The 144,179-nt window shown below is 42.3% G+C and overlaps 1 protein-coding gene across 1 annotated transcript; it reads left to right on the top strand.

Annotated features, from left to right (window-relative positions):
- The first annotated feature begins 64,383 nt into the window (after positions 1-64,383).
- LOC124709044 (glucose dehydrogenase [FAD, quinone]-like) lies at positions 64,384-132,134 on the top strand. The gene is made up of 4 exons (XM_047240690.1): positions 64,384-64,464; positions 92,009-92,368; positions 130,610-131,306; positions 131,452-132,134. Exons 1-4 carry the CDS (start codon positions 64,384-64,386, stop codon positions 132,132-132,134), a joined length of 1,821 nt encoding a protein of 606 aa, XP_047096646.1.
- Positions 132,135-144,179: the final 12,045 nt, after the last annotated feature.

The raw sequence follows: 144,179 nt of genomic DNA, 5'->3' as shown, positions 1-144,179 counted from the left end.
AGCAATAGTAATATTAACAATAACAGTAACCATGACATGAATGAACTAAAAGCTAATGAACAACAACTTCATCAATTGACTCATCTTATGTTTAAAACTTTAAATTTTCACCAATGATATTAATTGTATTTAACAAATGAAACATATGGAGATATAGTTTTTGATTGTATTAAAAAGGAAAATCTATGTACTGAATTTGATGAGATGTATTGATCAAAGAAACAAAAAATTATCTCAAGATGTTATGACAGAATTTAAAGGTAAAATAGAATCGAATAATCTCATAAATTATCAGAAGTTTTTGTGACAGAAGTTAAGGATAGACTAATTGTTTATTAACATTAGTGTATCAGAGATTATCTCAAGAATTTATCAGAGAATTTCAAGATAAAGTGAGATGGGCTGGAATGACATATATCAATAATAATTATCTGAAGAGTCCATAAGAGAATTGCAAGATGAATTGAATTGGCCATATGTATTATGACAGCAAAAATTAACTGAAGACTATCTGAGAGAATTTCAACGCAAATTAAATTGGGATGATACATCAGTGGAACAAAAAATATCTGAGGATTTTATAATGGAATTTAGAGATAAGGTTAGCTGGGGAAAAATTTTAGGCTGTCAAAATTTATCAGAATCACTCATGTAAAAAATGATAATGCATTATGAATTAATGGATCAGTCTGAAGGTAATAATTTTTCTACGTATTTCATTGGTCAAAATCGTCAACTTGTAAAAACAAAATGTAATCATATTTTTCATAAAGAATGTACTGATAAATGGTTAGTAGATGATCTTTCTTGTCCAGTTTGCAGAAGTATTGTTGTAAGATAAGAAATATTATACTTGCTGAAGACTAATATATCATTAATCAATTGCTCTTGTATGTAATCATTTAAAGTGCCGAAATAATTGTGGCACCAAACTACTCTTAAAGTTTCTTTCATTCTTCTGTACAAATTTATTGAATTAGTATTATAATTAATACTTAATATTTCTTGACAATTTTCATGTCTACCTTCGATTCTATACAACTGCCTATCTAAGTTTTGTTCCTTGTACTCTAAGGATATAACAATTATATTCAAAGTTTTCAACAAATAATTTAAAAAGAACAAAAGTTGGTTTTAAGTCCTGATTAAGTGTTGGAGGAAAAACATGGGGGAATAATATACCTATTTTTCTTTGTCTTCCTTGTTTTATTTCTACAGCATTATTAATTATCCCATTTACATTTTGAATATGATCTTCTGGAATTTCACTCAAATTTTCTGAATGAGTTATCTAATCTTGATATATTTTTTAATTTTATATTCTTCACATTTGTGAACTGAAGGTAAAACTTCTTCACACACCAAATATTGATACTTTTCTGCTGACCTCATTTTTTTATTTCATAATAATAAATATAGACTGGGTTCATTAATTAAATTTGTGTCCAAATGCAAGAGTAATTAATTGTTATCTGTCAAATCCTTATACTTTCTCCATATTTTTTCTCTAACATGGTCTAATATTGCCTATCTCATGTTTGTAAATTCTAAAAGTTTGGTCAAATCTTAGCTTTAAACCACAGTTTATTCTTTTCATCAATAATCATAAACATTAGTATTACATGTGAACTTCTTGTTGCTGAGGTCAATGACTGACTCCATTTAATAAAACTAATTTTTATGAGAATTTTCCATAATCAAAATAGTAAATAATGGGTACTCTGATAGATTTTATTAATTTTTGCAATGTTTAGGTAGTGCTGTTTTGTTCTCTTCAACTATTATAATAAGATTTTATAATATTTTAAACATATATAAATGACTTTTCTTCTACTACTATTGTTTGTGAAAATGGTATTGCAGATGAAATTAGTAAAGCCATGATATATTTGGATGATTGTTGTTAATCAGATATTCAGGATGATGTAAAATTTAATCAAGTGAGTTATGACATATTCAGAGAATCATTAATGTTATTTCAGTAAACATACAATCTTGAGATATCTAATGAACTGAATGAAGAAACGTTACATTTTATTAATAAACCTAGATTTGGTAAAAAATACTATGCTGACTACAGAACTAGTTTGCATAAATGGAATGACAAAAATATAAAATGGTGTTATGGAGGTGCAACTGAAAAGGTATTACTAGCAGCAAAAGCATTATTTCATTTATGGTAAAAGTATATTGACATTTCATTTGGTCAAGATAAAAATAATCCAGATAATTTAATTATAAATAAAAGACAAGTACATAGTTATGAAATATGTGGTCACCATCGTCCAATGGATCTAGATGCAAAAGATAATGTGTTAGATTATACATTTTTCAAATATGGATAATGATCCAGTGAAAATACATATGAATGATGAAGAGTTCTGGTACTTGGAAATTGATAGGAATACACCAAAAGATAAAACAAATCTATTTGAAATACTAGTTCATAAAACTGGTCATGTACTGGGTCTATAGTACACTGATGTTTATGAGTAATAATGTATCCTTAATATAAAGGTTCAAATTTAGAATTATCTCAAGTTAATTTCGATGTTCATCAAAGCTTTCAGGGTAAAAGAAAACACTGTCCATAACACAGCTATCTATACCAAAAAGAATTCATCTGCACCTATGGAATCATTATGTCAGATTAAGAAGTTCATTCACTTATTATTTGTGAACGGAATTTCATATATTGTTTATCAGAAGTGGGTATGGATACATATTGATATAAGATCATAGGTCATAACTAATTGGTTAACCTTATTACTACAAGATTTACAATAAAAAGTATGTGAAGTTTTAAGCAGAGACTTTTCAGGATTGCCTGCAGAAATAAATTCAGCGTTCAGGTATCTTAACGGATTGTTGGATTTTTTCAGGGATGATACTTTCTATGAACATAATGAATTCACAAAAAAGATAGAAGAGCAGGTACATCTGATTTCTGATTATTTGGTATTGAAATTTAACTTTTTCCTAATAAAAAAATTTCTGTATAAATGGAAGCCATCCAGTCTAAACTGTGTAAATACTGTAAATCTGAGAAGTCAACTGACAATTCTTCTTGATACTGTGATCCCTTCGATCTTCACTTGCCAACCAACAGTGATACTAGTCACTAATTGCTGGACCCTATTTTGTCTGGAGCAGAGGTGGAATTATTTCTATACGTCGATCAGGGAGCCTCAAAATGGCGTATGTAGCGCTGAAACTGTTTGCTGAAATAAAATAACCAGTGGAAATTTGAGTGGGTGAAGTTGTTTCCATTCGACACTTTATACTAAACAGCCGAGGTCCCGCTACCACCTGTATAAAAATTGACTTACAAAGACATTTCCTTTTCTGTTCCACTGGCAAACAGAGCGAGGGAGAAACGACATGCTACACTGGAAAGCCACAGCAGCCAAATGCATATTCAAAGAGAGAGATATGTAAATAGGCAAAATACAGCGCTGCGGTTGGCAACGCCCTTATAAGACAACAAGTATCTGGTGCAGTTGTTACATCGGTTACTGTTGCTACAATGGCAGGTTATCAGGGTTTAAGTGAGTTTGAACATGGTGTTATAATCGGCCCTCGCACGAGCGATGGGACACAACATCTCGGAGGTAGTGATGAAGAGGGGATTTTCCCGTACGATTGTTTCACGAATGTACAGTGAATATCATGAATCCGGCAAAACATTATATTTCCGACATCGGTGCGGCCGGAAAAAGATCCTGCAAGAACAGAGCCAACGATGACTGAAGAGAATCGTTCAACGTGACAGAAATACAACCCTTAGCCAAATTGCTGCAAATTTCAATGCTGGGCCATCTACAAGAGTCGGTGTGTGAACCATTCAACGAAACATCATCGATATGGGATTTGGGAGCCGACACAAAGCTTTACGCCTCGCCTGGGCCCATCAACACCGACATCGGACTGTTGATGACTGGAAACATGTTGCCTGGTCGGACGAGTCCCGTTTCAAATTGTATCAAGAGGATGCATGTGTACGGGTATGGAGGCAACCTCATGAACCCATGAATCCTGCTCGTCAGCAGGGGACTGTTCAAGATGGTGGAGGCTCTGTAAAGGTCTGGGGTGTGTGCAGTTAGAGTGATATGGGACCCCTGATGGTTCTATATACGATTCTGATCACTTGCATCCATTCATGTCCATTGTGCATCCCGACAGAGTTCGGTAATTCCAGCAGGACAGTGCGATACCCCACACATCCAGAATTGCTACAGAGTGGGTCCAGGAACACTCTTCTGCGTTTAAACACTTCGGCTGGCCACCACACTCCCCTGACAAGAACATTATTGAGCTTGTCTGGGATGCTTTGCAACGTGCTGTTCAGAAGAGATCATCACCCCCTCGTACTGTTATAGACTTATGGACATCCCTGTAGGATTTATGGTTTCCGTTCCCTCCAGCTCTACTTCATAAATCAGTCGAGTCCATGCCACGTCGTACTGCAGACTTCTTAGTGCTCGCAGCGGCCCCACACGATATTAGGCAAGTGTACCAGTTTCTTTGGCTCTTCAGTGTATGTGCCTCCGTACGAACAGTAATCTAATCTTATCTTCGTGGTCTTTACTTGAAATGTACGTTGGCGGCAGCAGAATCGTTTTGTAGTCAGGCTCAAATGCAGGTTCTCGAAAGTTTCTCAATAGTGCTCCTCGAAAAAAACGTCGCTTTCCCTCTGGTGATTCCCATTTGAGTTCCCAAAACATCCCGTATTACTTGCATGTTGTTCGAAGCTAACGTTAACAAATCTACCAGCCCGCCTTTGAATTGCTGTGAACTGCTTCGAAGTCTTCTGTTAGCCCACCTGGTGCGGACGCAACCAGTCGAACAGTACAGAACAATGGATAGCACTAGCGTCCTGTATGCGGTCTAATTTTCAGATAAACCACACTTACCTAAAGTTCCTGCAATATACCGAACGTGGCTATTCATCCTCCATCTCATACTGCTTTGCAACCTTACGCTTAGGTATTTAATCGACGTGACAGTCAGGCATCACGCACTACTAACGCTGTATTCGAACATTATAGGTTTACTTCTCCTACCAATCTGCATTCAGTTACTTTTTTTTACATTGAGAGCTCGTTGCCATTTATTACGAAAACTATAAATATTGTATAAGTCATGTTGTATCCTCCTACAGTCACTCGACTTTGACACCTTACCATGTACACCACAACATCATCAGTAAACAAGTGCAGATTGCTGCCTACTGTGTCCACCAAATCATTTATGTACATAAAAATAACAGCGGTATATAAAGAATAATAGCGGTCCTATAACACTTTCCTTGTGCACTCCTGACGGTACCGTTGTTTCCTTATGAACCGTCGACGAGAAGATACTGGGTTCCGACGCTTATGAACCCTTCGAGTCATTCACGTATGTGGGAAAATATTCCACATGCTAGTACCAACGTCAACAGTCGGCAGTGTGGCACCGTGTCAAATACTTTACGGAAATCTAGAAATATGGAATCCATCTGTTGCCCTTCATCTGTGGTTCGCAGGATATCATGTCAGAAAAGGGAGGGAGAGGTGGACGGTACAGGTCGCGCTCTCGTCGTATTGCTGCTGATGCGAGATACCATGAGCCACACAGTTGGTATCCTTCATCCCTGTCGACCAGATTATCATGAACTGAATTGTTTTCTGATGCTGTCCCAATAGCCGGTTGTTCGGCCTACCACCTCGGTTTCGTTGTAGTTAAAGGTTGGTCTTCCTTGTTGCTATGCTTTGCTATCGGTGACCGATCTTTCTGTCCCAGATGCACATGCCTGATATGCTCCTCGCAGGGTTTCGAAATACAAAAATACCTTTTCCCAGTATACTGGTGGCCACATTTTCAGGCGACGCTGTAAACCCCAGGGTCCTTCAGTTTAAGCATGTCTTTCGCAGAAGCAAGCCACTCTTCATCTTCGACAATGATCAGGAGACGGTTTTCAGATTAGAATTTCAATGCTGGGCCGTCAACAAGAACCATTCAACGAAACATCATCGATATGGGCTTTGGGAGCCGACACAAAGCTTTACGCCTCGCCTGGGCCCGTCAAATCCGACATCAAGTTTGCTGCATCTTTTCTGTTCTTGAATGGCCTACTAATATGTGCTCCATTGTACACCTTTTTTTACAGAACTCTTCCTTCAGGGGTTGTACTTCGGCTAGGAGGGTCTTCTTTGTAGCAGATGACACGCACCCTATGTGCCAGGGGGTAGCTCTTTACATGCAGGTAGAAGACTGTGCGGGGATTCTCCCTATGCACAGAACTGTTTTGTCCACCATTTGCCTTCTTCTTTATCAGTAACTCCAAGAAAGGGAGACATCCATTCTCTTTTATTTCCACAGTGAAAGCAATGTTTTGATGCATGCTATTAAGGTGGTATAGGAACTCATCCAGTGTCTGCCTTGTTCCCACGTTTTTGTTCTTGTTTTTTAATCAAATTATCTTTGCTACAGTTTCAAATTACAGTGTAACCTAATTTTCAACATTAATCACTTCATCAGAACCGGGTTCCGGGGGCCCTCGCTTATTGCCTATTCTCACACAAATGAAGTTCACAAAAAATTGGTTGAACCGGGTTGACATGAGATCTGAAAAGCTGAAACGTTCCAAAACGAAAATCACTACAAATATTCAAAATAAAATCAAACGGAATGTGGTTGACGTTCACTACAAAACACAGTATTTAGTTGTGTGTTAAAATAATCTGTAGTATTTAAATCGTATGTAGGCAGCAAGAGTTGCTGATGACTGAATATTACGTAATGTGTCCCTCAAAGATAATAAAATAATTAAAATGAAATTTTCGAGTAGTAATTGTCCGATAGGTGAGAGACAGCAGCAGTATGACAAGGATAACTTGGAACTGAAGTCTCTCTAGATTAATGGTTAAAAGGAACATCCCGCTATGTTGAATGAAAACTATTACCTTTAATTTCATATCGATGTGAAAGTCAGCAACAGAAATCGTCTTGGGAGAGCGGAGAAGCCTGGTGATGCAGGACCATGAAAATATTAATTTGCAGTGCAAAAAGTGATTTGCATGACGATAGCAATGACAATCGAACTTCGTAAAAAGAAAATTAGACTTCCGAAAGATGTAAATATATCTTTGGCAGCGCGATGATGACGAGCGATTATCACGTCACCAAATCGAACACCTCCAATGACTTTATTAGCTGGAATGGACTTCATTTATAGTAGAACAAAATCTTAGTGATGATACACAAGAATGAAATAAAATACATTTGTAACAATCAAATATACCATTAAATTAAATAAGTGCCGTGTTTATCGGCCGTCCATTCGAAAAAGGGAACAACGAGCAAAAGAGAAGTAATGATCCCAGATTAAATCATACACCAATTTTTTGAGAACAATTTTCACTTGGATTTTTTGCAAATGTTATAACATACGGGAGTGATCAACTCCCAGAAAAATGATTATATCTTTGTGTTTAAGTAACTGTCCGTTACAAATAGACAAAGTGCACAGCAAGTAGATGAAGTTATACATAAACATATAAATTTTTTTATTTAACAGTTGTCTTTAATTAAATGGTAAGGACAATCATGCGATCTTACCATCAACGCAATCTAGCAATGGTAGCTACTTTCTTTCAGAACTATGGGCCCGCTATCTGTCACAGCACTTGCGAATGGAATGTACATCTGACAGGCAACAACATATCCAGAAAACCGCACATAAGGTCGGTATGTTGTAGTGGACATATCCAACATTATTATGCACTTTATTTGTTATGTTTCGTTTTCATTTTGTGTTGGAACAAACTCTGATGGCAACAGGCGCGAAAATAGTTATGAACAAAATTAGAATTACGATCTTAACGAAACAATTTAAAAAAAAAGAGCAAAAAATGGTCGTCAGCCCTTAATCGAACTTTACGTCTTCAATTCAGCAATAATATTTCAGGGCAGAAACTATGAATTGTCTTCAGCCTACAGGGAATCCGCAGATAAAAATTTAGCAAATAACAGATCGCTCAGAGGTGTACAAGTAGTCATTCGCCCAACACATCAACCGTGAAAGGAATGAGGAGCATAAACCCAACATTAATTTTTAAAGTGTAGATGTAGATTTAGATAGTATGTATCACAAAAGCGTGGACCTTCAAATGCATATTTTTAATACACTACTGGCCATTAAAATTGCTACACCAAGAAGAAATGCAGATAATAAACGGGTATTCATTGGACAAATATATTATACTAGAACGGACGTGTGATTACATTTTCACTCAATTTGGACGCATAGATCCTGAGAAATCGGTACCCAGAACAACCACCTCTGGCCGTAATAACGCTCTTGATACGACTGGGCATTGAGTCAAACAGAGCTTGGATGGCGTGTACAGGTACAGCTGCCCATGCAGCTTCAACACATTACTACAGTTTCATCAAGAGTAGTGACTGGCCAGTTGCTCGGCCACCATTGACTAGACGTTTTCAGTTGGTGAAAGATCTGGAGAATGTGCTGGCCAGGGCAGCAGTCGAACGTTTTCTGTATCCAGAAAGGTCGGTACAGGACCTGCAACATTCGGTCATGCATTATCATGCTTAAATGTAGGGTTTCGCAGGCATCGAATGAAGGGTAGAGCCACGGGTCGTAACACATCTGAAATGTAACGTCCACTGTTCAAAGTGCCGTCAATGGGAAGAAGGGGTGACCGGGACGTGAAACCAATGGCAAACCATACCATCACGCCGGGTGATACGCCAGTAAGGCGATGACGAATACACGCTTCCAATGTGCGTTCACCGCACACGGATGCAACTATGCTGCAAACAGAACCTGTATTCATCCGAAAAAATGACGTTTTCCCATTCACGCACCCAAGTTCGTCGCTGAGTACACCATCGCAGGCGCTCATGTCTGTGATGCAGCGTCAAGGGTAACCGCAGCCACGGTCTCCGAGCTGATAGTCCACACTGCTGCAAACGTCGTCGAACTGTTCGTGCATATAGTTGTTGTCTTGCAAACGTCGCTATCCCTTGACTCAGAGATCAAGACGTGGCTGCACGATCCGTTACAGCCATACGGATAAGATGCCTGTCATCTCGACTGCTAGTGATACGAGGCCGTTGGGATCCAGCACAGCATTTCGTATTACCCTCCTGAACCCACCGATTCCATGTTCTGCTAATAGTCATTGGATCTCGACCAACGCGATCAGCAATGTCGCGATACGATAAACCGCAATCGCGATAGGCTACAATACGACATTTATCAAAGTCGGAAACAAGACGGTACGCATTTCTCCTCGTTACACGAGATATCACAACAACGTTTCACCAGGTAACGCCGGTCAACTGCTGTTTGTGTATGAGAAATCGGTTGGCAACTTTCCTCACGTCAGCACGTTGTAGGTGTCGCCACCGGCGCCAACCTTGTGTGAATGCTCTGAGAAGCTAATCATTTGCGTATCACAGCATCTTCTTCCTGTCGGTTAAATTTCGCGTCAGTAGCACGTCATCTTCGTGGTGTAGCAATTTTAATGGCCAGTAGTGTATAATAATGTTTGTCTGCATACTTGGTTTTCTGATTTTGATTTTTATTTTATACAAAGGTGTTGGTACCATAATAAGATTTGTGGTTCATTCTTGTTCCGAACATGTTTTCAATAGTTCACAAATTTTGCAATCGCCTTAATCGTGACTGCCGACAAGAGGTGCGTACGTCTTTGCAAAACAAATGGTAGTGGCAAACTTACAGCATCTCAGAGGATTGTCTCTGACAGAAAAAGTTACTGCTTCACAGTACTGCGTATTCCGTGCTACGCGAATCGAGAGGAGCCTTTGTAGAGGAAGCAAATCGTTTGTTTCAGGTCTGCAACCGAATGTGCAAAGGGTTAGCAAGACCGTATTTTTCGTGAACGCTGAGAAATGGAAACAATGCACTTGCTTAAATGGAAACGTATGCACGCTGAATCCACCAATAAGAATTCAGAACGCGATAAAGGAGCCTTGCGCCTGCATTAACTTGGCACGTTCTGTAAGCTTTGCTGCTAAAATACACACATCCGAGCGTGCAAGGCGAGTACGCTTGCATCCGCCGTTTCCAACAACTACATCGCTCTCTGAGATCAGATACGGACCTTGAGCTACGCCGTGTCGCCTTCGACAACCTGTATTGGCCGCTGGATATTTCAAAGTAAATAAACGACTCAGTGCGGCAAGAATTTACGTCTGTCGCCTGCAAAGAGTCGGGTGATGTACGGCCCCGCAACTTGCTGCTGCGTACGGCGGGCAGCAGGCTATGCCGGAGATACCGCCCGCGACAAACTGCAGCTCTTGTACGTATTTGCGAGAAACGCAGGGGACTTCTGGGTACACAGCCGTTGATTATTCTTGGCGGCCACGCGTCGAGATGTTAACATCACAGCTGAAACCTTCAACGATGTAACGGAAATGTATATAATTGTCCGAGCAAGTCAACATCCTGTATCACTTGAATTCTACAAACACTACTGCAATATATCAACAGAAGTTGCTGAAACTATATATAAGCACATAATTATAATTTAGTAATGCTAACATTAGTATTAAAAGCATTTGGAATTTTGTGTAACAAGGGAAAAACACAACAGCAAAACCAGGAGGGTCAAATGATTCAGTCGAAGAAGCAAGAAAGAGATGTTAAAAAACAATCCTACTAACGTAGAAGCAACTAGAAGCAATATCAATAAATTTCATTAAAATTAACACATTCACCAAAGATCTAAAACTCATATCGTATTCTCATAATGTATAACTGACGTGAATCCATCATACAACTGTTATTTGGGCAACATTGAAGATATTCAGCCCAGTCGTCAGTCGTGTGATTATTGCCACAACATGTTTCCGGACAACATTATCCCATTTTCAAGTGTTACAACAAGGAAACAAGATAAAAGTACGGACATCCTGGTCATAACCTAACTTAAAAAATGTTTTTATGCCATTAGGTCTCTTTACAACTTAAAAACTAGCTGTATACTTGCATTGTCAACTAAAACCATAAAACATCAAATATCACTAGCCAGTGCATCTATCGTTCCTGAAAGCCACTGCCATCACCTAGCATCGATGATATTTACGTAAGCCTAAAGCTCAGCGGCGACCATACTACTGTCTGTCATAAAATCATTGAGAAATACCTCTACTGTCTATCATAAAATCATTGAGAAATACCTCTCTGGTCCTAGTCCATTCTAACATGAAACTACCCCTATATGAAGGGAAACACCTTGCATAAATCCTGTGTCACCAGATAAAACATGTTGGTAGCTGCTTCTTAAGGAGGATATCGCTAAAGTGTGCCCATAAATACCGTTTAGACACTTCCGTCCTCTCATTTAAAATGCCAACGCACTGATCTTTAGAGGCGCAATAAATCTCTACCTCCTTTAAATTTGAAAACAACCACTCCTTTCCTTCAACGTGCAATACCCTCATGCTTTACGTTATATCCCCCAACAAATGCTGATCATTCTTAAGATGCTTTGCTATAGTTGACGAGCCTTTCTCTCTATTATTATGCTCTTTGAATCTAACTTAATAATTCTGTCCCGTCTGCCCCTTGTATCTCGCTTCATAATCCTGGTATTTTACTTCATAAACTCAAGATTTGCTTAGCCAGTTCTCGTCTGTGTCGGTCTTACGCCTCAGCCTCTGTCCCAATTTGTTGATCGTCTTGAAAGCAATTCTAACCCCTTGCTCGTAACCCAACCTTTCTAATTTTTGTGTGAGATGGTCCCACAATACGACATGACTCTATATTGGTCAGGACTTTTATCATTTTGCTGTTAGCATGCCTAACTGCTACATCCAACCACTCTGTCAAACCCACGTCAGAACTATTTTCTACAGCTATTTGCCTAAGAGTTTTCATTTGCTCAGTCTTGGTTTCTGGACTTGGGGTATGGAATTAGCCATGTGCGAAGCAATTTTTTTTTAAACCTCAGTTTATTTTTGTGGGGGTGGCATGAGAATACAATTGACAACTGGGATGAATAGCCTCAACATAATATTACTGATAACGTAATTCCACACCTATGTCTCACATGGATCTCAAACTTAGCAAATGATCTCCATTGTGATACATGTAATGACTACACCAGAAACACAAAAGGTGCAATTAGTAAATCTCTTCATAATAAAATTCTCAGGAAAAACCTGAATAATTACCATCCAATTACTTTACTACCATATTTACCCAAAATTCTGAATAATTACCATCCAATTACTTTACTACCATATTTACCCAAAATTCTTGAGAAATTAATGTACTCATTGACAGGTCAAACTTACATAGAAACCATCTAATTAGTTCACTCCAGATTGAGTTGCAGAAGGGTTGCTTGACTGAGACCTCCATTTACACTGTGCTGGCATACACTGGTACCAGTACACTGTGCAGCATGGGGGTTACGAGAGTATCGACAGAGGCCAATGACAAAACACGCTGGAAACATGCCGCCAACACCCTCTCAGCTGCCAGTATTTAGGATCGCCGCTGTGGACCGGAGGGCCGCCATGCACTCCACCTCGTTTTCCATATATGCCTCCCATCACCCATGTGGATCCTCTATGACCTGATTCCTTTCCCCCATCTGCTCCTTTTCCTTGAACATATCCGCATCCTTTACACCTTCCACAGACTTAATCCCCCCCCATCCCCTGGTTGCTCCACTCCTCTCCAACCCCCACCCATTGCCGCGCCTTCACTGTTGTGCCCCCCCCCCCCTAGCTTCCACCTCTACACTCTTTGTCTCCTTTCCCAAGGTGGCTTCTGACAACTCCCCATCCCAAATGACGCCCTCTCTCCCCCCATTTATCCTTCCTATCAACTCTGACCCCCCATGACCCATGGACCTTGCCGTTGGTGGGGAGGCTTGCGTGCCTCAGTGATACAGATAGCCGCACCGTAGGTACAACCACAACGGAGGGGTATCTGTTGAGAGGCCAGACAAACGTGTGGTTCCTGAAGAGGGGCAGCAGCCTTTTCAGTAGTTGCAAGGGCAACAGTCTGGATGATTGACTGATCTGGCCTTGTAACAATAACCAAAACGGCTTTGCTGTGCTGGTACTGCGAACGGCTGAAAGCAAGGGGAAACTACGGCCGTAATTTTTCCCGAGGGCATGCAGCTTTACTGTATGATTAAATGATGATGGCGTCCTCTTGGGTAAAATATTCCGGAGGTAAAATAGTCTCCCATTCGGATCTCCGGGCGGGGACTACTCAAGAGGATGTCGTTATCAGGAGAAAGAAAACTGGCGTTCTACGGATCGGAGCGTGGAATGTCAGATCCCTTAATCGGGCAGGTAGGTTAGAAAATTTAAAAAGGGAAATGGATAGGTTAAAGTTAGATATAGTGGGAATTAGTGAAGTTCGGTGGCAGGAGGAACAAGACTTCTGGTCAGGTGACTACAGGGTTATAAACACAAAATCCAATAGGGGTAATGCAGGAGTAGGTTTAATAATGAATAGGAAAATAGGAATGCGGGTAAGCTACTACAAACAGCATAGTGAACGCATTATTGTGGCCAAGATAGATACGAAGCCCACACCTATTACAGTAGTACAAGTTTATATGCCAACTAGCTCTGCAGATGACGAAGAAATTGAAGAAATGTATGATGAAATGAAAGAAATTATTCAGATAGTGAAGGGAGTCGAAAATTTAATAGTCATGGGTGACTGGAATTCGAGTGTAGGAAAAGGGAGAGAAGGAAACGTAGTAGGGGAATATGGATTGGGGCTAAGAAATGAAAGAGGAAGCCGCCTGATAGAATTTTGCACAGAGCACAACTTAATCATAGCTAACACTTGGTTTAAGAATCATGATAGAAGGTTGTATACATGGAAGAACCCTGGAGATACTAAAAGGTATCAGATAGATTATATCATGGTAAGACAGAGATTTAGGAACCAGGTTTTAAATTGTAAGACATTTCCAGGGGCAGATGTGGACTCTGACCACAATCTATTGGTTATGACCTGTAGATTAAAACTGAAGAAACTGCAAAAAGGTGGGAATTTAAGGAGATGGGACCTGGATAAACTGAAAGAACCAGACGTTGTACAGAGTTTCAGGGAGAGCATAAGGGAACAATTGATAGGAATGGGGGAAAGAAATACAGTAGAAGAAGAACGGGTAGCTCTGAGGGATGAAGTAGTGAAGGCAGCAGACGATCAAGTAGGTAAAAAGAAGAGGGTTAGTAGAAATCCTTGGGTAACAGAATAAATATTGAATTTAATTGATGAAAGGAGAAAATATAAAAATGCAATAAATGAAGCAGGCAAAAAGGAATACAAACGTCTCAAAAATGAGATCGACAGGAAGTGCAAAATGGCTAAGCAGGATTGGCTAGAGGACAAATGTAAGGATGTAGAGGCTTATCTCACTAGGAGTAAGATAGATACTGCCTACAGGAAAATTAAAGAGACCTTTGGAGATAAGAGAACCACATGTATGAACATCAAGAGCTCAGATGGAAACCCAGTTCTAAGCAAAGAAGGGAAAGCAGATAGGTGGAAGGAGTATATAGAGGGTCTATACAAGGGCGATGCACTTGAGGACAATATAATGGAAATGGAAGAGGATGTAGATGAAGATGAAATGGGAGATACGGTACTGCGTAAAGAGTTTGACAGAGCACTGAAGGACCTGAGTCGAAACAAGGCCCCCGGAGTAGACAACATTCCATTGGAACTACTGACGGCCTTGGGAGAGCCAGTCTTGACAAAACTCTACTATCTGGTGAGCAAGATGTATGAAACAGGCGAAATACCCTCAGACTTCAAGAAGAATATAATAATTCCAATCCCAAAGAAAGCAGGTGTTGACAGATGTGAAAATTACCGAACAATCAGTTTAATAAGCCACAGCTGCAAAGTACTAACGCGAATTCTTTACAGACGAATGGAAAAACTAGTAGAAGCCGACCTCGGGGAAGGTCAGTTTGGATTCCGTAGAAATACTGGAACACGTGAGGCAATACTGACCTTACGACTTATCTTAGAAGAAAGATTAAGGAAAGGCAAACCTACGTTTCTAGCATTTGTAGACTTAGAGAAAGCTTTTGACAATGTTGACTGGAATACTCTCTTTCAAATTCTAAAGGTGGCAGGGGTAAAATACAGGGAGCGAAAGGCTATTTACAACTTGTACAGAAACCAGATGGCAGTTATAAGAGTTGAGGGACATGAAAGGGAAGCAGTGGTTGGGAAGGGAGTAAGACAGGTTTGTAGCCTCTCCCCGATGTTATTCAATCTCTATATTGAGCAAGCAATAAAGGAAACAAAAGAAAAATTCGGAGTAGGTATTAAAATCCATGGAGAAGAAATAAAAACTTTGAGGTTCGCCGATGACATTGTAATTCTGGCAGAGACAGTAAAGGACTTGGAAGAGCAGTTGAACGGAATGGATGGTGTCTTGAAGGGAGGATATAAGATGAACATCAACAAAAGCAAAACGAGGATATTGGAATGTAGTCGAATTAAATCGGGTGAAGCTGCGGGAATTAGAGTAGGAAATGAGAGTCTTAAAGTAGTAAATGAGTTTTGCTATTTGGGGAGCAAAATGACTGATGATGGTCGAAGTAGATGGGATATAAAATGCATATTGGCAATGGAAAGGAAAGCATTTCTGAAGAAGAGAAATTTGTTAACATCGAGTACAGATTTAAGTGTCAGGAAGTTATTTCTGAAAGTATTTGTATGGAGTGTAGCCATGTATGGAAGTGAAACATGGACGGTAAATAGTTTGGACAAGAAGAGAATAGAAGCTTTTGAAATGTGGTGCTACAGAAGAATGCTGAAGATTAGATGGGTAGATCACATAACTAATGAGGAAGTATTGAATAGGATTGGGGAGAAGAGAAGTTTGTGGCACAACTTGACCAGAAGAAGGGATCGGTTGGTAGGACATATTCTGAGGCATCAAGGGATCACCAATTTAGTATTGGAGGGCAGCGTGGAGGGTAAAAATCATAGGGGGAGACCAAGAGATGAATACACTAAGCAGATTCAGAAGGATGTAGGTTGCAGTAGGTACTGGGAGATGAAGAAGCTTGCACAGGATAGAGTAGCATGGAGAGCTGCATCAAACCAGTCTCAGGACTGAAGACCACAAAAACAACAACAACATCAACTCTGATCCTCACATGCCCCTCTCTGCCTCTATCCTTTTCCCAGGCTCCCTATCTCCCCGCATCCATCCTGTTTTTCCCCAACTACCCTCTCTTTGACTCCGTTCTCTACCCTGAGTCCTTTTGCTTTCCCCTCCTCTGCCTTCCCCTCTCATTCCCACGTCCACCCTGCCTCCCCTTTTATGCGTACTCTCCCTCGATTGGTTCCTACCTTTTCCTTTTCCACTCCCACCCTTTTTCCCCACTCATCGGCCTGGGTCCTCCCCCCCCCCCCCCCCCACACACACACCCATATGCCGTCGGGTCTCCTCTATGGTGCAGTTTTAAGTGAGTGTTCAGTATTCTTTGTCCCCAGACACAATATTGTCGCTATGTGTTTTTTAACTCTTGCGAACAGAAACCAGAAATTCTGAAAATTTCTGCTAAGATCTTATGGGACCAAACTGCTGAATCGGTCCCTTAGCTTAAACACTACTTAATTTAACTTAAATTAGCTTACACTAAGGACAACACACACATCCATGTCCAAGGGAGGACTCGAACCTTTGATGGAGGGAGCCATGCGGACTGTGACAAGACGCCCTAGACCACGTGGCTACCCCATGTGGCAGAAACCAGACTGTCTCCGTGTTTTTTAATTGTGTTTGTCTAATTCCTATGTGTTTTAATTAGCATCACCAGCCTTTTTTTTCTTCATTTTCCATTCGAAACTTTTCGCCATGTTCCAGTTTTAACCTGTCACCTGTTTTTATTGTTTTACTATATTCTCATTATGTTTTTAACATCTGTAGGCTGCAGAGCGGCATATTACGCTGCTGCCAGCCCGCACACCCTCTGGGGTGGGGATAGAACTTTAATAAGGGAAAAAAGAGGCCGGAAGGTCAGTTTAGCAAGTTAGTTCGATAGCTGCTGGTACACGTTTCTAGAAGTGAGGTCGTGGTCCAAGAAACTCTTCCGTTTCTGACGTTTCGTCCAGCGGAGTACTGGACGAAACGTCAGGAACAGAAGAGTTTCTTGGACCACGACCTCACTTCCCGAAAGATGTACCAGCAGCTACGTCATCCGGTCATGAAAGCCTTCACTCTAAGGTAGTTCGAGTACAGAAGACAGCTTGTAACTCAGTTTATGGAACTTTAAGCAAAGTAGCTCTTTCTTTGTCAATAAAGAATCCAGTTATTAATTCCTTGCAGGTTATTTTATAGTACGTGGATACCGCCATCAACCAACCTCCTCTCCTTGCTTCCCATGGTACAGCTCTACAGAGACAACGAGGCGACATAAAAGCGGCTAAAGAGAATGCGACATAGACATTTAACGACGAACTGTTACAAAAGTTAAATGACACTAGTTAGTATTAGTTGCGTTCATAGTAGCGTACCCACATTCCTACTTTCTTATTCATAATTAAACCTACTCCTGGGATATCCTTACTTAATTTTGCATTTATAGCCCTGAGTTCACCCGACCACACGTCCTGTTCCTCCTGTCACCGAACTACACTAACTCCCAGCATGACTGACTTCAACCTATCCACTGCACTTTTTAAGTTTTCTAACATATCTGACCGATTAAGGGATCTCACATTCCACTCTCCGATCCATAGATCGCTAGTTTTGTGCCTCCTGATGAGGACGTCCTCCTCAGCAGTCCCCACCCGGAAGTACGAATGGGGAACTACTTCATTTCTGGAACATTTTACCCAGGAGGATGCTATCATTGTTTAACCATACAGTACAGCTGCATGCTCTCGCATTTCTTTTAGTACCCATGTGGTTGACCTCGCACTTTCCTTTGTTTAGTGCCAAATGCCACATTTCTCACCATACAGAAATTCTCCCTAGATCCTTTTGTACTTGGGACTGATCTTCTGGTGATTTAACTAGACGGTAAATTTCAGCGTCATCTGCAAAAAATCTAAGGGGACTGCTCAGATTATCACCTAGATCATTTATGTATAGTTTGTGTGCTGCATGTCTTCTTGAAAATCTGCGTGGGAAGTGGAGTAGGAGGTTTAGGCACTGAACTGTGCCGAGTGTTCGTTAGAGTAGTAAAAATTGATGTTTTATAAAAGATAGGCTATTACCTGCCGCTTCGCTCGTATATCTGTAGTTTTGTAATGATGAGTGATGCTGAGTAAGTAAACTAGTAATTTTACGAGATACTGAAGTATATGGTGGTGTGCAGACATATGTACAAAAAATATATTCAGTGTCGGCACGTATGTACCTTATGAACGTGTTTCTGTTATATTGCTGAATGTCGAATCTGAAGCATGCATTATATCTTCTATCTAAAAAATGTCTCGACGACTTTAGCAGGCCGGCCGAAGTGGCCGACCGGTTAAAGGCGCTACAGTCTGGAACCGCACGACCGCTACGGTCGCAGGTTCGAATCCTGCCTCGGGCATGGATGTGTGTGATGTCCTTAGGTTAGTTAGGTTTAAGTAGTTCGAAGTTCTAGGGGACTTATGACCACAGCAGTTGAGTCCCATAGTGCTCAGAGCCATTTTTTTGACTTTAGCAGAATTTGAGTTTATAGGGGTTTCTCTGGCTCAACCAGTACTCGATGTGAGAGTTTGTCGCCAGTGAAATACATAGCAACTGTTTCTCCCTTCTATTTTAATGCTTTATGCTGCATCCATCCCACTGCGACTAATTTACGTTTAACATAGTCAGTTAGGTCATAACTGATGCAGTCTCACCAAAAGCGCCCACGTTTCACATCTAAAGGCACGACTCCCTGTTTTTCGTACAGCCTTTAAATGACACTGTCGTTTTGTGTGTTCAGTCGTCTTGGAAGGTGTTAAGAGACGAGAGGGGATCAGCGTATAAAATGCGATGGCTTGTGACTCTTCCAATGCTTCTGCAGCTCTTCAAGCCACCTGCCGTTCTGCATCCGAGTTATGGCGAACATGAAATTTCTCTAAGGTTTGCTGCATTTGAGTAACTTTCGCAGCTTGAGCTCTCTAAGAACTAAGCGCTGAATCAGATTTTCGTTTGGGAGGTTCATAGTAACAATTTTAAATACGATTTTCGGGCCTACCGTCCGATATTATTGTTGGATCCCTACCAAACCTCTCCAGGTATTCCAGGTAGTGTAGGAAAGCAACATCAGAAACCACGCGCGCAATAAATTGGGTTTGCGCTGTCACGGAATGATATATAGACACTAAGAGTCGCCGACCATTGCGCTAGCCAAGTCTGAATGTCACTCAAGTATACCATAATTAAAAATGTTAATAATTTAACATTCTGCGTGGTGTCTGTTGTTCTATCTCGTGTCTCCCTACCACTTTCGCGCAACAACGCTCTGAGCGTGTTTTTTAGGGAATGGACTAGTATGAACCTGGGACCTGTTGCTGGTAAGTAGACGCCAGACCACACATGAGATGTAGAGTTCAGAAGAGTTCAGTGAGACTAGCGATGATACAACCAAATACTTAATGATTTCAGCGTCAGCTCCACTGCACTCCCTGTAAAAGAATCTTAATACCAACTAAATTTAGTGGAAGGGGTTCAAGGCTTTCCTATTTTGAGTTAGCTGGTAAAATAACGTCGAAAAAGCAGTTAAGTTTACCATAGGGAATTTTATTCTACTCACAAAACATTGTTTATCAGTTGCACTATTGATAAAAGGAAATGTCTTAATACAGGATGATAAAAACCAACTGCGTTCAACAAAAATGTGAACGAATATTCCCTAAGTGGGTTTCCAAGCTCTGCAATGGATCGAAGGATGACTTATGCCATATCACATCTATAATCTAGGTTTAAATTAAGTTTCACAACAGAGAAAAATATCAAAATGGTCTACAGTGACCCTCAATTATCTTTAATTACTTATCTAACTTGTCATAAACTACAGTGGATGATGTGGCTTCTCAGTAACTATGTAACAGAAAATCATTCCGTTTCAGATTTTTACTTCAAGTGGCAAATGTGAACACCATGAGATTTAATTGACGATCGACACTAGTATTACGCAAAAAGGGGGTGTAACAGATGAGACTTCTGCAGTTCTGAGTGAACTTTATGCACTGTTATGCGGCATCGCGTGCGTTCATTACCTTGTCGGTGTTCGTCAGGGGGCGGCGGGCAGCACAGCTCCATTCACCTCGCCATCTCGGAAGCAACTCTCTCCTAACTTCTCCTTACTACAATTTACCGAAGTTGGTTTAAAAAAACTATCCGGCTGTGTTTTCATCTGACCAACCTGGGTCTCGATGTTAAGCTTAAGCTCCGCCTAAAAAATTCTATCCATCCAATGAGAAACGTTATACTTTTCGTGGTGGAGCAATGTTTTTAAAGTTTGCAACGTAATAGAGATGCGCAAAAGTCTCACGCTAAAACTTGCAGCTGGTGTGGTCCTTTTAGTGTTATCGTAAGATCTATACTGTTCTTCTGAGAGGGCTCTATCTTTTAACATGGGCTGGAGGGGGAGGGGGTGGTCCTGACGTAACAGAGACGTGAAAAAGTCTCACGCTAAAACTTGCGGCTGGGGGGTGGCCCTTTTTGTGTTATCGTAAGATCTATACTGTTCTTCTGGAGGGTTCTAGCTTTTAACATGGGCTGGGGGTGGTCCTAGCGGTTAGCTGGCGACGTGGGTGTCCATCCCTTATCGTAGGGCCTTCCAGCTTAACACAATTCTGCTCTCGGCTTCTGTTCTCGTTTCTCCCCTCGGAACTGCGTCTGTCTCATGGTGGGAAGGTATGACATGCATTTAGGCATTCTTGTGTTAGTCTGTGGTATTCCATTTGCTCACTCGTTACTCGTATTACTTTGGTTAATTAATGTCACGATTTATTCGGAGCTATGTGACATACTACTGGATTTGCTTATCATGTCAGGGTTTTCATGGAAGGTGTTGGATTTGCCTGACACCTTACATATCACCACCCTTCGAACTTAATTTTAGTACTGAAGTTAGGCAATGATTGAATCATTGTCTGAGCCAGTCAAAATTTATTCCGTTATCTAAACTTTGTTGCCTACCGTTCAGCCACGTTATTCTGTTCTATGCAAGTTTGTATTACTAATTTATATTTTTATATTCTTCCACATTATTATCAAAAATATGTTTATATTGACAAGGGAAGAATATTTTTATTCTATTATAATCATTATTTTTTTATTATTTTCTTTCTTTATTTAATTGTGAAGTTTGTTTTTTAAGAAGTTTTTTATCGAAAGTGAGGATTCTTTCACATCTATTTTCTTAGAAATATTGTTTTTATAAATGTAGTAATTAAGTAAAATCTATTCCTAACACATTTTCTAAATATCATGTACAAGTAAAATGTTTTTGTTTGTAGACACTCATTTCAACATTGGTACACTAACAAATAAGTATTATTTCCAAGAATTGCTTTGACAAAGAAATAGACATACACAAGTATTGAGATATTGTCCTAACAAATGGTACAAATGTAAAAAGAAAAGGAAAATGTCCAACAAGATAATTTTTTATTCTTTGTTTTTATACGGAGAAATTAAGTAAAATATAGCTATTCTTTTATTTTTATGAGGAGAAAATAAGTGGCATATAGTTTTAGTGTTTATTATGCCTTACTTTTGTTCTTTATATACTGTCCATTTCAGAACTAATGACTTATTTTTATCGATAGTCTATTTTTTACTTAAGTCTACAGTCAATGACTGTTCTTTTGTAGTTTATTAGCTGTCTGGTGTGCTTAACTTATTTAGTTTTTCACACATTTCTTGTGCACAATTCCTACATCACATAATTTGATTTCACACATTCACACAATCCTATGAATGTTTAAGCACGAAGGTGATGCACTTGAGCGAGATGGATGTGGGTAAGTATTTGATGTACAGCTTCGTTCGTCATTCCATGTTGGCTTTGCAAGTTTGTGTTGCTGTGTGGAGATCCCATAATGGAATGGAGCTGTGAGTGCAGAATCTCGTGGTTTACTGGCTTTGTATGCGTGAAAGTCATCATTATGTGTCGCTGAAAGCGGTCGTTTTTCGTTGTAATACTTTGCAGACGACTAGTTTACAATAAGATAGCGATTTGCGAAGGTATGTCGTCAATTCTTCACCCATCTTCATTCTTGGTCTCATTCTTGCGAATCTTCAACTTCTGTTCTTCCTGCTTTTCCTCTGCTTCTTACTTGCTTCTTGGTTCTTCTCTGGGCAGGATATGGAAATATTTATTGATAACTAGTCGCTTTGAAGTTCTCCTCTTAGTAACAGTTTGATAAATTGATTGGGCGTGTCATTTTTACTTTGTGGAAGTTTTCTTCAGTTTCGTGCATCAGCGTGTTGTTTAATAGCAGTAGTGTGGCTTTTACACATATTTTTTTGCCAGTGGTGGCTTGCCCAAGCAGTCTTCTTGTCGGGACGATTTCTGCTCGCTCCGAAGAGTCGGGGCATTCGGAGACCCTTCTGGCGTTCAGTGTCCTGTCGTGTCTCTGCTGGGTTCCGCCACTGTGTGGTTCCGTGTTCTGTCCCAGCAGGGTTCCGCCATCCTGTGGTTCAGCTTGGCAACAGATTTATTTTCTGCCCACTTCAGCTACAAGGGCTTTCTGTTGGTCTCACTATCCTTTCCCTTCCCTTGACGCTTCTGCCATGTAGGAATCGTGTCTTGCTAATTATGTCCTTTCCTTTCTTGATACTTCTCACGCTGCAACTTGTGGGTCGTTGTATCTCGTCCTTGCTGGAGTTTTTACAATGGTCCTTTAAAAAAGTTTTACTTATAATCATCTAACATATGTCTAGTACCTACATTGTTTTACGCCTTCGTAAAAGCTTTACAAATTTCGGCGCCCTTTCCATGCTACAACTGTAAGATGTTTTGAGTCTTAACGTCTACAAGAATCCTCAAATTCGTTTTTTATTTTTGTGTAGTGTTGTGGTGTATAGCATTTTAGTATTTCATGCTGTTAGACTATCTACGCTTTATCCCTTCACCTTAATCTATGGTACTATTGGTGTTATTTTTGTTTTTGTTTTTATTGAAACTACTTTCTTTTTCCCACCTTCCTCTCTCTTCATTCTTCTTTCTCCTGACGATCTTACCTGCAACATAATCTTGAAATATTGTGCTGATTATTTACCAGTAATAACATTAATCTTCAAACTTGTACTGAAAGTGTTTAATACTGCCAGTCTTAGGTAAAAATACCTCTGCTTTATCTTGTAAAGTACCCTCTAATTCTCTTTTTACTGTGTTCCGAAATGCCTAGAACTTCTCGCAGTTTTTCCTCGATTTCTTTATGGACTTCTAACATGAGTTGAGGTGATTCCCCCTTTTGTGCCTACCATTCTAATTCTTCATCCTCTTTATCTCACATCATTCTTAATTGTTTGTTTATAACTGGTATTTCTTCTAATTTTAGCTTTTGCTCAAAGGGAAGTGTGACATTCCTGAATGTTACTGCTACCTTTCCCCATATCTATTATCGCTCGTCTCTCATTCAAAAAATCTGATCCTATAATCAAATCTACAGTTAGTTTAGGTATAATCACGAAGTTGGCTTCGATCTTTTGACCTTGACACGAAAGAGTTAACCTTGTTTGTCTCGTAACTTCCGCAGCTTTGTTTCTAATAGGACCTCTTACTTTAATCTCACGTGTTTTCAGAACTGGCAATTCCTCATTGGCATTACACTACATGAATACATTTTCTGAGATCACAGTCAGTTCACTTCCGCTATCAATGCCAATATTGACTGGGATATGCTTTACCATGGCCTTCACAATTGGTTGAATTTGAAAGGGTTGGTTCTGTTATTCTTTGCATCAACGAATCCTCCACTGAATCATACATGAGTCTTTTTAGGAATTTCCCTTGTGAATTCGAACTTTCTGTAGGATAAGCTTCGACTGCTACTTCTCTCTCTTTTATTACCTCTCCTCTATTTGTTCCTTCATTTACGCTTTCTTCAACATCCTCTACTTTTTCCTCATCCTCGTCTATCTTCTCCTTCTTCGTCGCTACTTCCACATAATCGCATCTAAATGCTCTAATTATCGCTTCATAATTTCCTTCATTATATACGTTGTGTTGTGTGCCCACTAGTAACTTATTTTCAACATCTGTCGACTGCGCATTATCCTCATTGAATTCGCTTTCCCTGGTTTCCATCTCAAATAGCTCTACAATACTCATTACTTCATCTTTTCCTCTTACATTCGTTGTGCATGCCTCTGGTAATTCATCTTCCTCGTCAGTATTCTCCCAATTAATTTCGTCCCAACACGATATTGTTACTTTCTTGTCTTCGTTTTCATCTGGTCCCTGCGGATTTGTTTCTTCCTTCTTCTCTTCTCGTGATAAAATTTTTACTTCTCTGTTCAAGGTGCTGCAATTGTCCTGGGTCGGTGCGTCATTCTCTTTGGCATGGGCGCTTAGCTGTCGATTCGAACGTTTATCGGGGTTTGGTGGTCTTACCTCGACCTCTTCTATCTGTATTCTCTTTTCTTGTTCAGCTCGTTGATAGTGGTTTCTTTGTTGATAATTTGTCTGTCTATTGGTTCACCAGTACCCGTTCCGGCTGTCGTTATTCCTTCTGTAATAGTTGTTGCCGTTCCTGGATGAATTATAGTTATTGCCATATTCTCTTCTAAATCCATAACCGGTTCTTTGTTGAAATCTCTTGTCGTTTCTTGGTGCAAAGTTATCACATGGTTTGTAATTATTGTTTCTTCGTACTGTGTTTTGTGGATTCCACTGCTTTTTGTTTTCGTTTTCACGTGCGCTTCGTCTTTTTCTTGCGTCTTCTTCCGAAAATATGAACTCTAGTTCCCTTAGAATACCTTTAAATGCTTCGACGCCATTGCCTCCGCGACCTACCAATGATTGCTGGTATTTCAACGGTAGCTTCATCGCGCATAATTTAATCAACTCTCCGTCACTTATGGTACATCTAAGCATTGATTTTTCTTTGCCATTAATTCGAAAAATTTCACGGGACTCTTCTCTCCTGAATTTTCAAAATATGGGTTCTGTAATAATTCGTACTTCACTCTGTTCTGTGCTTCGCTGGACCAATATCGTGAGAGAAACTTCTCTCTGAAATCTTCGTGCGATCGGCATGTCGCTGCAACATTCTGCATGGTTTCTGCGACTGTTCCTGACATGTGTGCACATATAATGTCTAATTTGTGTGCTAGCGTCCAGTGTTCTGGTAATCCTACTCGGAATTGATCAATAAAAGTTCGTGGATGTAATGAGTTTCCTTCTCGAAAGTGTTGAAATTTTCTGACTGTGAGGAAATGATCGTTGTCGTACATCGTCATAGTTCCATATGAAATTCGCGATTCTTGGCCACTTTTGTGTCTGATCATTTCTCCCGTCGTTCTTTCCGGTTGTGGTAGATCCATTGGATATTGTCCACTGTAACTTTCGCCTAACCTTGCGTAGTATCGTTGGAGTGGTACGCAATAATTTTCTTCCATCGGTTGTGAACGTGTAGCTGAATGCATTGCACTGTACTCTTCGCGACCTGGCTTTCTCCATTGTCAGGTATTGGTTCGGTATCTTGTCTGGCTAACCTTGCTGCTTCATTGCACGATCCAAACGGTCTTGAAACATACATTTGTGGTTCTGCATGTGTTTGTGATGACGTTTGTTCATCAAGAATTTCGAAACATCTTTGTTGCTGTACAGGCTGTCTGATTTCACGTATGTCACTTTCCGCCTGTGATTGGAATCGCAAATGCGTAATATCTTCGTTAATTGCTTGTTTTCCGGTGCTGTTACAGATACGGATGTGGTTGCAGACTCTGTGCTTGTTCGATCCTGTTCGCTACGCTCTTCAATGGTTTGCAACAACTCTGTTCGCAATTTCTGAAATTGTCGCTTCGTTTGCGCTTCTATTTTGACTATGCGGTTATCATATCTTTTCAGCGCTGCTTTTGTGATACGTTTGTGTAACACACCGTTTCAAACAACTTCACGCGCTGTACCAGCTGCTTGTCTAGTAATTTCGTTTATCTGTTTCTCTAGTTTCTTGGCTTCTCCCTGGGTGTTGTTACGTAATGTTTTGATCTCGTCCTGAATGTCATTATTCAATGTTTGTACGTCCGCTTGTACCTTGCCAATGTCTGTTCTCAATTGATTGTGACCTGTTATTAAGTTTCCTATCACTTCTCGAGATTCTTTTGCCTCGTCTTTAAATATGACTTAGGTGTAACTGAATTTTTTTGTATTGTTCTTTAATCGCACGCATTTGTCTCGTAGTTTCTGCATTCTGAATTTGAATTTGGTTCGCTATGTCTTTATTTTGCCTTGTCATGGTTTCCGTAATTTGTTGTAATAATTCTGCCAGATTGGTGATGGCCGGCCGCGGTGGTCTAGCGGTTCTAGGCGCTCAGTCCGGAGCCGCGCGACTGCTACGGTCGCAGGTTCGAATCCTGCCTCGGGCATGGATGTGTGTGATGTCCTTAGGTTAGTTAGGTTTAAGTAGTTCTAAGTTCTAGGGGACTGATGACCATAGATGTTAAGTCGCATAGTGCTCAGAGCCATTTTTGAACCAGATTGGTGGGTCCTATTGCGTTTTCTTCCGACGTCCTACGCTCTGTGTTTTCGCCCAAGTGTTGGTTCGCAACCGATTGCACTGAACTGTGCTGTGACACGTTTCTGCTCGCATTCCTTGTACTCTGAGGTGAGGGAGCTCTGATTACTTCTACTATGGGTTCTATGTATTCAAGACGCAAGTTAGAATCCTCATCGACTGTCTCTCTACTTTCCTGCTCCTCTGTCATATGCTGACTTACGCTTTCCATTCCTTGACGTACATTATCCTCGTTATGGTGCGTTATATTTCCTATTTCTCGCGATACTGCATCGTCTGTTGTACTGTCCTCTATTCTCTGTCCATTTTCATGCTGAGTCTCTACCTCAATTCGGTCAAGGTCTCGATTTGCCATTGCTAATCTTTCCGAATCCCTTATTTTCTGTTTTAAAAGCAATTCACGCGCCCTACTTCGCGTCAACATACGCTCATACGCTCTCAAGCGTTTCCTAAACTTTTTGCACACACGACTTGACAGTCCATTCACTTACTTGTTGGGTCAGAACCAACTTGTCAACGAAGTATCCACCACCCGTGCGCTTGCATTGAGGAGAAAACTTAATTCTAACAATTTTTAAAATTCATAACTTAATTAGGATATTGTCTCTGCTAGAATGTCTCACTATCTATCGCTGCAGCTACTGTTTTCAACTATATGTGCCTTTCAAAAAAAAATTTTTTTCATTACGAAAATTTTTTAACAGGATATTTTTCTGACCTAGTTAGGCATGTGGTCGACCTTCAATCATGGTTATTTTACCATCCTGGCAGGGTCGCCATTTTCTAACATTCTGCATGGTGTCTGTTGATCTATATCGTGTCTCCCTACCACTTCTGCACAACGACACTCTGAGCGTGTTTTTTAGGGAATTGACTAGTTTGAACCTGGGACCTGTTGCTGGTAAGGAGACGCCAGACCACACATGACATGTAGAGTTCTGAAGAGTTCAGTGAGACTAGCGATGATATAACCAAATACTTAACGATTTCAGCGTCAGCTCCACTGCACTCCCTGTAAAAGAATCTTAATACCAACTAAATTTAGTGGAAGGGGTTCAAGGCTTTCCTATTTTGAGTTAGCTGGTAAAATAACGTCGAAAAAGCAGTTAAGTTTACCATAGGGAATTTTATTCTACTCACAAAACATTGTTTATCAGTTGCACTATTGATAAAAGGAAATGTTTTAATACAGGATGATAAAAACCAACTGCGTTCAACAAAAATGTGAACGAATATTCCCTAAGTGGGTTTCCAAGCTCTACAATGGATCGAAGGATGACCTATGCCATATCACATCTATAATCTAGGTTTAAATTAAGTTTCACAACAGAGAAAACTATCAAAATGGTCTACAGTGACCCTCAATTATCTTTAATTACTTATCTAACTTGTCGTAAATTACAGTGGATGATGTGGCTTCTCAGTAACGATATAACAGAAAAATCATCACGTTTCAGATTTTTACTTCAAGTGGCAAATGTGAACACCATGAGATTTAATTGACGATCGACACTAGTATTACGCAAAAAGGGGGTGTAACAGATGAGACTTCTGCAGTTCTGAGTGAAGCTTTATACGCTGTTATGCGGCATCACGTGCGTTCATTACCTTGTCGGTGTTCGTCAGGGGGCGGCGGGCAGCACAGCTCCACTCACCTCACCGTCTCGGAAGCAACTCTCTCCTAACTTCTCCTTACTACAATTTACCGAAGTTGGTTTAAAAAAACTATCCGGCTGTGTTTTCACCTGACCAATCAGGGTCTCAATGTTAACCTTAAGCTCTGCCTACAAAAATTCTATCCATCCAATGAGAAACGTTATACTTTTCGTGGTGGGGCAATGTTTTTAAAGTTTCCAACGTAATAGAGACGCGAAAAGTCTCACGCTAAAACCTGCAGCTGGTGTGGTCCTTTTAGTGTTATCGTAAGATCTACACTGTTCTTCTGGAGGGCTCTATCTTTTAACATGGACTGGGGGGGGGGGTGGTCCTGACGTAACAGAGACGTGAAAAAGTCTCACGCTAGAACTTGCGGCTGGGGGGGTGGCCCTTTTTGTGTTATCGTAAGATCTATACTGTTCTTCTGGAGGGCTCTAGCTTTTAACATGGGCTGGGGGTGGTCCTAGCGGTTAGCTGGCGACGTGGGTGTCCGTCCCTTATCGTAGGGCCTTCCAGCTTAACACGGTTCTGCTCTCGGCTTCTGTTCTTGTTTCTCCCCTCGGAACTGCGTCTGTCTCATGGTGGGAAGGTATGACATGCATTTAGGCATTCTTGTGTTAGTCTGTGGTATTCCATTTGCTCACTCGTTACTCGTATTACTTTGGTTAATTAATGTCACGATTTATTCGGAGCTATGTGACATACTACTGGATTTGCTTATCATGTCAGGGTTTTCATGGAAGGTGTTGGATTTGCCTGACACAATAATACTCACAAAGATACAACTTTCTAAAGTAGTCTATGGTCTCCTTTAGGGTTCACGCTGCCCCCATACCAAATACCGTAGGATTCGATTTAGAGGTAGAGTCCTGAAAGTTATCAGAGTGCGTTACTTTCGCAATTAATAATACTAGCATTAGCATGGAAGTATGGATTAAACACGCTGAGAATTCAATAAACATTGTGTTAATTATGGTGAATCATATTACGTAGAATATATCGACCAATAAAAGCATTTTCAAAATATGATAAAATTCAAAAGCGAAAGAGCAAATAGTTTTTTCTAAAAATAAACAGTTTTTCTTAATTTGCGTAACATTCATGAAATCATTAAATATCTTGTACTACACACTTTATAAAGTATCCTTTCTTCTTCTTCAGTGTTCAAGCTGTGTCATTCCAAATTTCATGATTATCAGTCAACGGTTTAGTCGTAACAGACATATTTACTTTCGTATTTATAATATTGGTATGGAAGTGTGGATTAGCATGGATTAAGCGCGCAAGTCTTTTTATTTGACGCCACTTCAGTGACTTGCTCGTCGACGATGATAAAATGATGCTGAGGACAACGTGCACATCCAGACGCGAGCGGAAAAAAACTAACCGGTGGGGGAACTGAACCAGGGAACCCAAGATCGTGAAACAGAAAAGCTAGCTGCGCTACCGCGAACTGTTCACGGAAATGTAAACACAACAAAGAAGATATACGAGGCGCATGACGCTGAGCAGCTAAAATGTGACGGTTTTGTGACTGATATTAATATGGAGGCACGGATTAAATACGTTGGTGATCGTATAAACATTGTATTCATTACGTTGAATCATATTACGTAGAACATATCAAGCACTAACTGCATTTGCACACTTCTGATTAAGTTCAAAAGTCAAAGAGTAAATAGCTTTTTCGAAGAGTAATTATTATTCCCTAAGTCGCGTTATATTATTCAAATCAATAAATACGTTGTACTACACACTTTCTAAGGCAGCGTATGTTCTTTCTAAGCCTTCAAACTGTCTCCATATATAAAATTTTGTCAAAATCTGTTCAGCAGTTTAGTCGTGAAAGCGTAACAGCAGAGTTACTTTCGCTTTTGTAACACCAGTATGTACTACTTCCTGCCACGTGTGAAACAACTGATCTTTGACTACACGTTTTTTTTAAAAACAATGAACGTTAAAGTTATCCCCATCATTTCCTTACTACTTTTTCAAAGTACAGAGTATGACTTTGTTTTTCAGTCTAGTCGAGCTGAAATGTGGACAAGGGAAAGTAAGTAACGAGTGTCAAGCTTCAGCCTATTTATGGATGCCCATCAAAGTACTTTACAACTTCCTGTGCCGTAATCACGTATCGAATTAATATTGCAGCTGTTTAAGTGAGCAACTAAAAATTAACCTGCCGCCTCCCACCCTCTTCGACTGTACCAAAGAAACTGGTACATCTTCCCAATATCGTGTAGGGTCCCCAAGAGCACGCAAAAGTGCCGCAACACAACGTGGTATGGACTCGACTGTTGTCTGAAGTAGTGCTGAAGGGAATTGACACCAGGAATCTTGCAGGGCACTGGTGGCCAGCGGAAGTGTTTAAACTCAGAAAAGTGTTCCTGGAGCCACTGTGTAGCAATTCTGGACGTGTGGGGTGTCGCGTTATCCTGTTGGAATTGCCCAAGTCCCTCGGAACGCAAAATGGGCAGGAATGGATGTAGGTGATCAGACAGGATGCTTACGTACGTGTCACCTGTCAAGAGTCGAATGTAGGCGTATCAGGCGTCCCGTTATCACTCCAGCTGCACACGCCCCAAACCATTATAGAGCGTCCACCAGCTTGAAAGTCCCCTGCTGACATGTAGGGTCCCTAGGTTCATGAGGTCGTCTCCATACCTGTACACGTCCATCCGCTCGATACAGTTTGTAACGAGACTCATCCGACCAGGCAACATGTTTCCAGTCAATCAGTCCAATTTCGGTGTTGAGCCCAGGCGAGGCGTAAAGCTTTGTGTCGTGCACTCATCAAAGATACAGGAGGGGGGCCTTCGGCTTCGAAATCCCATACCGATGACGTTTCGATGAATGGTTCGCACTCTGACACTTCTGGATGGCCCAGCATTGAATTCAGCAGCAATTTGCGTAAGGGTTGCACTTCTGTCACGTTGAACGATTCTCTTCAGTCGTCGTTGGTTCCGTTCTTGCAAGATTTTCATGGAAGCAGCGATGTCGGAGATTTCATGTTTTACCGGATTCCTGATACGGTACACTCGTGACATGGATGTGCGGGAAAATCCCCACTTCATCGCTACCTCGGAGATCCTGTGTCCCACCGCTCGTGCATCGACTACAACACCTCGTTCAACTCACCTGAATCTTGATAACCTGCCATTGTAGCCGAGGTAACCCATCGAACAACCGCGCCAGACACTTCTTGTCTTATACAGGCTTTGCCGACCTCAGCACCGTATTCTGTCTGTTTACATATGTCTGTATTTGACTCTCTGTACTTGGAATCGCATGCCTATACCAGTTTCCTTCGCGCTTTAGTGTATGTTATTGGAGTTAGAGTAGGTTCACGAGAAAGTTGTCCGATCTCTACAACAGAAGGCCACAGACTAGTGGACTACAAGCATGCACTTAAGCGTACGGGAAATCATCCACTGAAGCAAAAATGATAGCTGGGTTTTCCCAAGGGGGTGCTATAGACCCTTTGCAATATGCATAAACGGTTTGGAAAACTATATGAGCATTCCTTTTAGATTTTTTGCAGACGATGCTGTCGTTAACCGTCTACTACATTCGTTAGAAAATCAGTACCAGTACGAGTCACAAAATTATTTATACAATATATCTGCATCGTGCTAGGTTTGCACTTTACCAAGAACAATAAAAAGTATCAGATTCTCCATATGAATACTAAAATAGATCGTTAAATTTCGTTACACGAAAATTGAAATGAATTTAACCATATGGTGCAATTCTTCAATGCAGAGTGGGCAGCTGTTAAAGTCGCTTCTTTGGCGTTTAGAATCACTGCTGAGGATACAAATACACGCAGTCCACCCCAACGGATACTCCCGACTTTAGCTGTGACCTGAGTGCATTTGCAGTCCCACGACTGACTAAAAACGGGAAAGAAGCGACTTCAACAGCTGTCCACTGCAGTGGACAACAACTGCACCACAAGGTTAAAGGTTATCAATTCATCTAAATACCTAGGGATTACAATTACGAACAACTTAAATTGGAAACCTCATACAGAATAGGTTTTGTTGAAGGTTGACCAAAGACTGCGTTTTATTGGCAGAAGACTCATAAGATACAACAGATCTACCAAAGAGATTGCCTACACTACACTTGTCTATACTCTGCTAGAGTGTTGCTGCGCTTATGGGATCCTTACAAGATATGATTCATGAAGGACATTGAATAAGTTCAAGGAGAGCAGCTCGTTTTATTATAGAGAAATAGGGGTTGTGTGGGGGGGTGGGGGTGGGGGGGAAGGGGGAGTGTGTGCCACGGATATGACACTCGATTCGGAGTGACTCTAATTAAAACAAAGGCATTTTTCGGTACGGCGAGGTCTTTACACGAAATTTCAATCATAAACTTTCTCCTCAGAGTGCGAAAATATTTTGTTGCCTCCCACTTACATGGGAAGAAATGATTACCGCAATAAAAGAAGAGATTACACGGAAGGATTTAATTTGTTAGATTCTCTCGCTCGTTGTTCGAGAGTGGAATGATAATGAAATAGCGTGGCTGTGGTTCGATAAAACTTCAGTCAGGCATTGCAGAGTAGTAATGTAGATGTAGAACTGTACTTAAGTTTGGTGCAGTTGGGCAGACGTTTTGCACCTCTTCTTCTGATGGCGGAACAGTGGTTTGCGTTCCTGCTGCGTTGTTATTATTTGATCAAGTACCAAATACTGTGTCGTTCACGTCCTGTTTCTAAAATCTCGTCATAATTCGGCAGCTATTAAGCTAAACATTTAATGCCTAAGGTAAGTCGGAAAATTCGCCAGATTGTACAGTATGGCTTAGTGACATCTTGATATATTTACTCCTTATGAATAACTTTGTGGTTACTTTCTTAGCTGCAACATTTAACTTCCTATTTACTAATGCCATCGTCTTTTATTTTGCTATATAATTTTAGCGTCTTATTTCCTAATTTAATTCCACCAGCACGACCTAACTCAGTTTGTGTCCACGCCATAACACTGTTTTATTTTTCTTGATAGCCTAACTTATATTTTGTTTTGAAGACACTATAAATTTCGCAATGACAAGAAATCAAGCACATTGTTTCCTGAGACAAAGGCTGATATTAAGTAATAACGCTGCTTCGCAGTATTTCATCTAGCTGCACCAAATCGTCTGCAAGTTTTTCGTCACTCTTTTTGCATAAGCTTTTCTTATTTAATTCCCTGTTGATGTCGTATACAGGAATGAATCTGGATGGTTCGTCAGCAGATACGAAGGGAACGTAGATTCAGCAGGTAGTGGTTGTTAAAAAAATCTGTTCTCGTAGCTGGTTGCGTGCCTGTCGATAGACTTCACGATATCAACCACTCCTTTGCCCCTTGCGACTGGTGGAGTGGGAAGTGTTCCGTCAAAACTGTCATACTACGCACTCGAGTGGTCTGTATATCGTATTCATATTTTGGTGTCGAGCCAATGAAATGCGTCTATCGCACGTCTATACGGTAATCGTTTATGACTCAAAAAACTAATCAAGAGTCACCACACCAAAGCCACAGTGCCCCAATGAGGTCAATGAGGAACGTCTTTATATCAGTCGTAAAGATTCGTTTACACGCGCCATTTTTTACGGCAGGTGGGCACATTAGAATCAGTGTCAACATTATTAATTATGAACTTCCAGTATGCTGGAGTAGCTTGAATCAGCAACTTCCGTTAATCAATCGTAAGAAAAACCAGTCCGGGTTGCAAATATTTTATTTTTCATTCGATGAGCAGTTTCGGTTCAAGACACATTTTCAAATCACCTTGCAGGGCAGGAGACCAAATTTACACTCATGCATAATAAAGTCATTAAGAAATTCTTAAGAATATGTCAGAGATACAGTACATATCGTTTTAAACTAACATAACAAAGTCGAAAATGGTATTTCCGAAGATGTCGAAAATTTGTAATGTACATTTACAGTGCACACAGGTAATTGGGAGTTTACTCCTGCCTGTGTCCTAAGGAAACCTCGAGAAGGGGGCTCCCTATCAGGATATAGGAAACCTTTTCTATTTCATAAAATCTTCTCTAGCCATCACGAATACAACAGTTCATACAGTAACCGTACAAGTCCACGATAAAATTAAAACCTTTCAAAATATTTACCTAAAAGAGTCGAATACTTAAAAATCACACATCAGTAGTACACAACAAATCCACATACGGGGTGTATTACAAAATTGAATGCCGTGTTGGCATGTAAAAATCTTTAAATATGAAACCGTACAGAAAACTATAGGAGCACTTTTTAAAATCTTTACCAAAAAGTGTCAAATACTTAAAACCACTGACCAGTAATACACAGCTGCCCCACATAATAAGGGCAATAATGAATCTGGCATGTCTGGAACGATATATATGTTACAATTATAAAATACAGAAGAGCAAGAAAAATAAAGTATCCCTCACTCCAAGCAGAACATACGATACAGTTTTCTCCAACACCTCTGAACAGTTTCTGCTTTCTCATTACACCAGGTTTGCATAAATCAACAAGTTACGTGTTTCATATTTACTGCCTTTAGCACTCATTCATAACTTTTGTTTTGCTTGTCTCTATTTTCCACAGTGGTTCTCAAAAACAGCCCTCGATGACGACGATTAAATGTCGCTATTATGCCCTAACCTTTGGCAGAAGGAAACGCACAACAACACCACCAATACTTAACCAACAAGAAGCATATGAGCATTGTCACTTAATAAGATTACTTTTTAGGCAGGCCTTTTTGAGTGAAAAGCTTCACAGATTTCGGTACAAACTAATTACTAAACTATTCGGCAAGAAGTTTCAGATGACATCGAAGAACTTCTTCCAGCTATTTAAAATACTAGTAGTATGTTTCGGGCGACATCTTTCAAGGGCAGAGTTCTTCCTACCGACACGCGTTAGGCAGTTAATGTGTGCCAAAAGTGATTAATGCAGAAAGAGCAGACAATCGTTCTTTTTTTCATTTTCTGTCCTAGGACAGGCATGTGTTTTGGAGAATTGAAAGATTTTTGTAGGCAACATCTTGAAATCCCTCCTTACTGCACCCTTGTGTGCAATCTTCAAGCTCTGTTTTGGGCACATTAGCCGCGTCTCGTTCTGCAAGCAGCTTCTTTCCACACACATTCAGCTGCCAAATGTCATATCTATATTTAAATCTGTTTAACCACCCAGAACTTGAAAACAATGTCTTTTCCCTCCTCACGTAACAACTAAGGTAACATTTTGGCTTTTTCTTGAAGTATCGAGTCTGTTAAAAGCATGACTTTTCTCGGTGTTAAATAGCTTCACCTATTTTTTCAAAGTCAAATGTTTTCAGTGGTATAGTGTGAGAATATTTCACAGTTTGCTGTAGAAGTTTTGGTATAGATTTCACCCTTTCTGAAACGGTAGAAATACCAACTCCATATTCAGTCATAACAGTTTTTAATAAAATTCATTTTCTAACATCTTTATTAGTAACTAATTTACTAGTGAAAGTATTCACAAGACGTTTCTGCTTAGTCACCGCAACACAAAGATACACTTGCAACTGAATGGAGTATTGCTGGCTGTAGGTTGCTGGCGGAGCAACTCAAGGTCAGGCGCTCACTTCTTCCCACTAGCTGTAGCCGACCACATTCTCGCCATCGAATTATTTTGTGCAGTATACATTTATTATATTTTTATTTTTGCGATCTTGGTTACCTTCGAATAACCCGAGTTTCGGTTGACCCTTGTTCGGTTAACCGGAATGTTACTGTATCCTGAGCGAGGCTCCTACAGACAGATAACCCGGCAAACTCGTTTGCGCTGCTGGCGGCTGTTCCTAGTGTCTCTCTAAAAGGGGAAGCCCCCAGACGCGGCCAATCGATTCTCCTCTTATTTGGCAAGTCGTTTAAGTACAACCTCAAATTAAAGGTTGTAAGATTTTTTTGTTCAACATCAACCTGTTTTTGAAAAAATTACCCCTAAAGTTCATGACACGGAGTCGACTGAGAACTGGCGGGACTGATAGATGTTGAAAAACCGAGCACTATTCATTAAAATGTATGGTGTACAGAACGCGTATTTTTCTAGCAGTCGAGGAAACAAACTTTTCCGACTGCCGCTTATATACCCGTAAGGTAAACGCTATTCAACGGAAACGCCGCTGATGTGGTGACCAAGGCATCTGGCTGTGGAACGGACAACATATATGCAATTCCCAATACGTCCTCTAGAGGTAGCAAGTGTCAGTTATGGGCAAAACAGTGTCCTGTGTAGATGTGAGAGCGTTACGTCGCAGCTAAGTGAATTCGAACGTTCGCAAATTGTTGGTGCTCGTGTGGTGTTTCCGTAATCAAAGTATCCGACGTGTTTGGTGTTTGAAGAGGTGCCGTATCGAATGTCGATACCGCATACAGGGAAAGCGAGAAATCCTCATCCGCTAAGTTACAGCGCGGTTGAAAGTGTGTGCTGAGTCATCGTGACAGATGGCCATTGAGGAGGATTGTGACGAAAAATAAGAGAACGACAGCTCCAGAAGTTATTGCTGAAATAATTGTTGCGTTCGCAGTCCCTGTCACCACCGAAGCATCTCCAAGGGAAATGCAGGGCGAGTAGGAAATTCCAAACTACTCATCAGCGATGGAAAAAGTGGCGCCCAAAGCCATAGAACCTGGACTGTGGAGCGATGGAAGAAAGTAATTTGGTCACATGAGTCTTGTTGCACTCTGTTTCGAACATTTAGCCGAGTTTACGTCCAAAGAGTGAAACGTAGAAGGAGTCTGGTGATGATCTGCGCAGCCACATCGTGATACTACGTGGTTGGTTGGTTGGTTGGTTGGTTGGTTGTTTGGGCAAGGAGACCAGACTGCGTTGTCATCGGTCTCATCGGTTTAGGGAAGGATGTGGAAGGAAGTCGGCCGTGCCCTTTCAGAGGAACCATCCCGGCATTTGCCTGGAGTGATTTAGGGAAATCACGGAAAACCTAATGCAGGATGGCCGGACGCGGGATTGAACCGTCGTCCTCCCGATAGCGAGTCCAGTGTCTAACCACTGCGCCACCTCGCTCGGTGATACTACATGGGCCACATGGTTATTCTGCAAGGTCATCATCGACCACTTTGGCTGGTCAGGTCTATTCCATGGCACAAGTTTCGTTTCCCAGCGATGATTCTGTATTCCAAGTCGAAAGGGTCGCTGTTCACACAGCTCGCATTGTTCAGAACAGGTTTCGTGAGCACGATGATCAATTGTCGCATTTCTCCTGGCCATCAGTCACCAGAGCTCATTGTTACTGAGCTTTTTTCGTCTACTTTGGGGAGAATTTCACGCGATCGCTATTCACCTTCATCATCGTTACCTGGATTTGTCACTATTTTGCGGAAAGAATGGTATAAGATTCTCTTGAAAACCATGCAGCAACTATATTTATTCCGGAACGATTGGAAGCTTTTGTACGCCGTATTAGGCAAGATAATGTGTTGCACTTTTGGTGTCCCTATACTTTGTCCATCCCTGTAGCTGACACCAGATTCTAACGACATAGTATCTGGGATTTTTTTCGGATTCTTCCTGAATATTTTGGTATCATGGGCCAGTGGTCTCCTGTGGCTCGTTCCAGAGTAACAATGTATTCTAGATTTTCACTCTGCAGAGGAGTGTGCGCTGATATGAAACTACCTGGCAGATTAAAACTGTGTGCCCGACCGAGACTCGAACTCGGGACCTTTGCCTTTCGCGGGCAAGTGCTCTACCAACTGAGCTACCGAAGCACGACTCACGCCCGGTACCCACAGCTTTACTTCTGCCAGTATCTCGTCTCCTACCTTCCAAACTTTACAGAAGTTCTCCTGCGAACCTTGCAGAACTAGCACTCCTGAAAGAAAGGATATAGCGGAGACATGGCTTAGCCACAGCCTGGGGGATGTTTCCAGAATGAGATTTTCACTCTGCAGCGGAGTGTGCGCTGATATGAAACTACCTGGCAGATTAAAACTGTGTGCTAGTTCTGCAAGGTTCACAGGAGAACTTCTGTAAAGTTTGGAAGGTAGGAGACGAGATACTGGCAGAAGTAAAGCTGTGGGTACCGGGCGTGAGTCGTGCTTCGGTAGCTCAGTTGGTAGAGCACTTGCCCGCGAAAGGCAAAGGTCCCGAGTTCGAGTCTCGGTCGGGCACACAGTTTTAATCTGCCAGGTAGTTTCATATCAGCGCACACTCCGCTGCAGAGTGAAAATCTCATTCTGGAAACATCCCCCAGGCTGTGGCTAAGCCATGTCTCCGCTATATCCTTTCTTTCAGGAGTGCTAGTTCTGCAAGGTTCGCAGGAGAACTTCTGTACAGTTTGGAAGGTAGGAGACGAGATACTGGCAGAAGTAAAGCTGTGGGTACCGGGCGTGAGTCGTGCTTCGGTAGCTCAGTTGGTAGAGCACTTGCCCGCGAAAGGCAAAGGTCCCGAGTTCGAGTCTCGGTCGGGCACACAGTTTTAATCTGCCAGGTAGTTTCTTATTCTAGATTTATTTAGTCGTTTCCACAGTTACCTCTTTCTGTGAAAGTACCTTCACAAAAATCAAAAATTGTGCAACATTCAGTCACATAATAAAACAAAAACCCTCATGAAACGCTTACATCTCAGCGGAAACAGTTCAGCAAGGCATCCTTTTGCCGCTCTTTCACTGCATTTAGTGAATCCATATGCGAGGTGCGTAGATAAGCCTATCGATATTGATGGGTATTACCTTAAACGTGCAACTAACATTGCCGGAAAAACGAATCCAAGACAGAAACGAGATGTGTTGAATCCACGCTTGATGGCGGAGAGTGAAGTGGACATTACTGTTGTCAACAGTCTGCAGGGTGCGAGCTAACATCCTGAAGATGTTCGGGATCACATGCGGTTACAATAGAATTTCCTTCTTAAATTTGAATGTCACACCCAGTAGCCTTGCACCAGTGTGCTTTCTGATAAATATATAAAGAACAAAATAACTATTGTGCCCTAAACTTTACAACAAATATTATATTACCTAATGATTCAATAAGGTGTCATGTTGTCATCGCTCGATATGTTTTGTGTCTAGTAAATGAGGATATGATGCTTAAATGTAAATACCGATAATTTAAATTTACTACATCTTTTAAACAGATAAAGTTACAGAGTTGATATTTACAATGTTTGTCATTTTAATGATGCGATTCTACATGAAATGTCGATCGTTAAGATCGACCAAAGCGTTTACATTTTAGCATTCAGATCTTCGTCACAAAACTTGCTAATTTCACTTTAACAGTAAATACTAGACTATTATAAATATGATCAACATTCAAGTTTTATTGGGATCACCACGAAAATTTATGGAGGATGGCAGCTTAAAATTACTGTGTCTTGATTACTTGTACTACTACAGAATTAAATAGTTTTCATAAATGTTTCCCTTTGTGGCCGTTCTTAGGTCCGCCATATTTAACACTGCTACGTCTCCTTGCCCACAAAAGGCTTCTGCAGGGTTTCTCTATGACGTAGATTCACGTCTGTCTCACTCGCACACTGCAGCGCTTAGGCCTCAATAGACAATAGACGCCTGTGAGTTTCCCCATCTCGTGGTGAATCTGCGCCCTTTGTGGCATCCGGTCCTGGACGACAGGGTTCGTTTCACAATTCCTGAAGGCTGACTCTTTCGGCCATACACTTAAATGAGAGCGAAATGCTCGTTAACTAACAACGGCTAGTGAATGGAATTAATTTGTTTTCAGACAAAACACACTGCGCTTGCCGTACTGTTGTGCAGATGTTTCTAGTGTATTATAGATACGTAGAGACTTCAGAAGTAAGTTACACATGTCGTCCCATGCTAAGACAATTGCTTCGCAAGAGTAGCGCATTGTCATATGAGTAGCAGATTTGTTCGAAGGTACACCCACCCGACCATACAAATCTGTGCAACAGAAAGTCCCCGTCTGTCCCATGTTCTATACTAACAGAATCTAGAACAGTGGGGGTGGAGCTGGTTGGCTCGCATTACCACACTTGAAAGCTCGGATAATGAGAGGCTTCTTCAGATTATATCTTGCAAACGATAGACAGGTTGACAAGGTGGATGTGCGTTTAGGTGAGCACAACTCTTTTGTATGAAAGTGTGCCAGCAATGTGATCGTTCGTGTTCCAACATCGACGACAATTTTGATATAGAAGATGATGACCATATGAACGAGCTCCTTGCAGTACCACTGTCTGAAGCACCTGAGGCGACAGCAGGTATTATTTCATATAATATTTTAATCATCATCCATCTTTATTAAATGAATTTCCTCTATCATAACATTAATCATACATTTACATTTTTTTCAGTTGAAGGTCGGCAACCTCTCACAGTTCGGCCAGGACATACCACGGCGCCTGACGCTTTACCTGGACCGTCTAGTGCCCAAGAAACATCGCCTGGGCTACCACAGCCAAACGGAGACGAGTAAAGTTACTGCGCACACGATGCCAGTACAAATATTTCTTTATACATCGATAATTCATTTTACAATCCACCTGTCTTTCGTATCCATATTCCATCGGTAAATGCCTTCGTTTTTCGCAGACAGGCTACCTACTCGATGTGAGAACCCAATCCTGCGGTCGGCATTCACTCATTTCATGACATATGTACGTTACTACACACAAATCGCATACTGATTTTGCTATTCAGTGTCATGTACCTAATATGTTTAAAATATAATTTACTGATGTTTTCGACATACATGCTTTCTCATCAGTTAATTTAAAGCGACTTCTTTTAAGCGTATATCGCCGATGAAAGACAGACAGGTGGGAAATGTCGTTTGGCTGCTGTAAGAAGCACAAGGCATTTTTACTAATATTCGCCCTGCTCCATCCACGTTTGAGTCGTCTCTTGCAGGAAATTTAATGAAATGTTGCGTGATTTAAGGGTCTTTCTTGATGACATGATTACTTCTAAAGCTGCAGGGGGTGTTAGTGGACATTTTTGACGTTTTCTCGAAAGGGCCAAGAAATACCACTCTTCATCGCGCTCTTGCGCCTATTGCGCTCATCAGAAAGCCAAACTTTAGTGGCCCATTTTGCAGGAAATTTGGCATCTTTGAAAAACGTACGAGGGTCGTCCACAAACTAAGTTCCGTTTCTATTTCTATCCGCGGCAGCGCTACGATCGCAGTTCCGAGCATGCGCGGCAGTTACTCTGACTCAAGGAGAAGACATATACGCCATTTTCAGATCGCTGCTGCCTACGTGTGCTTTGTAGTGCTTCTTTATAATGTCAGCCGTAATTGAAAACTCCGCCGCGTGTGAAATCAGATCTGTGATTCGTTTTCTAAACGCTAAGTTAAACCAAAGGAAATTCATCGGTAAATCTGCGAGGTTTACGGACAAAATGCTATGAGTGATTCAATGGTTAGAAGATGGGTCAGACTGTTCGATGAAGGACGTGATCAAGTGTACGATGAAGAACGAATGGACGCCCGTCTGTGGTTACTGATGAACTGGTTCACACTATTGAAGAGAAGATTAAGCACAACCGTAAGTTTACACTTAGTGCCCTTGCTATGGAAGTTCCGTATATCTCACGATCACTAATTCATGAAATTGTTACTGAAAAACTGAAATTTCGAAAACTTTTCTCACGTTGGGTACCCAAAATTCTTACTGAACAACGCTAAAAACAATGGATGGGCAGTGCACTTCCATTTTTGAGTCGCTATAATGAAGAAGGCGATGGTTTTCTTTCTCGGGTAGTCACGGGGGATGAAACTTGGGTATCGTACGACACCCCTCAAACAAAACGGCAATCAGCAGAATGGAGCCACACTTCATTCCCAACGAAGGTTAAGCCTAAGCAAATCTTGACACCTCGATAAGTCATGTGCACCGTTTTTTGGGACAGAAAAGGCATTTTGCTGATTGATTTCTTACCACGAGGCCAAACAATCAATGCACATGGTTACTGCGAGACCATTAAGAAATTGCGCCACGCAATACAGAACAAGCGCCGAGTATTACTGTTAAAAAGTGTTTTTTTTTTCACGATAATGCCCGACCTCATACGGCGAATGTGACCAAACAACTCTTACGGGAATTTCACTGGGAGGCGTTTGATCATCCTCCGTACAGCCCGCTCCTAGCGACTTTCATCTCTTGTTACGCCCAAAATCTGTCCTTGGTGGTCACCACTTCAAAGAAGATGACGAGCTGAAAGAACATGTTACCACATGGTTGAATACATAGGCGGCAACCTTCTATGAAGAAGGCATACAAAAACTTGTGCCACGCTATGACAAGTGCCTACAAGATTTCGGAAGCTATGTAGAAAAGTTTTTTTAACAGTTGTAGATTTTTGTACAATATTTTTTTTTGTAACTGTACACGTTTGTTTTATATAACCAAACTAAACTTACTTTGTGGACATACCTCGTATTAATTTCGAGATATATGCGAAAAAGTGAACAAAGTACGAAAGTTTTGAGGTTTCTTGCGTTTTCCTTCTTGGATCTGACCTGCTACAAGACAGCAAAAATGACACTCGGGTTCAGCACCCGAAAAAAAAAAACACATACAACCGCTGAGAAAAAAAATTCCACAATTTTGCTACAGGAGAAGTGCCATATGACTCGGCTAAAACCAAGTACACGTTTCTGCTGCGGTACGGATAAGAGATGAATCGCAGTGGGAGCGAAATTTCGTGGAATCTGGAAACGTAATCCAGAGTTAAAGGACGAGTGACAGTACAATTCTTGCGGGCGAAACATTTAAACTGCACACAGTTTTGCCGTGACGGTATATAGACCAAATGGGTCCAGGCTTAGTGAAATGGCGCCAACAATTTTAAGTCCGCACAGAGGCGGGTGATGTTGATACGGAAGAAAGACCATCGACATCGACCACAAAGAACAATCTTCAAGGAACTGGGGAAAGGACAAACGAGAAGGGGGTGGGGGGTATTGCGGGGGGGGGGGGGGAGATAAGAGATCATCCAACGATGAGGTTATTCACACAGCGGTTTTGGAATGAGTCCGTGATCAATGAGCGAGTGGATTCCTATCGCCGAGGAATTGAACGACAGTAGTAAGTTCCAACGGTTGTTTAGAGAGATTCGGTGACTACGTTGATAAATAGTGCCATTTGTCTCTGTCCTTCTGCAGTGGTCTGCAGAATTCAGTAAAAGTTATTACTTGACTCGTCATAATAACGCGCAACTTTCTGTGAGACGTCCCTTCGTATTAATAAAAATGTGGGTAATAAACAAACACAAATGGAATTAATGTACGACGAGTCGCTGGACACCATGATGTACTTAGAAAATATTCTTCAACAACCACTGACATTATTTGTCTGGCAACTGGGTTTAGCCTGTAGAAGGTTTACAACTTATTTGTTGTTTCCTTTTTTATTTTTAAGAGAATATTTATATGGGACATCCTATTCTATACTATTTAGAGAAACCGTATATGTCAGTTGAAACTGTCGGAGATGTAATTCAGATTTTCCGGACCATTGGAATCCGGATCCCCTATCGGAGGCCAACTGATTCAAGATTGCATCGTTTCCGACGATGGCCTTGTTTTTGTGCCAGTTCTTCCGATTGTGTAATTTGACTGAAGAGTAAATGGCAGTTCCATCAACAGTCGGTCTGTCAACTTCGGCTCGACTATTCCGACAGATTCGCATGCCGAATCTTTCCACCCGACCAACGAACAGTAAACAGCTAGAATAGGCGGGCAGAGAGACGTAAACACGCACGTGGCAGTTTACTCCAGGCGGAGACATCCAGTTAGATAGGGCAGGGGAGGACAGACAGGAAGTCTGTGCGAAAAGAGACGTCAGACGCGTAACGAAAACAAAAGTACGCCGGTGCAGGAAGTTGTATACAAAACACGTTTCGCTTTTACGACGAAATCTCTCACCACTCGCAAGCTCCGCCGAGCGGAATACAATAGCGTAGGAAGGCGGAAGAGGCGCGACATCACAACATCCGCGTATCCGCGAAGATATCACCGGGCGACGTAGCAGACAGCGCAGAAAGTAAATATCCGCCCGCGTTTAGACGGAGTGCAGTGACAAGGAGACGGAGCACCGTCTGTCCGCTGGAAGGCACGCGAAGACTGCAGGCCGGGGATATGCGTCTGCGACGAAATTGGTGGCGGCGCCAGCGACGATGTTTACGTCCGGTGGAGGCCGGGAGCTCAGAAAGGGTGCTCCGGCGCAGAAAGAGAGAAAGTTGAGGGCGGCGAGATGTACGTGCGGCGCCAGATTCGGAAACGGCGGCGACAATTGGGGGTCTCGCGAGCGGCGCCTATAAATACACGCCCGAGATACCGCGACGGAGGAAGGAGGACCCCCACTTTATTGTGTCGCCGGGACCGCGGGGGGAATCGGCCGTTATGCCGGCGACCCTGGCGGCCTTCCAAATAGCGGGTCCGCGGTCTGTGATGTACGAGGGCGTGGCCCCCCGGCCTGTCAGCACCTGCTGAGGATCAAAGCGGCGCGCAGGCGAGGCGGCAGCGAGTGCCCTTCCCTCCCGCCCACTCAAAGTGATGTAAAGGCCCACGCAAAGTGATGTAATAGCAAGGTAACGTTCTGAAGGAGAGTGATAACCGTAGGAAGTAATCGCTTGGCGACACTGTAAAACTAACACTGTGTCACTCTTATGAGGCATGTTCAGAATGTGAGTATACTAGAATATTATAGTTTTTGGGAAAAGTGTATTTGAAAGAAACTTCCAGGACATTTTTGATACACTTGTTGATTACGTTTCCGCCTAATCCCCATCCCGTTCATTGTATCTAGTGAGCCATGGCGCAAGCTTATTTATGTCCTCCTCGAAGTACTCTCCCGACAGCTCCTTTCTCCACTTCAGATTCTCTTTCAGCACGTGCTAGTCGGTTGAAAATTTAATTCCGCTCGTTTGGATTCGGGGAGATGAAAAGATGGTAATGTGAGAGCGTCAAATCATACAAATACGGCGCTGGGTTAAAGAATCCCAACCAAACGAGGCAAAGAGCGCCTTGGTGAGAAAGGCTATGTGATGACGTGCGACAAGCACACTGTTCCCAGAATGACATTTTCACTCTGCAGCGGAGTGTGCGCTGATATGAAACTTCCTGGCAGATTAAAACTGTGTGCCGGACCGAGACTCACAGTTTGGAAAGTAGGAGACGAGGTACTGGCAGAAGTAAAGCTGTGAGGACGGGGCGTGAGTCGTGCTTGGGTAGCTCAATTGGTAGAGCAATTGCCCGCGAATGGCAAAGGTCCCGAGTTCGAGTCTCGGTCCGGCACACACTTTTGATCTGCCAGGAAGTTTCATACAAGCACACTGTTGTCAGTATTCCCCACACTTTCTTAATGTCCCTTTTGAGCTTTTTACGGTCCCACACTATCGTTTTGCATTAATGGTCTCCTCCAGGGGCAGACATTCGACCAAAATTACGCCTTGTCGATCCTAAAATTCTGACACCACAATTTTTTTGACCGAAATCGTGGTTTTAAATTTTTTGGCAAATGGAAACTGTTGTGACACCACGATGACGACTTTCCTTTTGGCTCTGGTGTGTAATGAGTCACCAACATTTCATCTCCAGACACAACAGAGCTCAGAAAATCCTGTCCTTCAAATTCAAGTCGCACAAGAAACTTTGTGCTGCTCTGTCAGCTGTTTTGGGACCCATCTTGCCCACAGTTTCCGGCATCCCAGAGTTTCCGTGAGTATCTCGTATAAGAGACTTCTGTAGAGTTGTGGAAACATTGCTGAAATTTCTTGTGCTGTCAATAGGCGGTCTTCACCAACAGTTTCCTCAATTTTTTACACCAGCTAATCAACCAGAATGGAAGATCTACCACTTCTCTCTCCGTCATGAACATTTGCTACGCTTCACTAAACTCTCAACACCACTCAAATACACTAATTCTGTTCGTAACAGGCTCGCGCAAACCGTTTTGATTCGTAAAAAAATTTTGGCAGATGTTATTCCTTCCGCGAGTACGAAGCGGATCACAGCATGTGGTTCACCGTTAGCAGGATTTCTTCCCGACATCTCCCAAGCAACTGGGCACTACCAACTAGTGTTGGCAACCCTCAGTTACCAAAATTCCACTGCCCATTGTCCTCATAGCACACTCACGTTTTGAGCATGCCTCACATATACGTGATATTAAAATAAATTTCCATGTTTTGAGATGTCGTAGTATGTATCAAAAAGACAAAAAGATCCAGTAAACATGGAAGCTAAATTGTGTACCTGAAGAGCTATGACCACACGTTCATTTTCACTGCTATGAAATACATCTCTTCTACTGCAAATTCTTTGCTCTTATGAACGACCAACAATTGACGACAATTCCTGTGTTACTGTCCGTGAATACAGCAAGCAGTAAACATATGCTAAGGTTGTTACTGTAAACCGTAATCACAATTCTGTGTAACTGCGATGCATACACTAGTTCTAATGGAACAAGTTTGTGAATCCATAACTTGGTGAAACGCTTCTACACTGCGCAGGTTCGTTATAATTTAAGTGCAGCTCACAGAGGTCCATAGTGTGTCGTAATTATCGTATGGTAGCGAAATTTGGTAGACATTTTAATGTGTGTGAATTCCTGAGGGACCAAACTGCTGAGGTCATCGGTTCCTAGACATATACACTACTTAAACTAACTTATGCTAAGAACCACACACACACCCATGCCCGAGGGAGGACTAGAACCTTTGGTGGCAGTGGCCGTTCAATCCGTCACATGGCGCCCTAGACCGAGCGGCCACATTTTAATGCGTTAACGCGGAACCGATTTACGCAGGAAAGAAGCTAGTTTCAGTTTTGGCCACAAGGTGCAAAACTGGCACTGCCAATTCAAGAAATAAGTATACAAATGTTTCCATATGCAATGGATTAAGAACAGGGCGTAGGCACAAAAGGCCAAACAAGTGAGAAAGGCATATTGTCGGTTTTATTTTGACCGTCACTTACACAATTTGTTCAGTATGAGCCTCGTAGACGTCGACGAGATGTTGTCAACGCCAGATTTATACCTTATGGCCAAAACTGAAACTAAGTTTTTCCAGTTTAATTCGGACCCGCATTAATGCATTAGCATATCTACAAAGTGGCACTGACATATAATAATTACAGCCCATACTGGGCCTCCGTGAATAGATTTACTTTAGTTATAACCACGCAGTAGTTTTATCTTTGCAGTTAGCAGAGTATTGGAAGCCTATTACTCCACAGGGAAATTGGCAGACGTTATGGTCTGGGAAATGAAAGCGACCGTGTACTGTAAGTTGCAAAACATGCAGAACGTAGTGTACCATATGCATAGTTATTCAGTCGTCTTTTCCAGTGATTAGCAGACTCCAACAAAGACCGATCGAGGCAGACTTTGCACTATTCGCACTCCAGTTGTTGAGGAGTGAATATTGCGGCAATAGAGATAGCAAAACATAGTTCCTTCTACATGCTTAAGTAAACACATGTAAAGATTTGAATGAAGCTCAGAGTAGTGAAAAATATGTTCGCAAGAATCTCAAATTACATAATTGCTTGGCCTTTAAATTTTTAAAAAATAAATAGAAATTATCATGTTTCACATAGAGTTACCGGCCGGTGTGACCGAGCGGTTCTAGCTGCTTCGGTCTGGAACCGCGCGACCGCTGCGGTCGCAGGTTCGAATCCTGCCTCGGACATGAATGTGTGTGATGTTAGGTTTAAGTAGCTCTACGTTCTAGGGGATTGATGACCTCAGATGTTAAGTCCCATAGTGCTCAGAGCCATTTGACCCATTTGAACCACATACAGTTGTCCTTCAACGGACAATGTGACTTTACATGACCATGTACACTACAGGCCATTAAAATTACTACACCAAGAGCAATGGACAAATATATTATACTAGAGCTAACATGTGATTACATTATCACGCAATTTGGGTGCATAGATCCTGAGAAATCAGCACCCAGAACAACCTCCTCTGGCCGCAATAAAGGCCTTGATACGCCTGGGCATTGAGTCAAACAGAGCTTGGATGGCGCGTACAGGTACAGCAGTCCATCAAGCTGCAACGCGATACCACAGTTCATCAAGAGTAGTGACTGGCGTATTGTGACGAGCCAGTTGCTCGGCCACCATTGACCAGACGTTTTCAATTGGTGAGAGATCTGGAGAATGTGTTGGACAGGGCAGCAGTCGAACATTTCTGTACCCAAAAAGGCCCGTACAGGACCTGCAACATGCGGTCGTGCATTATCCTGCTGAGATGTAGGGTTTCGCAGATATCGAATGAAGGGTAGAGCCACGAGTCGTAACACATCTGAAATGTAACGTCCACTGTTCAAAGTACCGTCAATGCGAAAAAGAGGTGACCGAGACGTGTAACCAATAGCGCCCCATACCATCACGCCAGGTGATACGCCAGTATGGCGATGACGAATCCACGCTTCCAATGTGCGTTCACTGCGATGTCGCCAAACACGGATGTGACCATCATGATGCTATAAACAGAACCTGGATTCATCCGAAAAAATGACGTTTTGCCATTCGTGCACCCAGGTTCGTCGTTGAGTACACCATCGCAGGCGCTCCTGTCTGTGATGCAGCGTCAAGGGTATCGGCAGCCCTGGTCACCGAGCTGATAGTCCATGCTGCTGCAAACGTCATCGAACTGTTCGTGCAGATGGTTGTTGTCTTGCAAACGTCCCCATCTGTTGACTCAGGGATCGAGACGTGGGTGCACGATCCGTTACAGCCATGCGGATAAGATGCCTGTCATCTAGACTGCTAGTGATACGAGGCCGTTGGGATCCAGCACGGCGTTCCGTATTACCCTCCTGAACCCACCGTTCCATATTCTGCAAACAGTCATTGGATCTCGACCAACGCGAGCAGCAATGTCGCGATACGATAAACAGCAATCCGACCTTTATCAAAGTCGGAAACGTGATGGTACGCATTTCTCCACCTTACACGAGGCATCACAACAACGTTTAACCAGGCAACGCCGGTCAACTGCTGTTTGTGCATGAGAAATCGGTTGGAAACTTTCCTCATGTCAGCACGTTGCAGGTGTCGCCACCGTTGCCAACCTTGTGTGAATGCTCTGAAAAGCTAATCATTTGCATATCACAGCATCTTGTTCCTGTCGGTTAAATTCCCCGTCTGTTGCCCGTCATCTTCGTGGTGTAGCAATTTTAATGGCCAGTAGTGTGCATAAAAAACCCATGAAAATCAACCTATGTTCATATTAATGCCCAAGATATTAATTAATTAGTAGAAAAGCAATGAGATATACTTACAAGCTCAGATGACTGAATAGATGTTGGATATTGATTTCTGCGTGTTCCAATAAAGCTTCGAACGCAAAGAAAGAACTAATAAAGTCCGCATTAAAAACGACTGCAAAGTACCTTGCATAAATGGATCTGATGTTCCATAAAGCAATATTAGGCAAATCAGAGAAAGCAGGAGACAACGCGAGACCTCCGTCGTTTCTTGTAAATGTCCACCACAATTATGTTTCTACAGTCGGACCTGATTGGCCTGATACGAGCAGCATATCTGACCTTAGAGTACAATACTAATTAATGAAGTTACGCAACAGGATCTGAATAACGTTATCTGTAGTAAAGCGATGTATCTTGAGTGCGGTCTCTATGAATCTGCTCTAACTCTTCAGCATGATATGGAATTTAATATCTATGTAATTAAAGTCATCACTTCCATTATCCTGAAGTTATTCCCCAATAACGTTGTGTTTATCAAGATTAACAATTGTCATTCACAATTTCATATAAATTAATGTACAACAGTTTACATTAACAAATTTCGGTATGTGCTAGCAAGTTTTACGGACGAGTAGGGATAAGAAGCAGGATATGCTGTGACCATATCATATTTAGAGACACGCGAAGTTAAATGGTTGCTAAGTAGTAATTGCACGGCGAGGAATTGACAGCGCAGAAGATGATATTACTATTGGGACAGAAAGATCATTATGGAGGCCGTCGCTTATAACCGAAAAAACGAATCGTTGTGCCCATATGTCCAGAGCACGCGGCTGCCGCTATGTATTCTTCCCTTGAGTTGCCGCCGAACCGCAGGACTCGACGTGGCTCGCCGTCACTGCCTGTCGTGTGTGTCTACGTGTGTGCTCTGCTGATCTCGGCACCCACAATCTGGCCGTTAATCTGTTCTGATCAGCATTTCCCTTGCTCTAACCTCTCTGTTTCGTGTCCCTTGATCGAATCTCCTCTCTTCCATGCCCTCTGATCGACCGCCCGAATCTGTCCTCCTAGGAAACGTACTCTCCCGCCCGTCTACAGCTTTTTCGCGCCTCTGTAAATTACTGTTCCATTTCTGGCTTTGTTGCCAAGGGAGGCCAACAGTAAAAACTTGTAATGCCTCTCTTATTCCCTGCGTCAACTTCGTATTAATTTCTCTTCAATTCCACTACTTTATCACGTTTCCCTGGCCAACAGTTGGGACGTAAGACAGACGACATAGGCCGTTCACCAATGACAAGCCGTTTTCTTTTCCCCTCTTGAAAGTTTGCATTTCTTCATTACAATACAGTTACAGATAGACACGTCCTCACAGCACTAGATGGAAGAACCCCGTGTGTCGCGTTGTCCACTGACAATGCGGCCCTCGGTAACTAATCAGGCACGCCAGGCATTTCTATTGGCTGGCTCGCGTCGGATTTTAGGCGACTTGCACAAGGCATGTCTCGCAGTTCCCATTCAAAGATAAGGTACTCTAACATGTCCTGCAGGAGGGGAGACATTTGTGAGACCTCTTCTTCTGACATCAGTGTTTACAGCTGTGTTATGTTTTTACTATTTGATCAAGTATCACACATGTTGTACCGCTGAAGCCCTCTTTATAAGCCCTCTTCATAAGCAACGAAAAGAGTTTATAGTTCTGTTAAAAATTAAACTTCGTCTCAGAATTCGGAACTTATAAACGTTGCAACTTATTTGTGCTCGTCCTAAGATTCGTCTCATCGTCCGACATAACTTAATGAAAACCTTTAGTTTTTATGGATATGTTTTGGGTAGTCCGTCTTACGTGCGTAATAACCGATTTTCTACAATCACCAGATGTTGCAGAATATAGTAGCCTCGTAAAACTGACAAATACTTAGGGCTAAATTTGAAACAGTTGAAAGACAGTACGAATTCTAAAATCTCGAACTGTGCCAATATTTCTCCGTTACTAATCTTGTTATGTTCTATCTTATTTCTTTACTAGCCTTTCCCCCACGGCTCCGTTAGTGTATGCGTTACATTCGTTGTGATTATAAATTACTTATAAAAAACTGACTTTTACTTGTGAAAAGCGTAAATAATTTACAGAAATGTTTGCTACTGCACTGAACGTAATATATCCTCAGGTTTTATTCCCTCCCGCCAGTTAGTTCCTGACGTTCCCGTAAGGCGGCACACGCGAATGAGTTATTCCAACTGTTATTAACCAATACAATTGTTTCATCGAAGCTGGCTTCGTATCATATAGGACGTCGCTCAGAGTCGTCGAGCAGACTGGCACGTCGTACCTGGACATGCTTGAACACCATCTAATACCTCGATTACAACAGGATAAGGGCACAGAATTTATTTCCCAACGAGATGGTGCGCCGCATGTTGTCACTATGAAATTGTCGTGTACCTCCGTAGGAATGTGCCGACATGAACTGCACGTGGAGGAACAATATCCTGGCGACCACAATCACCTAATTTAACCCCAATAAACTTCTCCATATGGGGTTACATTAAAGACAGAGTGCTTATTCCTCTACTTCTAGGAAATGTTGATGAGTTGCGAACTGGATAACACAAGCAGTTGTCACCATACATCAAAATTTTCTTAATAGGATTTGGCAGGAAACTGATTACAGATGGGACATTTGTCGTGTTATAAAAGGTAGCCACATTGAACATTTGTAATTAAAACTTGAAGGTATATTCCATTCAGTGCCATATCAAACACTTCTGTAAGATATGTACCTTTTTCATAATTAAAGTTTACTTTTGCATGACTAATTTATAAATATCCTGTATGTTGCAGACATTTTCTCCTCCCACCTCTCTGTGTCGGTCTCCTTCTCCCACTCTCTCTATCTATCACATCCTCCTCTCATGTCTTTCTGTTCTCCTTCCCCTCTCTCCACCCATCACCTCCTGCCTTCTCTCTGACTGTCCATCTCCTCCTTCCCCTTTCTGAGTCAACATCATTCTTCCCCTCTCTCAATGTCCATAACCCCTCCCCCTCTCACTATGCTCAGCCATGCTATAGCCCCTCTGTCTCCTCCTTGCTCTCTCTCCTTCTCTCTCTCTCCATCAGTCACCTCCTTCCCCCTCTCCATCTGTCCCTCCCCTCCTCTGCTTTTCTCTGTCCTCCTCATCTTCCCTATCTTTCACTATTCATATCCTCCCTCTCCCCCTTTCTCTCTGCTCAGCCAACATCAGACATGCCTTCAACCATCTTTCTCTGTCTCCACCTCGCCCTCTATCTGTCCCTCTCTTTCTCCTCCTCTCTGTACGTTTCCTCCTGCACCCTTCTCTCTGTCCATTTGCTTCTTCCCCCCTTTTCTTATGCATCTCCTCCTGCTTCCTCTCCATCTTCTTCCCCCTTCTCTTCCTATCTATTCCATCCTGTCCCATTTCTCTATCTCTTGACTAACACCACAACTCTCCCTGTCCACACCCTCCTGCCTCCTCTCTGCTCATCTTCTCCTTCATCCTTTCTCTGTCCTTCCCCTCCTCTATCCACCCATAGTTCCTCCACCCCTATGCATCCACACATCCCTACAAAATAGGTCAATAGAGCAGGCCGATGCTGCTGCCACAATGTGCTTGTCACGTCATGCAGCCTACATGTCAAGGGCCTGAAATTAGTTTTCTTGCTCCTAATGTGTAGGTTGCCATGCAAACCAGATCGGTGAAGCAGGGTGATACCATTCACATACAACATTCTTGTCATATGGAGCAATCTGTATGGCAGGGGCTGAAAATATTTGTATTTGCCGCATTGCAGCTGGGAGGTTATAAACCCCATGGTGCTGGTACCTATGAAATTTGCTGTCAGTGTGTCAAATTTTACTGAAATCTATCCAGTGGTTTGTGAAAAGTTCCCAGATATAGACAGCATGCTCAGAAATTCCCATTAAAATTTTGTAGGACCTGTAGAGGGGACTGAGTTCATAGTATTTTGAACAGCAACCTATGTACAGATATGTGCCATTTCTGTTCTATAATGGTTTGAGTTCAGATGTGTAACATGTCATTGTCTGCTGAGTGAAAAAGAAAAATCTCAGATTTGGTTGTCCTGGAATGCAATAGGGTAGAGAGAATGATGTGTACTATCTCAGATAGTAACCTAATGTCACTTAACATCTGTCTTGCAAAGTTTAATTTATGAGACTCCTCTAGAGACAGAGGAAGATTTGCTGGCACAAGTTGTGACTGCTGCACTAGAAATTAAAGAGACGCCACACAGGATCGAGAGTGTATTCCAGAACATGCTTCATCGATGCTATGTCTGTAACAATATTAGTTGTGCCACATCAAGCTGCTGTTGTAAAGCATCAGTACCATTCTGCATGTACGGTATGCTTGGATCTTTTTTGTTTTGGAATAACCTGGACACATAATGTTTAAGTGTTAATACAAACACATGTGCTTTGGTGATAAATGGATATTTTGTTATGTTTCCTTTCGAAGTGTTACATAAAAACTGTAATGCAACACATCTAGTTGAATTTCTCAAGTAAATGTGCGTGAGTTAAGCATCTAAACTGAAACAATCATAGAATAGAAGCAGTACATTTCTGGAAATGGTTTCCTGTTTAAAACATTATGTACTCACAAGTCCTAGAAGTATGTAACAGGAATTTCTGAACATATTTCATCTGATTTATACAGGGTGTTACAAAAAGGTACGGCCAAACTTTCAGGAAACATTCCTCACACACAAATAAAGAAAAGATGTTATGTGGACATGTGTCCGGAAACGCTTACTTTCCATGTAAGAGCTCATTTTAGTTTCTTCCACCTACGCTCAATGGAGCACGTTATCATGATTTCATACGGGATACTCTACCTGTGCTGCTAGAACATGTGCCTTTACAAGTACGACACAACATGTGGTTCATGCACGATGGAGCTCCTGCACATTTCAGTCGAAGTGTTCGTACGCTTCTCAACAACAGATTCGGTGACCGATGGATTGGTAGAGGCGGACCAATTCCATGGCCTCCACGCTCTCCTGACCTCAACCCTCCTGACTTTCATTTATGGGGGCATTTGAAAGCTCTTGTCTACGCAACTCCGGTACTAAAGCAGACCAATAAAACTAGTTGATACTACTCCAAAACAACATGCCTATTGTGCTGGGCAGCCTATGTGTTGGGGCTGGGCAGCCTGCACATTGGGACAGGAAAACCATTTCTTGACCCTGATGCACAGGCTGTCCTGCAAAGCCAGTCAATAAGGAAGGTCAATATTATTCCCACATGACCTGTTGTGCATGGCGTCCTTTACAGTAAGGACTTAAGAAACACACATGTCCGTATGTCTGTGAATGTTAGAGCTAGAGTATTATGAAACCTCTATGCTGTTCCTCTAAGGGCAATAAGTTTGTTTGCCAGATTTGGCACACTTTGGTCCAGGGATGTGGGAGTAGTTCCAGCTTATACATGCATACATATAAGAGGCGTTCAAAAAGAAATGAACCAAAGGCATAATTACAGAAACCAGTACCTGTATGTTAGAAGTATTGACCCCAGCTGATGAGACAATTGTCCCACTGTGACACAAGGCAGTGAATGGCTGTCTCATAAAATTACTGAAGCTGCTATGTTAACCAGTTCCTTATGTACAGATGGACGTCGTCGTCCGAGGTGAGTCGTTTGCCCCTCAGAGCCTTTTCAAGGGGACCAAAAATGGTTTAATCAGAGAGAGAGAGGTCCGGAATGTATTGAGAGTGGCCGAGAACCTCCCATTGGAATTTATGCAGGAGTGCTGCGACTGTGTTGGCCATATGAGGCTTTGCATTGTCATGGAGCAGAATGACCCCACAGGTCAGGCTGCCTGGTCGTTTTGCTTTGATCCCTTTGGGAAGGGTGGTCAAGGTTTGCAAGTAACGCTGGGCATTCACTGTTGTCCCATGCTGCAGGAAATGAATCAGAAGGGGGCCATCTTGGTCAAAGTAGAATGTTAGCATTATCTTTCCAGCACTCGTGTGGATGGCCCTGGCTTCTTTTGGTGGTGGCGACCCTGGATGCTTCCTCTGGAGACTTTGTCATTTTGATTCAGATTCGAAGTGATGACACCATGACTAATCTCCAGCCACCACTTGTGCCAGGAACGCATTCCCTTCCAAAGCATAGTGCTGCAGATGAGCAAGACAGTGGACCGTTTGACATGCTTTCTTGTGTGGTTGAGGACTGTGGGGCACCTATTGGGCATACTCTTTGTGCATGTACAGTCATTCCTTCATGTGCGCCACGCGGGGTAGCCATGCAGTCTGAGGCACTTTGTCATGGTCCATGCAGCTCCCGCCGTTGGAAGTTCGAGTCCTCCCTCGGGTATCGGTGTGTGTGTTGTCCATAGCGTAAGTTAGTTCAAGTTAGATTAAGTAGTGTGTAGGTTTAGGGACCGATGACCTAAGTAGTTTGGTCCCATAAGACCTTACCACATGTTTCCAAAGTTTTCTTTCTTGATGGTGGGAACACATCCAACACTCAATCCGACCATGGCAGCTATGGCTTTCACTGTCACTTGGCGGTGTATCCACTAGCTGTACGATGCCATTGGTAATGCAGTGTGGTCCTCCTAACCATGCATCAGTGGCTAACGACACCTGTCCTTCCCTGGAGCGCTTGTGCCATGCTTTGACCCTTGCAATGGACATGCAGTATTCGCCATACACTTGTGACATTCGTCGATGAATGTCCGTTCCTCCCACTCCTTCCACTGTCAGAAAACGAACAACACGTCTTTGCTCTTGTTTTGATGTCTCCATGTCTCTGTTTGCAATGCGACTGTCAGTGTTGGATGATTGATGCATGCTGCTGCTAGCTGTGTATAGTGAAGTGACATGCACGTGTGCCCTCTAGCCAAGGGCTGGTTGGAACCACATCTCGTTACACACGCCTCGATTTTACCCTCCTGTCACCGGTTTGCACATTCCAGACACTGGCTCCTTTCTTTTTGAACACCCATTATACATACATTCAGTTTAATGTATAGCCTTTCCCTATTTACATGATTGGCACATATATTGCACACATATCTTCCTCCCTCCTCTCTTGGTCCACCTCTTGTCCCGTCTCCTTCTCTTTGCCCCTGCCAATCTCCTCCTTTTCCTCTTTCTGACCATCTTCACCTTGCTCTCTCTCTGATCACCTCCTCCCCCCCCCCACAGCCCACTAATCTCTATGTCTCTGTGTCACCCCCCTCTTTCCATCTCCTCACTCCTGTAGCTTCCAGTCTCCTCCTCTTCTCACTGCCTACCTGTCTCCTCTCTCATCTTTCTCTGTACAATTTATTCCTCCCCAACTCTCTGCCCAACTCTCCCACCACATCTATGCCTACCTTCTCCTTTCACCCTCTCTGCCCATTTCCTCTTGCCCCCTCTGAGTCCATCTCATCCTTCCTCTTTCCATCTTCTCCTTCCATCTCTCTCTCTATGTCCGTCTTCTCCTCTCTTTCTGTCTCTGACCATTTCATCCTGCCCTAGTGTCTCTGTCCATCCCCTCCTGTCCTCCTCTGTTTGTCTGTACACTGCTGTACCCTTGACTCTGCCCATCCCTGCTGTTGCTCTCTCTCTCTCTCTCTCTCTGTCAATCCATTCCCGCCCCCTCTCTCCCTATCCATTCCCTCCTTCCCACCTCTCCCTGTCTATCCCCTCCCCTATCCATCTCTATCCCCCCCATCCATGCCCATTTACGCATGTAACCCCAGCACAACAGATTGATGAAGCAGATCAAACCCAGTCTCACAAGATACTTGTTGCATTAAGAGGCTTGAAAACTGTTTTCTACCCCAGATGTATACTCTTATCCTGTGAAGCAGGCTGATAAAGTAAGCTGACAATACAACACACCTCTCATGCAGGGCCGCCTATATTCTGAGGCTGGAAAACCGTTTTTGCTCCTGACATTTAGGCTGCCCTCAGAGTTGGTTGATAAGGCTGGCTTCTATTCCTATGCAACAGGTCTATTGTGAAGGGCAGCCTATATGGCAGGGGCTAAAAAAAACGCTTGTTTCCTGTATCTCCGGTCCTATTTGAGCTAGAAGGTTATAAAACCCACAGTGCTAATGTGAAGTTTGCTGATAGCTTGGCAAATTTGAGTGAATCGATCCAGGGGTTTTGAAGAGATCCTGGGCATATATACTTCCACTCTGCTTTATCTATATAGTTTCCAACTTCCACATACTGGGATATTGCTATATCTAGGAGATTTATAACTTCAGTAGTGGCAACTATTTATTTACAACTTACGCAAAATATTTAAACTTTTCTGTCCTTCAAAGTAGTTACCAGCGTTGTGTATAACTCATTGCCAGTTACACACTATTTAATCTAACTTAAACGACCTTACGCTAGGGACAACACATACACCCATGCTCAAGGGAGGACGGGGGGAGCCGCACGAACCGTAGCAAGACGCCCAAGACCGCGCGGCTACCCCGCGCGGCGCGCTATTTACACTTTTAAAAATTTAGAGATTGTAGTTGTAGGCAGTTGTGATCTCGAACAGCTGCCAACTGCGGCGGTAAGTACGATCTTTGTCGCACGGGATGTTGCTTGTCTGGAACACACGTTACATCAGAGGTAGTGACGTTCTTTTATCCCTTCCAGCTCTCTGCAACAATGTATACGCAGCATAACAAAATATTTTACAATAATCGCAGCTTTAGCTATACATTAGTCTGTAAATTATTTTTTAATGAGTAGAGGCAACAAGCTTGTCCTTAACATTGCCCAGCAAATCTTGGTACGTTACAGTTTCAAGGAAGATGTTATCCTACACAATAATTAAATTTTTTATGTGTGTATGTAGCTACACATGTGTGTATGGACGGTTGGCTGTCTCTACATCTGTGTGTGTGTGTGTGTGTGTGTATGTGTGTGTGTGTGTGTGTGTGTGTGTGTGGATGGGTGGATGGGTGGGTGGGTGGATGCGTCTATGTGGCATGTACCTGTGTTTATTCTTCAGCAGAATGATGAGATGTGAGTGTGTTCAGAATAAGATATATCACTTATAGTCCTTGTGATGGACTTTTCAGCTTCGAGACATTTATCAATCACAGCTACTGGATGCGTAGAATCGGTCGTGAAGAAATAATGTAGTTCAATTGCAATTTTGAAACGTCACAGGCGGTCTCAGTACCTTTGCCCCATATAACTTAAGGACAGAGTCAAGACGGTTCACTTGAGAAAAAGAACATTCCTCGATCCTTCTGTTGGTTGGATCACATGCCAATTCGAAACTCTCATTGCTCCTTTTCTATGCATATAACATGATTCGAATTTATGGAGAATTCGTGAACCTTGTTTGCAGTGATGGCTGGCCTTTTTTTTCATTTTCTTCTTTTTTCTCTATTCTTCTTAATGTAAGGACAATAGTGTAGTTTAAATTCATGTTCACCTATTCAGCAAGTAAGTAAGTGAAAAGCAAACGTCTCTCCGAGAATCTCGAAACACTGTCCAGTAGCCTGACACCCTGCTTACATATGACATTTAAACATAAGGCAAAAGGTGCCAAGGGCATTATCCACCCGGTCTGAACTTGCCTCTTAATCTGCACTGCTTACGTAGTGATAGCTGACGATTGCGAACAGCACAAGCTGCTGCTGTATTTCTTTTCCGCCCTTTCTGTGCTTCAGATGTTCTCCTACTGCCGTTCGCCAACTGTTTTTCGTTCTTGAATGTCGACGTTTTCATTTGCAATGGGGATCGTTGCAGCTTCCTATCTGAGAACAAACGAGTTGTTCACTCTAGAGAGAACGAGTGTACTTTGCAAGTTCCACGCAAAAAGTAGGCACGCCAGGGCAAATGGAAAGCGAACGGCACGCATTTGTTTCCCGCCCCTTCGCCTGCTCTCCGCTGGCTGCGAATTTCCACGCTCGATCATAAACGTCTGACTGCGGAAACGCACTCAAAAACATTGAAGTGCGAGATTTACGTCTGCCTTCTACCGTAGGCGAGGGAGCTAGCGAGACAAATATGACACAAGCGGTGAAAAACACTGAAAGTGGAGGAATTCAGAACTCGAAGGTGAAATTAAGATGAGTGTGTATTTATCAGTTCCTGTTCTCCTACAGCAGTTTTTATCTTGCATAAATTTGCTGCTTTACGACGCAGAACGAGCGTGCAAAGTTGTGCGATCATTAAATATACCGAAATCTACTTCTAGGAATGTTCGGGTAAGATGAGCAATGAGAGTCGAGTGCACGAACTTAATTGTGTAAAATATGAGTCATTCTCAAACAGATCGTGCAAGACCTGAAACATGTAAACTATTGCAGCACGTAAGTTACCTTAAAGTTACCTTTCTTTTTAGAACTTCCTCCTGTAAACATACACCGAACGAGGTGGCACAGTCTTTAGCACACTGGACTCACATGTGGGAGAAAAACGTGTAGCTTTCCTGATATCGTTTCGACAGGTCAAAAGTCTGCATTGTGACGAGGACATGTACTCATGTCGGGTAGTTTTGTATACTGACAGAATGTAACTTTGCAGTGTTACTTGAAAATGGCCATAAGGCCGAAATTGCAATAGTAACAATAAATATTTTATACAGTCAATGGCGACTACGATGTCTTTTAAGAAACATTCAAAGAAGGTGCCCATGAGATATCAAGAGCTCGCTCAAACATGAGTGTGCAGTCACCAGTGGTACAAAAACCACACACGAATCTTCACTCGCGTAAGAATTTATGTTTTATAAATACCACAACACAGCTAATCTGCTTTGGGAAGACACCGTTAATATTCTTTGCCACACGAGATCTCACACATCTGGCCAGGATAGCCAGGAAAGCAGTAAGAAATGTTCAAATGTGTGTGAAATCTTATGGGACTTAAGTGCTAAGGTCATCAGTCAAAAATGGTTCAAATGGCTCTGAGCACTATGGGACTTAACATCTGTGGTCATCAGTCCCCTAGAACTTAGAACTACTTAAACCTAACTAACCTAAGGACATCACACACATCCATGCCCGAGGCAGGATTCGAACCTGCGACCGTAGCAGTCGCGCGGTTCCGGACTGAGCGCCTAGAACCGCTAGACCACCGCGGCCTGCGGTCATCAGTCCCTAAGCTTACACACTACTTGACCTAAGTTATCCTAAGGACAAACACACACACCCATGCCCGAGGGAGGACTCGCCGCACAGTCCATGACTGCATCGCCCGCATCTCGTGGTCGTGCGGTAGCGTTCTCGCTTCCCACGCCCGGGTTCCCGGGTTCGATTCCCGGCGGGGTCAGGGATTGTCTCTGCCTCGTGATGGCTGGGTGTTGTGTGCTGTCCTTAGGTTAGTTATGTTTAAGTAGTTCTGAGTTCTAGGGGACTGATGACCATAGCTGTTAAGTCCCATAGTGCTCAGAGCCATGACTGCATCGCCCCAGACCGCTCGGCTAATCCCACGCGGCGAAAGCAGTAAATACAGAATCAGATATTATCCAATAGAACAATTCTCGCAGATTGCGAGACGTGACAAGCCATCGGCAACGACAACACGACAAAACTAGAGTAGAGAACAGTTCACCAGTACGCAGTGCTCATCTGTCTTCACACGCCGGCTGGAGTGGCCGAGCGGTTCTAGGCGCTACAGTATGGAACCGCGCTGCTGCTACGGTCGCAGGTTCGAATCCTGCCTCGGGCATGGATATGTGTGATGTCCTTAGGTTGGTTAGGTTTAAGTAGTTCTATGTTCTAGGGGGCTGATGACCTGAGAAGTTAAGTCCCATAGTGCTCAGAACTATTTCAATCATTTATGTCTTCACACATGGGAGCGCTGCGACGGACACACCATGAGCTTTATTCATAGACTATTCACGTCTAAGCCTCTGCCGTTTGTCCCCAGCAGAAATATACTGTAAATACAATATTAAAGTTCACTGCCTGAGTGACTTTACTTAGATGACGCTACTAGCACATTATTTCCCACACAATGCTAATTGTGCCATTAAGACGGAGCGTCACTTGCAGCGCATCCGTCCCGTTCGACCGAGGAAGCGTACCTCTCTAAAAATGACGTGTCTCCCCACTGCACATGGTTTTTGATAAGACTGATATCAGACGCCTCAGTTCGCCAAATACTACCTTTAATTGCAATTACATCATTCCCTCTGGTTTACGTATGTGGAAACAAACACTAAACAATGCTTTTATACACACATCAAAAATAGATTTGCATCACCTCGGTTCCGAGTGTTCCGGACCCTGTAGAGAAAATTGGAATAGAGCTCAACATAAACACCATTTCCGCCCTTTTTATTGCTCATGAAAACCGCACATTGCATGACAGCACAGCACAGAACAGCGAGACCTTCGGAGGTGTTGGTCCAGATTGCTGTACACACCGGTACCCCTAATACCCAGTAGCACGTCCTCTTGCATTGACGCATGCCTTTATTCGTCGTGACATAATATCCACAAACAATAATAATTTAGTATGATTTTTGTATTACGAAAATGAAAAATAATTGAAGTTTTGTAAGTAAATCTTAATTAAATAATGCTGCACACTGACAGTTCTGGTTATGTTTTCAAATGATACCAAAAGATAAATTGTTACAGTTCCTAACTGAATTTAATTCCATAAGTGTCGGTTTTTGACTTTTTAGGTAATTTTATGTACCTCCGAAACTATGACAGATAGAAGACTGAAATTTATGTACAATCTTCTCTTGAACAACAAAATCTAGCGTACCGATTCTGAACAAGATTGAATTATATCTAACATAGTTTATATAGGTTCATAGGTGGCATGAATATAAGCTCCTATTAAGTAACACTCTTGGGGTGTTCACATGCTGCAGTAGCAACAGGTGCACACGACTCATTGCTAGGACACAACTTGCTGCCTCCTTCACAGCCTCTGGCTTCAGTACTGCAGGATGTACTGCAACGTAGCTTACCGTAATTATTGTTATCGTGCATTAACTCGCGACGTCACAAGAGGGAGCTTGACGTCCTTCTGATATGTGGGCTCCTACCGCCAAGTTCTCTGTAAATTGGACTCGATTCTGAAATCACTCAAATAACATCAGATACAATTTCAATTGGTAAGGTTTCATTTCATTTCTCCCTACTCTTCAGGTTCCTTCTCTTCTTTGTTAGACAGTGTACGTAACTGCTTCATCTTGCGAAAAGTCACAGTCTGAAACATAGTATCTATAACGTTATTAGTGCACAGTATGAACAGCAAGAGATTCAACACATCTCCGTGGGTCACACCTGAAAATACTTCTGCACCGTTACATGGAGTCATCCAGCCAATATAACATTCTGCGTTCTCCCTACCAGAAAAAACTCAGTCCAGTTACAAATTTCGCTTAATAATACATACGATCATGCTTTCGATAATAAGGATAGGTGAGGTGCTGATTTAAATGCTTTTGTAAGTCAATAAATACTGCATTTACCTGACTGCCCCTAACCATGGTTTTCGGGAACTCGCGTGATAAAAGCGCGCAGTCGGGACTCAGATGACCGATGTTTTCAGAATCGATAAGGTTGTCATGGAGGAGGAGGTCATTCTGTTAAAGATATCTAATTATTCACTATGTTTGAGCTCAGAATATATTCTAAGATTCTACAACAAATAATGTCAAGTATATTAGACGGTAAGTTTGTGGATCACTCCTCGTACCCCTTCTTGTAGATGGATGTAAGCTGTGCTTTCTTCCAGCTACGGGGCACGGCTTTCTGTTCGAAGGATTTGCCATATGTTGTGGTTGAAAGAGGGTCTCACTCAGCCGCAGATCCGGTACAGAATGTGATAGCGATTTCGTCTAGCTCAGCATTTTGGTTCAGTTCTAGTGATTTCATCTGTTTCTCATCAACACTATATCTATTATTCATTTATCTTTGCAATGGCGCGAGAATTAAATAAGGACCAAACCTCTGAATTGTCTTTTGCAACGGAACATTTGAAAACGGAGTTTAGCATTTCAACATTTGAAAACAGATCAGCATTTCTGCTTTTCCTTCGCTATCCTCAGTTTCTGTTCATTTTTTGTCCGTGAATGTCTGCACACTAACCACCAAGAGCCTTTACAGATAACCAGAATTTATTTGAATTTTGTAAGAGATTTTTCGATAATATTCTGCTACGGTAACTTTGAAGGCTTCACTCATTGCTCTCTTGGCAGCCAGAATCGTTGAATTCGACTTTTTACGAGTGTTCCCTGGTATCTTTCATATATATATACATATATATATATGTGTGTGTGTCACTCACCGTTTCTGGCAGTTCTTGGCATAACTTGATGTTTATGCTTTGCTTCATTTAACTACTGTGTCACAAATACAGCGCTCAGATGAAAATGGTAAATGTGAAAATATTTACCACTTTCATCTGGCCGCAGCACACAAATCTGATTCGCCTTACTGCGTTTGATGCTACAAAATAATAATTTAAACCCCGCGGCATTCCGCGTCTCTCGCTGAGAACGGTGAGCAGTACATTCCCACTGCTTTGCTTCACGTAATGCCCTGCCGTATCGCTACAGACTACATTTGCGTGTCCAAGGCACTTAACTGGCCGTGATCGGACCAGAGTGAACTCGATGTACTTGGTTTTTGAGGCGCTGATGTCGACTGCCGGCCTATTAATCACTGGCGCTTCGGAGAGACAAATTACGTCGCGTGCTAGATGGCCGCCGCCTTTTAGGACGGTCTCCGTCAGCCGCGGACCGGGTCGCTCGATCAAAATAGCCCCGGCTTCCGCCGCGTCGTTCTTCATTAAAATAACTCTGGAAATGTTGATACCTGGCTGTCGCGAGCTGTGACGCAGATGAAGAGCCCGCAGCAGCCGCCTAATGGCGCCAGCGACAGGAAACCAGAGCGCTGCGTGCGTCAGGCCGCGGGCTACACGGCGCGTTTACTTTTACTTAATTAACTGCAGCGAGAACACGTCGTTAGTCTGGCCGCTGCAGTGTGTCTGAATAGAAATTGTTCATAAACACTAGGGGTTCTAGAAATAACATTTAGAGCCGTCGTGGCTTACACTAATGTGGTGTGTAAAAGGACACTTCCCTTAAGTTGCGGGTAACACTTGGAACCCAGATATCTTGTGTCACGACAGTGACGTATTCTACACGGAAGGAAATATTATGTATTGCTCCACAAATCTCCAGACCAATGGTTTTCAAAACTTGTGGAAATGTTCATCACGTAACTAGTGTTAAAGACTTAAACTTTCATTCCATTCGGAATTCGAGATGCCGTCGCTTCTTTTCACTTTTGTTGTCCGCTCCTAATTGAAAATGGCATTGGTAGGATTACACTAGTCAACAGCTATTTGGCATCTGGGATATGATACATCAACAAGTATGTATTTTGGTGTGTAGAATCCGAATATACCTTTCAAAATGTTCTAGCACGTACCGTTTATGAGTTTTTGAAGGTTTTTTATTTTTCGTATTCAGTATTTCACTTTTTGGTTTTCTTCTGTTTTGATGTTTAATTGTTTGTTTTTGATCTGCAGAACAGAGCTAGAAGATCTACAAATCATCAGTAAATGGTTGGTGTGGTAATCCAGTGGTATGAAACAGATCCTCAGTGAGTGATTCCTCTGAAAGATAGTGCAAACTTTTTGTGTTTAAGCCGCGCGGGATTAGCCGAGCGGTCTGAGGCGCTGCAGTCATGGACTGCGCGGCGGGTCCCGGCGGAGGTTCGAGTCCTCCCTCGGGCATGGGTGTGTGTGTTTGTCCTTGGGATAATTTAGGTTAAGTAGTGTGTAAGCTTAGGGACTGATGACGTCAGCAGTTAAGTCCCATGAGATTTCCCACACATTTGAACATTTTTTTGCGTTTAAAACATGCACTAAGAAAAATGGCAACTAGTAAATCTCGTTGCTGTCTAAACCACCCCAACAAATTTTGTTATGTGTGTGGGAAATTCACTCCAAAATCCCAAAGAAAACCAATAACTGATTTATACTTATATTGATATGGTGTCTGTTCTTTCGGACATGTCCGAAAGAACAGACACCATATCCATATAAGTATATAGTTGTGGCAATACCGGCCATGACCTTCTTCTTCTGTGCGGATGCACACATATCACCCGAACTCTTACGGGACTTGGTAAGAAAGTCTTCCACGAGTAATGAGTGCTTTGAGGTGGGACACTACGAATGTAGTGTGTGGACATACAAGGTAATGTGGGTCTAGCGGGAAGAGTGCGCGGGTATAGAGCAGTCGCACTACCCCCTGTGCCCTCGGTGGCTCAGATGGATAGAGCGGCTGCCATGTAAGCAGAAAATCCCGTGTTCGAGTCCCGGTCGTGGCACACATTTTCACCTGTCCCCGTTGATATATATCAACGCCCTCAGCAGCTGAACGTATTAACGTAATTCTAATTTCGTTATAATTCTAATAACTGATTTGGTTAAGAAGGCATATAAATTGTATTTTCGTTGTCCTGTTGGTCATCAAGATAAAAATGTTGCACCTCATATTGCCTGCATAACCTATACTACAACCTTAACCCAGCGGTTGAGAGGAAAACGCCGAGCCATGCCACTCGCTGTTCCCATGCTGTGGTGTGAGCCTAAAGACCAATACTCAGACTGTTACTTCTGTCTTACAAATATTTCGGGACATTCAAGCAAAACTAGACACAATATAAAGTATCCAAATGTATCTTCAGTGCATTTGCCTGTGCCCCATCATAAGGGGTTGTGTGTTCCTGTCTGCAACTTGGAAGCCACGGAACCAGGCACCATGTCAAGAGAATTAGAAACTATTGAACATATCGAAGAGTACTGCCCTCAATATCTGACACTTCGCCTCAGCTCTTTAATCAAAAGGAATGGAACGATTTAGTTCGCGATCTAAAACTTTCGAAACAGCAAGCTGAACTCTTGGGGTCGAGACTGCAACAACGGTACCTTCTAGCTCCAGGGACAAAAATTTCCTGTTTCAGATCAAGAGGTGCTTCCTTCGCTCAGTATTTCGACATGCTGAATTCAATGTGTGTATGTAGAGATGTCAATGGTCTGCTGATGCACCTAGGTGTACAACATAATCCGCAGGAGTACCGAACATTTATTGACTCCAGTAAAATCAGCTTAAAAGCAGTACCACTACATAATGGCAATGCATTTCCATCGGTACCTTTGGCTTATGCCTTATTGCTTATTGCCTCTTATGAAACCTTGGCTTAGATTCTAGAGGCAATAAAATATAAAGATCATGAATGGCAGCTTTGCTGTGATTTAAAAGTTGTTGCACTCCTTGCAGGTTTACAGGCTGTATTCACGAAATACTGCTGCTTTTTGTGCCTTTGGGATAGCAGTGACACCAAGAACCACATACAGTCAAGGAATGGCCTACAAAGAAGTCATATGTTCCTGGAAACATAAATGTGAACAACACCCCATTGGTTGAGCCCGATAAAATCATTTTGCCTCTCCTTCATATCAAGTTGGGCCTTATCAAGAATTATGGAAAAGCTCTGGATAAAGATGGTGAGGCCTTCAATCATTTAAAAGAAAAGTTTCACAAATGAAGTGAGGCAAAGCTGAAAGAGGGTATATTTGTTGGACCACAAATAAGAAAATTGCTGAAAGATCCAACCTTTGATACCGAACTCGCAGATATCCAAATAGCTGCTCGGTCTTCTTTTAAAGCAGTTGTGAAGGGCTTCTTGCGTAACAGAATGATCAGAACTATAAGAACATGGGGTGTAGAATGTCTCTTAAAATTCACTTTTTACATTCTCAGTTTGATTTATTCCCGGGATATTTGAGAGCCGTAAGCGATTAGCATGGTGAACGCTTTAACCAAGATATTCTTATCATGGGACACCAAGGCCATTGGAACTCTTCCACGATGGGTGACTACTGCTGGGTTCTTGTTAGGGAGAGTGATGAAACGGCAAACAAAAGAAGAGCTCCGTCATCGCATTTTTCAAAACACAAAGACGATTAAAGGTGAAAATATCTTCTGAACTTATTTGGACCTTTTATTTTCATCATGTCGATATATACATACAAAATAGTATTGATTTCAAACGTTCTGAATGTGTATTTTTGTTTGACTTAATTGTGTCAATTTTCGATATTATCACCTTGCCGTTGGTGGGGAGGCTTGCGTGCCTCAGCGATACAGATGGCCGTGCCGTAGGTGCAACCACAACGGAGGGGTATCTGTTGAGAGGCCAGAAAAACGTGTGGTTCCTGAAGAGGGGCAGCAGCCTTTTCGGTAGTTGCAGGGCAACAGTTTGGATGATTGACTGACCTGGCCTTGTAACAATAACCAAAACAGCCTTGCTGTGCTGGAACTGCGAACGGCTGAAAGCAAGGGGAAACTACAGCCGTAATTTTTCCCGAGGGCATGCAACTTTACTGTATGGTTAGATGATGATGGCGTCCTCTTGGGTAAAATAATCCGGGGGTAAAATAGTCCCCCATTCGGATCTCCGGGCGGGGACTACTCAAGAGGACGTCGTTATCAGGAGAAAGGAAACTGGTGTTCTACGGATCGGAGCGTGGAATGTCAGATCCCTTAATCGGGCAGGATGGTTAGAAAATTCAAGAAGGGAAATGGATAGGTTAAAGTTAGATATAGTGGGAATTAGTGAAGTTCGGTGGCAGGATGAACAAGACTTCTGGTCAGGCGAATACAGGATCATAAATACAAAATCAAATAGGGGTAATGCAGCAGTAGCTATAATAATGAATAGGAAAGTAGGAATGCGGGTAAGCTACTACAAACAGCATAGTGAACACATTATTGTGGCCAAGATAGACACGAAGCCCATACCGACCACAGTAGTATAAGTTTATATGCCAACTAGCTCCGCAGATGATGAAGAGATTGAAGAAATGTATGATGAGATAAAAGTAATTATTCAGACAGCGAAGGGAGACGATAATTTAATAGTTATGGTGGACTGGAATGATCGTAGGAAAAGGAAGAGAAGGAAAACTAGTAGGTGAATATACAATGGGGCTAAGGAATGAAAGAGGAAGCCGAATGGTAGAAATCTGCACAGAGCATAACTTAATCGTAGCTAACACCTGGTTCAAGAATCATGAAAGAAGCTTGTATAGGCGGAGGCCTGGAGGTTTCAGATACATTATATAATGGTAAGACAGAGATGCAGGAACCAGGTTTTAAATTGTAAGACATTTCCCGGGCCAGATGTGGATTCTGAGCACAATATATTGGTTATGAACTGTAGAGTAAATCCGAAGAAACTGCAAAGAGGTGGGAATTTAAGGGTATAGGACCTGGATAAATTCAAAGAACCTGAGGTTTTACAGAGTTTCAGAGAGAGCATTAGGGAACGATTGACAGGAACAGGCGAAAGAAATACGGTAGAAGAATAAAGGGTTGCTTTGAGAGACGAAATAGTGAAGGCAGCAGAAGATCAAGTAGGTAAAAAGCCCAGGGCAAGTAGAAATCCTTGGATAACAGGAGAGATATTGAATTTAATTGATGACAGGAGAAAATATAAAAATGCAGTAAATGAAGCAGGCAAAAAGGAATACAAACGTCTCAAAAATGAGATCGAAAGGAAGTGTAAAATGGTAAATCAGGGATGGTTAGAGGACAAATTTAAGAATGTAGAGGCATACGTATATCTCTATGAGTAAGGTAGATACTGCCTACAGGAAAATTAAAGAGACCTTTGGAGAAAAGAGAACCACTTGTATGAATATCAAGAGCTCAGATAGAATACCAGTTCTACATCTACATCTACATCTATACTCCGCGAGCCACCTTACGGTGTGTGGCGGAGGGTACTTATTGTACCACTATCTGATCCCCCCTTCCCTGTTCCATTCACGAATTGTGCGTGGGAAGAACGACTGCTTGTAAGTCTCCGTATTTGCTCTAATTTCTCGGATCTTTTCGTTGTGATCATTACGCGAGATATATGTGGGCGGTAGTAATATGTTGCCCATCTCTTCCCGGAATGTGCTCTCTCGTAATTTCGATAATAAACCTCTCCGTATTGTGTAACGCCTTTCTTGAAGTGTCCGCCACTGGAGCTTGTTCAGCATTTCCGTAACGCTCTCGCGCTGACTAAATGTCCCCATGACGAATCGCGCTGCTTTTCGCTGGATCATGTCTATCTCTTCTATTAATCCAACCTGGTAAGGGTCCCATACTGATGAGCAATACTCAAGAATCGGACGAACAAGCGTTTTGTAAGCTACTTCTTTCGTCGATGAGTCACATTTTCTTAGAATTCTTCCTATGAATCTCAACCTGGCGCCTGCTTTTCCCACTATTTGTTTTATGTGATCATTCCACTTCAGATCGCTCCGGATAGTAACTCCTAAGTATTTTACGGTCGTTACCGCTTCCAATGATTTACCACCTATGGCATAATCGTACTGGAATGGATTTCTGCCCCTATGTATGCGCATTATATTACATTTATCTACGTTTAGGGAAAGCTGCCAGCTGTCGCACCATGCATTAATCCTCTGCAGGTCCTCCTGGAGTACGTACGAGTCTTCTGATGTTGCTACTTTCTTGTAGACAACCGTGTCATCTGCAAATAGCCTCACGGAGCTACGGATGTTGTCAACTAAGTCATTTATGTATATTGTAAACAATAAAGGTCCTATCACGCTTCCCTGCGGTACTCCCGAAATTACCTCTACATCTGCAGATTTTGAACCGTTAAGAATGACATGTTGTGCTCTTTCTTCTAGGAAATCCTGAATCCAATCACAAACCTGGTCCGATATTCCGTAAGCTCGTATTTGTTTCACTAAACGTAAGTGCGGAACCGTATCAAATGCCTTCCTGAAGTCCAGGAATACGGCATCAATCTGCTCGCCAGTGTCTACGGCACTGTGAATTTCTTGGGCAAATAGGGCGAGCTGAGTTTCACATGATCTCTGTTTGCGGAATCCATGTTGGTTATGATGAAGGAGATTTGTATTATCTAAGAACGTCATAATACGAGAACACAAAACATGTTCCATTATTCTACAACAGATTGACGTAAGCGAAATAGGCCTATAATTATTCGCATCTGATTTATGACCCTTCTTGAAAATGGGAACGACCTGCGCTTTCTTCCAGTCGCTAGGTACTTTACGTTCTTCCAGCGATCTACGATAAATTGCTGATAGAAAGGGGGCAAGTTCTTTAGCATAATCACTGTAGAATCTTAAGGGTATCTCGTCTGGTCCGGATGCTTTTCCGCTACTAAGTGATAGCAGTTGTTTTTCAATTCCGATAGTTCTAAGCAAATAAGAGAAAGCAGAAAGTTGGAAGGAGTGTTTAGGGGGTCTATACAAGGGCAATGTTTCCAGAATGAGATTTTCACTCTGCGGTGGAGTGTGCGCTGATATAAAACTTCCTTTCAGATTAAAACTGTGTGCCGGACCGAGACTCGAAATCGGGACCTTTGCCTTTCACGGGCAAGTGTTCTACCAACTGAGCTACCCAAGCACGACTCACGCCCCCTCCTCACAGCTTTATTCTGCCAGTACGACGTCTCCTACCTTCCAAACTTTACAGAAGCTCTCCTGCGAACCATGCAGAACTAGCACTCCTGAAAGAAAGGAAGTTTCGTATCCGACTTCAACAGTCCGGCGGTTATACCGGTTTCTAATATACCACCGTTTCACATTTGCAATGGCTTGCCTAGCTCTTACGTTAAGCCGCGATCCGGCATTGCTAATCACTTTACCAAGACAAATACATTCCCCAGATTTCATTACACTACATTAATTATTTTTTGTTCCTACTTTTTCCGTCAGTGTATTTCACAAGGTGATGAGACTGACTTGGACGTCATCGAGGTGCGATCTCCACACACAATAGTTTTGTACAGTTACTCACACCAGTGATCATTTAGATTGAAGGCTTTTTCCTCTTCTGAAAATTACCTCAAATAAGAAGGATGTTGTAATCAACATATCCCATCGGTATGCAAATACTGGAGTATGAGTTGGATTGCGTTCGGTAAAGATGTTCATGGTGTACCCCTTCCCATTTTCGTCTTATTAAGACATACTTCCTCCATAACTTACATATTTTGACAGTGTACTTACAAGGAACAGTTCGATTGTGAATCTTTCATAATCACTAACTACAGGGTTATTACAAATGATTGAAGCGATTTCACAGCTCTACAATAACTTTATTATTTGAGATATTTTCACAATGCGTTGCACACACATACAAAAACTCAAAAAGTTTTTTTAGGCAATCACAAATGTTCGATATGTGCCCCTTTAGTGATTCGACAGACATCAAGCCGATAATCAAGTTCCTCCCACATTCGGCGCAGCATGTCCCCATCAATGAGTTCGAAAGCATCGTTGATGCGAGCTCGCAGTTCTGGCACGTTTCTTGGTAGAGGAGGTTTAAACACTGAATCTTTCATATAACCCCACAGAAAGAAATTGCATGGGGTTAAGTCGGGAGAGCGTGGAGGCCATGACATGAATTGTTGATCATGATCTCCACCACGACCGATCCATCGGTTTTCCAATCTCCTGTTTAAGAAATGGCGAACATCATGATGGAAGTGCGGTGGAGCACCATCCTGTTGAAAAAATGAAGTCGGCGCTGTCGATCTCCAGTTGTGGCATGAGCCAATTTTCCAGCATGTCCAGATACACGTGTCCTGTAACGTTTTTTTCGCAGAAGAAAAAGGGGCCGTAAACTTTAAACCGTGAGATTGCACAAAACACGTTAACTTTTGGTGAACTGCGAATTTGCTGCACGAATGCGTGAGGATTCTCTACCTCCCAGATTCGCACATTGTGTCTGTTCACTTCACCATTAAGAAAAAATGTTGCTTCATCACTGAAAACAAGTTTCGCACTGAACGCATCCTCTTCCATGAGCTGTTGCAACCGCGCCGAAAATTCAAAACGTTTGACTTTGTTATCGGGTGTCAGGGCTTGTAGCAATTGTAAACGGTGAGGCTTCTGCTTTAGCCTTTTCCGTAAGATTTTCCAAACCGTCGGCTGTGGTACGTTTAGCTCCCTGCTTGCTTTATTCGTCGACTTCCGCTGGCTACGCGTGAAACTTGCCCGCACGCGTTCAACCGTTTCTTCGCTCACTGCAGGCCGACCCGTTGATTTCCCCTTACAGAGGCATCCAGAAGCTTTAAACTGCGCATACCATCGCCGAATGGAGTTATCAGATGGTGGATCTTTGTTGAACTTCGTCCTGAAGTGTCGTTGCACTGTTATGACTGACTGATGTGAGTGCATTTCAAGCACGACATACGCTTTCTCGGCTCCTGTCGCCAATTTGTCTCACTGCGCTCTCGAGCGCTCTGGCGGCAGAAACCTGAAGAGCGGCTTCAGCCGAACAAAACTTTATGAGTTTTTCTACTTATCTGTAGTGTGTCGTGACCATATGTCAATGATTGGAGCTACAGTGAATTTATGAAATCGCTTCAATCATTTGTAATAGCCCTGTATTTTATTAGTCATCTTGTATGTTAGTGTATTTCTATGTGTGTGTTTACGTGTCTACTATTCAAGCTGTTCTTCTCTAAACGCAGCATACAGACCAAGTTCTACAGTTAGCTGCACTACAGAAAAATTAAACACAATTTATTGCTCGACAGAAACAGTGAGCATCCACAAGACAGGATTGGATATCAATGCTGATACCTACATATAGACATCATCGGCGGGTACGTAAATCATGTGCCTTCCAATTCTCTACAACAAGTAGAACGGCCACCGGGTGCGTTACTATTGTTCGTGTTTAGTGTCGTTACGAGGCCTGGTATCCAAGAGGCGTGAACAGAGTCAAATATTGAGTGTTAACAGTGAAGAACACCGTGATGCCACGTCCTTATATGAGACCAAGTTGTCAGCACTTGAGAGAGTTTGAAAGCAGCCAAATTGTTGGTCTCCATTTGGTCAGCTGATAGAATCGTGCAGTATCTAGATGCATGGGGCTTCCGAGGTGACAGTGACCCATTGTTGGACTGCCGTCGTTAAGGTTCCAGTTGACGTGTCTGACTACCAGAAGGAACGAACGCCTTATTGTGCACGAATCACATCGTAACCCATTCACATCTGCGTCGGCCATCCAAGAATAAGCAATGGACTCCCATCAACGGTCGTTATCATCCATACGATTAACTGGAGACTAGGAGCAGCCTTATCATGGAACTGTCGTCCCATGCGTAGCCTGCCGCTAACGCCACAATGCAAACGGCTGGGTCGCTTGATACCGTGACAGGAAAGTATCGCCGGCTGTTATGACCGAGCGGTTCTAGGCGCTTCAGTCTGGAAACGCGTGGTCGCTACGGCCGCAGGTTCGAATCCTGCCTCGGGCATGGATGTGTGTGATGTCCTTAGGTTAGTTATGTTTAAGTAGTTATAAGTTCTAGGGGACTGATGACCTCAATTGTTAAGTCCCATAGTGCTCAGATCCATTTTGAACAGGAAAGCATCGTCGGCGTCTACGGCGGCGGCCTGGGCATAGGTTCTATTCTTCCAGTGTTTTGGAGAGGCACAGCTGTTTTAATCCTGGTGTCATGGTGCGTGGAGAAACCGATTGCGACTGGTAGTGTTTGGGGGCATTCCGACGACACAAGAGTATGTCACGGACATGATGTGTCCTCAAGGGTTATCTCTCATGCAGCAGTGGAGTTGTGGACTTTATGAACAGGACAATGATTTTCACACACTCTATGAACTGGTGCGTGATGCTGAGATACTCCTGTGGCCAGCAAGTGCCCCTGATCTGCCCCCGATGAAACATGTGTCAGGCCAGCTCAGCTATTGACTCTGCCCATTACCGATGTACAGGATATCAAGAAACACTTACAACAGCTACGGGCCAGCTAGCGGGAGAAGAAAATACAACGGTTTTATGACACCCTTCCTAGTCCAATCAGTGCATACACCCAAGCCAGACGGGGTGCTCATTAGTGGGCACGTCCTGCCACGTCTATTATTAATATGACTCGAATTCTTAATCACTGAAATAACATCACAAACCTTCTGAAACCATGAACTTTCATTTCATTTCCTCCTCCTCTTCGGGATGCTTTAATGCCTTTTGTCAGTGAGTGTATCGTGGTTGAAAATTGTGGGAAATATTGTGTGTTGCGATGACATATACGAGGTGTGACAATAAAGTAATGAGACTGATGTGAAAAAAATGTTGCTTACCGTTTTAGTCTAGTTAGGTGTTGTCTCCTTCAAAGTAGCTCCCTTCTGATTGCACACACTTTTTCCACCGCTTCTGCCATTGATGGTAACATTTCTGGAACTCATAGTCTGTAATATATTCCAAGATCCTCGTCACAGATTTTTGGACATCTTGTCTTGTTTGAAAAGGGTTTCCCTTTACCGCCATTTTGACTGTTGGAAATAGAAAAAAGTCGCATGGAGTGATATCTTGTGAATAAGGTGGCTGTGCTAGTACTGAAATTTGTTTTGAGGTTAAAAATTGCTGTACTGACAGAGCAGTATGAGATGACGCATTATCGCGATGCAGAATCCAATTATTAGGAATGGTGGCACGGACATGAAGAACTCTTTTACGAAGTCTTTATAAAATATCTTTGTTATAACATTGGTTAACTGTTTGTCCAGGAGGCACCTACTCTTTACGAACAATTCCCTTGGAATCAAAGAAGCACACAAGCTTGCACTTCACTTTTGACTTTGACATTCGAGCTTTTTTTGGTCTGGGTGATCCCTTTGAGCACCATTGCGAACTTTGGCATTTTGATTTGTAAATAATCGATTTCAGCTATAAGTCGTTCTTTGGAATTTTTATTGGCAGATCTAGATTTCACCTAGAAACTACCCATTCTCAATGCACTATCATTTTTGGTCAATGCATGTAATGCCTGTTGGTCTGGCTTTGTACACGGTTCATTGATTACTCAAATTTGGCGTTTTGTCTCTGGATCGTACTGAAAAAAACAACGTTCATCACCAGTGATAACATGGCTCAACAATTCTTAATTGATGGCATACCGTTGCACAACATTATGCAGTTCCGTTTCCGTGACGAGAGACACAAACACATGTTAACTTACTACAGCGCAACTCACGACTGAGCAATTGCATTGATGTGCCGCTTGGACTAGCAGCAGCTTATAGACCAAGGTCAAAGACATTGTGCCTACGAAAGCCTGCAGGGTTGCCACATCTTCCAAAGAAAATCAGTCTCATTACTTTACTGTCGCACCTCGTATCAATAGTGCTGGAGAAGAAGAACAGCTATGCACGAGACATAGAGGACTCCCCACATCCCCGCTGGTTTCCGAATTCTCCTGAGCGTTGTTGTGGGATCAAGTCTACATAGTAGTTTAGGCTTCAACCGTCCTATAGTGAGATACGCAAGTTACCTGCTTCACTTTTTACTTAACAATTAACCATTAAAATTTTTGACAATGGAAAAATTTTTTACATTGGGCCAAATTTTTCCTATTTCTTTTAGATAGTGACAGCTAAGACTTTCAACTTATTTGTGTTCTTGAATAGCACTTAATGTTTCTGATGATCAAATCGTTCTATTTAGACGTTTGGTCAAAAATTCAGTCTGTTTACAAATTTTAGGCTCTAGTCGCGTAATCTGCCCGCCCCACCCCCCTCCCCTACCTTCACTTGCTTAAACCGGACCCCTTAATTTCTTATGTTTCAAGTCTGCCTGTATTACTACATACTACATACACTTATTCTCTTGCAGCTTCCTAGAGGGTAATGGGGACGGCTTATCAAAGAAAGTGGAGTACGTCTAAAATGACTAAAGCTACAGATACAGTTCCGAAAAAGAAGATGGACTGGAAGAAGGCCAGTAAAGTTCATTGTTTGTTCGAAAAACAATACTTACAAGGTTGCCCAACATGAAGTACAGTACCTTGAGGAAGCAGCAAACGCAAAAAGAAGCAGACCTACAATTTTGGGCAAAGATCTTAGTATTGTCTTGCTGTTGAAGCTTCTTCCTCTGAGCTTATTCGGGAAGACTCGTGGTGAATGGCCGTACACTAGAAAGAGAGAAATAACATTGAACTTCCTCTGAGGGACGAAATTTCTGGGAAAAAGTAGTTTATTCTTTTTCCAAAACGCCACAAATATGAACTGTTAGAAATAAAGTCCACAGGAATATTCTATAACAAGGCTCTTGGGTTCAGTGAAGAAAACACAGAGAAATTGTATATTTCTGGAAGATGGTAAGATGTTACATTATACCTCCTTTGCAACCGAATTATGCTCTTTCTTATTTAATGATATTTGCTAACATTGTTTTGTGTTATTTTAATTATTTTTAATAAGGGTCCGATTCTCGCAGCTATTTTTCAAAATAGTTAAGTGTAAGGTTTTTGAAAAAAAATTTCGTAATAACTTTTAATTACATTTTCAAGAGTGAAATGTAAATGGTGCTTAACATTATAAAGTAAATATTACATTCTATTAACACTTATATTTGGACTACTTTTTTTAAAATGAGAAACGAAGTATGGGTCTGGTTTTGGACTCTTTCATCTTTTTACAAGAATAATAAGAGTACGAAAATGAAAACAGAGAGCAAAGCGACGCTATTGTGTTGGCTGTCGACGCTCATTAATGAAAACATGAGTGACTTTAATGCCATACTGTACGAGATGCTTCCAAGTGTTATCCCATCAGTGTTGATTTTCCTCAACAAACACGTGTATCCGTTGTCGAACATGAGTCCTTCGTCCACTGAATCCTGCATTCAGTGTGGCCTCTCATAAAAGGAGTCAGCACAAGTTTACCAGCAGATCTGATACTCGCTTTGTGTGAGCGAGGCGCCGAAGCGTGTCTTCAGCTGTCCAACTCGGAAAGCGGAGCCCGTCGAGTGGCTAATTAACCATGAAGATGTTATCAGGGCCCCAGGGGCAGCGCAGCTGAAGAAAACCTCAATAAGGCCACGCTACCGTCCGTAGCAGCCAAACGCCAGCAACCGTTTCTGTTAGGACTCCCCTAATGAAAGGCCGTGTTCGATGTACGAAACAGTTCTATATCGTTTCGAGCCCATAGGCGGGAGGAATCTTCAGAGCTAAAACAGGTAACAGTATCGACGGTACCAAAGCCCCTGAATTCATGGGCGTATTATAAGCTGTATAGAGGGTATCACCATTGGTCACATGATGAGAAATCCATGATCATTTGTAACAGGTGATATCACTCTCGTTAGAACCAAGTGATACTTTGAATTACTGTCCTGGTGCCAAGCTGTCATTTTATTTAACTCCATCTTCTTTTCTGTTAAAATAATCATAGCGTTTTTATATTACCACTGACTTTCTGTATATGCTCATATGATACTGCGTTGTCTTCGCTAAAGCGCTATTCTCGCTAAATTTTAATCCATGGTGCCCACAATGTAAAGAACATTCCCTGTGGTCGACTTATCACTTGGTCCATAGCGACGGTTCCTCTTATTTTCGCCGGCCGTGGTGGCAGAGCGGTTCTAGGCGCCACAGTCTGGAACCGTGCGACCGCTACGGTCGCAGGTTCGAATCCTGCCTCGGGCATGGATGTGTCTGATGTCCTTAGGTTAGTTAGGTTTAATTAGTTCTAAGTTTGCATTACCCGGTTCTCAGAATTCCTGAGTATAGACGTTGACTGTGGACATTGTATCACAGACACAGTCCCTTTGACTGTTTAGAGATGTCACTAAATCCGCACAAAGATGTTAACAACCACGCATGAGCAGCGCCTATAAGACGGCGGAGGTCCGACAGCCGATCAGTTCCAGTCATTCCATCAGGTAGAAGGCACACGGCTCTTGTTGTCTGTAGTTTAACCATGCCTAGGCGGTCAATACCGCGGTTCGATCGCGTCCGGATTGTTACTTTGTGCCAAGAAGGGCTCTCAACAAGGGAACTGTCCAGGCGTCTCGGAGTGAACCAAAGCAGTGTTGTTCGGACATGGAGGAGATACAGACAGACAGGAACTGTCGATGGCATGGCCCGCTCAGGCCTCACAAAGGCTGCTACTGCAGTGGACGACAGCTACCTACGGATTATGGCTCGGAGGAACCCTGACAGCGACGCCACCATGTTGAATAATGCTTTTCGTGCAGCCACAGGACGTCGTGTTACGATTCAGACGACGTCCATGGCGAGGTGCAACCCCGACACCATGCAGTGCGGTACAGATGAGCCCAACAACATGCTTAATGGACCGCTCAGGATTGGCATCACATTCTATACAGCGATGAGTGTCGCATATGCCTTCAACCAGACAATCGTTGGAGACGTGTTTGGAGGCAATCCGGTCAGGCTGAAAGCCTTAGACACACTGTCCAGAGAGTGCAGCAAGGTGGATGTTCCCTGATGTTTTGGAGTGGCGTCGTGTGGGGCCGACGTACGCCGCTGGTGGTCATGGAAGGCGCTGTAACGGCTACACGATACGTAAATTCCATCCTCCGGCCGATAGTGCAACCATATTCGGCAGCATATTGGCGAGGCATTCGTCTTCATGGATGACAATTCGCACCCCCATCGCGCACATCTTGTGAATGACATCGCTCGACTGGACTGGCCAGCATGTTGTCCCGACATGAACCCTATAGAACATGCCTGGGACAGATTGAAAATGACTGTTTATGGATGACGTGACCCACCAACTACTGTGAGGGATCTACGCCGATTCGTCGTTGAGGAGTGGGGCAATCTGGACCAACAGTGCCTTGCTGAGCTTGTGCATAGTATGCCGCGACGAATACAGGCATGCATCAATGCAAGACGCGTGGTACTTCGTATTAGAGGTACTTTTGGGTACAACGATATGGACCACCACCCTTGAAAGTTGTAATCTCCCCACATAAATTTAAAAGATATTATTTTAAATGCAAATGGACATTGAGCTAAGTGTAACCTCCCAGAGAAATTTTGAACACAATAATTGAATGTTAACTAGAATACAACTTAATGTAACCTCCCAGCAAATAAATTTAATGACAATGACAATTAAATAAAAATTAGCAATCTGACCCAGGTATAAGCTGCCCACAAAAATGTGAAAGTCAGTTCAGTGATAATAAAATCTCTGTGACAATGAAAACACAAATAGACCGAAATGTCGATCTTAGGCCCTGTTCACTAATTAAACTGTAATTCTTACCTTAGTAAAAGTGCATCTGCTCTTATTTTTCGCCGTAGCTTGGAGGAAATTCATTGCAAAAATTTTGAATTTAAGGGAAACTTTTCTTTAAGGAATAGCAAGGGAAATATTTCTTTCATTAAAGGATTCTTTGTTGAAAAATTGCTTTGAAAACAAAATTATTATTGGGGCGATTCTTGGACAAATTAGTTACAGTTAATTTACATCATTAGCTGAGCGCAATGCTGCTTCATTACCTTATTTAAAAAATAATATACCTCGTCCTGAATCTTGACCAGAGTGCCATGTCGACGCCCGCCGACTCCTCACTCGCAACTGAACTCTCTCGCAACTCGATCGCAACTGCACTGAACTCTCGCGCGGTCAAGCGCAGACTAGGAATGACAAATAGCTCTCTGGTCAGAGACTCTGCAATGCCTCGCCATCGCCGCCACACAACATACGTGTTTCAAGGTCTCGCTGTATGGTGGTACAACATGCAATGTGTGATTTTCATGTGCAATAAAAAGGGCGGAAATGAAGTTTATGTTGATCTCTGTTCCAGTTTTCTTTAGAGGTTCCGAAACTCTCGGAACCGGGGAAATGAAAAACTTTTTTTGGTCTGTGTATTTAGCAGTGAACGGCGAATACGTCGTAAAACAAGTATGTTTGTAAGAAACTAAAACAGCAACCGAAAAACCTTTCCCGCGGGATATTTTATTGTGTTATGAATGAGTGGACCTAGTTCCCAGGGTTGGGGCCTCAATGCGGAGGAGCTATATAGCTAGTGTAGCGTTACAAAAGCGTAGTATTTATCAGTGAACGGCAAATACGGGGACAAACAAGTACGTTTTATAACGATATGAGCCGGCCGAAGTGGCTGCGCGGTTCTGGCGCTGCAGTCTGTAACCGCGAGACCGCTACGGTCGCAGGTTCGAATCCTGCCTCGGGCATGGATGTGTGTGATGTCCTTAGGTTAGTTAGGTTTAACTAGTTCTAAGTTCTAGGGGACTAATGACCTCAGCAGTTGAGTCCCATAGTGCTCAGAGCCATTTGAACCATTTATAACGATATGTTTACGTAATGTGTATTCATAAACATACAGTTATAAATGTCCCCGTTTGTAGTCGCTAATTATAACAATATGTTTATTTTTGTGCTGTAACATATAGCTATAATCAGCGGCGGAAATATATTTGTGAACGCCGACCGTGTGCGGCTGTTTCTTGTTGGGTCGTCTGATCAGTCGGAAGTTGCTTTTCACAGGAGAGTAAATGCCTATTGAAAATATAATTATTTTTGGATAGCTCAACATGAATTTCCTAAGGGACCGTAGTTTATCATGCATTTACCAGTAGGATATTGCGCGGAGAAAATATTTCACCGCATGCAACTTCCGTCCGATTTCGACGAAAGAATTCGTGACTGCGAACTCTCTATTTGGCAGAAACATAAAGAAAATCAAATAACTTCATGAAGGAGTGAGACATAGATTCTATACTAAATAAATAGTCCATACACCAGATCCATTTAACTCTGAATTTACGGCAATTAATAGATGAACTTACACTGCAATGAAGGATTTAACATGGATGCCGTTTTGACTGGCACTTCTCTTCTCATAATGAAAGTAATTGCTTTGACGTTTTCACATACACGTCGCACAATAAATCTACTGCTATGCGGTATTGCAGTTTTAGTATTGCACTTTTACTTCACACTAAAATAATATTATTTTTAACAATAATAATACGGCGGCAAGACATTCGCGTCCGACACAAGTTACAAGAGACAAGAGAAAAAAAATGAGTAACTGTTTATCGAGAATATCTCGTACATGAAAATAATGTGTAAAAATGTTCTTCTGCTGTCCGTTTTTCGCGCCGCGGTTTTCAAAGTCAGTAACTCACTGCATCTCTGACGGCGCTTCGACAAAACACCTTACGTCACAGGACGTTCACCTTTTACATTCTCGCAACATTATTTGCTAACTGTAGCTGTTGGGTAGATCACATAACTAATGAGGAGGTGCTGAATAGGATTGGGGAGAAGAGAAGTTTGTGGCACAACTTGACTAGAAGAAGGGATCGGTTGGTAGGACATGTTCTGAGGCATCAAGGGATCACCAATTTAGTATTGTGGGGCAGCGTGGAGGGTAATAATCGTAGAGGGAGACCAAGAGATGATCACACCAAGCAGATTCAGAAGGATCTAGGTTGCAGTAGGTACTGGGAGATTAAGAGGCTTGCGCAGGAGGATAAGGCAATCACATAATGTCACAGTTTGTAAGTAACTTTACGAGGTATGATATAATATTTTAGGAATGATTGCACCAGCAGTGATGTAGAGAAAATCTGTGAGGCATTTGTTAACATGAGAGGTACAAAGCGTCTGCGGGAGACGAAACAGCGACTGATAAAGACACAATACGACTTCACTTACAAGGAATGTGTAATGTTAACAGCGAGTTTTACTGGCGAAACGTGACACTGCAGGCAGAGGTGACAATGGAAACTGCTACTAATGGCAAAACTTGAGATTCTGTTCGAGACTCAGCTGACGAAATGAGGTGCTGTGTCTGAAACAAAGGCAGAGAGGTGTCCTCCATCTGTGTAATTTCTTCAGCGTTCTCAAGGAGTGAAAAACCGAGTCGCCGACGCCATTCTGCCTCCAACTGCGTGACGTGAAGAGTACGTAGGAAACGTAGGTGGAGACGTTCTGGATGCGGGTAGTTTTGTATCAGTAGAGCTGAAATGCCGGCTGTGTTCATTGTACTGCGATCGAGGATCTGAGAAAAAACAAACAGCGCCCGTCGTTTGTCGGACGAGATATACTGTATGGATGGAGATTTAGCCAAGGACAGATTTACAATTGTCGTATCAGAACATAGATGTTCCGGCCTTCATTAATGGCGGTGGGATTACGATTGAGCTGTATGCTAAACCGAAAGAACAAGACATTAAGGAAAATCAATCTAGACTTGAGGTCAACGTAAATGAAATATAAAGTACTTTATTCTAACCTATGTTTCCACGTATTTGGTACATGCATTAACTTCACTCATGTCTTATGGGACAACGAGGATCATACAGAAATAAATAAAGTCAAAAATTTTAGTTATTGCACAAGAAAAAATACTTCCTCCTACAGTGGATACTTGTGTAAGTATCTATATCAACGTGAGCGGGAATAGACCTTCAATGTACTTTTTCCATCTTTCTGCACTTCCCTCAGTGTTTAAAAGTGGAATACCCATCGCACTCATAATTTTACCATCCTTACTTTTAATTTAACATAATTTGTTGTGACTTTTGTGTATGCTGAATCAGTTATTACGACGGTCATCCCTTTTTCGAATTCTTCACCCGAAGGCCAGTCACATAAATCCTATTGTTACTGTTGTTTTCATGAGCTTTGCAGACTTCATACTGTGAATGTAACAGTGCTAACTTTCCCTTTCTCCATAATCCTCCCTCCATTAGTTGCAAGTCCCAATCAGAACAAAAACACCTACTCACATGGAGCTTTGGGGACAGGAATAGAGTACAATATATAACTTTCTAGATAAATAAAAAGGTAAATGTTCGAATGTTCCTTTGTTTAAAACGGTTAATCTCATAAAGTTTTTGACCGATTGCTTTGAAGTTTGATGAAATTGTACATTCTAATACAGGCGTATATATAACTTTTCGAGATTTTTCGTAATAACGTTTCCCTATTATTAATTTTATAAGAAAATTATGAACTACATGTATTTAAAAATAGGTATATATAATCAATACTCGTATTCCAGTGGAAATTTGTGTCAAAATTTCAAAGCAATCGTTCAAAAACTTTCGGAGATTTTAGATTAGGAACAATTACAGTTTCTATATAAGTTCGAATGTAGATGTTCGTTTCTTCAAAATCTCAAATCGCCGAAAGTTCTTCACCGATCTCTTTGAAATTTTGACACATTTTGCATTCGAATACTCACGTGTTTGTATGTACTTACTGGAACGCCATCTGGTATATATGTAATAAAAAGAGTAACGTTATGTAAATGTTGGTTTGTTCAAAATCGTTAATCTCCGAAAGTTCTTGACCGATTCCTTTGAAATTTTTACACAATGTTGAATTCTAACACGAGCGTGTTTTTAGGCATCTGATTCTTCAATATATGTATATTTTAGTGTATGTAATACCTGAATGTACATATGTAACTTATAAAGGGGAAACGTTGTTATGAGAAATCTCAAAAAGTGCCTTTCCGAATTACTTCAAACTTTTACACGTTAATGTAATAAATGTTTAGGCAGATAAGAACCAGATGCCTTCTAATATATATATATCGTTGTTAGCAAGCAGTATTTATGGCTTATTTGTTTATGATTGGGATACTACTACAGAATTTGAATTAGCAATAACAATAAAACAAGGCTCAAGGTTCAAGGTTAAAGAAAGGGGGGGGGGGAGGAGATGGGCAGGGGCATGGGAGGATATGAACATAGAAAACGGCAAGGAGCAGGTGAACAGAAAGAGGGGGCAGGAGCGGATGGAGACAGAATAGGGAGGAGAAGAAGGAGAGAGAGGGAGGAGGCGATGGACAGCGAGAGGAGGTAGGAGGAATGGTGGATAAAGAAAGGGGAAGGGAGAGAAGGAGATCAGGACATATATCCAATTCCCATACATAATAGAAACATGTGCTTTATCTTTTTTTTTTCCATTTAAGAGGAGTGAGCCACAGTAAAATGTGACCTGGCACAGGTAGTTATTACGGAGCATCGCTACAGTCTCGATATTTCCGATCCTTCCGCAGAGGTGGGGCAGTGCAGCGAGGGTTTACAATCTGTACCACGAGTGCTGATGGTGTAGTGTGAGCACTGATGGTGCGGCACTTACCAACGACCAATGAGCTTCCCCCAACCAGGTCAGGCAACTTATACCTGTGGCGGGCTTCTCAAGCTGCTCACTCTTGTCTATTAAGGGCCCTGGCTTGCAGTGGACTGATGTTGGAGACACTATCAAACCTCCCCTATATTGCGTCTCACTATCCCTTTTTCAAATAAACCACTTTAGTGTAGAAGACGACTTCACCTTGTTACTTTTAAATCCACAACCTAACCTGTTGACCACACTCCTATCTTGGTTGTTCTGCGCAGTTAATTCAGATGAGTAGGAAAACTAACCCTGTAATGGTGAAACACAGTATTAGCAGAGGTTTGGTTGATACAGTCATATCGCTGAAGTATCCATGTGTAACGCAGCGAAGTGATATGAAGTTGTACAGGCACGTTAGGACATTAGCAGAATGTTCGCTTTCAAGGTACTGGGAGAATTCCAGAAAAGTGTAGCTCATCAACAAATGAAACAACGGTATAAAACACTAGTGTGATACATTCTTGTGTACTGTTCGAGTGTTTGGTCTCCCCACCAGGAAGGCACAACAGCAATTCAGAAACGAGATGCTATATTCCTTACTCGTAGGTTGGATTAACATGTGAGTGTAACGGAGGTGCTTTGTGATTCAAATGGGAATCACTGGAGGAAAGGCAACGTTCTTTTCACGAAACGCTATTGAGAAATGAAGTTATTTTATACACTCGTCGCTGGACAAAAATTTAGCCACTTGATTTTCAGCAACTCAACTTTATTGACATATTTAGAGATTACAAAAGTCATGAAGAACACAGCTTTTTTTTGAAAACTGACAGAGGTTTGGAAAAATATAAATTAAAATGAATGTACTGAAAGAGTTGGCATTATGTACCACAGTCAGAGTACAATAGAGTGAGAATATATGACATTATGTACGAAGTAACAAACATGGTCACAAGGCAGCGTGAATAATAGCACAAAGTAGCGCTGAATGTGTTCGACAGGCAAAGCAAGGCATATCAATTTGGATGTTATACGGCAGAGACCATAAAATACATCTTTCTTAAAAGACATCATAGTCGCCGTTGACTGTATAAAATATTTATTGTTACTATTGCAATTTCGGCGTTATGGCCATTTTCAAGTAACACTGCAAAGTCACATTCTGTCAGAATATAAAACTATCCGACATGAGAACATGAAGGACATGTATTCACAAACAATGAATAACATAAAACAGTGCAAAAATGGAAAGAATACAATTTTAACATTAAATAACAATGAGAAAAATCAGAAAGAAATGAGTCTGCAATTACAAGCTTAAAGAGAAGAGCGGTTTACGTGAGCAACTATGTAACGCCAAAATTTGAATGAAGGCAAATCATTATCAAAGCGCTGGTTGGAACGTAGCATTGCAAATTGCGTGTACATTAACAAAATGATTATAGGATGCAGTCCAGACTGGATTTTCCATAGTCTGTAAACATAATTTGTGAATGCTAGGTACCATTTCTCAGTAAAGAGTAAGGCTAAAAGTGGATGAGGTGAGAAATAAATAAATTTCGCATAAGGATGGTGAGGAAAGATAAGAGAAGTTAGGGCTCTAACGGGAGCATATACACAGTTACTTTCCCGCACTTCATTTGGGAGTGGAACACAAAAGAAACTGGCTACACTCTGAACTGTGAGAGAATGCTTTGACAGCTGGGAGCGCAGTTGTTAGTATTCGACATTAAAGTGCAGAGGGCCATGGACTGGCGGAAAGGGCTGGGAGGAGGGTGGGGGCGAGCGGGTTGACAGGCCTTCCCCTCCCACCATTCAGCCCTGTGATAGCCTGGGCTACAGAGCCTAACAATGCTGCATGACTCAAAGCAGCATTCTTGTTGGAAGTATTTTTTTTTCGTATACTAGCAGAGTTTGCCTATTTACACACAAACAAAGAGATATACGACACTAACAACGTACAGCAAGATGCGCAAATGTTATGCGTAAAATATTGAATGAAGACGTTACCTTTTATTACGTGTGGGACAACTGAAACCTCTAGATCATCATTACCTGATTGATCTCTTATCACTAACACACAGACTTCGGTATCTCCGCTGCTGCTCTCCTCCCCGTCTGATAAGGAAATTACAGTATTTTCTATGGACTTTTCTCTTATGCTTTCTTCTATATTCGTCTTGGTAATCTCTTTCAACACATGATTCGCGACATTCTCCCAATTTTCTGGCGGTACTCGTGTGTCAGCCTCATATACGAGCCTCTCCGTCTGTGTCTTGCGACGTAAATGTTTTGTTTCGCTCCGCGACATCTGCTTTTATTGAGCCCATACAAGTTTGATACCCGGCGGGGTCAGGGATTTTCTCTGCCTCGTGATGACTGGGTGTTGTGTGATGTCCTTAGGTTAGTTAGGTTTAAGTAGTTCTGAGTTCTAGGGGACTGATGACCTCAGAAGTTAAGTCCCATAGTGCTCAGAGCCATTTGAACCATTTTGAACGAAGTTCGATAGCGTTGTAATTGAAGTGATACTGTATACATTTGTGAGCGCGATTGGCTTGTGTAGTTACACTAATTCCACAAGTCGCACTATTTGAATATTCTGTTCAAACCCTATTTCACTACCTTTTAACCATCTGACTATTTCGTCTCTCCATGCAGCAGCCGTTGGTGCGTTGTTTAATTGTACTGAATGGTACGGCGCACCTTCAATTACAAAAACACTACAAGAACTGTCATTTGGTAGCAAACGAGTAACGGACCAGCCTTTAAATGTATCTATATTCATTTTCTCGTGATAATAGAAAGTTTCTCTCTTTCTTTCTTTCTTTTTCTTTTTTACTAATACATCATTATCGCACCAGGCACAAAACCATTCATAGAGCCAGCGTGAACAGTAGTTGTATTGTGTGTTAACCGGTGACCTTGAAACGACGGACAGGCTCCGTCCCCGCCACAGTCGCAGTGGTCCGCAACCCCACGTTGACTACCGCAGTCCACTTCACCCCTCCGGCGCCCCCACCGAACAACTCTTTCAGGGTTATTGTGCGCTTCGGCCACCGGTGGACCCCCCCCCCCCCCCTCTCCTCACTCACCAGGGAACGTCTCACACCAGACGAGTGTAACTCCTATGTTTGCGTGGTGGAGTAATGTTGGTGCACTCATACATGGAGAACTTTTATTCGCAGCAGTCGTCGACATAGTGTGGCTGAGGCAGAATAAGGGAGAACCAGCCCGCATTCGCTGAGGCAGATGGAAAACCGCCTAAAAGCCACCCACAGACTGGCTGGCTCACTGGACCTAGATGGAAAACCGCCTAAAAGCCACCCACAGACTGGCTGACTCACTGGACCTCAACGCAAGTCCACTGGGCGGATTCGTGCCGGGGACCAGGCGCTCCTTCCCAATCCGGAAAGCCGTGCATTGGACCGCACTGCTAACCAGGCGGGCTGAACAGTAATTAGTTGCCCTCCCTTACCAGCTGGCACACTCATAGTTCCATCGTCTGTCCACCGACTTTTCGTCAATCCATATTACATTTCCGGATTTGCTGCTAACAACTCAGGCAGGAAAAGACATCTACATGCCACAATGTCAGTGCATAGCATTGGCACCTTTCTTCCTGAGAACTTTTCTCACCAGAAGCCAATTTTTGCTAAAACAGTAGAGAGACTTGTCGTTCTGCCTGTGAACAAACCACTGTCCTACAGTGAAACCATCAACTTTTTAAGTGTCAGGTACTCCTTCCTCGACACGGCCTCCTCCTTGGTTTTCCAGATGTCACAAAAACAGGGCTCCCAGCTGAAACTGCAGCCTGTTTATCATTTGTGACTCTCGTCACTGACGCTGTGGAGAAGTTCAGTGCTTCTGCCAATTGTCAAAGGCCGACCATTGTCCCTTCCCCATTCAAAATTAACATGCAATTTGTATATAAATACTCGTGCTTGAAATTTGAGTGTAGCTTCTTTTCCAAAAGTCCTCTTCTTCGCACTACAGGAAGCCATTCTCCACACATACGGCAAGAAACTCACAGAATTAGTGGAATGTACATGTACACACACGAATCTGAAAGACAGTGATGTTATCAACTTTTTAAAAGTCAGATACTCCTCCCGGCTGTAGTATGCCTATTCACGCTGATAAGGTGAAACGTTATGACCACTGCCCCCCGCGATGGTTGCCACCTGGTCGCGTTGCGGGCGTGTGACGCGGTAACAAAAGTATGTAAGCAGATCAGACACGGACGGAGGATCACCGTAGCGAAGATATGGGCTGCAAATGGGAAAATCCATTGAGATAAACGACTTTGACAAAGAGCGGATTATTGTTACACAGGGCCTGTGAACGAGTATGTCGAAAACGGCGAAGCTAGCCAAATTTTCAAAATGGCTCTAAGCACTATGGGACTTAACATCTGAGGTCATCAGTCCCAGCCCGCATCTCGTGGTCGTGCGGTAGCGTTCTCGCTTCCCACGCCCGGGTTCCCGGGTTCGATTCCCGGCGGGGTCAGGGGTTTTCTCTGCCTCGTGATGGCTGGGTGTTGTGTGCTGTCCTTAGGTTAGTTAGGTTTAAGTAGTTCTAAGTTCTAGGGGACTGATGACCATAGCTGTTAAGTCCCATAGTGCTCAGAGCCATTTGAACCATTCATCAGTCCCCTAGACTTAGAACTACTTAAACCTAACTAACCTAAGTACATCACACACATCCATGCCCGAGGCAGGATTCGAACCTAGACCGGAGCAGCAGAGTGGTTCCGAACTGAAGCGACTAAAACCGCTCGGCCACAGCGGCCAGCTAGCCGAATTTTCACGTGCTATTGTCGTGAGCATCTACTAAAAGAGGTAGAAGGACAGTGAAACTACCTTTAGGCAGTTATCGGTTGGACGTCCAAGACTCTTCACAGAACATGGGGTTCAGAGGCTTGTCTGTTCTCCAAAGTAAGATACGTGGTGATCTGTGGCATCTCTGCCGAAAGAGCACAATGCTGGTGCCCGCCGCGCAAATGTTTCATGTTCATCGTACACTGTTGAACACAGAGCTCCGCAGCAGGCCATTCGTTCGTGTTCACATGGTGACCCAATGACATTGTTAGTTACGATTTCAGTGGGCATGGGTCCATCGAGATTCAACCGTAGATCAATGGGAAAGTGCCGGTTATTTGGGTGAACCACATTTTTGCTACAGTAGCTCGCTGGTCGTCTCCACAAACGCCGTCATCGAGCTGAATGGCAGCTCGAAACCAGAAACAGGCTGGTGGGAGCGGTATTATGCTATGGCAGACATTATCGTGCACTTGTGCCGGACCTTTGGTAGTAATCAAAGACACGCTGACAGCTGCGAACCACCTGTATCTATTCATGCTTGATGTCTTCCCCAGCGGCGATGTCGTCTTTTAGGAGCATAACTGCCAGTGTCTCAGAGCCAGAACTGTGCTAGAGTGGTTTGAGACGCTGTGACCAAACTGGCCTGATGTAAATCCTACGGAACCCATCGCAACGTACGAAAAGCAGCGGCCCCATATTTAAACGTATTACATGACCTGCCGCATACCTCCAAAGACCTACCATCAAACTGTTGGATCCCTGATACGCAAGCCGGCCACTGTGGCGGAGCCGTTCTAGGCGCTTCAGTCTGGAACCGCGTTGCTGCTACGGTCGCAGGTTCGAATCCTGCCTCGGGCATGGATGTGTGTGATGTCCTTAGGTTAGTTAGGTTTAAGTAGTTCTACGTCTTGGGGACTGATAACCTCAGATGTTAAGTCCCATAGTGCTTAGAGCCATTTGGACCATTTTTGATCCTGGTACGCAGAATCAGTGATGTATTTCGTTCCAAAGGCTGACAATCAGGCAATTAAGCAGGTGGTCATAATATTTTGGCTCATCAATCTATGTGTCTGATAGCACTTCTTTCAAATTTGATTGTTTCACTCACATGACAAAGTCTTTTCCTTGACTTTCCAGGCGCAATTATAACAGGGTTCCCAGCTGAATTGGTAGCCTCTTTATCATTTGTGACTCTCTTCAGTGACGCTGCAGATACGTTCAATACTTCTGCCACCCTGTCAGTCACTTTATTCACTGGTACCAAAGGCCTACCATTGTCCCTTTCGCTTTCAAAGAAAACACGCAGCCTGTGTACAAATTCTCGTACTTGAGAGTTCAGCTTAGCTCATTTTCCAAAAGTCCTTTTCTCTGTACTACAGGAAGCCATATTCCACACACACAGCAACAAACTGACAAAATTAGTGGAATGTAAACGTACATACACAATCCTGAATGAATAACGCAGCAGCACTGACTGAAAGCAGGGGTTGCCTAGCACTGCGGCAACACTGGTGCGTTGCTACGGTAATGTAAACGAAGTGTGGTGATCCCATTGGTCGTGGTGGACGTGCGAAGGACGTGCGCCAAGGCGACTTCAACTGTCTCCATCTACATCTACATACATACTCCGCAATCCACCATACGGTGCTTGGCGGAGGGTACCTCGTACCACAATTAGCATCTTCTCTCCCTGTTCCACTCCCAAACAGAACGAGGGAAAAATGACTGCTTATATCCCTCTGTACGAGCCCCAATCTCTCTTATCTTATCTTTGTGGTCTTTCCGCGAAATGTAAGTTGGCGGCAGTAAAATTGTACTGCAGTCAGCCTCAAATGCTGGTTCTCTAAATTTCCTCAGTAGCGATTCACGAAAAGAACGCCTCCTTTCCTCCAGAGACTCCCACCCGAGTTCCTGAAGCATTTCCGTAACACTCGCGTGATGATCAAACCTACCAGTAACAAATCTAGCAGCCCGCCTCTGAATTGCTTCTATTTCCTCCCTCAATCCGACCTGATAGGGATCCCAAACGCTCGAGCAGTACTCAAGAATAGGTCATATTAGTGTTTTATAAGCGGTCTCCTTTACACATGAATTACATCCTGCCAAAATTCTACCAGTGAACCGAAGACGACTATCCGCCTTCCCCACAACTAACATTACATGCTTGTCCCACTTCACATCGCTCTGCAGTGTTACGCCCAAATATTTAATCGGCGTGATTGTGTCAAGCGCTACACTGCTGATGGAGTATTCAAACATTGCGGGATTCTTTTTCTTATTCATCTGCATTAATTTACGTTTATCTATATTTAGAGTTAGGTGCCATTCTTTACACCAATCACAAATCCTGTCCAAGTCATCTTGTATCCTCCTACAGTCACTCGACGACGACACCTTCCCGTACACGACAGCACCATCAGCAAACAGCCGCACATTGCTATCCACCCTATCCAAAAGATCATTTATTTAGATAGAAAACAACAGCGGACCTACCACACTTCCCTGGGGCACTCCAGATGATACCCTCACCTCCGATGAACACTCACCATCGAGGACAGTCACAGCTCTTCTCTTGCTGTACGGAGTGTAGTCGTGGTACGCAGGTGCCTTCGCTGTACAGCATGCAGTGGCTTGTGGATTATATACGTAGTAGTATATGCAGATGTAGTAGGTTTTCCATAAATCTGTTACAGAATGGACAGTGGCAGCGCTGCAGACCTGCCCTGATGAGTGGATCCGCGGTTGCAGCCTCTGCGCAGTTTTGCGGTGCGGGGAGTGGCGGCGGCAGTGCCGGGTCCTTGTTCTGCCAGCTGCTGGCTTCCCTGGCCCATGCGCAGTGCGCGCTCGCCGACCGCGGCGCCTTCCCGCGGGAAGCGTCACCCCCGTTGCCGGAGTACGACTTCGTGGTGGTCGGCGCCGGGTCCGCGGGGGCGGCGGTGGCCTCCAGGCTCTCCGAGAACCCGGCCTGGAATGTTCTGCTCCTGGAGGCGGGCGGAGACCCGACCCCAACGTCAGACGTCCCCAGTCTCTTCCCGACGTTGCGTCAGACAGAGGTACGACACCACATGGTAAACGTCGCTGTGGCGTACGTGTTACAGGGTACTTCCCACAGTGCCACGCATTACAGCTTCTTATACTCCATTCACGAATGGAGCAGGGGAATAACGAGTACTTTAAACCCGCTACGCGCAGGGTAGTTAAGTAACTATGTCTTCGTAGTCCCCATGTGGGAGCAATGCGCAGGAAGCAGTAGTAAATTCCTACATGGTTCATTTAATAGTAGTACCTGAAACTGTGTAAGTAGGATATCGCGAGACAGTTGGCATGTGCAATTGGCATTCAACAAGCAACGCAACGCAATTTTTTTGTTTGAAGCTGATTGGTTTTATTCAGGATTCCAAAACACGATATTACTCCCCGCTCTATTGGCTAAAAAACCCAATTTTGCGACATAATCTACGTTTAATCCGATGGCCTTAGCCACGTTACTGGTACCATTCTACTGGTTGACGTTGGAGCCAACGTCTTGCTGCATCAATAACCTACCACCGTCTTCGTTCTGCTTCCTGCCGAGCACATCCTTTCTTTCTTTTTTTCTTTCTTTTGCTATTGCCTTTATCCCGCATAGTGCGGAGGGTCGGCAAGGTTAAGTACGGAGTTGGCATGGTTAATTTTAAGGGGTGGCGGGATTCCCTTCCTGCCGCCACCCCCGTCCCGGGGTATGGGGTCTAGTGTAAATCGTGAAATAGTGGGAATGTGTTTCAAATGTCTGCGAGTCATGTAATTGAGGCGAGACGTGTGGACCAGCCCAGTATTCTGCTGGTAGGATGTGGAAAACCGCCTAAAAACCACATCCAGGCTGGTCGGCACACCGGCCGTCGTCGTTAATCCGCCAGGCGGATTTGATCTGGGGCTGGCGCGCCTACCCGAGTCCAGGAAGCAGCGCGTTAGCGCTCTCGGCTATCCTGGCGGGTCTGCCGAGTCCATCCTTCATTGGGCCGAAAAGATGTGAGCTGGAAAGTTCTGCAGACTGAATGAGGAATAACAGTCCAATGAGGATTTCTGAATCGCTCTCTCGTGAGCAGTCTTGTCTGAAGCCTTACGTAGCCATGGGGAAGGAGAAACTCGTTTTAATTTTTGTGTCGACGAACGCGCTGAACTCGTGTCTTGTTTCCTGAGGGCGGCACAATACACCCCAGAGTTCATCGTTACACCATGAGGGAGCCGGCCGGAGTGGCCGAGCGGTTCTAGGCGCTTCAGTCTGGAACCGCGCGACCGCCACTGTCGCAGGTTCGAATCCTGCCTCGGGCGTGGATGTGTGTCATGTCCTTAGGTTAGTTAGGTTTAAGTAGTTCTAAGTTCTAGGGGATTGATGACCGCAGATGTTAAGTCCCATAGTGCTCAGAGCCATTTGAACCATTTTTAACCACGAGGGAGGATATAAAAGAGAATAACCCTTTCAAAGTCCCAGAAGAACGTCGCTTTGCCTTCACTGGCTGTAACTGTGGCTTTAAACTTTTTCTTTAGAGAAGAAGTGGTGTAGCGTTACTCCACAAATTGCGGTTTTGTCTCCAGATCGAAGTTTTGAACTCATGCTTCATCGCGTATGGCGATATTCGATTAAAAATTGTCATTATCAGCCTAGTAACTCGCATGCAATTCCGTACAGATTGTCCTTCATTGGTCTTTGCAGTCTTCTGTTTGCTGGCGAGGAACCCAGTGGGAACACACCTTTGAGTACCAGAACCGGTGGTCGAGTGTGCCAGCACTACCAACACAGACGTCCATTTGAAAAGCGAATGTCTGATTGTGACCCGTCGGTCACTTCGAATGAGAGTGTCCGCACGTTCCAACATAGCAGTAGTCACTGCTGTGTGTAGACGGCCGACAACCGGCAGATAAGGCGGGTTTGCGCGACCTTGTTTCGATGATAGCAGTTGCCTCGCCCAACGACTCGGGATGCTTTTGTTCACTTCCAGGTGTCCGAAGGCATTCTACAACATCCTATGAATATCTGCGATGCTCTCGTTTTCCGCCAAAAGAAACTCAGTGTCAGCTCTGTGCTTGGAACGCACCTCCGTCACAGACCTCATTAGGGGAGGATCTTAGAATGAATGAAATTATCTCGGACGACATCGTGTGATGAGTACGTTCTCGAAACAGTCAAATAAAAAATTATACAAATTTAAAATATTAATGGGACCTTATGTATCCTTTTTACTTTGTGAGGATGAGACCCTATTGGTGTCTATGTAGATTAGGAAGAAGGTCGTGTTTCGATCCTGAAACAAGGAAATGATGGGCCTGATTAAATATACTGCAATAGTACTACAAATCTCTTCCTGATGTGGTAACCACTGATACTATTCTAACAGCTCACTGAATCTGGATTGTATAATTCTTTGGCGAAATACAGACAGAACAGACAGACCGCGTAAATGATTCTCCCAAGTTACTTTCAAGCACCTTCTGCTTCATGTTCTTCAGCATTCTCATGACATTCCTCCATGAATCAGACAACATTTAATACCACGTGCTGTTATTCCTTGTATTTGTTTGAGTCCCGTTTTAGATCAATGTTGTATAGGTCCCAGATATTTGATCAGTGTTCCGAGGTCAGTATCGAGAGTATTTTGTAAGAAATCCTCTCTAGTAAACTGCCTTCATTTTCCTAGTGCCCTATCAATAAGCCGAAGGAATCCATCTGCTTTTCCTATGACTTTCTGTACAGCCATTCAATTTCATACCCATATAACTTGTTACGCCCATGTATTTGTATGAGTTGACAAATTCCAGTTGAGACTGATTTATTTTGTAGTTATAGCATAATATGGTTTGTTGTATGTGAAGTACACACTTTTATATTTCTTAATATTTAAAACTTGTCGCCAAACTTATGCTCCACTTTGAAACATCGTCTAGGTCTGAAGAAATATTTGTACAACTTTTCCACAATGTACTTTATAGATACAACTGCATTTTCGATAAAAGTCTGACATTACTATTAATATTGTCCGCCAGGTCATTAATCTGCAACTTCCCTGCCAATAAATCCTCAATTAAGTCAAAAATTTTGTTGGAGAACTAATATCGTCGAACTGTCATTAAGAAGTATTGGCGTGGTACTGCGGGAAATACTTTTCGGAAATCAATAAATACTGCATCCACGTAGCTGTCTAGATCTACAGCATTGAAGACACCATCTGAGCAAAGCGCTAGTTGGAATTTCTAGATACATTACAGCAGACGTCGCCGAAGCACAAACTCAGCTTTGTGCCTCTGTAGTGAGATATTAGATTTGTATTTGGGAGGAAAGCGGTTCACATACCATTCTTGCCATCCACATTGACGTTTTCAGTGATTTCTCTAACGTGGTTAATGCGAATGCCGGGATAGTTCCTTCGAAAAGGGCGCGGCTGTTTTCCATCCCTATCCTGTTCTAATCAGAGCTTTTGCTTGGTCCCTAATGACATTATCGTGAATGGGAGGTTAACCTTAATCTACCCCGATCTTCAAGTGCAGTCATACAGGTTGTAGTTGTAACAATATGGAATGGGAAGGATTTAATCTAAAACGGAACCACTTAAGTTTGAAGAACAAGGAATTCTACATTCAAAGAAGGGAAAAAATGTTTTGAGTAACAACACGTACCGAATTTCCATTCCCAAGAGGTAAGAAATTTGTTTTCCGGAGAGAACCAAATTAATTTAAAAGGAGGCTTGTAGTTTAAAATAGATAAGAATATCTGTTTTCAGCTTTGTTTTAAACATTGAAGCAGTTTTCTTTGTAATGATGGCCTTAGGGTCTACGCCGTTGAAAGCGAAACTGGCATACTAAAGGTTGTGCTAAACTACGAGTAGTTATGGCATGCACGTTAAAAGTAAAAAAAGGGGGTTTGGCGAGAAAGAAAAGAGAAAATGAAAAGGATTGTTATAGGGCAGCGGGGAAGTGGAAGCGATAAGGTGCTGGCAAATAAAACTTGACATTTTCACTATGCTGGCTTTCGAATAAAAAATGTGACCCTCAACTACGAACCTCAGACTCAGAATTGAATATTGAAAGTTTTGGCTGATTTCGTTGTCTAGGGGCTGGGATACGTAGTTGCCGCGTTACAAGCCAAATACTGCTGAGTCTACAGTATACAGTATGAATGTACACATGGATCGAATGGTCGAAGGTTCCTATCAGTCGGCAATTGCAAATTTTGAATGCAACATAGAAATTTATAAATGAAAGATTGCAATCAAATAAAATCTGCAGGTACTATTTTTAACGACTTAAAATGATGAGTACGATAGCAGAAGTACCTTTAAGCATGCCGTTTATTACTGCAAAACACATGTTGGTGTCGATGGCCTAGCAATACAATGCAAGTTGAAGAACATGGAAACAATAGGTTCCTACTTCACGTAATTAGTTATGAACAACAACATAGCTCACGAGAATTCACCTCTAAACGCACACTACGTCTTCACTGCAGAAGCCACGGAAATCTCACAAGTGCACAAGTCGACACTACGAAATACGAGTATTTATATCTCCCGTGGCCACGCACAAACTGCTCAACACTCTCCAAGTATTTCCTGCGACCGTCCATCGCGCCTTCCCGTCCAGCACTCCCTCGTGTCCTGTGCCACCTGATGCTCCTCCCCCACCTCCATACAGTCTCTCCATTGACTTCGGTAGTCGGCTACTCTAGTAACGAGCGCTGTTATTGGCTAAAGCGCTCCCGCCATGTCTCCAAGCCAGCGCACACTCATAAACATATTGAAACACATACGAAATACTGGATTTACATTTAAATAACTTGAAATTAAATAAATATTCCTTTGGCTGGACCATAAACATGCTCTTACACACATTATTAAATACAAAAACAAATTAAATATACATATATCAAAGGAATGGAAGCAAAAGCAGGCCAGTAGCCTAATGTCTCTATGCTTTCTAAAACACAGTAAATATTTGATCAATTTCTTCATGAATAGTATATATCGGATATAAACAAAGACACAGACGAATAAATACATATTTATGAGCATGCTGCTGCCGTTTTTTCGTGTAACTGTGAAGTACTTATTGTGTGACATGATCAATAGTAATCGGCCACTTTGACCTCTAATAACTCATGTACTATTCAAGTTACATGCCTTTAATTCATACCAATTTAGGTTTACACTAATAGCTTTCTAAAGACACGTCGATCGACATAATAGGATGAACCGTTTAGATTTTGGAAATTCGTTGCTGGGTATTACTTGTGTAATTTACAGTCAGATACTAAACTTTAAACTAATGAAGACATTGAAAATCCGATTACACCATCAGAATCGTCGTGCAAATAATGGTAATGTACATGTTTCTTTCTATCGTGATTCCTTTGACTATTATTAATTTATACATGAACTGTGAAATGTCTGCCATTATGGTTTCACGCAATCCGCCATCTTTGGCACTCCTGGCGTACAAATCTCCTTCATCAACACAAAGCACACTATTAATTTTAATTTTACTAGTTAACAGCCTCAGCTGCACTGTTTGCCTAGAATTTACCTAGGTTTCAGTCGGCATAACCCAACCTTCTACAGAATAACAGTAACTACCGTCTTTCCATTGTGGAAACCAGTCGTGGCTGCCACATCGGAGTCACGAAGTGGAGCCGGGGCAGTTCCAGATAAGTTTTATAGTCTGACTATAATTTATGGATCTGTAGTGTTAACTTGACGATGTCGACTATGGAAAGACGGTAGTTACGGTTATTCTGAAGAAGGTTGGGTTATCCCGACTGAAACCTAGGTAAATTCTAGGCAAACAGTGCTACTGAGGCTGTTAATTATTAAAATTAAAATTAATGTTTACACAGTTGGTGACAGGGCCGCGAAATGTTGAAGACATTTAAACAACTCACAGTCCTCGACACAGGATAAACATGAAATTGCCAGCCACGTGGTCGGCCTGGACCACGCGCTTCGTCTACCCCTCTCGCTCCAGGTAACATTTGGCACCACATGGTTGCTGAGGAGCCCCAGCTTATCGAGCGGCCGATGCGGCCACGGCAACTCCGAACTTAGAATATTTTCAGGACGCCACAACTCGCCTGTTACCTCCCAACCAGAAAAGACAATTATTTGGAAACATAAGTTAAAATAAATTACGATAAAATTTCAGATATTCCACTTAGATTTTTATTACAAAACGCTTTCTTATGGCAGCGGAATGGATGACTCTCACAGTGTAAAGAATTTAAAAGAAAAGAAAGGTCAAGACAGTTACTTAGTAAGCAATAACAATTTAACAAAAAGACTTCTCTAGTGAATCAATTTTCAAGCAAAAGAGCAAAATTTTAAAAACAGTAATGTATAAATAACATAATTACAGGAGGTACAGAACGGAGAGATTTAATTACTTGTAGTCTTTGCTGCCACTGGTTCAGTCTACATCAGAAAAACCATACTAAAAATGAGAAAAAATGTACATTTGATATATTGATGAGAAGCAGCATTCAAGAAGGTTGAAGAATCGGTACAGATCAACCAGTGAGTCATAACCCAATGACTATAACAGTAGGTGGATTCTAAGTGCTATTAAGGAAATGAGGCCCCAGCAGTTGCACGAACACTTGTGCTCAAAATACTGAACTTCAAACAAAGCCCGTACTACATATTCAAGATTACCTTTTCAGTAATCATAAACTTCAAGCAATGCTCACATTACACCACAAAGTATCCTCAAAATGGCAGTTTTGGGCAAATACAGTTTACACAAAAGGGATTTTTCGTAAATATTAAACAAATAAACAACAGATTAAAGATTAAAGAAAGGTGCCAATGACTTATAGCATGAAAGACTCAACTGGCTCATGCTTGACAAAACCCCTTCACCTCATCCAGTACAAGTAAATATGGCCAGCACTGACCAACTCATTGGGCTCAAAACAAAGAACATGAACCATCCCATGCACTGGACACATTTGGAAAACACATAGACGCCAAAAGGCAAGTGCTGTAGTTGCACATTGGCAAAAGAACCCAATAACGCCGCTACTGATACACCATCCTTGGAAGTGGGTACACTTAACCGCCGAGCACAAGCATGTCACAGGAGCAAGCAAGACGTTCACCAAACAAATACATATGTGTCCGCTGCCCCATTCTATCTGTATACTCACGGACCAAACAGCAAAGCCGAACCAAGGCCGTATTGGAACTCGAGCGTCTCTTTGCTCAGACAAGTGAGCTTATCAGTCCAAGACAGCGCAATGCCGAGTAATCCGCATCGGTTTACAGCCCCACACAATGAGCGCTTCTGGCTTCTGAGGAACTTCCTTCTCCAGCTAGTGGCAAGACGGAACTGACCAAGAGCCAAAGTAGCTCGTTAAGTCACCACGACCAGTCGCTCACGCATCCTCTCACGAGGTGCCAGGAAAGAGTTATCGAATGTCCAGATGTAGTAGCCTCGCGCCATGAATGAGGAATCGATAGTGCCCATGGATCAAAGACAAACACAAAAAAATGGTATCGGGGAAAAGTACCTATCACCCCACATCATAATTTGTAAATGTGAGATGCGCAAAACTGCACCGAAGTTTGGAGTCCTTATTAAACTACAGATTACTAGTAATTGTCTGGGTAAGTCAGTAAATAAGTTCAAGGGCCAGAGGAAGCGAAGAGCACATAGCCACCATGTCCAATAAAGTGTTGCGTTATTCAAATCACCCTTAGAATTGGGCTTCAAGTGTAAGTTACACCTTAATTGCACCTTTCCACTAGCTGACACTTACAGAACAGTTATACGAATTCCATTTGTTTGTGTCAAGTATGGCCAACCGATTTCGGTGCAACATGAACCATCTGCAGATCTACAGACAACAGTAAAATAAATAACCAGCACATGTTCTGTGTGTGTGTAGTGTTATGTTGACGTGTTGTGCAACAGATTGATCTGACCAGTATCCTTGGGATCCTGCCAGAAGCAATTTCCACCCCACACTACTACAGAAGTCAGACAGACGCTCCTAACGTACCAAAATGAAATGCCTGAAAAACTTTCAGCAATAAATATCTTCTGAAGTCGTCCACTATACGGAACAGACACAAAAATTCTCCATTTTATTGTGTAACTAGTGTGACACTTGGCTACTGGAGTATTGCTAGTTAGTGTAAGAAAAACATTAAACGAACGGAAAATATTATTTACTGCAAAATCTGAGAAAATCAAGTGAAACTTTTATTTATAAACTAATATACAAATTTCTGGGTTCTTATCGGTATAGAAGGTTACCTCTTATGGATTGGAATCCTGTTAATGAAATTTATACACAAATTGTTTGAAAGCTCTTTTATCCCTTTTCTTTAAAATTGTTATTTACTCAGCAGAATGGCTGAGAACTGCACCTACTCAACTTGAATAATTATCCGATTGAATTTTTCTAAGCACGGTCCAGGCTGCCACGTGAGAGATGTAATGGAGTGACATGAAAGAAGCATGTTATTTCTAATGGAGGAAAGATGGGGCTCGCCTACACTGTAGCGCACAATACCATGAGCGACGACTGCTGCCTGCATTGTTCTCGCTAAAAATAGCAAAACTATCTCTTTCCATCTGGATTGACCTTCACCAATCAAACTCTCACTATGCCTTGATGAAGTCAAGGACTCCTATCTGCCCCTAGTCTAACTATTGGCATGGTACACTTGTCAAATAACCAGTACACCGCAATGCCACTCAATGTTTCCTCACAGGCGCTAACTAATACTCTGACTGTGTTCACACTGCACATTAAGTGTCGTGGCCAACACAGTGAACAAACGCTTAATTGCGAGCGACTCAGTATAGAATATCACTCTGATTCACTAGCCACAAAGCTGGTCTCTCAGTGCAGTATTGAATAGAGACTTTGTTCCTCGTTCTCTGCGTACATGCACGAGCGCACTTGCTCCTGCTAAATTGTTCACACTTCAAGAGTGTCACCGGAACGACTTGTCTCCACGCAAAAGCGAAGGGGTATATCATCCGCTGTCTTTCCCTCACTTCTCCGGCTCATTGCGTCAGAAATAGTCCTCCTATCAGCGTTACTCTTACTAATGGGAGAATGGCGCACCGTGTAAGCCGACAAATCCGGAAATATAAAGCATCGGTGTTAGGCATTTTCTGTCCATCTGTGAGAACTCTGAAACTGCGCACTAGGTCCATCAAAAATGCGTATGCAGGGGGCTCTCCCAAACAATACAGTGGGTTTTGCTTTTAAGGTGAACACGCAGGCCATTATCCCTTTTCTTTAGCAAAAACTGGTTTGGTCCCTTGGAGGTCAGCCAGCCGGCACAGCTGTGTGCTAACTCACCCTCCTATGGACTTTCCAGTGGGCTGGTTGCCTCCACCAAACAAAAACTCCTGTGCCTGTCGTGTCTTGAATGTTTGTGTACACCAGCCTCGACTTCTTAATCTCGGTGTGTACTTGCGATTTATTTATTAGATTTGCACTTGCAATTTATTTATTACATTTGCATATCGATGAAATGCAAATATTTAAAATTGACTCTACCCTATCGAGTTTGGGCTCGAATGAAACGTCTTGATACTCAGAATACGATGGTGAGGTCGGAATATGTAAGAAATGAAGATCAGGAGACCACGCCACCTTACAGTTCTATGAAAATACTAAAAGGTTATCAAACCATGCTACTAGCCAATATCAGGTACACCAGAACGTAACTGACTGTACTGGGTAAAAGACTAACCTGTCCAACTGTCAGCACACTGTAGATGCTACATCATATAATAAAATTATGATTTTGTATAATTAAAGTTAAAAATATAGACCACAAGATTGCTGCCACAGGGTGGCATTTGGCATATTTGTCACATTTGAATAATACGTGTTCACTCCCATTGAAATAGTAATAATTATTGTTTTGTAGAGAGAATGGTGTTCTTGCAGGCACTTTATTGAAAATTAAGAATATGTACTGGAATAAAAACATCATAGAAATTGGCCAAAGTTAAAGGCCAGTGGCGAAAATATCCATAGCATTGCTGCAGACTTGTCTTCATCGTGAATTGCTTTCTCATGTGATCGCTGTTTTGGTGCTGTGCTGTGAGCCAACCAGTCGTCTGCGGGTCACAGCAGCAGCAGATAGCAGGAAAGAAAGGCCCCTTCACCAGTGTCATGCATGGCCCGCCTGCGGGCCACCGCCGTAGCAGGGAGCAGGAAAGGAAGGCCCCTTCACCAGTGTCATGTATGGCATGCATTTCACAAATTTCCAACAGCACGCTTCCTTTCGTCTATGGCCTTTAATGTATACTGCATAGCCAAAGAAACTGGTACACCTGCCTAATATCGTGTAGTGCCACCATCCCTGATATGCTCAATAATGTTCATGCCTGTGGAGTTTGGTGGCCAGCAGAAGTGTTTAACCTCAGTAGACTGTTCCTGGAGCCACTCTTTAGCAATTCTGGACATGTGGGGTGTCGCATTGTCCTGCTGGAATCGTCCAAGTCCATCGGAATGCACAATGGCCATGAATGGGTCGAAGTGATCAGACGGGATGCTTACATACGTATCACCTGAGTCATATCTAGAAGTATCCGGGGGTCCCATATCACTGCAACTGCATACTCTCCACACCACTGCAGAGCCTTCAACAGCTTGAACAGTCCCCTGCTGACATGCAGGACCCATGGATTCAAGAGGTTGTTTCAAGCCAATATGTGTCCATCCGCTCGATACAATTTTAAATGATACTCGTCCGATCAGGCAACATATTTCCAGTCATCAACAGTCCAGTGTCGTATCGACGAGCCCAGGCGAGGCGTAAGGCTTTGTGTCGTGCAGGCATCAAGGATACATGAGTGGGCCCTCGGCTCCGAAAGCCCGTATCGTTGATGTGTCGCTTAATTGTTTGCACGCTAACACTTGTTGATGGCATTGAAATCAGCAGCAATTTTCGGAAGGGTTGCACTTCTGTGGCGCTGAACGAGTCTCTTCAGTCATCGTTGGTCCTGTTCTTGCAGAATCATTTTCCGGCTGCAACGATGTCGGAGATTTGATGTTTCACCGGATTCCTGATATTCACGGTACACCCGTGAAATGGTCGAACGGGGAAATCCCCACTCCATCGCTATCTCGGAGATGCTGTGTCCCATCGTTCGTGCGCCGACTAGAACACCACGTTCAAACTCACTTAATTCTTGATGACCTGCGGTTGTAGCAGCAGTAACGGATGTAGCAACTGCGCCAGACACTTGCTCTCCTATATAGGCGTTGCCAACGGCAGCGCTATATTCTGCCTGTTTACATATATCTGTAATTGAATACGTATGCCAACACCAGTTTCTTTGGCGCTTCAGTGTATATACACAACAATTATCATCATATTAAATAAACATAAACGTTGAAATAAACATTATAACTGAATTCGTTCTACTTATTCAGAATTACGTTTGGATCTTGCTTTTCCTGAGTATACATTTCAAGCTCCAACAGGACTTTACGGTATCGTCACTTTCGGGTTTTCTGCAGGATGTCCAAGTTTTGCTCACTGTTCGTGACTGGATGCTCCACGTAGCCACATGTGCCCCAAACACTGTTCTATTCTGAGAGTGTTTCTGCTATTCAAATCTTGTTTCAATTCTATTCCCTGTTTATCCTACGTACGAGTATTGTTAACTGTAGTCATTACAGTACCTCAATTTTGAAACTTATTCTTACTATTGCGGATTTACGAGTATGGCGGAACCTTAATTTTAACAAGTTATTTGTGCGAAGACTATTTTTACATTTCTTACGAAAATGTCTCTAATTCTGGAGAAACTAGAATCACAGAAGGCTGTCTTGACTATGGTTGATATGGGTGCAACGGTGGTTACAGTACATGATACGGACTACATCAAGGAAACCGAGTTTTTTCTTCTTTTTTACCTAGAATGGAATAATAGTAGTCAAAAAAGATCCAACGAGCAAATTTCAAATAGATGCAAGTAAAAAGTCTATAACACACTTGTATTCCAATCTCTCCTTCTACAGCTCCCTCTAGTACCTCTATCTAGTGCCTTTTCTCGCCGATTCTCTGGAGAAACTCCGTATTCCTTACCTTATCAGTCTACCTATGCGGAGAAACATTTAAACTTTAAGTAATGAGCCACCGAATCTCCGAATTACGCTTACAAGAAAACTACATAAAGAGAAAAATTCGACATGTCCTACTGAGAAAAACACCTGTCGCACAAATTATAAAATAAAGAATGTGTTGAATAAAAGACTGAAGGCAGCATGCACATATCAATACGAAGGTTGGAACTTTAATGGCGGCCACTATTTACTTACAGCTCGTACAAAATAGATACGTGTTTCAAAGTTTGACTGACGTTCAGAGTAGTCACCAACATTGTGTATAACCCGTTGCCAGCGATGTGGAAGCCGTAGGATACTCTTACAAGGGAACCTCCCCATCGCACCCCCCTCAGATTTAGTTATAAGTTGGCACAGTGGATAGGCATTGAGAAACTGAACACAGATCAATCGAGAAAACAGGAAGAAGTTGTGTGGAACTATGAAAAAAATAGTAAAATTTACAAACTGAGTAGTCCATGCGAAGATAGGCAACATCAAGGAGATTAGTAGTTGAGTAGCGCAGTGGTCCCGTGGTTAGAGAGAGCAGCTGTGCAACGATAGGTACTAGATTCAAATCTACCTTCGAGTGAAGATTTTAATTTTTTATTTTCAGTTTATGTGACAAACTCTTATGTTTTCATCACTTTTTTGGGAGTGATTATCACATCCACAAGAAAACGTAAATCGGGCAAGGTAGAAGAATCTTTTTACCCATTCGCTAAGTGTACAAGTTAGGTGGGTTGACAACATATTCCTGTCATGTGACGCACATGCCATCACCAGTGTCGTATAGAATATATCACACGTGTTTTCCTGTGGAGGAATCGGTTGACTTATGACCTTGCGATCAAATGTTTTCTGTTTCGATTGGAGAGGCACGTCCTTTCGTCTACTAATCGCACGGTTTTGCGGTGCGGTCGCAAAACACAGACACTAAACTTATTACAGTGAACAGAGACGTCAATGAACGAACGGACAGATCATAACTTTGCGAAAATAAAGAAAGTAAAATTTTCAGTCGAGGGAAGACTTGAACCAAGGATCTCTTATTTCACAACTACTCACGCTAACCACGGGACCACGGCGCCCCTAAGCTCAGATTCTTCTTGATGTTGCCTATGTTGCACATGGACTACTCAGTTTGTAAATTTTACTAATTTTTTTCATAGTTCCACACAACTTCTTCCTGTTTTCTCGATTGATCTGTGTTCAGTTTTTCAAGGCCTATCCACTGTGCCAACTTATAACTAAATCTGAGGGGCGTGCGATGGGGAGGTTCCCTTGTTAGCAGTGCCAGTTGTGTTGACAGTTCGAGCGGGGCGGTCTATTGCCCGACGAATTTGTAATAGTTCTGGAGTGAATGCCGTGAAGTGTTTCCTTCAGTTTAGAAATCTATTTGAACTCACGAGGGCTTACGTCAGGAGAGTGCAGTAGGTGGTATAGCACTTGGCATCCCCATGAGTCAAACAAATCAGTAACAGCCTGCACTGTACGTGCTTGAGCATTGTCCTGAAAAATGATAGTCAGGTCCTGCAGAAAGTGTCATCACTTCTGTCTCTAAGCTGTTCGTAGGTTGTGTTCCAAAAATGAACAGCATAGAGTCAAGAGTGATGACACTTTCTGCAGGACCTGACTATCATTTTGCAGGACAATGCTCAAGCACGTACAGTGCAGGTTGTTACTGATTTGTTTGACTCATGGGGATGCCAAGTGCTATACCACCTACTGCATTCCCCTGACTTAAGACCTCGTGAGTTCAAATCGATTTCAAAACTGAAGGAAACACTTCACGGCATTCACTTCAGAACTTCTACAAATTCGTCGGGCAATAGACCGCCCCGCTCGATCTGTCAACACAACTGGCACTACTAAGAGTATCCTACGGCTTCCACATCGCTGGCAACGGGTTATACACAATGTTGGTGACTACTCTGAACGTCAGTCAAACTTTGAAACACGTATCTATTTTGTACGAGCTGTAAATAAATAGTGGCCGCCATTAAAGTTCCAATTCCTACAATTAAGAACAGTTATGAATTAGCCTAGTAAATTAAAGACGTAGTAATACTAGAAGGTTCGTCAGTGTTACCTGATATTGTCAGCAGGAGAGCGATCTCTTAAATTGAAAAAAAGTTGTCTTCTCACCATACTCTTCACAGAGGTAAAAAAGACATGCACTAACTGCTAATACTGTGTCAGACCCCATTTGTCCCGACATAGTGCAGCAACTCGACGTGTCATGGACTCAATACGCTGTTGGACGTTCGGTGCAGAAGCACTGAGCCATGCTAACGCTACAGCGGACCATAATTGCGAAGGTGTTGCCAGTGCAGGACTTGGTGCACGAACTGACCTCTTGATTAGGTCCCTTAAATGTTCAATGGGATTCGTATCGGGCAATCCGGGTGGCCAAAATGTCCAGAATGTTCTTCAAACCGATCGCGAACAACTGTGACCCAGCGACGTGTCGCATCGTCATCCAGAAAAAATCCATAGTTGTTTCGGTACACGATGTCCACGAATGATTACAAATGGTCTCCAAGTAGCTGAACATAACCATTTCCAGTCAATGATCGATTCAGCTGGACCGGAGGGCCCAGTCCATTCCATATAAACATAGCCCATACCATTATGAAGCCACCACCAGCTTGCACAGTCCAATCGATATGGTCACGAGTCCAGATGAGGCTCTGCAGGCGATGCCATGCTGTTAGCAAAGACAGCAGCGTCGGTAGTCTGCTGCCATAGCCCATTAACGCCACATCTCGCCGCACTGTCCTAACGAATACGTCCGTCGTACGTCCCACATTGATTTCTGTGGTTATTTCACACAGCGTTGCTTGTGTGTTAGCACTGATACCTCTACGCAAACACCTTGCTCTCCGTCGTTAAGTGAAAGTCGGCGACCACTGCGTTGTCTGTGATGACAGGTAATGCCTGAAATTTGATATTCTCATCAAACCGTTGACACTGTGGATCTCGGAATATTGACTTCCCTAACGATTTCCGATATGGAATGTTCCATGCGTGTAGCTCCACTATCATCCAACGTTCAAAGTCTGTTAACTTCCGCCGTGCGGCGGTAATCACGTAGAGAAGCTTTTCACACAAATCACCTGAGTAAAAATGACGGCTCCGCCAATGGAATGCCGCTTTACACTTTGTTTACACGATACTGTCGCCATCTGTTTATGCTCATATCGCTATTCGATTACTTTTGTCACCTCAGGGTACAGAAATGTTCCCGTGAAAAAAACCACCATCAAAAATAGTCTCCTCGTACAAAAAAGTAGCAAAATGAAATGAATGAACTAGTGAAAATGTTGCATCTGGTGTTCTTGTGCAGTTGCTTCACATTCAATGACAAAATTTACCAGCAGAAGGATAGTTTGCAGTGGGTATAAGTTTAGCTGGAACCATGGCCGAAATTTTTATAAAATACAAGTTTTTTGATGAACCTTTTGATTTTACAAAGAAAATCACATATTACATGAGATATGTAGACTATTGGGTTTGATTACATTAAGAAGAGAAACATGATAATGGAAGCTTAGCACATAAAAGGAGTTGTCATCATCCAATTCACTAAGGACTTTGAAGAAGATAATTGTCCAAACTACTAAACTACTTGAATTTGACACTAATAAAGGAAGACGGTAAATATGACTTGAGCACACTAGGAATCATTCATCTACAGATGTTGTCGCTAATGAGCGCTCGTGCAACCGTCCAGGACGTAAGTGGGCACATTTCAATTCAGTGGCGCACAGGTTACTAAGATTGCCGCTAAGGCAACAGAAAGCACAAAAGGAACTGAGTGTTTGAAAGAAAGTGACCTTGGTGAATGGGTACTGCAGCAAAGAGGTGGAGAAAATTTGTAGGAACTAAAGAAGATCCAATTAAAGTAAATAAGTGGAAATCACATCGCAACTAAGAACAACAACAGAAAAGTATATTTGGCATCGGTTTGGAAACCCCGCTGGTGGACGCCAATTAACTGGTGGGTTTTATGACAGAGAAAATTATAAGATGCTCATGTAGGGTTCGTTAAACTTCTTTTATTAGTTTGGTGCATAAGTTCGTGGCGTTTTTGTTTTGCATGTTGGTATTCAGATTACTATGGACTTTTCAGGTTGAGATTTTCACTCTGCAGCGGAGTGTGCGCTGATATGAAAATTCCTGGCAGATTAAAATTGCGTGCCCGACCGAGACTCGAACTCGCGACCTTTGCGTTTTGCAAGCAAGTGCTCTACCATCTGAGCTACCATCTGAGCATTCCCACAGGCTGTGGCTAAGCCATGTCTCCGCTATATCCTTTCTTTCAGGAGTGCTAGTTCTGCAAGGCTCGCAGGAGAGCTTCTGTAAAGTTTGGAAGGTAGGAGACGAGATACTGGCAGAAGTAAAGCTGTGAGTACCGGGCGTCAGTCGTGCTTCGGTAGCTCAGATGTTAGAGCAGTTGCCCGCGAAAGGCAAAGGTCCCGAGTTCGAGTCTCGGTCGGGCACACAGTTTTAATCTGCCAGGAAGTTACTATGGACCTATTTATCGATAGTCATTTCTTATTTGTAGTTCACTGTCGCGATTTGAGTGTAATTTTGTCACTTGGAGATAGTGAGTGGAGCTGTGGGCATTAGAAAATAGAGTGCCAAGTGGAGAAATCGGAATAATTCCGACATATTCTTCTGTTTGAGTTGAACAGAGGGGAGACAGCAGCGAAGCCAGCCAGATATATTTATGTCGTGTATGGGAAAACTGTCGCTGGACAGACCGCGGCAGGAAAATGGTTTTCTCGTTTTAAGAAAAATCGTTTTGACGTTAGTGACTCTCAGCATTCAGGAACACTTTTAGGGTTTCATGAAGAGCGTTTCAGTGGATTCACCCACAATGATCCACGTCAATGTACATGAGAACTCGCAAATATGATGAACTGCTATCATTCCACCATCGCGCGACATTTGCATGGAATGGAGAAGGTTCAAAAATCGGGTGTACGTGTATCGCATGCTCTAAGCCAAAATGACAACGATCTTTGGGTGGCCATATGCGCAAACTCTGCTTGCTTGTCATCAGTTGGCAAAATTTCTGATGAAGCTGGGACACTTGACTCTAAGGTAGATCAAGCGGAGAAAAATTTCAGTGATAAGTTGGAGAAGTTTCAGGCAGATCTGGGAAGCAACGTAAGAAATTGTATGAGTGGGCAAGATGCTCTAATAGCTGAGACGACAATGGCTATTAGCAAGCTATCCGTTCGAATAGGTAAAGGGGAGAAAGAAGTAGATAAAATAAAGGAAAAACTGGAATCTGTCATTAAAAATGAAAATGGAGAAGTTAAAGAGCAAATCAATGAAATAAAAACTGAATTCTTTAGCTGCACATCAAACCTCTACAGTAATCAGTGTTCCGTGGATGAATTCGGGAACGGTCAAATGTTTTGGAGACGACGGGAAATATGACCGAGTAAATTTTCTAGCAGCATGCAGGGAAGTGGAATGTCCGACGAGGCGAAGATAAAATTCGTGAAAAGACGTTTGGATGGTTAGCCGCAATCGTGGGCAAATATACACAGTGATACATTCACTACCTACGAAATGTTTGAAAGCAGTTTCCTGCACAAGTTCTGGAGTGAAGCGAAGCAAACGCGACCCCAAAATGGGTTTCTGAACGAGCCAACAATTAAATACGGGAACGGGTCGATGTGAGAATTTGAGAACGTGAACTTGCGAGATTAATTCGTGTGAAACGTCCATTCGGAGTGCTTACTGAAATTACGACGTTTAAAAGGCGGTTACCGGAAAATTTGCAGTGGGATCTAGCGCACAGTCTTAGCAACTCAATAGACGAATATTTGGACTTTGTAGAAAAATTAGAACAGGCGATGAAATTTAAATCGCAAAGTAAGTAGACAAATAGTTTCTGAATGGAAATCGTAACTACAGTCCCAGTAACTACTAAGAAAGACACCCGGGAAATTATCAACGGAATGCAAACAGCAGTTTTGATAATGGAAATGGTAACAGGAACACATCCAATGATAAATTTCAAAGGGGTAATGGGAACGGATACTTTCATGACAGGGACTAACACCAAGAACGAAGATTTGAGGGACAGCAGCTGGCGAAATGAACCAGCGTAATGGGAGATCGGGAAACAGATTCGCCGCATCTCAGGTTCGGAGATGCCAAAATAATCCGCCGATGAATAGGACACGAGTAAATGGTAATGTCATAGGTGTCAATAAATCGGCAGAAAGGCGTCAGAATTTTCGAAATGAAATTAGTAAGAGATGAGAACCAAATAGGTAAATGTTCAAATGAGATCGTACGTAAAATGCGTAATTCCAAGATAATGAAGGATAACGATAAAGACGATCACGACGATTTGGGGCTAGATGATTTGTTTTATGAATGTGAGGCGAAAAATTGTGTGAATGTTAATACAATGAAAGATTCTATGTGCCAAAAGGAGGCTGAGGTCGAGCTGAATTTGGTGGAGTTAGATGGTATGGAAATTCTAAAGAGGCGCTAACCAGTGTTAACGATTATAGTGATGAAGGTTTCAAGTGATACTGTGACGGCGAAAGTTGTTAAGAAGGTCAATAAGGGTGGCACAGCATTAGTCTCGTCAGCTGTTGATGAATTTGTGCGTGTACCGGCGGATATTGGCGAATTATTTTTGAAGGAAGGTATTAAAGATGTTTTATGCGCTGAAGTTACGAAAGTTGAAGCTGCTGGTATTGATACTTCAGAGTAAGAAACCTGTGCGTATCTTTCTACTAATGGAGGTGAACCTGAAAGTATGGATGAATCTGTGAATCTTGAATGTTTGTTTGAGAATGAATGTGGATCTGAATTTGATGTGCGATCTGAAATTGACGTGACGCAGGAATGTGTATTAGAGGAAAAGGTATCATGGTCAGGTTAAATCAAAACGCAGCGGAATTTAACGGTACTGTTGATTCTGAAATTGCGCTACGCTGTAGCTACGATTTAGGTGATGTAATGACAGAGGATGGTGAAACTATGAACGGTTCTTATATTGGTGATTTGTCGACGGAGGTAAATGAGATTTTATGTTTCGAGTTGTACCAGCGGCTGTTGAATGTGCTGTTTGTAAACGCGTTTCTAATGACGCAGAAGTAAATAGTAATGCTTTATTTCATGATAATGATGTTTTAGCTACTAATGTCGATAATCCTAAGGGAGAATACAGTGAGTTTGATTCTAATACAGAAAGTGATATTTGGACAGAATGGTATCTTAAGAAGGAATGTGATTTTACTGTAACTGATTGGCGATGGTACGGTAGAACATTACGATCGTTATTGCCTCAGTTGTGGACTCAAGGGAAGTTTAAGATAGCGAGAGGTCTAGAAGGGAGAAAAAATAAAATTGGTGTGAAAGAAGCATTTAATGAATTATTCTGGGACGAGTACGAAATTGAGGGGTGGATCGAAGAGGATATGTGTATTCTAGAGATGGAAGAGAAGGGACGAGGCATAAATAATGATTTATTGAGGGAACAGCGTTTAGAGCGAAAAGAATCGATTAATGTTCAGCCTATCATTGAAATTAAAGTTAATGACGAGAAAGTAGATGCATTGCTCAACACTGGAAGTAATGTGTCGGCAGCGTCGGATGATTTTATACGTAAGGTAAAGAATAAGAAATTAATATTACTACATTAAATAGTGTAAAAATTAAAATGGCAGTTGCGGTTTAAGTAAGCCGATAAGGCATGAAGTGGACTTGGAATTCAAGTGCGAGGAGAATCATTTTAATATAGGATGCTTTGTAGTGAATGGACTTGTAAAAGATGTGGTGCTGGGAACGGATTTCTTACGTAAATATGAAACTTCGCTTCACTGCGTGGGAAGGTGCTTGGATTTTGAAACTGAGAGTTTACAAAAGGAAAGTAAAATTTAAGAATCTTTTGACTGGGGACAACCAGATTACGCACACCATAATTACACATGGCTGGGATGAATAGAACAATATGTGTGACTAGGTAAAGGAAACGCTAGAAGCAGTCGAGGGTATATCGGAGGTAGAGAAGAAGGAGTTATGTGAATTGTTGTGTCGTTATGAGGACATATTTTATGTTCGTCCTGGTAAAGTAACAGACTTTGAATACTCCATTAAAGCAAAGCCGCACGAGTCGATTATGTGCAAGCCTTATGTAATTCCTATTGTTAATCGGGAAGCCGTCAGGTCCAGGTTAAGGGAAATGCTAGAATGGGATATTATAGAGCAGTGTAGGAGCGGTTATTGTAATCCCATTGTAATTGTAAAGAAAAAAGACAAATCGGTTAGAATCGTGTTAGACGCGCGTAAGATAAATAAGGTAATTGTGAGAGAACTCGACTAGTCTGGTCATATGGAGGAACTGCTGCAAAACTTCAGGAACATAAAATTGACGTCTAGTGTTGACTTGACTTCAGGATTTTGGCAAATCTCATTGGCAGAAGAAAGCAGACGTTACACAGCTTTCTTATTCGAAGGACGAAGCTACTGGTTCAGGGTTGTGGCATTCGGGCTCACGATTTCAGTGGCAGTATTTGTGAGAGCGCTAAGCCATGTCTTAGAAGAACACTTGATGAGTAAGTTGGTGATCTATGTTGACGACATTTTAACAGCGACGGAATCGTGGAACGAACATTGTAAATGGCTGGAGGGTGTGCTTGTGGCCTTAAGATAAGTTCGGATGACGTTAAAGATTGCTAAATGCGACTTTTTCTGAGAGGAAATTCAGTTTCTGAGACACTCTCTTACATCTGAGGTAATTTTACCGAGTACCGAGAAACTAAAGTCAATCTCGGATTGTAAAAGGCCAACAGAAAGCAATTAAAATCGTACGCCGGTTGTGCGGGTTTCATCGAAAATTCTTGAGGATGGAGCAATGAATAAGTCAAATTTATGAAAGTTATTAAAGATAATTGCATCTTGGAAATGGACCGTGGAATGTGAAAAAGAATTTCAGACCATAAAGGATAAACTGTTTTCGAGCAAGATGCTCTATTATCCCGACATGACACTTCCGTTGACACTTCCGTTCTGTTTGTCGTCGGACAGTTCAGATTATGGGATAGGCTGCGAAATCTGCCAAGAAAAACAAATCGACAGGAAGATAGAACATCGGAGTGTGGCTTTTGCTAGCCGCATACTCAACAAACACGAGAGTGGCTACAGCATATCAGAGAAGGAGCTGCTTGCAATCATGTATGGATTCAAAATGTTCCGTATGTATTTCGAAGGTAGAGCGGTAACAGTGCTATCCGACCGTAAGGCCCTCAGCTTTTTGCAAGACTGTAGAATACTAAACGACCGTTTGATGCGCCTGGCAATGTTCCTGCAGCAATTTAGTTGCCAGATACGCTACATTAAAGAGACCGAGAATTGTATTGTCGATGCTCTGTCACGGCTTCCCGTTGGAGAGGAAGGCAATGAAGGGGGAGGAGACAAAGAACGAATTTCAGCTGCTGTACATGAATCGGGGGAGAAGGAAATTCGTGCGGTCTGCAGGGATACAAAGAGAGAGCAAAATGATGACCCTGGACCGAGGAACATCAAAATCCATTTTGACAGCAAGGGCTACGAAAAAACACCCCGCTATTTCAAGATCTACACGGGTGTGCTGTTCCGCAGAAGTTACGAGAAGACGGATCACTGGAGACTGTGCTTCCCAGACAAATATGTGGAACAGCTGATAGATTACGTCCATGTAAGTCACGGTAATTATGGGGCCCAGAAATGCACGGAACTTATAGAGCAATACATCCATATTAATAACCTCGCTAGACTAGTACGCACAAAGTTGGCTGCCTGTGATCGATGTCAGCGAGTAAAATATTGCACTACAACTCAACAAGGGGAAATGCAATGTGTAATACCGACCAAAGGGCAACGGCCCTGCTGCAGATGATACACCGGTTCCCGTGAGATAACCGATGTTAAGCGCTGTCGGACGTGGTCGGCACTTGAATGGGTGACCATCCAGGCCGCCATGCGCTGTTGCCAGTTTTCGGGGTGCACTCAGCCTCGTGATGCCAATTGAGGAGCTACTAGACCGAATAGTAGCGGCTTCGGTCAAGAATACCATCTTACGTCCGGGATAGCGGTGTGCTGACCCCACGCCCCTCCTATCCGCATCCTCCACCGAGGATAACACGGCGGTCGGATGGTCCCGGTAGGCCACTCGTGGCCTGAAGACGGAGTACTTTTTTTATAATACCGACCAAGGTAGGAGAGCAACTTCGGTTGACATTTTTGGCCAACTGCCCACAGGACATGGAGGTATGACGTACTATTTGTTGTTGTGGACCTCTTTTCAAAATTTATTAAACTTTATCCGATACAGAAAGCTAACAGAAACACGCTGATAGCCAAATTAGAAAAGGATTTATTTAAAAACGAAATAAAACCCGAATGGTTGTTATTTGACAGCGGATCTCAGTTTACATTAAACGTTTGGAACAAATTTATGAACTACCAGGATATAAAACACATTAAAATATCCGTGTACCACACAGCGAGTAACCCTTGCGAGTGGTATATGCGAGGAGCTGGACGACTGTGTCAGATTTACGCGAGTGATAGACACTCAAAGTGGGTGGAATACGTACGTTCGTTTGAGGCCGTTCTAAACACCGTGAAAAGTAACGCAACTGGATATTCACCCTTGGAGGTGATGACGGGTGTCACACCGAAATTTCTACTGACGGAAATTGTGGAGCCCCCGCAGTGCCAGGCTGAGTCGGCCGCTGAGAGGAAGCAGGCGGTAAAATCCCGTATGGAGAAGTTGGCAGCGGAAAGGAAGAATCGGCATAATGGGCGATACAAACCTATTAAATACAAAATAGGAGACAACGTCCTAGTACGTACAAAAGAAAAGTCCAGCGAAATGGATGGAAAAATAAAAAAAGTTGTTTGAGCTGTACTATGGGCCATTTGTAGTCGCAGAATGTCCACAACCTAATGCCTACTGACTCAAATACCCTGTGTCAGGAAAACTTCTAGGATTAAGAAATGTGACGGAATTGAGACTGTACATTGAGAAGGGGAAAGTAGGTTAAGAAATAAGTGTATCTGGTTTAGATTATAAGGTGGGAAATTTGCAATGTTTCATTTCAGTATTTATTGTAGTTTGTTTGTTGTTTCGTCACATAAGGTTTTTTTTTTTTTGGCACAAGCTCTGTGCAACTATAAAGAGATAGTTTAGACGCACATTTGGGTGCGAGGAGGTCAGAGAACTAAATTATTTGGTGAACGGTATATAGTCAAACATCAGTGCACAGTACGCATATAAATTAGGTTTTTGAGGGTATACAAGAGATTTATTTATGTGTCTGTTAGACTTAAGTTTTTGGATGGTTTTATGTTAGCTGTAATTTCCAAATTATAAGTTAGTGCAAGGCCAATTTGGGTGTATGGTGCCCGCATCTCGTGGTCGTGCGGTAGCGTTCTCGCTTCCCACGCCCGGGTTCCCGGGTTCGATTCCCGGCGGGGTCAGGGATTTTCTCTGCCTCGTGATGGCTGGGTGTTGTGTGATGTCCTTAGGTTAGTTAGGTTTAAGTAGTTCTAAGTTCTAGGGGACTGATGACCATAGATGTTAAGTCCCATAGTGCTCAGAGCCATTTTTTTTTTGGGTGCATGGAGGTCGGAGACATTTGGAAAATGAAAATTAAGAATGCTTACCTAGGAGGACAGATGAATTATCTACTTATCTGAGAATGTTTTGGGGAATACTTTATTGTAGTATGAAGTATCGATTTGTGTACACAGCTTCACTGAACGGAGTTAAACGAGGGGTTAGATTTGTTCATATTTGTAGTTAGTTTTGAGTCTAAGGGGGTTATTTAAATTATGAAGAAAATATTAATTTGCCGATGAAGTCGATTGGGAATCTGTCAAGAAATGCAAGTCTCTAGTGGGACCTGAACTACGTGTTAGAATCATTGAAGAATTTACGAGCGTCTTGCAGACGCTGTAAATCAATTGTTTACTGTGTAGTTTAGATCTGTTTGTATCGATTCCATTGGAGGAAGCGTTCAGTGCAGAACCTGGGTGGTTTCGGAAAGTGATTGTTTTCTGGTATTTACACCCGATTCGATTTTCAACAGATTTGTTCCCGAAACACGTTGGCGATGAAACGCAGAGCCATACAGAATTCGGTGGGGTTTTCGGCTCCGAATCTGTGAAGCGCCGCTGGAGACTTCGTTGTGACAAAAAGTTCTGTGAAAGTGAGCGCAGTGCCGCTGATATTTCCGCGGCATTTCAATAGACAGTCGCTTTTGATAGATGTATGGTTTTATTTGGCATTTAATTAAAATGCCGCAATTCATAATTTATGTTAGATATAAGTTTCTTTAAATTTAAAGCTTGCTGCATCAACACCACTACAAATAAGTACACTATTGATCTGGCGCTTAGGATATTTATGTTTTTGTATTATTAATTTGTGTCTTGTAAATTTGGGTGGTACTTCATAACACACATGTCACGCCAACATGTTATGAAGTGGCGGTGTGTGAGTTAATGAGCATTTCGCTCTCATTTAAGTATATGGCCGAAAGAGTCAGCCTCCAGGAATTCAGAAACAAACCCTGTCGTCCAGGACCGTGTGCCACAAAGAACGCAGATTCGCTACAATTTGGGGAAATTCACAGGCGACTGTTGTGCTGAATGAGGCCTAAGTGCTGTTGTGCGCCAGTGAGACAGACGAGAACCTACATCATAGGGAAACCCCGTAAAAGCTGTGAGTGGCCATGGTGATGTAGCAGTGTTAAATAAGGCGGACCTAAGATCGGCCATAAAGAGAAACATTTATGAAAACTTTTTAACTCTGTAGTAATTCTGGGAATGGAGCTACAGTAATTTTAATCTACCATCCTTCATAAATTTTCATGGCGATCCCAATAAAACTTGAATATTGATCATATCTATAATAGTTTAGGATTTGCTATTAAAGTGAAATTAACAAGTTTTGTAACAAAGATCTGAATGCTGAAATCTGAACAGTTTGGTCGATCTTAACGATCGATATTTCATATAGAAGCGCATCATTAAAACGACAAATGTTGTAAACATCAACTCTGCAACTTTATTTGTTTGAAAGATATAGTAAATTTAGTTATTATTATTTTCACTTCAGCATCAGATCTTCATTTCCTCCATACAAAACACAATGAACTATGACAGCATCACACCTTATTGAATCATTAGGTAACAGAATATTTGTTATAAATTTTAGTGCATAATAGTTACTTTTGTTCTTTATTTATTTATCAGAAAGCACATTGGTACAAGGCTACTGGCCGTGACATTGAAAGTTAAGAAGGAAATGGTATTGGTTTGTTGTTGTTGTTGTTGTGGTCTTCAGTCCTGAGACTGGTTTGATGCAGCTCTCCATGCTACTCTATCCTGTGCAAGCTTTTTCATCTCCCAGTACCTACTGAAACCTACATCCTTCTGAATCTGCTTAGTGTATTCATCTCTTGGTCTCCCTCTACGATTTTTACCCTCCACGCTGCCCTCCAATACTAAATTGGTGATCCCTTGATGCCTCAGAACATGTCCTACCAACCGATCCCTTCTTCTGGTCAAGTTGTGCCACAAACTTCTCTTCTCCCCAATCCTATTCAATACTTCCACATTAGTTATGTGATCTACCCATCTAATCTTCAGCATTCTTCTGTAGCACCACATTTCGAAAGCTTCTATTCTCTTCTTGTCCAAACTATTTATCGTCCATGTTTCACTTCCATACATGGCTACACTCCATACGAATACTTTCAGAAATGACTTCCTGACACTTATATCAATACTGGATGTTAACAAATTTCTCTTCTTCAGAAACGCTTTCCTTGCCATTGCCAGCCTACATTTTATATCCTCTCTACTTCGACCATCATCAGTTATTTTGCTCCCCAAATAGCAAAACTCCTTTACTACTTTAAGTGCCTCATTTCCTAATCTAATTCCCTCAGCATCACCCGACTTAATTAGACTACATTCCATTATCCTTGTTTTGCTTTTGTTGATGTTCATCTTATATCCTCCTTTCAAGACACTGTCCATTCCGTTCAACTGCTCTTCCAAGTCCTTTGCTGTCTCTGACAGAATTACAATGTCATCGGCGAACCTCAAAGTTTTTATTTCTTCTCCATGAATTTTAATACCTACTCCGAATTTTTCTTTTGTTTCCTTTACTGCTTGCTCAATATACAGATTGAACAACATCGGGAAGAGGCTACAACCCTGTCTTACTCCCTTCCCAACCACTGCTTCCCTTTCATGTCCCTCGACTCTTATAACTGCCATCTGGTTTCTGTACAAATTGTAAATAGCCTTTCGCTCCCTCTATTTTACCCCTGCCACCTTTAGAATTTGAAAGAGAGTATTCCAGTCAACATTGTCAAAAGCTTTCTCTAAGTCTACAAATGCTAGAAAGGTAGGTTTGCCTTTCCTTAATCTTTCTTCAAAGATAAGTCGTAAGGTCAGTATTGCCTCACGTGTTCCAGTGTTTCTACGGAATCCAAACTGATCTTCCCCGAGGTTGGCTTCTACTAGTTTTTCCATTCGTCTGTAAAGAATTCGTGTTAGTATTTTGCAGCTGTGACTTATTAAGCTGATAGTTCGGTAATTTTCACATCTGTCAACACCTGCTTTCTTTGGGATTGGAATTATTATATTCTTCTTGAAGTCTGAGGGTATTTCGCCTGTTTCATACATCTTGCTCACCAGATGGTAGAGTTTTGTCAGGACTGGCTCTCCCACGGCCGTCAGTAGTTCCAATGGAATATTGTCTACTCCGGGGGCCTTGTTTCGACTCAGGTCTTTCAGTGCTCTGTCAAACTCTTCACGCAGTATCGTATCTCCCATTTCATCTTCATCTACATCCTCTTCCATTTCCATAATATTGTCCTCAAGTACATCGCCCTTGTATAGACCCTCTATATACTCCTTCCACCTTTCTGCTTTCCCTTCTTTGCTTAGAACTGGGTTTCCATCTGAGCTCTTGATATTCATACAAGTCGTTCTCTTATCTCCAAAGGTCTCTTTAATTTTCCTGTAGGCGGTATCTATCTTACCCCTAGTGAGATAGGCCTCTACATCCTTACATTTGTCCTCTAGCCATCCCTGCTTAGCCATTTTGCACTTCCTGTCGATCTCATTTTTGAGACGTTTGTATTCCTTTTTGCCTGCTTCATTTACTGCATTTTTATATTTTCTCCTTTCATCAATTAAATTCAATATTTCTACTGTTACCCAAGGATTTCTACTAGCCCTCATCTTTTTACCTACTTGATACTCTGCTGCCTTCACTACTTCATCCCTCAAAGCTACCCATTCTTCTTCTACTGTATTTATTTCCCCCATTCCTGTCAATTGCTCCCTTATGCTCTCCCTGAATCTCTGTACAACCTCTGGTTCTTTTAGTTTATCCAGGTCCCATCTCCTTAAATTCCCACCTTTTTGCAGTTTCTTCAGTTTTAATCTACAGGTCATAACCAATAGATTGTGGTCAGAGTCCACATCGGTATTGGGTTATGTAAAAGAATTTAACGTTTATTATGTAATTGATATTATTGTTACTTTATTTAGAACGTGAAAGTGGTTAAGCTTTGATTATTTAAACATGTCAAAATGTAAAATAATGTAGAATAAGCTGTAGCCAATCAGATGGACGGCTTCACGAAAGGGAAATGTCCTAGTCATTTGAGCGAGTGTGTTCGGCGAGCGGGAAACGTTGCCGGGGACGGGCAGAGGGACAGTGCTGATGGAGACGCGAAAGCGGACGGTCGGTCTTTAGGTAGCTAGGAAGTGAAACGACTTAGAAAATAGTGTGGTATGGCGGGACTTAGTCTCTGAGCGGTGAGAAGCCGTGAGCCTGGTGTGAACTCTAACTTTTCGCATAGATAACTTATATTTCGAGATGAGATTGTGAATGATCGAACTGTGTCAAATGGATTTGCGCTCCAGTATAGTAGTAACTCTAAATACGACCACTTTCGCTATTAGTTTGCTTTATGAATAAACATTATTCTCTCCAAATCGCAACTGTGTGGCCTACATCATTTATGTGTCGTTAATTTAGCTCCCGATATTATTATTAGCGTTGTTACATGTTATATTAACGTTGTATGTTTCATACAATTTCGCAAACATGCCATCAGCCAGACAATTTAACCGAAGGGTCACAACTGTCAAATTTAGGGCGTGTATTGTGACAACGATTTTGAGCCGACGCATTTCTACTAAGAGGAACCGCATGTGAAGCCGAACATTTTTGCTATGTGAGGTCGCATGTAACTTTGCCCTTCCTCCTCTTTTCAAATTTATGCAGCTGCAGTTGCACTCAAAACTTGTTATAGCGTTATCGCATCAAACAGATCTGTCCTAAGATTGCATTGTTTCATGAAGGACAGGATTTTTGCCAAGTGTACATTTCATCATTTATCATATCCCTTGTTATTCTACTACGCCATCACACACTCACCCATTTTCTGGCTGGTATAAAAGATAACTTCATTAAACAACGTGACATTCATTAAGGGTATCAGCTTATGTAGCAATTCATTTTTCGCTTAAATTAGTATTAAAATTCTGTTCTTGTCTGAAATTTCATTCATTCTTATTGACTTTACAAAAGATGCATTATTAATTTTCTTACTCATTCGCACACTGATGATTTAGGTTCAATCATAGTCTTTCATTTCTTTTTAAAAGACCAACTGATGCCCACTGTCACTCCAAAATAATTTCTTAAAATTGAAATCTTCTTTGTGTCGTAGCAAACTTACATTTGCTTAAGGAGAAGTTCAAGTAAGTACTACAACACACATATAAAATATTAGTTCATTTTACTGTAACTTTTCAATACAGAATACTTCACTCAGATACACTCCCTGTCCACTAGAATCACAATATATTTTTATAACTATCGCTGCCGACCGCTGTGGCCGAGCGGTTCTAGGCGCTTCAGTCTGGAACCGCGCGACCGCTACCGTCGCAGGTTCGAATCCTGCCTCGGACATGGATGTGTGTGATATCCTTAGGTTAGTTAGGTTTAACTAGTTCTAAGTTCTAGGGGACTAATGACCTCAGCAGTTGAGTCCCATAGTGCTCAGAGCCATTTGAACCATATCCTTAGGTTAGTTAGGTTTAAGTAGTTCTAAGTTCTAGGGGACTGACGACCTCAGATGTTAAGTCCCATAGTGCTCAGAGCCATTTGAACCATACTACTATAGCTGACTACAAGAAGAAATGTTTGTACATGACTAATACAGGGAGGCAGTCGCATATTAATGTGCAATTAACATTAAAATTTTGGTGCACAGTTCTGACTAATGATACTAGTGCTGCCAGATGGTGTTCTCTTAATCTATGATCACAGAGAGTGGCGAGCAGCGCTGCGCTCTGACGTAAGCAGACATCCAAAAGCTGTGGTGTATGGAACCCCTTGAGCAAGTGTCTTCACCTATGTCTCTCATTCGTGGCTGTATTTGGCGCCGACTGTACTGTCTTTAGCTTGTGGTCCCATTGTCCGGTACCAGCTGTAAAATGAGACCTCAGTCTTTGGACGACACCACAAACTCATTCATCGGTTTTACAAATATGTGCATTACGACATGGTAAAATGCCGAAATGTGCATAATAGTACATAGCTGCACAATGACACACTTTGCACAAACACTTGTACAACTCGAGACATATATAGTGCAAAATTCAACTTTACATGCAGAATTCACACTTTGTGTCACCGTCCATCAAAATTCTTTACAAATCAGTAAATAGAGATACAGAAGTAGTGTGGTCAAATATTAATTTACACACTTGTTCTCTGTATAGGTTCATAGTTGAAAGACCAAGTCAAAAAATGAATTTTTATATTATGTATTCAAAATATTCAATTTTATGCTGATGCTGCCACTCTGATCACAATTTATTGGTTATGAACTGTAGATAAAAACTGAAGAAATTGCAAAAAGGAGATGGGACCTGGATAAACTGGAAGAACCAGAGGTTGTAGAGAGTTTCAGAAAGAGCATTAGGGAACGACTGACAAGAACAGGAGAAAGAAATGCAGTAGAAGAAGAATGGATAGCTCTGAGAGATGAAACAGGGAAAGGCGGCAGAGGAGCAAGTAGGTAGAAAGGCGAGTAGAAATCCTTGGATAACATAAAAGATATTGAATTTGATTGAGGAAAGGAGAAAATATAGAAACGCAGCAAATGAAGCAGTAGAGAAGGAATACAAACATCTAAAAATGAGATCGACAGGAAGTGCAAAATGGCTAGGCAGGGATGGCTAGAGGACTTGCACTTGCAAGGATGTAGAGGCATATATCTCTAGGGGTGAGATAAATACTGCCTACATGAAAATTAAAGAGACTTTCGGAATAAAGAGAACCACCTGCATGAATATCAAGAGCTCAGATGGAGAACCAGTCCTGAGCACAGAAGGGAAAGCAGAAATGTGGAAGGAGTATACATAGGGTCTATACAAGGGTGAAGTACTTGAGGGCAATATTATGGAAACTGAAGAGGACTTAGATGAAGATGAAATGGGAGATATGATACTGCGTGAAGAATCTGACAGAGGACTGAAAGACATAAGTCTAAACTAACCCCCGGGAGTAGACAACATTCCATTAGAACTACTTGCAGCATCGGGAGAGATCACCATGACAAAACTCTACCATTTGGTGAGCAAGATGTATGACAGAAGTGAAATACCCTCAGACTTCAAGAAGAATATAATAATTCTAATCCCAAAGAAAGCAGGTGTTGACAGGTGTGAAATTTTCCGAACTATCGGTTTAATAAGTCACGGCTTCAAAATACTAATACGAATTCTTTACAGACGAATGAAAAAACTTGTAGAAGTCGACGTCGGGGAAGATCACTTTGGATTCCGTATAAATGTTGGAGCACTCAAGGCAATACTGACCCTACGGCTTATCTTAGAAGATAGATTAAGGAAAGGCATACCTTCGTTTCTAGCTCTTGTAGACAGAGAAATTTTGCCAATGTTGATGGGAATTTTCTCTTGCAAAGTCTGTAGGTGGCAGGGATAAAATACAGGGAGTGAAAGGCTATTTACAATTTGTGCAGAAATCAGATGGCAGTTATAAGAGTCGAGGGGCACGTAAGGGAAGTAGTGATTGAGAAAGGAGTGAGACAGTGTTGTAGCCTATGCCCAGTGTCATTCAATCTGCATATTGAGCAAACAGTAAAGGGAGCAAAAGAAAAATTTGGAGGAGAAATTAAAATCTATGGAGAAGAAATAAAAACTTTGAGGTTTGCCGAGGACATAGTAATTCTGTCAGAGACAGCAAAGGACTTGGAAGAGCAGTTGAAGGGAATGGACAGTGTCTTGAAAAGAAGATATAAGAAGAACGTAAACAAGAGTAAAACGATGATAATGGAATGTATTCGAATTAAATCATGTGACGCTAAGGGAATTAGATTAGGAAATGAGACACCTAAAGTATTAGATGAGGGTTGCTATTTGGGGAGCAAAATAACTGATGATGGTCGAAGTAGAGAGGACTTAAAATGTAAACAAGCAATGGCATGAAAAGCGTTTCTGAAGAAGAGAAATTTGTTAACATCGAGTATAGATTTAAGTGTCAGAACGTCATTTCTGAATGTATTTGTATGGAGTGTAGCCATGTATGGAAGTGAAACATGGACGATAAACAGTTTAGACAAGAAGGGAACAGAAGCTTTCGAAATGTGGTGTGACAGAAGAATGCTGAGGATTAGAAGGGTAGATCAGGTAACTAATGAGGAGGTACTAAATAGAAATGAGGAGAAGAGGAATTTGTGGCACCACTTGACTAGAAGAAAGGAATCGGTTGATAGGACACGTTCTGAGGCGTCAAGGGATCACCAATTTAGTACTGAAGGGAGACGTGGAGGCTAAAAATCGTAGAGGGAGACCAAGAGATGAATACACTAAGCTGATTCAGAAGAATGTTAGATTGCAATAGTTACTCGGAGATGAAGAAGCCTGCACAGGATAGAGTAGCATGGAGAACTTTATCAAACAAGTCTCTGGACTGAATACCACATCAACAATGATACTATCAGTCATTGATGTTTAAGTTGTGCAAACAGTACGTCTTAATATTTTTTTGTTGCTCATGTTCAAGACCTGCAGGTCAGTTCTCTTACCCAAGTTGAACACATAATATATTTTATTAACTATCATTAAAATGTCACCTAAAGAAAACAGACTCAAAACATTATCTTCGGTTTTAGGCACTGAATTATTTCATCACACGATGTCGATGTAGTCAATGGATTGGTACGAGAAATGCGGAGTTAGACTTTGATTTGAAGGTTCACGAATGTAACTCATCATGGCATGTTAACATTGATTTAATGAGAAATTGGAATGGTTGATGTGCAAGACTGTTCTCCACACACATTTTCTCCCTACTCTCTCTGTTGCACACACACATATGATTTCCCTGGTTAATGTTTTCACAGTGCTGGTTCAAAAATGGCTTTGGGCACTATGGGACTTAACATCTCAGGTCATCAGTCCTCTAGACTCTGAACTACTTAAACCTAACTAACCTAAGGACATCACACACATCCATGCCAGAGGCAGGATTCGAACCTGCGACTGTAGCGGTTGCGCGGTTCCAGACTGAAGCGCCTAGAACCGCTCGGACACAGCGGCCGGCCACAGTGCTGGTGATCATAATGTGTCTTAAAAGAGTTGAAGTTCATCAAGTCCTTGACTTGATCACAGCTGTTCACGTTTTTTTTTTTTTTTTTTTTTTTTTATATACTTTTGGAAGAAAGTCATACAATGTGGCGCCATACGATGCATTTAAATTGAGTGGTTTAGTTCCTTTTCACTCGCCCAACATCCTGAATCGAGGGAATGCAGGCTTTCTCGGCGAATCTCGATGATGAAGTGTTCTCGGGTTATCAGCCGAGTCCAGACGTCGTTCTGGAGCGGTGCTTCGACATTCCTTTATTCGTCAGAAGGTGAGAGACCCGAGCTGTAGGTCGGATAAGAATGAACAGTTCAATGAACTTCTGTGAGCTCCACTCGGGTACGCAGACTTGTGTGGGGCCTTGTTTTATCATGCAGAAGGAGAAATTCGTTTGCTTCCTTGGGGCGACAAACATTCTGAAGTCTTTTCTTCCATTCCCTGAGGGTAGCGCAGCAGTGAGCAGTGGCTAGCATGCGGGAAATCGGACAGATTTGTGCTACCTCGTTGCCATGGTTACAGACGAATCGCCTAACGACTCACCGTACTTTCGTTCACGGCCAGGTCTCCGTAGACATTCTGTAAGCACCTGTGGATATCTGTGCTGCTCTAGTTTTCCGCCAAAAGAAACTTGATAACATCTCTCTGGTTGGAAAGCACATCCGTTGCAGATGTCTTTTTGAAGGTTACATGTAGCGCCACCACCAATCGGAACTTCATGAGACTACAAGGGCTAAGGCGGGAATATTCCACGGTGTGACGAAACAGATTCCTCATTTTTAAGCCAAACTGGTGGAGAAAAAAAATATTTTGTATTACATGTTGAACACACCTGGCAGGCACACTGTGTGTGTTGATGTTTTCTTGACACATATTTTAGATATGGAAAAACTGCAAGCTACACTTTCTATGTATTTTTACTAAAAATTGATTCCTTCTCAACATGGCGCCAATTTACAGAAAGTTCAGGTCTGGGGGTATTTTTGAGCACGGTCAAGATGGCGGCTGCATACTGATAGGCTGTTACCTATTAACGCCAGCTAAAATACTTGGCTATTTTTGGCTGTTTCATTTTAATGGCAGATAAAACAGTGAGCTCTAATTGTCACAGCAAAATGTATGTGGTATGGTGTGTGTGTGTGTGTGTGTGTGTGTGTGTGTGTGTGTGATGAGGCAGAATTTGCCGTGTGTCAGGTTACTGCTGACACAGAATCTCAACATTGCGTCTTGGCAAGCCGTATGTGTGACGTCATTGAAAGGAGGCGTGACTTTTCATGTCATGCGATTTCAGTCAATGACCTCTAGTAACATGTTGCAAATGCAAATAAAGTGTTTCACAACGCATATATCTATACTGCTGTAGCGATCTGTGGCTAATATCGTGGCAGAGTATAATGCCTCTGCAGCTGCAAGTTTTTCACACGTACATGTATCCATATCAAGTCAATGCCGCTCCCATTTCCAACTGTAGTGGGTACTTATCATTGAGACTGGACCGTGGATCAATGGTAATGTTTTTCTTGTTACTCGAGATCAATGGTTGTGGCCGGAGATGCCATCATCCAGGCGAATGGCTGCTCAAAACGTGCGCTGCAACGCGGACGTAGGCCAGTGTGGTCAGTATCATGCATGACTTTCACCTTAGTTTTCATGGGACCTGTGGTGGTAACAGATGGCACCATGACAGTTGTGTGTCTGCTTGAACTTAGCTGCAGACCACCTGCATCCACTCACGCTTCACATCTCCCCCACGACGATGGCATTTTCCTGAAAGACAACTGTCTGTGAGGCAAGGTCATAATCGTGCTATCGTGCTACAGTAGTTCGAGTAGCTTGATAGTGATCACACGTTAATGTCACGGTCAGTAAATTCACCGGATCCGAACGCGAAAGAACAGACAGCTTGTGCCACGTTCCTCTGAAAACCTGCCAAGGATTTGTTGAGTCTACGGGACACAGTGTCGTTGCTGTATTGCGTTCCGAATGTAGACCACCGACCAACGGGATGTTAGGCAGGTGTTCATGACACACTCTAAGGAAAAAAAAAGGGAAACGGCGCACCACGACGGAATTATCCGAATGGGACCGAAATCAGTAGATTTGACGTACATGTACAGACAAACAGATGAATACAGTTTCGGAAAAATTAGATGAATTATTCAGGAGAAAGAACCTCACAAATTGGGCACTTCTTAACGCAGTGGTCCACATCTGGCCCTTACGCAAACAGTTGTTGGAGTTGGCATCAATTGATAAAGTTGTTTGATGTCCTCCTGAGGGACATCACGACAATTTGTGTCCAAATGGCGCGTTAGATCGTCAAAATCCCTAGCTGGTTGGTGTGCCCTGCCCACAATGCTCAGAACGTTCTCAATTCCGGAGAGATCTGTTGACCTTGCCGATCGTGGTATGGTTTGGCAAGAACGAAGATAAGCATTAGAAACTCTCACCGTCTGCGGGCAGGTCTTATCTTGCTGAAATGTAAGCTCAGGAAGGCTTGCCACGAAGGGAAACAAAATGAAGCGAAGAATATCATCGATGTACCGCTGCGCTATAAGGGTACCAACCAAAAAGTCTTGCTGTGAATTGAAATGGCACCCCAGACCCGCACTCCTGGTTGTCGGTCCGAATGGCGGGTGATAGGTTCGTATCCCACCGGCGTCAAGGGCGTCTCTAGACACGTTTTTGCTGGTCATCAGAGCTCAGTTCAGTGCAGGACTCATCACTGAAGACAGTTGTACCCCATTCAGTGAGATTCCAGGCCTCAACGATCAGCATAGACATGTTTGGAGACCTAGCAGACAGCGGTGAGATACCAACCTGGCTACCGCGCGCCGTATGGCCAGACAGTGGTGATGGTCTGGGGTGACATTTCATCTCATAGCAGGACATCTTTGTTTATCATCCGTGGCATCCATACAGCACAGTGGTACGTCATGACAAGCCATCCTGGGCCTACTTTTCAGCGTCTACCCGCACATAGTGAGAGTTTCTACTGCTTGTATTTGTGCTTGCCAATCCTTACGTTGACCAGAAAAGTCCCCGGATCTCTCCCCAGTTGAGAATGTAAGGAGCATTAAGGGCAGGGTCACCCAACCAGATAGGGATTTTGACAATCTATCGCACCAAGTGTATAGAATTTAGCATGACATGCACCAGGGGGACACCCAAGAACTCTGTCAATCAGTTCCATTCCGAGTAACTGCTTGCACAGTGCCCAGAGATGGAACAACGGCTTATTGACTTGCTCAATTGGTGAAGCTCTTTTTCTTGAATAAACCTTTCAATTTTACTGAAATTTTAATCAAGTGTTTGTAGATGTATATCACATCTACCGATCTCCATTCCTTTCGGATAATTCCTTCGTGACGCGTCGTTTTTTGTCTTAGGGTGTATTTTTGGCCCATAAGTGTAGTAAAAATGCAAATGTCGTGTGAGTAGCCCCTCCCGTCGGGTAGACCGTTCGCCGGGTGCAAGTCTTTTGATCTGACGCCACTTCGGCGACTTGCGCGTCGATGGGGATGAAATGATAATGATTAGGACAACACAACACCCAGTCGCTGAGAGGAGAAAATCTCCGTCCCAGCCGGGAAACGAACCCGGGCCTTTAGGATTGACATTCTGTCGCGCTGACCACTCAGCTACCGGGGGCGGACATACGTGTAGTTCTTATGTACAACAAACACCACCAGGTATAGACCGTACATATTCACAAGGGTTAATCGAAATTTATTTCCATCTGCACTGAAACATTTGCTCTCGGTTTCATTCTACACCGTTTCGAGACTTCATTCGTCCCCCATTCGTGTTTATATAAAAATTTAATTGGCGTTTCACACTTCAGATAATCATTGCGTGTGTTATCTGTTGACGGCTTAGCTAGAGATCATTGTGTATGTACACAAAAAACTAAACTAAACTCCGTCCGAAGAGACCATGAAGGCCCGACGGTACCGACCAGCCGCCGTGTCATCCACAGCCCACAGGCATCACTGGATGCGATTATGGAGGCGCATGTGGTCAGCACACCACTCTGCCGGCCGTTGTCAGTTTTCGTGACCGGAGCCGCTAATCCTCAATCAAGTAGCTCCTCAGTTTGCCTCACAAGGGCCGAGTGCACCCCGCTTGCCAACAGCGCTGGATAGACCAGATGGTCACCCATACAAGTGCTAGCCCAACCCGACAGCGATTAAGTTCGGTGATCTGACGGGAACAGATGTTACCACTGCTGCAAGGCCGTTGCCTGTGTGTGTACACGGCACGCAGGAAATCAATCACAGGCGGCTCCACCACATTCACTTAGAGGTTAAATAAGGACACCGCAGAGTAAAATAGGAGACACCACACAAATACCGCGTAACACGTCTGTAGACCTGATAAAGGCTTCAGTTCGGCGATGGAAACTTTTCACAGCCTTCTTCATGTACACCATATTCAACAGTCACTGACTGATTAACAGATCACTCAGTGAAACCAGATTGAGGGAATGTTGATTGCTACGTCCAACCCGCTGTTCTAGATAGTTCATGTATTTTCATTGTACTTCAAGAAGAATAAATAAATACCTTGAGCATTGCCGATTGCAATGTAAATTTGTCCACCATAATAAAACATTGGGAATTCGTAGTGTCCTGAAACGAAGATATTAAATGAACACGATCAAAAGTAATATAAGAGTAATATTATATAGCTGAATAAAATCAGGTGATGCTGAAGTAATTCCATTACGAAATGAGACACTGAAAGTAGTTGCTCGGTTTTGCTGTTTTCGAAAAATTTGCTGTTGACAGTGCTGACAACAAAAAGAGATATAAGGTAAAGACTAATAATATCAAGAAAATAATTTCTCAAAAACATAAATCTGTTAACATCTATCGTAAATATAGGTGTTAGAGAGTCTTTTCTGAAAATATTTGCCTGAGTAAATTTATTATTAAATGAATAGTGGACAATAAGAGGTAGAGACAAAACGAGAAGAGAATTTTTTGCAATACATTGTTACAGAGAAATGTTGAGAATTAGAGAGATAGGTCAAGTAACTGATAAAAGGTACTGCAGCGGGCTGGGGAGAAAAGAACAGTATGGCAAAATGTAACTAAAAGAAGGAATCGATTCGTAGGACAGATCATCAAGGCATCTCAAAACAGTTTATTTTGTAATTTAAGTATTGCTCGGTAAAAATGGAAGTGGGTGATCAAGTCTTAACTGCAGCAAGCAAATGCAAATAGATGTAAGTCGCAGTAGTCATCCAGAGATGAAGAGACGTACACAGCATAGCCGAATGTGGAAACCTGCATCAAACCAGTCTTCAGACTGAAGACCACAATAACAATTACGTGTATGGTGTGAAAATATACCACAAGTTTCGGACAATGTAAACCCAACCAATTATATAAGAGTTAAATGAGCATCAAGTAGGTAATAAATATAAAGAAAATCGGGTTACTTTTGTTCCAGATGGAATGGACTTACCGGACGGAACCAGAAAATCAAACTTGCCTGGCGCAGGTGAATGGAAGATGTGCTTGGCCACGAGGCAAAGGTCTCGGTGGTACCAGCTCTATCAATGGCATGTTGTACATCAGAGGCAGCCAGCAGGACTATGATGGCTGGGCAGCGCTCGGCAATGATGGGTGGTCCTACCGGGAGGTACTGCCCTTCTTCAAGAAACTGGAGGCCTTTGATGAGGAAGAACTGAAGAAAAGGCCGCTCATGGCAGGTGTACATGGGCGCAGTGGATCTATTTACGTCACGAAACTGGAGCGCCTAAGTCCTGCCTTTGAGACACTAGACGCTGCTGCCAAAGAACTAGGCTACAAAATTATTGAGGGGTTTGGGGATATACACTGCTCCATCAAGAATGGTACGAGGTGGAGCACAGCTCGTGGATACCTGACGCCAGTGACACAGAGGTCGAACCTGCATGTCCTGAAGTTTGCATACGTAACCAAGGTTCTGATTCGAGAAAAGGACCAGGCAGCATATGGCGTACAGTTTTTGAAAGATGGTACTGTCAAGGAAGTTAGAGCAAGAAAGGAAGTAATACTGTCAGCAGGAGTTATTAACACACCTCACATACTGATGCATTCTGGAATTGGACCAAAAGCCCACTTGGATAAGGTTGGTGTACGAGTGCTGAAGGATCTCAGAGTTGGTTACAACCTTCAGGACCATCTGGCATACATTGGACTATATTACAGAAGGCAAAAGTTGGTGAACAAGACCTGAAGAGGATTTATTCAAATATTTGATGAACAAGACAGGCCCTCTTTCAACCATACGGCTTTTTTCTTACACAGGGTTCACAGTGACAGATAAAGCGCCGCCAACACTTCCTGGTATCGATCCAACTGACTACCCTGACATACAGTTCCTCTTCGTCCTTGCTCAAAGCAACACTGCAAGCCTCGTTGCCAAAGCTTTCAATTTGAATGACGAAGTGACCAGCACCCTGAAGAAACTTGTTGAAAACGAGGACGTGATATTAGTTTCGGTGACATTATTAGCACCTAGGAGCCGTGGCCGCGTCAAACTGAGGACTGCCGACCCGATGGACCTGCCACTCATCTACCCCGGCTATTTTGGAGACCCTGGCGACTTCGAGAATCTACTGGCTGGCGTGGAAATCGCCCACAGGCTGGGCTCGACAGAGGCAATGAAGAAGGCTGGTTACTCTGTAAAGCAGTTCCCTCTGAAGAACTGCAACCGCTCATCGCTGCTGGAACACGACTACTGGCGATGCGCTGTGCCGTACCTAACCAGCACGCTTTTCCACCCAGTGGGCACAGCCAAGATGGGACCCTCTGCAGATGCTGACGCGGTCGTTGACCCGTGGCTGCGAGTCCGTGGAGTGCGCAATCTGCGTGTAGCTGACGCCTCCGTCATGCCAGTCATTGTTCGCTGCAACACCAACGTCGCCTCCATCATGATCGGCGAGAAGTGTGCACATGCGGTGACCGAAGAGTGGCGGCACCTTTCTTAGCGTTGGACAAACAGAACGAGAACAGCACATCCTCAAGTGTAAGGAAGACAAAGGCGGTTCCCCCAAGAACTGTTGAATACTAGAGAAGATCTAGTTTTACTTTTACCCGGAAAGCTGACACTTATCGCAACTTCTCACACTACAAAATACATGTTCTCAGCCAAACCGCTATCATGATCAACGCCAATTATTAAACTACTTATGATTTATTTCCCTGTGATATTTTCATGAATCACTATGCCACAAGTCTGGTACATGGGGGAGTGACGATTATATCCTCTCATGGCTAAAAACGACACTAATAATTTGCTGTTTTGGTTTGTTGGCTTGGTCTTTATAACCAGTTATGTAGAGGATGTTCAGCTGTTTTAACGGCAGGAAAGATGGGAAGCCACCTCCATGGCAGCAACAGTCCACAGCCATACTATGAAAGAATGTTAGATTAAGAATATTGGATTAGAGGTTATTATAAAAAGTGATGTTGAGAGGAGAGGACCACAACGGGGGACTCACACACACACAATGTAACAGGAACACGTGCATATATTTTTGTATGTGGTAACTTAATGAGTACACACATTAGTGTGTTGCTTGTTTTTTATGCGTTGAATAATGTTCCCACAAACTTTATGACCTGATGTTTTCTGCATGGTCGTAAGTGCACGACTAAGTGGACTATGCCTGTCAGTATAGACCAACCGTGTTGAGTTCACGCGTCCAGATTTGGACATCTGATGAGTTGCCCAGTGGAAAGTAAGCATTAAAAGCCTACCCTTGCAACATGTACTTCCAGGTACTACCCAACCTAAACACATACGACTTGTAATTGCTATCGTTACTTGCATCCACATAACGTAAACACTACTTATAGAACCCAGTACGTTGTCCTCGATTGTGAGTGTTCATTGGAGGTGAGGGTAACATCTGGAGTGCCCCAGGGAAGTGTGGTAGGTCCACTGTTGTTTTCTATGTACATAAATGATCTTTTGGATAGGGTGGATAGCAATGTGCGGCTGTTTGCTGATGATGCTGTGGTGTACGAGAAGGTGTCGTCGTTGAGTGACTGTAGGAGGATACAAGATGACTTGGGCAGGATTTGTGATTGGTGTAAAGAATGGCAGCTAACTCTAAATATAGATAAATGTAAAGTAATGCAGATGAATAGGAAAAAGAATCCCGCAATGTTTGAATACACCATTAGTAGTGTAGCGCTCGACACAGTCACGCCGATTAAATATTTGGGCGTAACATTGCAGAGTGAAATGAAGTGGGACAAGCACGTAATGGCAGTTGTGGGGAAGGCGGATAGTCGTCTTCGGTTCACTGGTAGAATTTTGGGAAGATGTGGTTCATCTGCAAAGGAGACCGCTTATAAAACACTAATACGACCTATTCTTGAGTACTTCTCGAGTGTTTGGGATCCCTATCAGGTTGGATTGAGGCAGGCATAGAAGGAATTCAGAGGCGGGCTGCTAGATTTGTTACTGGTAGGTTTGATCATCACGCGAGTGTTACAGAAATGCTTCAGGAACCCGGGTGGGAGTATCTGGAGGAAAGGAGGCGTTCTTTTCGTGAATCGCTACTGAGGAAATTTAGAAAACTAGCATTTGAGGCTGACTGTAGTACAATTTTACTGCCGCCAACTCATATTTCGCGGAAAGACCACAAAGATAAGATAAGAGAGGCTAGGGCTCGTACAGAGGCATATAGGCAGTCGTTTTTCCTTCCGCCACGCACCGTATGGTGGATTGCGGAGTATGTATGTAGATGTAGATCTAAAGTTGTTCAGTATACCGTCCTCGGTCACCAGCAGGAGTATCTGCGCATCCATTACACCCTCCATATTTAGGAGGTTGTTGTACTTAACGGCCTACTTTGCGCATGTACTGTGATCACGACGGTGGTGAGAGAACTCGGTACAACGCACAAAACTTATTTTTCTACAGCTCCTTTACTTCTTAGAAAGAATTTGTACGTGATCTATTTTAAGCAAGTGCTGTGGATGATAATGTCGTTACTCCGACCATACGTCATTCATGGGACATATCAGCCTACCATGGCCAAGGTGATTGTACACTAAGGCCAACTGATTCAAGTGTTACAACTTGCTGTTATGATAAACGATGAAGCTAGGCTGCTATTAGAGTCACACTGGGATACTCAAATTGGAACATTTGGAGCTGATCACAGTAATATCAACGTCACTATCACTACAGTTGGCAATCAGATGTCAACTAGTTTCGCAGTTTGATACAGTCATGCCGCTTTTCTACTTACGTCAAGTTCTGGTTTTTGAATCAAAGTTTTTGTGTTTAAGTACTCGCCACGATCATTTACTGCATATTGTGAGCGTTTGTAGGACCTTAGAGTGCGCTGTTGGTTTTAAATATATTGAAATTTAGAAAGTACTCGTAATGGCGGATCAAATGGCGGTCAGCGATAATCCTATTTGCCTCCGCAGCAGATGTGCTAAATTGCTGGAAAATCCCAAATAATGGGCAAGTGGAGGTTATGGTCTAACAAATAAATACATGTACGCTCAGTGTTGCTTTACAGTGTATTAAGAAACATAATCACGATACATTTACCACAATACCGACATCTAAGTCAGATAAGAACAATTGCTCTTGTAACAAGTGAAACAAAGGTAGCTCGACTTACGAGCAACAAGATCAAAACCAAAAAAACAATAAAGATACATTCTAATTGTGAATTGCTATTTATACACTAATTTCAATGGCAGTGATTCTTATATATCTCGTTACATCTACATCTCTCATCATTTTTCATATAATTAATGTTGAACATAATTACACAAAATATCTATACATCAGAGTTTGTTCGTTTTTATACGTTTAAAAATATTTTTCGTTAATTATTAATGTCACTTTTTCTATACGTTATATCCGATTTATTGAATTCACTACCCAAAGGATGCAACATCGCCCCCTGGGATGTCCATACAAAAATGTAATAGTGTTGTGGATATACCACCTGCGCGTCTGTCACACACTACATAAGTTTATTTATCACAGTTCGCGAATGTCACAAGCTTGCTATGCGGTTCAGTTTGTCATAGCTTTCACACTTTGAAATTCTACGGTTCATTTACAGTTAATGGGTTCTCTGTACTTGTTTTTGCTGCATAAATTTTTGTTTAAAGTTTTTGCACCTTGAATTACCCTTTAGTTCATGGAGAGGGGGTCCAGTAACTTGAGCAATTAATCGAAGGGTCCACCTATTCAGGCACGGTGCACGGGAGAAAAAGGCTCTACAAAAGCCCTCCATGGATCGATCCCACCTCCCCTTTGCACTCCACATTCGTAATATTGCAGATAAAGACAAAGCTCTTAATGTCTATCCTACTTGGTGTAATGGAGGATGCATTACTCCATGTGCAATGTGCACTTTTAGTAAAATGTCTCTGAATATGACCGAAAAGTTACAAACTTCTTTGTTTAAAATTTCCTATCATTATACGATGAAAAATCAACTAAAGGCTTCTCCGACGGCTGACGGTGCCGACGCCGCGGCCGAAATCTGGAACAAGGTGCGTTGATTCTCGGCGTGTGTTGTGGAGGACACGCCCGGCAGGAACGGTATTCGAAGCCGCGATCCCATCGCCAGCGGATGGCTGCTCTGCATACGCTGCCCACGTGTGGTCTCGTTCGGCTGCACACCTCCAGGACACAAGATCATGAAAACCACCAATTACGTGTTAGACATTGTCCAAACTTGTTGTTGTTTGCTAAGGGAAGTACTGCTTAATAGCAAGTGAGAATAGAATGCAAATATCTGGATGATTATCTGTATATAGTTATATAACCAATTCACATCCAAAATACCTCCACCCTTTGATCGTCATAACATTCATTTGAAATAATTAAAGCAAAACTAAATATTTTTACACGTTTACTATGTTTTAGACTGCAAGTAAAATAATAAATGCCGAATGATCTGACAGAAAAAGCATTTTTGATTGCATAACTGTTGCTACAGTGAAATCAATTAGTTTACTGTTCATTGAAGCGAATGAATGCTAAGACAGATGCACATTTTTAGTTAATTGGAGTTATATCGGCTAATGTCTGTTGAAACGTCCCATTAGAAAAATTAATGAATTACTCTGCTGATAAACCTCTTACATTATTTGATTTTCAAACAGCTGAGCAGAAATGAACGTCCTCAGACATTTCGCTTTTTCCCTATTCTGATCAACACTAAAATGAAACACAATATTTTTAGCGCAACGCAATCTGACTTTTAATAATCCCTACAAAAGAATGGCCCTGACTAACAATAACCTATACCTTTCACAAATCACTTACCTCACAAAAATCTTCGTTACTCAAACTACTGCAATACAGCGAGCGCCACTACTGCCAGCTAAATAAAAGATTCAAACTACTGAAGGCACTAACTACTGATAGGCATAGTTAGCAAATGAAAGATTTTGATAGAGAAGAAACAATGTATTTACCTTAATAGTGTACAAAAGTCATTTTCTATATATATATATATATATATATATATCAGTCCATGATATCCAATATTACAAATTTACTGTCTCTGTCCAGATCATCCACTCTCACAACTCCGCCATCTCTCTCCCCACATCCACCACTGCTGGCGGCTCACCTCCAACTGCGCAACGCTACACGCTGTTAACAGCCAACAGCCCAACACTACAATGGCAGACGACATTGCAAACTAGCCACAGACTGCACACAGCCAGTGATTTTCATACAGAGCGCTACGTGGCGTTACCAATAAGAAAACATAAACAGCCTACTTACATAGCCCCCATGGTCCCCACAAAAAAAATTACAAATTGTTTTGGGACATGGCCAATACAGATTTGAAAAAAATTTTCATAATTACAATAACAAAGAAATCAAATGCACACACTTATTGATACAATGTTGGTCAAAAGCTAAAATTTTCTCACTGTTCATAAAGACAGTCCTGATCGTTCATCACAGTAAAATAGCAGTTTTTTCTCAAAGTCTGAGCAGTAAAATAAAATGCACATGGAAGTAGTGGATTTCCATGCAGTCTTGAAGAAGTAGTGTTGTCCTTCCAACGGAAAGACAGTGCTGACTCTTGACATGCAGACAGGTAATGGGCCACAACAGAGCAAACCCACCACAGAATCAGTCGAAGTTTTGAAGAATATTGGTAGGTAGGTCACCTCAGAGCCGACCCACTGTAGTCCTGATAGAGATTATGGTATTGGTGGGCCACCAGAGGTGCAGACCCACTGCAGTCCTTGTAGAAATAATGGTACTGGTGAGTCAGCAAAGGTGTAGACCCACTGTAGTCCTTGTAGAAATAATGGTACTGGTGAGTCAGAAAAGGTGTAGACCCACTGTAGTCCTTGTAGAAATAATGGAACTGGCGAGTCAGCAAAGGTGTAGACCCGCTGTAGTCCTTTTAGAGACGGCCAGCAGCCATCTGTTGCGACTGTGCAGATGCACAATGACCATCGAAGAGTCTTGCGGAGAATATAGCAAGTCCATAAACCACCACTTGTCCATTCACAAAAAATTTGTTTGAAATGTCCTTAGAACCAGCAATGCTGTTATCCAGTCCCTTGCTGAATTATTAACACACGCGCAAACACTATCAGTCCCTAATTCTCAAATATTGTCCATATACTATGACCAACAGAAACGTGTGTAGTGAAATGTAACTTACAAGTTACTTACTTTGATGAACTGGTGTAAATTACAATTTTATAACATAAGAATACAATAACAAAGGTACAGAATACATCATTAAAGAACATAACAATACAGATAACATTTGTAGTAATAGGGGCTTTACAAAAGAATAGAAATAAACATATACATCAGTGTTACAGGAATTATGACATAAGTAAATACATAAAAGATCAGAATAACTTTTGAAACATCAACTTCACACATGAGCATTAAAACAAAACAGAATAAATAATGTCTAAACATCTTTACAATGTAAATAACATATTATCAGAAAAATTCCACAACATAACTCTCATCAGATAAACAGATAAAGACAGGAAGAACACAAATATCCAAGGGTACAAAAACACATAATGGGATAACACAAGGAAGGGACAGGGTTTCTTTTACTGCAGTATTTTGCAAACAAAACTTTCTTTACTTCTCGGAGAACTCCCTTCGTTCTTCATTATTTCCAAAAATTCCTGTCTATACCTGCTTTCTGTACTTTTTTCGTATAACTTCTCAATTCATTTCTTCCAATTCATCGTAACTCATTCTCTTGTATAGTCTATCCCCTCTTAAGCTAACTTAAATCTACTGATCTCAGATGCATAAACTAAGGGACGAGGCAATGCAGCAGCACAAACAGTTAATACAAACAGCAATGAAAAAAAAATGGAAATCGGCAAAGCAAGCAGCAGTAAATGTAATAACTTATATCTAAACATGACAAACCCACAAGCAGAAAAAATAGTACGCTAAAGACAACATTGCAGATAAGGGAAATGTATAATCACATCTTAATGCCTATGTAATTAAAGTGGTGCACCACAAAAACTAATTCTACAAAAAATTACCAAGTACTTGAAAAGAAAATTATATTTGCAGTTACTGTTATTAGTCCCTTCTTATTGTTCTTTCCATTTCAAGAGTTCCTTTTTCGAAGAATGTGGATCATAAAATAATTATTTAATAGATCTGTTGACAGAAAGTGTTCACATTAGCAAATGCATTTAAGTTTATTTTATAAAACCAATGCTGCAACACAGCAGGAAAACAGATATCAAATGAAATAAGCAATTACGCAAACCAAAGCATAAAAACATCATTCAATAGCTATGTGGCATTACGTAAGTCAGTAGCTCTCAACTCTCATAGAAAGGCACTTGTCATAATCAGGTTTGCAGATGTAAGAATATTTCCCATCAATTCATAAGCATTTCAGTAAGTAGCACAAAGTACGATATGTTTCCAAGTAATGAGCGTGTCGTATTTGCGATGTTTTCTACAATGGAATGTCAATAGCGAGGTTAATGGTCTCTTTTTTTCACCTAATGGCTTTTTCTCCAGGCAAGTGGCACATCTGGACGTCCACGACGCATTACGTGAAGGTCACTTAACTTTCTTACCGCAATATTTACGACAGCAGTGACAGTCTCACATAAAAAAAATTTCTCAGGTAGAGAATTTGCGTTACGAATGTGTAGAAAGAAAATCCTATAAATATAACAGCATCCAAAAAATTTTCGCCGGCATTGTCATAACTTCACGCATATACACACATTTCATAACTCTTATACAGTACGATTCTTGGATTCCAACATCCTTTTTCACAAACCAGAGTCGCTAACCACTACTCATTATTCCTTACCTTACTACACATATACATATTCGTCGACACTTCTTCAATATTTCATCATAATAAATATATGACAGCGTGTAGCGTTGCGCAGTTGGAGGTGAGCTGCCAGCAGTGGTGGATGTGGGGAGAGAGATGGCGGAATTTTGAGAGCAGACGATTTGGACGTGTCTCATTAAGAAAGAGTAAATTTGTAAGACTGGATGTCATGAACTGATATATATATAATATGACTTTTGAACAATATTAAGGTAAATACATTGTTTGTTCTCTATCAAAATCCTTCTTTTGCTAACTGTGCCTATCAGTAGTTAGTGCTTTCAATAGTTTGAATCTTTTATTTAGCTGGCAGTAGTGGCGCTCCCTTTATTGCAGTAGTTCGAGTAACGAAGATTTTTGTGAGGTAAGTAATTTGTGAAACGTATAGGTTAATGTTAGTCAGGGCCATTCTTTTGTAGGGATTTTTGAAAGTCAGATTGCGTTGCGCCAAAAAATATTGTGTGTCAGTTTAAGCACAGTCATGTATAATTGTTCAAAGGGGACGTTTTACTGTTTACCGTTGGAAAGTGAATACCACACAGTAGGAATGAAGTGATTCTTAGCTAGTCTATGTAAGGTAATAGCTAATATGCCTACACATACTGGAGTTAGGTTAAAGTCGTTGTATAGTTGATGCTTCGCTTGCACTAAACAAGTTGTAGTGATTCTCTGTTAGACAACAAAGTTTAACTGTTTTTGCAGATTCACAGTCTTTTCATTACCAGTAACTACACAGTGTTTATTAAATTCATGCTGAAAAATAATTCTAAAGGAAAGACACTGTTTCGTTTTCCATAGTTTTGGAATTCAGGTAACTGGCAGTAACTCTGTCTTCTCTGACCATTACAGTTTTGCAAAAACGTCAAAGTTTATAGTTGTTGACACTGTTGGCGTTATTTTTCTGTAGTAAAGTTAAATTTTACATTCAGTTCCTGGCACAGTTATTACTATTCGATGAGGAACATTCATGGTATTTAGACTGAAGTGCCAAAGAAAATGGTACGCTTGCCTAAAATCGCGCAGTGCCCCCGCGAGCACGCAGAAATGCCGCAACAGGACGTAGCATAGACTCGACTGATGACTGAAATAGTACTGGAGGAAACTGACACCATGATCCTTGCAAAGATGTCCATAAATCCGTTAGAGTACGAGCGGGTGGAGGTCTCTTCTAACAGTACGTTGCAAAGCATCCCAGATATGCTTAATAGTGTTCACATCTGGGGAGTCTGGTAGCCAGCTAAAGTGTTTAAACTCAGAAGAGTGTTCCTGGAGCCACTGTGTTGCAATTCTGGACGTGTGGGATATCGCATTGTTCTACCGAAATTGCTCAAGTCCGACGGAATTCAAAATGGACACGAATGGATACAGGTGATCAGACAGGATGATTACGTACGTGACGCCTGTCAGAGTCGTATCTAGATATGTCCCATATCACTCCAACTGCACACGCTCCAACCATTACTGAACCTCCACCAGTTTGAACAGTCCCCTGCTGACATGCAGGGTCCATAGATTCATGAGGTTGTCTTTATACTCGTACACGTTCATCCGTTCGATACAATTTGAAACGAGACGTCCGACAAGGCAACATGTTTCCAGGAATCAACAGTCCAGCGTTGCGTAAAGCTTTGTGTCGTGCAGTCATCAAGGGTACACGAGTGGGCCTTCGGCTCCGAAAGCCCATATCGGTGAAGTTTCGTTGAATGGTTCACAGGCTGACACTTGTTGATGGCCCAGCATTGAAATCTGCAGCAATTTTTGGAAGGGTTGCAATTCTGTAATGCCGAACGATTCTCTTCAGTCGTCGTTGGTCCCGTTCTTGCAAGATCTTTTCCCGGTCGCAGCGATTTCGGAGATTTGATGTTTTACCGGATTCCTGATATTCACGTAATCTCGTGAAATGGTCGTATGGGGAAATCCCCACTTCATCGCTACTTCGGGTATGCTGTGTCCTCGCTCGTGCGTCGACTATAACTCACGTAAATCTTGAGACCGTGCCATTGTAGCAGCAGTAACCGATCTGACAATTGCGCCAGACACTTGCGTCTTATATAGGCATTGACGACAGCAGTTCCATACTCTGCCTCTTTACATTGACCTGTATTTGAATACGGATACTTATACCAATTTCTTTGGCGCTCCAGCGTATCTTAATCGAACATTCAAGTGGGAAGTATAATGGTAAGTAGCGGCTCTTGTCTTAACTTTGTTTACTGCACTACCACAACCTCTACAACAGGAGAAAAAGAAGGAACAGGTAGGGACTGATGAGTTTCACTTACTACCATTTTGCCATGTCGACTGTGTCTTTTCGATACTGATTTCCTACGCTGGGTGTTTATAAATGAATGGTGCGGCTTTAAAAACTAATGATATATTGATATATTACTTTGTGTGGCAAACCTTACAGCATAATCAGCAGCAACTGTACAAGCTTTTGATGGATTGGTCAGAATCCTTCAATATGTGCACCCTTGTTTGCCAGACACGAAAATGAAATTCTTTCCACACTCGGTGTAGCAAGTCCTTTGTGATGGTCTGAAGTGCGTGCTTTATCCGATCATATGCTTCCTCATTGGCCGTGCATAAACTCAGTCTTTAACAAGCCTCCACAGAAAGAAATCCGGCGAACGGGGTGGCAAGGGGAGTAGGTTGTTGTCTAATTTTGCAGCACGTCCAGTCCAGCGTTGATCAAGAACACGATTAAGAAGCTCTCGTACATTCCCGTGGAAAGGGGATTGAGCACCTTCCAGCTGAAAATGTGATTTTGAAAATTTGTGGTAAGATCTTATGGGACCAAACTGCTTCGGTCATCGGTCCCTAAGCTTACACACTACTTAATCAAACTTAAAGTAACTTACGCTATGGACAACGCACACACCCATGCCCGAGGGAAGACTCGAACCTCCGACGGGGGAAAATGTAATCATCATAATTAATCTTCAGCCAGGTGAGGACAATGTTTCCAACATGTCTCGAAATGAATTACCCGTCGCCGTCTCTTGTTCGAAAAAAATTGACTCGTACACTTTCTCCCGCGACACCGTAAAGAAAACATTCACTTTTGGATGGTCACGCTGATGCTCTACCAGCTTATGGGGTTCCTCTCCTCCCCATATACGAACACTGTATGTGTGAGTTCACATTGCCACTTACATGGAAAGTGGCATCATCGCTGATGGTGAGTCTTTCTACAAAACTAGCGTCCTCCATGTTTTAGCTGCTGCTCTTCACAAAGTCACGCCTTTTCACTTTGTCTACTCGTGTAAGGGTCTGCACTAGACCCACTTTGTATGATGTGGCTGTTCGGAATGTGACCGACTGTCGTAATAAGATTAACGATTTAATAGACATACAGTGATACAGGAAACTCAGAAGAGACCCTACTGACAAAGTACGTAGAACTGTTACACTGTTGATAAAGAAGTGCTCAATCAATCAGAGAGTTCAGAAAAGCCTGCCCAATTCTGCTGCGCCACCACCAAGACTTTGTGGGTTGCTGAAGGTGCACAAAGAACATGTTCCTCTAAGACCTATAGCGAGTGCCATTCGTTCGCCTATCTTTTCGACTGACGAGTTCTTGACAACATTACTACGACCGTATCTCCACCGATCGGATTTCTCTATGAAGAATATGGCACAATTTATCAGTGAATTAAGCGGCATAGTGATCCAGCCGGAGGTCATTTTGCTAGTTTTGATGTGATACGATATTTATTATGGTTCCGCTCAATGAATTGTTGCAACAGCTGAATCGGATTTTCCCTTCCAGTATTGCAGAGCTCTTTAACTATTGCCTCACGACCGCGTATTTCAAATAAAACGGCGAATTCTACGAACGGACGGATAATGTGCCTATGGGGAGCAAATTTTTGAAGAAAAACGTTCGAGAAGCAGGCACTGTAAGCTGCCGACAGAAAGCCGAATACTTGGTTCTGCTACGTGTATGATACGTTTGTTTTGTGGAGGCATGGCAGGGAGGCACTAGGTCGTTTTCAGAAACATCTCAAGGAGATTAATCTGAAGATTCAGTTTACCATCGAGGAGGTAGCAGGCGGAGGATTAGATTCTTTTAATGTGCTCGTTTTTAAGACAGAAGATGACAGCTCAGGCGACACTGTTGACCGAAAACCCACGCACTTAGACCTTGACCTGCACCAGGACTCTAACCACCATCCACAAAAAAGCGAGACATCAAAAAGACGTTGGCGGATAGAGCAAAGAACGCTTGCGAACCAGAGCTGCTTGAAACAGAATTAAAACATCTCACCAACGCGTTGCTCAACAATGGTTATTCGTCCGCTAAGGTTAAAAGAGTGTTAAGATCGCCGTCCAACAACCATAGCAGTGTAAATCGAAAGTTTTCCTGCCCTAGCGTGTGGCTAGGGCCTCCCGTCGGGTAGACAGTTCGCCTGGTGAAGTCTTTCGACTTACCTATCGAAGGGGATGAAATGATGATAAGGACAAAACAACATCCAGTCCCTGATCGGAGAAAATCTCCGATCCAACCGAGAATCGAACCCGGGCAATTATGTGCGACATACCGTCGCTCTGACCACTCAGCTGCTAGCGGAGGACATTAAAAATGTTACTGACAGCATAGGAAAATTCTTGGAAAAACATAACGTCGTGGAGATCTACAAACGCACCAGGAATGTACAT

Source organism: Schistocerca piceifrons, chromosome 7, assembly GCF_021461385.2.
Source record: "Schistocerca piceifrons isolate TAMUIC-IGC-003096 chromosome 7, iqSchPice1.1, whole genome shotgun sequence".
NCBI classification, from domain to species: domain Eukaryota; kingdom Metazoa; phylum Arthropoda; class Insecta; order Orthoptera; family Acrididae; genus Schistocerca; species Schistocerca piceifrons.
The sequence above is the reverse complement of the archived record's forward strand: the minus strand, read 5'-3'. Positions and strand labels throughout refer to the sequence as shown.

What these genes read in the sequence shown, in the direction of transcription:
- LOC124709044 (XM_047240690.1), top strand. Translation starts at nt 64,384, where the DNA reads ATGAAGAGCCCGCAGCAGCCGCCTAATGGCGCCAGCGACAGGAAACCA. An exon ending in GTCAGGCCGCGGGCTACACG is followed by an intron (nt 64,465 to 92,008) that starts GCGCGTTTACTT and finishes AATCTGTTACAG; the next exon opens with AATGGACAGTGGCAGCGCTG. An exon ending in CGACGTTGCGTCAGACAGAG is followed by an intron (nt 92,369 to 130,609) that starts GTACGACACCAC and finishes CTTTTGTTCCAG; the next exon opens with ATGGAATGGACTTACCGGAC.